General features: G+C 41.3%; 3 protein-coding genes across 3 annotated transcripts; 2 read left to right on the top strand and 1 right to left on the bottom strand.

Moving 5' to 3' along the window:
- Window positions 1–21648: 21648 nt before the first annotated feature.
- Window positions 21649–26684, top strand: gpatch4 (G patch domain containing 4). The gene is made up of 8 exons (XM_030782001.1): window positions 21649–21732; window positions 21912–22007; window positions 23723–23796; window positions 23909–24001; window positions 24383–24499; window positions 24816–24934; window positions 25139–25189; window positions 25511–26684. The coding sequence occupies exons 2-8, from the start codon at window positions 21929–21931 to the stop codon at window positions 26499–26501; spliced, it is 1524 nt and encodes a 507-aa protein (XP_030637861.1). The 5' UTR covers window positions 21649–21732; window positions 21912–21928; the 3' UTR covers window positions 26502–26684.
- An 11191-nt stretch (window positions 26685–37875) lies between these two features.
- Window positions 37876–46019, top strand: nes (nestin). Its single transcript, XM_030783215.1, has 4 exons — window positions 37876–38688; window positions 39741–39865; window positions 40967–41037; window positions 41716–46019. Exons 1-4 carry the CDS (start codon window positions 37876–37878, stop codon window positions 46017–46019), a joined length of 5313 nt encoding a protein of 1770 aa, XP_030639075.1.
- A 9265-nt stretch (window positions 46020–55284) lies between these two features.
- mef2d (myocyte enhancer factor 2d) lies at window positions 55285–103977 on the bottom strand. Its single transcript, XM_030781086.1, has 10 exons — window positions 103828–103977; window positions 82011–82441; window positions 78813–79016; window positions 73211–73345; window positions 69286–69496; window positions 68959–69015; window positions 66637–66815; window positions 64186–64300; window positions 63301–63505; window positions 55285–55703 (listed from the first exon to the last, which is right to left on the bottom strand). The coding sequence occupies exons 2-10, from the start codon at window positions 82062–82064 to the stop codon at window positions 55322–55324; spliced, it is 1542 nt and encodes a 513-aa protein (XP_030636946.1). The 5' UTR covers window positions 82065–82441; window positions 103828–103977; the 3' UTR covers window positions 55285–55321.
- Window positions 103978–131051: the final 27074 nt, after the last annotated feature.

Raw genomic sequence — 131051 nt, 5'->3', positions numbered from 1 at the left:
TTTTACGTGAATCGTGTATGTAACATATCTTAAGGTGATGTACGTTACACAGACTGCTGATTTTGATCTTAAAAGTTGTGCGGGGATTTGTCAGGTAGAACAACTGCATAACACTATGCTCATTAGGTTCTTGAAGTTAGTCCTTGTAAAAAAAAAAAAACATAGTACAATATGCAGTTTAGAATTCACATAACTTTAAACAAACCAAAAAAAACTCTTTCAGTAATTTCCGTTTTTAATTTAGCTTGTGCTTCTTGTGTCACTTTGACTTTCACTTTCAGTTTTTCAGTTCAGCAAAATCAAACCAGTTCCTACTCTCTAGATGAGCTTAACCCGTGCTTAGTTTTGTTTCTTGTCAAACTTGAAAGTGTCAATTTGTTCAAGAAAATCAACTCAATAAGTCAAAAGCCAAAAGTGCATAGTCTCCAGGAAGGAGTGGATGACAAAATCTCACTTATGACAGTCAGGTCTGAACAATGGGAAGACTTTTTCAGCTGTCACCTATCACCATTGTGAGTTTACTCAGTATGTCTGGACTGTGGATAGTAGAATCATTCCATGAGTACTCAAATGACACCAATTTAGACTTTTCAAATGATCAAAACAGGCAGAAACAGACAATGTGTCCATCAACATCAAAATTTTAAGAAGACCAAATTGCTCAACCTCAGATTTAGGGACTTCGACTTAACCACAAAATGAGGAAGGAAGAAGAACAACACAGAAATCTACACGAAGCAAGCTGCCAATCCAAACTCATTCAGTTTGTAACTGCATGCTTTCAAAAAAAACAAAAAAAAAAAAAAACTATAACCCTCAAGAAAGTGCTACTGTAAGATCATATTTATGAAAATCTGCATTATTCAGATGTGATGAGCACATGTGATGAGCGCTATGTCAATACATTTCCTCAGTGTATCCTGGTCAGATGTCCTTGTGAAAATTTCAGTGATCATATCTGAGTTGGCATCACTTCATTTCCTACATATCTCATATTGTTCATTGAGAACTGCACATTGCTTACCATTTTAATGGATATCTCCAGGACACTGTTTATATGTAAAAACCTGCAAAAAGGGTTTTTAAAACACCCCAGTGGTCAGCATGCTGTAAGGTGTTCATGCTTACAGAACATGTATCTTAAACATTTACATTACAATTTGAAGCATCATTCATATTATTTTATTCCACCTATCATCAGTCTCAAGGAATAATGTTTAACTGAATATATTTGTTGCATTTGAAACATTAATTCAAACATAACTTTAAAATAATGAGGTATTTGCTTGTGGTCTTTGCTCAAGCTCTCTGAAATATAAGTATTGTGGCTCCACCTCCCTAAAGTCACTCCCTATCAGCCAATGGGGTGTGCCCTTTTTATTTATTATGAATCAACATGAACAGCCAGAGTCCAGTGTGTAAAATATCTTAATGTCCTACTTGAGGCTACCTGGGATTAACCATGGACGAATTTTTGGAAAGACTGAAAAATCTACACAAGGCAGGAGAGATTCCATTGAATGTTTTTATTATGGGCATAACCATGACAGGCATTGAAAGGATTGTGAATCTAAATTTCATATGTCCTTGTATGAAGTATTGTAATATACTTACTTTTTCAGCCATTTTAATCCTACCTATGGTTTTTGCAGTTGGGTTCATGTTAGTTATCTTTAAGCCTACTTGCTGCTGGATTGTGACTACAAAACCAGAAGACAGCACTAAGCCTCATAAACCAGAATTCTGCTGTGTTAGGCAAATAAAAAAAATCCACTGGGAGAAAGCATGGTTCTTCCTACAGCTCATGATCCCATCTTTTATGTGGGCAGCCCTGGTGTTTCTTGATGGCCAATACCTGCTCTGTGCAGTAAGTGACTGGGAGGGACAATCTGTACAGACGAACTTACTAGAGTTTGAATACTGGTGTAAACCCAACAATGCTAGTGTTAATGACAGCACAGCATCACTGCTTAAATTAAAGAAGTACAAGGGGTATTCTCAGGTGAGTAGTTAATTCTTTACATTTTCTTGATGCAGTATTATCATAAACTCGAACTCCGAAATATGTATTATGACTGGTTTTTGTCAATGCAAACATCCTTCTAATGATCAGTTATCAGTTTACAATGTTATATAAAAATGATATGTAAGAGTAATATCAGATAAGAGGAGTTCCAAACAAATATACAGGTTCTAATATACAGGTTAACACTGACATAAGTCAAAGCAAACACGTGCTTTTTATCATTTGCATTATATCACATCAAATTGGGGTACCACTATGACGCCATGAGAAAAGAGAACACAAGACACTGAGGCAAACAAAGTTACCATACAAATAAAGCAACTGTCTCCTTGAGCAAAAGATGCTTACAGTCTCCAGCATAATGGAGATCATCTGCGGTGGTTCAAGCTTTGTAACCACATTCACACTTGCATTGAGTGACCGTGCAGAAATTTGATGAGGGTGCGGAATTGCTCATGGTTTTGATGTTACAATGGCTGATACATGATGAAAACCACTAGTCCAAGCTGGGTGTTATACAAAGAGGAGGACACGAAGACAGTTTATGAACACACCTTATGTATTTTGTCTAATGTCTGTATGCTTTGTGCAAGACCTTTATGTGGTTTCCTGTTTTTATATCAGGTTCATGCTTCTTATGATACCTTGGTTTCCTTCTTTAGTTCCTGGAAACCAAATCAATACCTCTCTCTGTCCTTACTTTAACTCAAGGTTAGTGTTCTGTTCTTGTGTGTTCTTGTGTTCTTCTGACGACTGCTCTCTGCCTTTTTTTTTTCTTTTTTTGGATACATCATATGTCACACTGCTGTTTAGGTTGGAGGTTTTTGTATTGTTGGATTCCTCTGTATGATATTGTTCATCTTTGGGTGTGTTAGAATACAATGGAGAAAGAAAAATGCACAACGGGACACATCTGAAGAAGGTGGTGAAAGGTTTGAGACGCCTACCCAGGAAGGCAACCAGAGAGTTGTGATAGCACAGATTGAGATATGTTGTGTTACAACCAAGGAGAATCAGACAGCTGACAAAAACTCGTTTGGGATCTGAGTTAGAATATGTAGTGTTAATTACATAAAATCTGTTTAACACTTATAATATCTGATGTGAGTAAAAGTCTTGTGGATTTCCTGACTCCTCCCATTCCTGTCACACCTTTTTGTCCTCCCCTTCAATCCTTTCATCCTCCTCTGAGTGACAGTAAAACTGACTTGTATGAAAACATATTGCTTTACAAGGTCTATGCTAAAATCACCATCTTACAGTTTATTAATATTTGTTTTGTTCATATTGCTAAAAGATCTACCTTTTTACATCATGAAGAATGTATGTTGTGCACAAATGTTGGCCATCATATCATATCTTTTATCTACATGCCTACTTTTATCTTCAAATCTTGTGAAATAAAAAATAATTTGTTGATTGTCCTGTACATGAAAATAGACACATACACATTGTTCATACATAGATTTGTATTTATTTATTTTATCACAAAGGATGCATGTTGTGTAGGGGCCAATAAACATGCATTTTGTTGGATATTTGAGAAATCTCTTGAAAAACGTCATTTGTGAACCTCTTGAAAACTAGTTCAGTTTGGTATGTACACAGTTGATTTATGGTATACTTTTGCTGGTCTTGGGGCATGAATTAAGTTTACACGCTTCAAAATACAACAGTCACGTTTTTTGTGTCGTTTTGTTTTTTAGATGCATTGTGGATGTTGACAGGTGTACAATGTGTTATAATGCTATCAATCTTTCAAGTGTAAATTGTAATGTGACATAGTACAATGTAATAATGGAAATATAATATATATGTAATATGAATTTTCATTATTTTATTATTATTGTATTTGTCTGTTTGTTTATATATTACTCCTGTTTGTAGTACATCATGTTAGCTAACACTTTCATTTCTTTCTATATGTAAAAAAAAAAATACCTCATTGTGGTTAATGCCTGTGTTTTTTTGTTTTTTTTTATAAGAATAAACTACTCAGCTCTCACGTGCCATTACTGTCACACCAGCACATAAGACTGAGGGTAGCATGGATTCCAGCCTTCTACAACAAGGCCCAACAATCCTAAACACTCTAAATATGTCACTTAAATCTGGCATTGTACCCTCCTCTTTTAAAACAGCCGTGATCAGGCCTTTACTTAAAAAAACAAAGCTTGACCCTTAAGCCTTAAATGATCTCTAATCTCCCGTTTCTTTCTAAAATACTTGAAAAAATTGTAGCTGCTCAGCTGATAGCCCATATGTCCTCTAACAGTCTGTTTGAAATATTTCAGTCAGGCTTCAGGTGTTTTCACTCTACTGAAACCGCCCTTACTAGAGTAACTAATGATCTTTTATTAGCCATGGATGCTGGTGCTACCTCTGTTCTTATTCTGCTTGATCTGAGTGCAGCATTTGACACAGTCGATCACACTATATTGTTAAAGCGCTTGGAAAACCAAATTGGCATTTGTGGCCTGGCGCTCTCTTGGTTTAAATCTTATCTCTCTGAGAGAAAGCAGTGTGTCCACTATAATAATGTGACCTCTGAATACCACAAGCTTAACTATGGTGTTCCTCAGGGATCAGTCCTTGGCCCTCTTCTATTCTCTATTTACATGCTTCCTTTGGGTGACATTATTCGTAGTTACAACATTAACTTCCATTGTTATGCTGACGATACTCAGGTTTTCTTACCTATCCAGCATAATGACCGCTCTGAATTGGCTAACCTTGAGGTATGTCTTTGTGCTATTAAGGGTTGGATGTCTTCAAATTTCCTGATGCTTAACGCAGGCAAGACTGAAATGCTGGTCATTGGTCCCCCTACGCATAAGCATCTTTTTAGTGATCTAACTCTAAATTTTGACAACTGCATCATCTCTCAAAACTCTTCAGCTAAGAACCTTGGTGTGATTTTTGACTCTAGTCTCACGCTAGTCACTCATATCAAGAACACAACCAAAACTGCCTTTTATCACCTCCGTAACATTGCTAAAATTAGGCCCTTTCTAAGTATGGCTGATGCAGAAACCATTGTTCACGCATTCGTCACGTCTCGCCTCGATTACTGCAATGTTCTTTACTCTGGCCTGCCTGCCTCTAGTACCAATAGTCTTCAGCTGGTCCAGAATGCTGCTGCTAGAATTCTGACCCGAACAAAGAAGTTTGATCACATTAGCCCTGTCCTGGCTTCCCTTCACTGGCTCCCAATTCATGCAAGGGCAGATTTTAAGGTCCTCTTATTAACATATAAAATTTTACATGGGCTTGCGCCCTCCTACCTGTCTGGCTTAATTACACCCTATAACCCACCTCGCACCCTGCGCTCTCAAGATTCTGGACTATTAGTCATTCCAAGAGTTAAAAAGAAGTCCGCTGGCAACCGAGCCTTTTCCTACCACTCTCCCTTCCTTTGGAATGGTTTACCTAAAGAAGTTAGAGAGGCAAACTCTCTCAATTCCTTTAAAACAAAACTAAAGACTTATCTATTTTTTCAAACTTATGCATGATATAATTTTGATTTGACTTTGTTATAGACATGTAAAGCCCTTTGAGACTATAAATAGTGATATTGGGCTCTAAATAAATATTATTATTATTATTATTATTATTATTATTATTATCATTGTTATTATTACATACTGTTAAGCCATTTCTATAAACTGAGTTTCTGACTGCTATAGCAATGCCCCGATTCTCATTCCCTCCCCCTAGTGGTCATTTTGAGTTCTGTTTTCATTGATTTAGCCATTCCTAGGTTCAGCTGAGGGGTGGTACAGTGGCGCAGTGGTTAGCGCTGTTGCCTCACAGCAACAAGATCCCAGGTTTGATTCCTGGGCAACCCAGGTTCAATCAGTGTGGACTTTACATCTTCTCCCTGTGTCTGCAGGGTTACAGGCAAATTGGAGACACTAAGATGCCCCTAGGTATGAATGTGTTTGTTTGTGTCTGCCCTGAACTGGGCTGGTGACCTGTATTTTTGCCCAATGATCACTGGGATAGGCTCAAGCGACCCTAATTAGGGTAAATGGGTGAGTGAGATTCAGTTGATTACACCATATAACAAATTTGTACTTTTATTTGTTCCTGGGTACTAACTATTATTTCCTAATTGGTTATGCCTAAAGAGTACAGAAAATGGCTATTATTCCCTTCAGTTTTTGCTTTTGTGACCTGAACAATGATATCTTGAAATGCACCTATTTCCAATGGGAAAACAAGCAAATTTGCACATTTTCATTCACATGAAGTCAGAAAAAACAACATATGAATCAAAATTAACATGTATTTATACTAAAGTCATATAAAAGTGACCACAAATTATTTAGAAGTGAGTACTTTTTTGAGAAGTACGATAACACTGTAAATCACTTTCATGAACCAGCCCCCAAAGACAGTCTCCCATCACGTTCTTTGTCATACGCTCCTTGGTAGCGGTGTCCAATATATCCTGATGGAAGCGCTGGCCTTTCTCTTCCAAGCATACCTCCATTCCTTTGTGGGTTAGCTTACAGGCTTCTCCAGCAGTGCTGGGGGTTTTAGCTCTCTGGGGGTTCTAGACCCTTGGGGCCGGTCCAAATTCCATTAGCAGAGACAAGCATTTCTACATAACGGACTTCTTTCTTGAAGAGCTCACATTTAGTTGGCCTGAGCTTTACACTGTGGTGTTGGAGGGCCCTCAGAACGCATCTCAGAACCTCGACATGAGCTTCAAATGTCTTAGAATAGCAAAGGACGTCATCCAAGTATAGGATGCTGCATTCATCCCACAAGGAATTGAGTATTTCCTCCATGCTCCTCGGAAATGCAGCTGTGGTGTTCGAAAGTCCAAAGGGGATGTGCATCCACTCATACAAGCCCAATGGAGTTATGAACGCTGTCATGTGTTGTAACCCCTCCGTAATGAAACCTTGAGCATAGGCTTTTCCCTGATCCAAAGTGGAGAACCAGCTGTATCCACAAAGTGTGTCAATGAGATCTTGAATACGTGGCAGGGAGTGTCTGTCTAAGACTGTCTTCTGGTTCAGAAGCCTGTGATGCAGCCTCAAGCGCCCGTGCTTCTTGCAAAAACAAATCACCAGAGCTGAGTATGGGGCAACCTGGCCATTTGATGTGGGCAACCTGACCAACCACCTCTCTCACCCATGAATGGCCGTGAGTGTACAAAGTTCACAGTTGCCTAAGCAGACTAATGAGAGAATGGTGAACAGGTGAGTAGAGGGAAGGCAGGTTATTGGTGCAAAAACAAAAATGTGGAGCGGAACCCAGGAAACAGAACACAAAACGGGAGAGAGGAAAAACGTGGTCTAACAGTGGAAGGGCCAGGCTGAATTGTGACAATTAGCTGCCATGAGATCCAGTTCTCTGTCTCCTAGAAGCTCACTGAGAGGGCACACTTCCTGTTGATGTAAGTATTTTTTGTTTCCAGGCGCAGTCTATAATACTAACTTGGGCACTAGATTCTGGAAGTGTAGTCACAGCATACCCACTCAGATTGCATTTCAATAAACATCTCTCTCTAATTAGCTTAGCTACTCGCTGTGATGTTGACTTGACTTCAGATGCTGATTGAGGAGGGATGGCGAGAGGATGATGAGGTTTACCTGGGCTGGTACTGGTTTCCTGGTATCTGGGTGGGGCTGAGTTCTGCCGTCAGTCATAGGTTGTCCCCCTGCCATGACCGGGGTGCGTTTCCCAGTGGCTTAGATTTTTTTAAGCATCCCACAGCACGGTGCCCCTCTTCCCCACAGGCAAAGCAGTGACTGCAGTTAGTCCAGTTACTGGCAGTGCAGTTAGGGTAGCCATATGGTCTCTCTTTTCTTACCTGTCTGCTCTGTTTATTGGGAAGTACACTGGGATGGTTCTGCCTTAGCGAAGAGTCTTCATCTGGGGAAACCACACAGCTTTCCTCAGTCACACGTGGGCTCTATCTGACTTTGCTTCAACTTGGAATCGCGCATACGCTTCAGTAACGCACTAGCGAGCAGGCTACCCCATTGTCGGTTATCTCGTTGGCAATTACACAATAGGCTGGAAAAAGCTAATGACTGTGATAGCTTCCTATGCCTTGAACTCACTTATCCACTACTTAGAGGCACTGAATACAACTTACATCAGTATCTTTACACCTGATAATCTTCTGACCGAACAAACTGGTTAGACTGAGCAAACAGTGACTAAATTAACAAAGTTTCGATGCCTCTCCACACTCGCTTTCTGCACTACACCCGATTTCTCTATTTCCCTCTCATTGGCCAATCACAATAGGATGACTCTGAGCGACATTGAGCTCAGTCCGGTTGATATCTAAAGTGAACAAAACTCGTTTTATAAACTAAAGCATGTTAATTCGCAACTGCTACAAGAGTTACGGTATGTGTGACTGCTTGCCTTGGGTAAATAAACAGAAATTTGGTGCTATAGGTTTTCTCACTTGGGCTACACATGTAACACGTAGACAACAACCTGTGTTGATGTAGACACAAATGGTTGCCCATACATCTTTTAATAATATACATGTTTTCAGGCTACATGAGCCTCCACCATCTTGGTTAGACTTTTTTTTTTTTGTTGTTACTCCCGCGTCTCGAGAGTGGGACGGACCAGACACATCACATGTTGAACTGATTGGTTTTCGCGTGGTTCTCATTTGCATAAAGTTGGGAATTCAGCATCTCAATTTCAGAATTCGCTGGAATGGAAGTGTACTGTGAGTGCTCTACCAATCAGGACAGCAGTTAACAATCATAAAACTTAAAAACCAGAGCAGTATTCCTATTAAAAGCTCTGTACCTTTTGCAGAGAACCAGTGGTTCTCAGCCACAGAACGCAACATGCTGGCTACTTGAGGTTGTTTACCCAGCAGATGCTGGCAATCCTCAGGCTATGTACTTTCAGCAATCTCATTAATAACTAAAAAACAAGTAGTATTGTAAAACCAAAAACACATCAAGAGAGCTCCATTACATTGGTTTAACAGTCCATTACATCAGGGGCATTGGAGGCAGGGTCAGGGAGAGCAGGTGCCCTCCACTTTTGGCCCTCAGAATATATATGTTAATCAACACCATCCATGTTATGCCAGAAAACGGAGAAGGAGGTTAACTAGGGTGACCGTATTTTGGTTTTCAAAAAAGAGGACAGGGGCGAGGGGGTGTGATGCAGTCCCCTCCTAACTTACGGGGGACATTCAAGTGTATGTCACTTTTAGTTCCTGTCATTGCGCATGTGGGGTGATGCTTGACAATGCAGTGTGAAACCTCATCTTTCCTTATTATCCACAATACATAGCCGGCTAGTCTTTACTAAGACAAATAACTGCTAGCATAATAAGAGGGGCAAGATGACCTTATTTCTTTCCATTCAAGTTTTAGTGGTATTACGGCTTTTAAGGTCTCTTTGCTGTTGCTGCGGTGTTAATGGTAATGAATGAGATGCAGTTTAACCAATGTTTATGGCATGACAGTGTACACTGACCATCCACTGGTAGCATGCAAGAAGGTGGGACTTAAAGAAAAAGGTCAAAGCAATGCAAATATGCACACAACGAATGGCGACTGTGGAAAGCAAAAGCCAGATCCTGAACATTTTTTGGTGATTTAGAAATCCCAGCCAGACACATTTCTTAGGTCCGAAAAAGAGGACATGTCCGGGAAAAAGAGGACATATGGTCACCCTAAGTTAACCATTGCAGCTGTAACCTAGCTCGCTTCTAATGTACAGCCTTATTGATTTGTACAGGTAGATGTTTAGGAGAGGTGGGGGGGTGGGATCACCTGCCTTTCTTTAGCTGATCCATGTAAGATCTAGACAAGAATAAGCAGAAACACGTTCTGGCTCGTAAGTGAGGGACCTCATAGGCAGCCCAGGCTAGGTTGTTTTAGGTTTTAGAATTAAAGTTTAACTCCCAGTTATGACGCCACTCCGTACTACCAACAAATGTTATGTCTAGATCGCAGTGTTGAAATGTGATAATGTCAAAGAAGAAGGGTGAAGCTTACATTGGTTGTGCAATGTATTTTGTTGATTTGGGAAATTGTTGGTAACTGCACTTGGACACCTGGCATGGCAAACAGTCAAGACTGACATAACCTATGTCTGCACTTATTCTGTAACATTTGTTTATCTATAAAAACCTACCTAACCATCACTCTGTTTGCTAAGCTCGACAAGTTAGCATTACCTTTGTGTTCAGACACAGGCTACTTCAACTACATATGATGCAGTCTCCTTTGTCTGAAAAAACAAACCCACCAATCTCTAAATTAGCATACAACAAAATGTCTGAACCAACTGAAAAAAAAAGCAAAAGCTCTCACAGATCTGGAGTCGCAGTTAATTCTTTATTTTTCCAGAATGATAATTTGGTTTGTGAGAGATTTCATAGGGCTCCAGCTCTCCAGCTCTGGTGTCTGTGTGTTAACAGTTAACAGTTAACAGTTAACAGTTAACAGCATCAAATTAGAAGTTGAGAAGTTGCAATGTAGCACAAAGTTGCAATGTAGCACGGACTATGATATCCTGGGAACGCTGCCTTTAGGCCTTCCATTTCTGTCTCAGACTGCAGGAAAATGATGCATTTAGCAGCCAGAATTATGAGAATTTTCTCCGGATGCCCCCGGACCCCCTTGCATGTATGGGTTTACCCTATGTTCTTGCCCCCCCCCCCACTTTGAAACTCACTCTGGCACCGCTTCATTACATCACTTTGGGTCGTCGACTTGCATCACACAGCGCTAGATGATATTCCCAACGAATTACTCGAATTACCAGTTTAGCACAGCAACAACACGAGCAATTTAGCTACAAGAGAACGGCAAGAGCAAATTACTAGTTTAGCACAGCAACAACACAAGCAGTTTAGCTACAAGAGTACTGCGAGATTTCTTCTGTTAGTTAACCCAAATTGTCATTTCGAACTCCGAGCGTCATCAGTTGCCAGACGTCGTAACAACCAGTCATAGCAGTGTAGAGTTTAGAGCGTCCACCAATCATTGCATCAGGAGCAAAATGATGTGTTGCATCATGTTTTCCCACGGGTCCTTCTGTCTCCTGGTTACATTCAAAATGGGGAAAACAACTATTTAAAACTGCAATTAAAAAAAACGAGTGGACTGACCAATTAGCTGTATACAGGCACACTACTAGGCATTAGGACGGACTTGTTAGCACTGGAATAGGATACATATAGTCAAAATAGCGGGAGTAGAAGGGGCGCCAAAATCACCCAGAGTAACAATAAAACTTAAGAAGAAAAATATATGATTACATTTACTATATTCATTGTACGTTGAATAAGTTGTGCTCTACACTGCTTCTACTCCACCTTTGCCCTTGTCCCATTGTGTGATGTTATGTCCTGTAGTGTGACACCTGTTGGACAGGAAATTAAAGTGCTTGACAATGCTTCAGTTTACCATTGAAATAACAACACACTGCATCATTTTATTATAATGAATATAATGCGTTTTCAAAAGGATATGAACATATTTCACAAACCATTCATTCCAAACTCAAACAGCATGTTTGCATTATTTGTTTGAAATAAGAAGCCCCGTATGGTCATAGAACAAAATAATGTTTATGAAAACGCAAAAGCTCACAATTGTGTTAATCTCAGCAATGCATATACTAACATACCATATTTTCCACCAATGCCCTTAGGGAGTTAGTTATGCCCTACATTATTTTTGTTTGATGCATTTAATGAAGACAAAGGGTGAACTTACCACCTTATGTCCATTATCTACATGATAATTCACAATGCATACAACAATAAAACCACGTGGCAATATTTATGATAACAGTGGCCATGGGCAAATTTTGCATAGGCAGTGGATTGCTAACATTACATGTTCCTTGAGTGAGAAATGCAGTCCACAAAACAAGTCAGTGTACTAGGTTCTAACCTTACTGTGGGAATGTTATAAATAAAAATCAGATGTGGATTAAATGAACAGAACATCTTAAGGGGCCTTGCTGTGTTACCCTTGTCTTGCCCCAAATGTGTGGGCCTAAGCTCAGCCTCCACCTTCTTTGCACCTTTTAACTTTTAATACATCTTGGTTTTTTCTTGACACAGAGGCCCTACATTTTGTTATTTTATTGTCAAGATAAATAAACCACTTCTGTCAAATAAACCACTTCTAAACAACCACTTATGCATATCTGCATAAGGTACTAGATATAACAGTGGTGTCTTGGTCTAGAATCAGGCTGTAAGCACAGGGTTTAGGCAATGCAGATAATTATTTATGTAAGAGGAGCGAATATTGATTCACTTGAACCCAAGGATAAGAGCAAATTAGAACAAATAGGGTCATAAAGGTGTTCGTCTTAGCTCCACGTATAAAGTTATATACCTCATTGAACATATGTCTGTCTGTCCGCATCTAGAAAATAACTGAAAATGGAAAGGAGGACATGAGTAAACATTACTAGGTCTGTCCTGTTGGACTGTGTGAGCCAGACTAAATCGAATGATGTATTTTCCTGCATCATTCATGATCAAGTACACATCTGAATGCTTACTGGTTAAGAGACGCTGCCAGGCTCATGATAACATGAATCAGAACGGTCATACCTTAAAAATACAGGTGGGTGTCAAAAGCATGCTGTTTTGTATGGGTTTTTGTTTTCTGTTGTTGTTAGATTTAAGAGAGATGAAGCTCTCAGATCAGTTGCTTGGATTGTCAATCGGCCTGTCTGGTTCACTGTAATATGGAGAACACTGAAAATTTTACATTTGGTTTGTGGCTTAAAGACAAAATCTTGGCTTTTCAACATGGGAGTCAGTCTGTAACATACTTCAGAGAGACATATGTTACAGAAATCTAATGTATTGTTTTTGATGGTCAAAGATATATGTTGGGGATTTGCCAGGTAGAACATCTAAAACTGCATAACGCCGTACACATAAAGTCCTTCATATATTCGTACCATATGCATCTCAACATCCACAAAGCAAAAAACTGTTTTTTCAATCTGTCTGATATCACAACACAAAAACTAATGCATCTTACAAAACACTTAGCAGGGCATATTCTCTTGCAATGCTTTCGTTTACTTGAGGACACACCTTAAGTATTTTTTATGATATGCTTTTTATGTATGCTTTCTGCAAGACCTACGTGTGGTTTCCTGTTTTTATGTCTAGCCCATGCTTTTTGTACCCGGTGTTCTCTTTTTCAGTAAACCAAACAATCTGCCCCTCAGCTACAAAGCACTTTTACATACAAATGCACTCTATGTAGTTTGTAAACGATGTCTTGCATGCTTCATGCATTTTCACACATTGTTATCTCTCATTGCCTCATGCCTCGGTAGAAGAGGTTTCCTGTTCACATATCTTGCACATTCTCTGTGTTTTACCTTCTCTTGACATTCTTACAATATGCCAGTTTTGTAATCAGAGCATCACTAAACTCTGTACATTTCCAAAACAATAAATTCATTCTTTAACACACACAGAGACAGAGGAAAAGGGAACTATAGTGAGGCTGCTGTTTATTGATTATAGTTCAGCTTTCAGTACCATAGTCCCACACATGCTGGCCTCCAAGCTCAAGGACCTCAGGTTGTGAGAATGGGACTCTTCACCTTTAACATCATCACCCTGAGAACAAGAGCCCCACAGGGTTGTGTCCTGAGGCCCCTACTCTATTCTCTCTATACACATGACTGTGTGTTCTCTCACAGTTCCACTTCTGTTGTCAATTTTGCTGACGATATAGCGATTCTGGACCCGACCTGGACTAATCACATCCAAGCTTAAGTAAAAAGGCCGGACAACACACGTACCACCTAAGACTGCTGAGGAAATTCAGGGCCCCCCAGTGACTCTGAATACTTTCTGTACCGGGGACATAGAAAGTATATTGACTCAGTGCATCTCAGTGTGGTATGACATTCATACCAGGCAAAGCAGTACCAGAGCCATCAAAATTATTAAGGACTCCACCCATCCCAGTAACTGCTTGCAAGCGCTTCTGCAGTCTGATAGCCAGAACTGTGAGGCTCAGGAAGAGCTTCGTCCCCTAGGCCATCAGACTCCTCAATACGGACATGCCCCCCCCACGCTAATCTTGAACACAAACTCAGGACTTTAATGATGTGGTTGTTACTTTCTTGCACTCTGTACTAACTGCACTTGATACTTTCTAGTTTTTATTCTTATTGTTCATTTTTTCATGTATTTTATTTATTTTTATCTATCCCATTCTTATCTCTTCTATTTTGCTCTTCTATTTTGCCAAACGAGTTGGACCAGGTTTACATTTCACTACAAGTTTTATACTGTTTTTAACTGTGTATGAGACAAATAAAATTCTTGAATCTTGAATCTCAGTGGTTCATAGTGTCCAGGAAGAGCTGGGCGGCAAAGTGTCACCCATGAAAGTTAGGCCTTTAAAATTCTCAGGGAACCTTTTCTATAAACTATTGTAAGCTATTGTCTTTAAGTATAAACTGCAGGTTTATTTATAATGCTCAAAACCTGGACATTAATATTGTTCCATGAAAATTCAACAAAAATCTTTCATATGACATCAAACAAGACCTATCAACCATAGTGACTTGATTTAGAGACAAATTCATTAGGAGGAATGTCTTTTTCTATTGTACACGTGCATTTTAATGTACCCCTACAATCTGCTTTTTCAGACAAAAAAAAAAAATACTAAGCAGTTTTCAAACCACCTCTGTCACAAACATGTTGAAAAGTGCTTATGGTTTTATGACACTTTTTAACAAAAAATTCACATATTTTTATATCATTTAAACATCTTAAATGTTTTTGCACAAGTACCCAGTAAAGCAGATATGATGGCTCCGCCTCCCTGAAGTATCAGCCAATGTGAATGTGTTCTGGGTATTTATAAACAATGAACATGAATCAGTCAGTGTCATTGTGTGGTGATACTTTTTCTGTGTTAGGGCATCTTATCTTGTATTGATAACAATGGACATCAAAACAAAACTTTTGGCAATGATAAAAGAGCTGATGACTCCAGAAAAACTTCCATTTGATAATATAATTCTTGGCATGATAATAGTAGGGATTGAAAAACTTGTGGATATGAATTTTGTTTGTCCCTGCAAAGAGCCATGTAACTTACATACCTTTATTGCAGTTTTGACCATACCAGTGGTTTTTTTATTTGCACTTATGTTATTTATCTTTAAGCCAGTTTGCAGCTGCAACACAAATTGCAGTCGGGATGCTGCTTGGAAATGCTGCAAGCAAGCATTGATCTTAATACAGTGCTGTGTTCCATCTCTGGTGTGGGCAGCACTGGTGCTTCTCGATGGCAGATACTGGTCATGTGCCAAATGTGACTGGAAAGGCATACCTGAAGAAATGATACTATCAGGGTGTGAACCTAAAAACTCTACTGATCGAGAGAAATTACAGAGCAACTGGTGTGACTCTTTGGTGAGTAGCTAAATATTGTTACATTTTGTTTATGCAGCAATGTTACAAAATCCTGCACAAATATGCAATATATTTTGTGATGCCCATGCAAATCTCTAAAGTCTACAAATCAAACAGCAAGATTTCCAAGCAAAACTCTTGAACTCCTCTTCACAGAAACACCGTTCAACTTCTTCAGTTTTAAAAATGACAAAATCACTTGTCTGTAGGTCTAATAACAGGGCTCTGTTTTGACAGTTTAAACATTGTTTAACACCTTTTAAAGGAAGTGAGATTTCCAGTTTAAAGCAAGTGAAACAAACAAAACCATGATAATACATGCATTTTATATATATGTTTATATATATATATATATATATACACACACACACATACACACACATATATAGTTAAGTATTGATATTAAGGTTTTAAAATTTGAACTCTGACTATCCCATTCTTTTTTCTTTCTTTTTTTTTTTTTTTTGGACATATATGTCATAATATATGTCACACCGCTGCATAGCGTTACAGCTATTGGATACTGTTTGGGCTTAGCGTGATAGCATTCATCATGGGGTGCTGTTCTATCAGATGCACTGACAACGCTGAAGTGAGGAAGCATGAAAGCATTTGCCTCAAGGAAGGGACGACGCAAGAAAGACAAGAAGACCCAGAAATACAAGAAACCTGCTAAGAGCCCTCCTGATTTGTCTACAGTTTGGTTCATCAATCTAAAGCTGGTTGGGTTCTTTCACAAGTGAACGGTAGGCAGAGTAAGGGCTTAGATCAGCGCTGATTGGTCCCTAGGTAAAAAAATACTGCTTTCTCTCATGACTCTCCACTTCCTCTCTCTGCTTTGGTCTTATTTTGTGGAAGAAACTTTGTGACGTGAACCGATACATTCTGTATACCTTATTTTTGTTTTTTAATTTTTTTAATGTTCAATGTTGCTTTTCATGTGTTGATTCCTATAATGAACTGCACAAGTATCAATTATTGCAGTCAACCTTGCATTAAAAATGATATTTGATGGTTGTCCTGTCCATTCTAACAATTATCGCCTTGTAATTTATATGAATGTTTTTATTTGTTATTAAAGGATTTAAAGTTTTTTGAGTGCATGCTGAGCACAATTCAGTGAACACATACATGTCACTTGTCGATTTAATCACATCTACTACTGTATGCGAATCAGTTTTTGCATGTCTGAAGAAGTTTGAATTTGTTTATGAAACATTTGTGTCCTCCTGAATGCTGGTTTAAGTTGCTGATACCTATTATTCTGATTTTGGAAACTCGCTGACTTTTGTGCTTGTAGAGTATCTGGGACCGATAGCAGAAAACATTTTTGAGTCATAATGAGGCGAGCTTGAGCATGGTATTGTTCACTGTATACTGTTAAAACATACCTAAAAATGCTTTTTCTCATCTTTTGGTTCTGTTATTAGAAAATAAATTCTCAGTTTTAGATTCGGAATGCCATACCAATAGTCTTTGAACTCACATGGATTGTGGTCGCTATAGGTCTATGTGTGTAAATGAGCCTTTATTAAAATTCAGGGACATCACTGCCAAAACTCTCTTTTTGTTATTTCCTATGAGTTATTTCATATATTAACATGTCTTAACAGTACTTGGAAAAAGTCACAGAAGGGTTAAAATGTATGATTTTACATAGCGTAGGTATGGTAGGGGCATGTGAGCTGGAAACAGAGGAAGAAATTTTACCTTTAAACCTTAAAATGATCTGCAGTTTGAATGCTCATGAAACATCTGCTTTTGTGTGGTCTGTGTGCTAAACTCTATTGTTCGTTGCACACAAGCTGATGCAATATACAAATATGTATAAGTCTATTACATCAGCTTAATTAAACACCTTGTAGTTCTCACAACAGCACACAAACCTAGAAAAATAAAATAAAATAAAAAAAACAATCTGTGCTGCTTCATTTGCATTATGATCTTGCTGACAATAGCAATGTTGTGGAAGAGGAAAGGAAAAACTTTGGACCTTCAACCCTGCTTTGTTTAGAATTTGATATTGAAATAATGTTGATTTCAAATACAAATTAGACATTGTCTGTTTTAATGAAATATATTTATGTATTGTAATATTCACATTTTCTTGTATTTTTCATAAAAAGAACCCCTGTCGCTTGGGTTCACTATCTTTCCACTGCACTGTTCAAATTAGAATTCTGGGATCATGGTTTAGGGTTTATATACTTGGTAACCATAGCAACAGCCACTCAACAGGGTAACACATGGCTGGAGAAAAGAGTGACCACCCTAGGGGGTGATAAAAAGAGGAAAAATCAAGGTAAATATGAGTTAAATTGAGAATATGTTTATTGGGTATCATTTCCAAACAGCTCATATTTCATATGAATGTAAAAACAACTGGACCGATTTCATTTAATATTGTGTATTTTTTTGTATATTTAATGCTAACTCTAAAACTGACATTAACAGGCTAACACATCATGAGATTTTAAAAGCAATATGACAAAATGTCATTTCCACAACAGGAACTGATTATTTCCTCTAAATATGTATTATTTAACAAATTCATCAAAGCCTCTATCAGGATGTGTTTCTACAGAATGGAGAAATAAACCATAGCAATACATTTTTATCACAAAAAAAAAAGTTAGAAGCTAAATGATTAACTGTTCCTGACCACATACACTCACTCATTATCTAAGCCGCTTATCCTGATTAGGGTCGCGGGGGGTACTGGAGCCTATCCCAGCGCTCATTGGGCGAAAGGCAGGGAAACACCCTGGAGAGGTTGCCAGTCTATCGCAGGGCAGACACACAGACAAACATAGTCACACACACCTAAGGGCAATTTAGTGTCTCCAGTTCACCTAACCTGCATGTCTTTGGACTGTGGGAGGAAACCGGAGCTCCCGGAGGGGACCCACGCAGACACAGGGAGAACATGCAAACTCCACACAGAAGGGACCCTGGCTGTATGTACATCATATATATATATATATATATATATATATATATATATATATATATATATATATATATATGTGTGTGTGTGTGTGTGTGTGTGTGTGTGTGTGTGTGTGTGTATGTATGTATGTATGTATGTATATATATATATATATATATATATATATATATATATATATATATATATATATATATATATATAAATATATAAATAGAAAATTCCCCCTTCGCCCCTGCAGTGTTCTTTCCCCTCCAAGCTTCTTCATGATGTTGCTGTCGCTTCGGACTGCTATGTCTATCACTATGGCTTTCTTCTTCTGTTTGTCCACCACTATTATGTCCAGTTGATTAGCCATAACCAGCTTGTCAGTCTGTACCTGGAAGTTCCACAGGAACTTTGCCCTGTCGTTCTCCACCACCTTTAGGGGTGTTTCCCATTTTGACCTTGGGACTTCCAGTTCGTACTTTGCACAGATGTTTCTGTATACCATGCCAGCCACTTGGTTATGGCCGTTCCTTGTATGCCCTGCCTGCTAGTGTCTCACACCCTGTTGTTATGTGCTGGATTGTCTCAGGGGCGTCTTTGCACAGCCTGCACCTGGGGCCCTGCTTGGTGTGGTAGACCTCAGTCTCTACTGATATTGTACTCAGGGCCTGTTCATGTGCTGCCATTATCAGTGCCTCTGTGCTGTCCTTCAATCCAGCCTTGTCCAGCCACTGGTGAGATTTCTCAATGTCAGCCACTTCCTCTATTTGATGGTGGTACATGCCGTGCAGGAGCTTGTCCTTCTATGATGGTTCCTGCTCCTGTTATTCTTTCTTCAGAGGTTTCTGCTGCCTGAGGTATTCACTAAGCACTTCATCGCTTGGGGCCATCTTCCTGATGTAGTCTTGGATCTTTGTTGTCTCATCCTGGATTGTGGCTCTGACGCTCACTAGTCCTTGGCCTCCTTCATTCCACTTAGTGTACAGTCTCAGGATGCCGGATTTGGGGTGAAATCCTCCATGCACTGTAAGGGGCTTTCTTGTCTTGATGTCAGTGACTTCTGTCTATCTAGTACTACATATGCATATACATACATATACTGTACATACATACATTTTTGGGGAGAGGCCAGGAGTTAGCTGCTCTTCCAGCTGTATTCTGGAAGCAGAAGACATGGGTTTGGGCAGTGACATAGAATGGGCAGTTGTTGAAGACCTTATAAACAGGATCAACAGCTGATATGACCAGCCTAGGGGTTACCGAGCAGAACATAAAAGTGACTCCCCTTTCCCTATTCCCAGTGATGACCCGTACCAGTGAATACAGTCCAAAAAGTGATTTATTTACAAAGGTGGTAGTGAAGAGCGTCGGGGTGAGCGCGGCCAAAACAACAACCAAAACAATCTATAATTTACAAACTAAATAAACTACTTCCCAAAAATAAAAGAAAAAGAAAATACAGAATTCTTCCCTAACTCCCTAACGAAAAAACAGGAGAAAAGAAGAACAAACAAAAATGGCTTCACACCCCCTACAACTACCCGGACTGTTCAAACGAAAATTATTTACAATATATACAACGAACATCTATCAGACCCTATACACAACGAAAATCACGAACACACAAATAAAAATTTACACTCTATGCAACGAGTATCTCTCAGAAAAATACACACAACGAGTTATCGAAAAACACAGCGAAAAGACACGGTCAAATTGGCCAGGAAAAGCAGGGGCAACCGGCATGTGGAGGCAGCGTCTTTTTAAAACTGGCGCCGTCAGGCTGTGGGCCAATCCCTGACCGCCACCTGCAAATGAACACATTAAAGGGACAGAGGGACATACGGGGAAAACACACCAGACATGGGAGGAAAGCACCACACACAGGCAGGGGGAGAAAAACAGCAGCACACAAAACAATAATACACACTTATGACTCAGGGTCATAACACAGCATATTAGGCAGGTGGTCATCTTTTGCCTCATCAGTGTGTGTATGTATACACAAACACACACACACACACATACCTAAATAGGCCCATACACAGAGAGAGAGAGAGAGAGAGAGTTACAAAAAGATGCTGTCAAGCTTACATACATTTTGTGATGAGGATTTGGAGAACTCTTCATTTCGAAACATTAGGAAAAGGCCCATCTTGAAAAGAAATTTAAAAATATTTTGAAGTCAGTTCTTTATTTCCAAAAAAAATACTGTGTCATTTTGATAATTAGTCAACTTTATTATTAGTAGTAGTAATAAAATCATGTATTTCAGTGTAATAGTAATTAAATTATTTTGAGCACTTTTCAAGAACACAGGGATTAAAAGTTACTCAGTGAGATCACTGATGGAGATCACCGTTTAATGGTGATCTCAACCGTTTAGTCGTCCATCCAGACGTAAAGACGCGGGTGCAATGAATAGTACACTTTGAATGAGATGACTTCAAGACTACAAAGCCATGTTCCTGAGTTATGATTCACCTATGTTTTATCTCAGATGATGATGATGAGGTAGAGCGAATGGAATTTTAATTGCAATTGTTTACATGCTCATTTAATATCCAGAAATAAATGTAACGCATAACCGTTGGCACACAATGCCCGTAGGTTGTGGGCTTATTTTGAACCTCGTGGTTCGCAGACTATCCATTTAATCTTGATAATAAATCTGATTTATATCTGTAGCTGGAGTGTAGAATTTTAAGAAGTCTTTTACTAAATGAAATTCAATGGATCTATCTTTATACTGTATGTAGGCAATTAACTCGATGTAAAATGGAACACCAAAATTTTTAATCAGTTTCATATCACTGTCAAAATTTCACGGTTAAAAGTGTGTCAGCACTTTGGTGACTTGGCTAACAAGGTAACAAGGAAATTAGACGATTTCATTATTACTTACAAAAGTAATAATGAGAAATTGTGCTGATCTGCGTTTCCGCTCGGTTGATTCTAGAGGAACAAGAAGTAGATGTAAACTGACCAACAGATGGTGCTAAGTTAACCATCTGTCAGCCGACACAGCCAACCAAATCACGACATTCTACAAAACTGATATTTATGTCGTTGGCAATTTGAATAAAGTTTGATAGATATATAAGAACAATTCGCAATAATATTGCATATGTTCATAAATACATCGCACAACACATTTCAGTACATTTATGGCCAAAACCTTTCTCCGTTCACTGACCACAAGAAGCTTTTTAATGACGTTTCCAACCGGCTGATCATACACTTCCGGTGTCATGGCTGCCTACTGCATGACAAACGCGTGGTTTAAGTAGAACGACAGACATGAGTTTGACTTGGGCACATTAAGAGGGAATTGAGGTGAACAAATGTTTTTTTATGCGCTTGTTTACTCATGTAAAACACTGAAGTTGTGAGAACAAGAGACGGTAATATTCACCGCTGTTGGCGTACCTGATATCATAAACTTTTAAGATCAGTGCTGATCTGGTGGTGCCCAGTACTGCTGCCCAATAACATGATTTTCTCTTTTCTGACAGACCAGAGTCGCGCTAAGATGGCAGAAGTAGTCCAAGAAAAGGCCCGGGGACTCAAATTTGCAGAACAACAGCTTCTTCGTCACGGATGGATACAAGGTGATTGCAGCTGGCCAGTTACTGTTGCCAAGCTAAAGTAGTTTTAAAAAAATCCTATGATAGCGATCCCAGGTAGTAATGATACGTTGCCTGAGACATTTATTTTGTGTGGGGAACAGATATTGATTCCAGCTTAGTTTGCTTGTCTAAATAGGGGCTTCACGGTTTTCACGGTGGCTCAGCTACCACTGTTGCCTCACAACAAGAAGGCCCGTGGTTCGAATCACGACCGTGCAAGGTCCATTCTGAATGGGGTTTGCATGTTTTCCCCGTGTTTACGTGGGTTTCCTCCCACCATTAAAGACATGTGTGCTAGGATTAGTGCTCCTAGTAGGGGCTGCCCACTGCTCCCACCTCATAGTGTGTGTGTTCACTGGTGTTAGGATGGGTTAAATGCTGCATTTCACTGCTTAGCGTGTGTGTTACAAATAAAGTACTTCTCCTGCTAATGTGGAATCAACAGTAATGACCAATAGTAAATGAAGGTTAGTTGGATCAACTCTGGACTTAAGTGTGGACAAACTTTCTCTACTCCCACCTGTGCCCCCCCCCTTCTTTTGTTTAAAAAATTCAGGGATGTTTATCTTTTTTTAAGACTTGCTTTTGTGTATTGTACACGTGAACAAATACACGCATGAAACACCGGATTCTGTCATATTAACAAGATCTTTCAAAAACAGAATGGTGATTGTCAATTAGCAGTAATGAAAAGACTAAGATAGTTTAAATGCAGTGGAATCATAGTTAATATAAATAAAATTACTATGTATCAGCAGAAAACAATGGGGGGGGGAAAAAGACTTCACCAAATTAATGTTTTTAAAGAAAACATATATAACAGTACAATAATAGAAAACATTAATATGTCATAATTTTAAGACAGTAGGTTGAATGAAACAGCATAGAAAGCAGAAACTCCTCAGAAAATACTACAGCGCACTCTGAATCTTAACCTTTAAATGGAACGTGATTATTCTGAAATAAATAAAACCAAAAGTTTTTTTTTTCCCTCTTTTAAAAAGATAGTTACCACAGTGACTCTTCAGCATCTAGATGGATTTCTTAAATGTACCTGTACTATTGTATAAATATGACAGTAAGAGAGAAACAAACTTGTGCAAAACTAATAAATAAGAATAAGCAATAACAGAAGTACTAACAGGGAAGTAAATGGAGCTGATGAGGCAGTGTTGTCTGTGTACTCTCCAAAGGTCACATGACCCATTTGGCACCAACCATAAGTTTAGCTATGATGTTTCACAGCTCACTTAGGTTTCGTGCAGTTGTCATGTCATGCACATCTGTGTTTATGCACAGATGACGTTTTAATTGATTGTATAATAACTGTGGACAGGTAAATAAAAGAGAAAAAGGAATGTGTTTCATAAATGATAATGACCAGGCCTGTACACCAACTGTGACTCAACATCACACTCAAATGAAGCAATATCCTGCTTTTGCAAAGACCGAATAGTGCAAGTAACCTTGTCATTACAGTAACAAAACAACGCACGACAGCGTCATGTTGGGTATTAGCTCAGACAGCCTTTTTACGTCAGACGGTCTTTTGCTTCTTCATGACCTCTCCTTTACCATGTGTAAGACTGTGTTTATCCTAAAATCTGAATGACTGGTTTGATGTAATTCTGTCCAGTATGTACAATATTAAGACATGGTGTTCAGAAAATCTTACTTTAGTCCAAAATGTTTTGCAGGTAAAGGTCTTGGGCGTGATGAGAATGGAATCGCAGAAGCCATCAAAGTCAAAGTCAAGTGTGACAAGGGTGGAGTGAGTGTCTTGCTACACAACATGAACATAAACACATTGATGAAAAGTGATGTCTCTAAACAGCCTATGTGTAAAGATGCACCTGCCAACAGCATGCACTTGTGTCTTACAGGTGGGTCATCAGCAAGGTGAGCAGTTCACTTTTCATTGGTGGGATCATGTTTTCAACAGGGCCTCCTCCAGTCTTACTATTGAGTCCAACCAGGTATGTCTTCTGAGGGATGGAGAACAAGCTTTGTTTACACCAGAGGTGGTCAAACGTTCTCCTGAAGATCTGCACACATACAAGATTTGGTTTTAATTCCACCAGTCTAAAATATCTTTTAAAAAAAACATATCGATTGTCTAAAAAATATTTTTAATAACATCTGGGTATTGTAGCCAGGTTGCTACAGAATTCTACATTAGGATGGATCTCCAGGAGGAACGTTAGCTACAACTGCTCTGTTTGATCAGTAAATTTTCTGTCCATCTTGCAGTGAATCGATGTGACAAATTTGTCATTTCATACTCGCTGGCATATGCTTAATGAGTTTCCTTAAGCTCAGTTGTTCTCATAAGTGACTGTTGTGTGAAACTGGGACAGGAAGGCGTGTCGGTGAAGAAAGTAGCGGGTGAGGGGGATGAGGAGGGAATGATATCAAACAAGAAGCCCCGCAAGGCCAAACTGGCGAAGACTATGCTCTACGGATGCTTTGTCAAGGTAGGGTCCTCTTCTTTACACACACACAAAAAAAAATATATATATATATATATACCTTTGTGTCCTTAGTGGTATAGCATACAGTTTTATGAATGTGGAATGAGAGTACAATTTACAATTTGGTGTTTTGCAAACACTTTTAACCAAAGCGACGTACAATAAGTACATCGATCAGATCACATTGTCCCGTAAGTATATGCCTCAAGAGCACTGGCCTGCTGTACAGCCGTGGCATGCTGCGATGATAAATTCTTTTTTTCTTATTTGGTTTTCTTTTTTTTTTTTTTCCATAACTGCACCTTATGTCCTCCATTAGTCAGCCACACTGCTGTCTGGCAAGGAGCAGCCTGAACAGAAAAGCTTCAGCTCAGAGGACAGCAGCAGCAGCAGCTCAGAGGATGAGGACCAGAAACTGGATTTGTCAACCACAACCAAGTAATAATCAGCTTTTTTTCAGCTCCTAGAGAGCTGATTTAGTATCAGCTCCCCTTGATCCATGTGAATGTATTTATTACATTTATGGCAGTAAAAACTGATCCCAGATCAGCACTTTTGATGCAGGAGACCATAGTTGTTCCCATTGTTGACATTTGGTACCCTGTGGTTACTGACGTCTTCCCTCTCTTCTGTTATGTGCAGGTTGTCTGATGAAGATCTTATGAAAGCATGTGGAGGACGCACTGCACACAAGTAAGTTGCAACGTCACGCTGTTAAATGATAGAGTTTAGTCATTCAGGCTACAGATACTATACATTTCAATCTGATATTGGCAGTTCTTGTTGTGTGAAAACAGTTTTAAAAAGTTGTTAAGGAGCAGAACCGTAATGCAAGTGCTCGTGATACTTTATGATCGTTAAATGATTAGCAGACTGTTGTCAGGATGCACCATAGAGTTGCATTTTAATTTTAATTTTTAATTTTTAATTTTTAATTTTTAATTTTTTTAATTTAATTTTCCTCCCAGGCTTTGTAGGTACCATATTAAAATGATGCTTCTGTCTTATTAACAGAGGAGCCAGACATGGCCTAACCATGAGTGCCAAGCTAGCAAGACTGGAGCAACAGGAGCAGGAGTTCATGGCAAAATACGGCAAAAAAGACCACGAATCAGTGACCTCTGCCTGTGAACGCTCCGCCCACTCCACAGACAAGAACCTTGAAGTCCAACAGGACACAACAGGGAAGACCAAAGACAAAAAACAAAAGAAAAAAAAGTATAACGCCAACGAACTCTTACAGAATGAAGTCCCAGTGGAGGCCTCTGAGAATAATGAAGATGGGACCAGAAAATTGAAAAAGAAGAAGAATCCAAAAGAAGCAGTAGAGCTTGATTCAGGCAAAATTCACAATCTTGCAGTCCACGACAATGACGCGACTCGGACCGAGGTGAAGAAGAAGAAGAAGAAGAAGAAAAACATGGCCACACTAGAGGAGGGCATTAATGGCCATGGCCTCGTTGTGAGTGGAGACCCTGCAGACAGTACAGACCATTATGTGAAAGAGTCAGGTGAGCAAGCCATATCTGAAATCAGCTCACACCTGCTGGCAGATAACAGTGTTTCTAAGAAGAAGAAGAAGAAGAAAAAGAAAGACCCTTCAGAGAAGGTGGTGGTTTCTGAAGATATAAACGGGGAAAACATGGCGAGTGAAGGTCCTGCAGATACCACAAAGAGCTCTGAGTCAAGTGAGGACTGCACCACACACCAGCTGACAAATGGGATCAGCTCAAAGAAGAAAAAGAAGAAATCCTCCAAACACGAACAGGAGGTTCCCATGATTCCAGATAAACCTGCTGTTTTGGAGACAAACGTAGAGGAACCAGGTTCTAAAAAGGAAGAACTTTTGATTAGTGCTGCGGAGGAGGAACAGGTGAAAGAGAAATCAAAAGTGAAAAAAAGGAAAAGATGTCGAGTCGAGATTGAGGGAGTAGAGAACGACACGCGAGAAGAACCCGCCCTGAGGAAAAAGAAAAAGAAAAAAACGAGAGAAGACAGCACATGATATGTATGGAAATTAACAAATTGCTGAATTTTTATGATAAATTCATGCGAGTAAGGACTAAGGAGTGAACAGATCCTGTTCTCAGTACAACTGTGGTGCCTAGAATTGTTAACATTTGAAATTTCCGTATGTCATTTATGATGTGTCTGGCCAGTAATGGCTGAGTGACAATATAAACAAAAGTGTTCAGTGTTACATCTGTCTCACTACATCTTTTTGCTGAACTGTGTTTAATTGAATAATCTCATGATGCAACATATGAACTGAGATGAAATACAGTTTTGAATTTAAAGAAAAGTTAATTTTATTGTTTCTTCTGCGCTGAACAAACATTATCCATTACACCAGGCTTTTTAAATAAAAATATATGCAGATACATTTGAACAGTTATACAAGTATGACCAAATGTTTTGGTTTCAGCATGTCTCCAATTGGGATTGTCGGTTTCACCTCAATATTGAAATCAGTCTTTGGACATGTTCTCTGAGTTAAGGAATCCTTAATTAATCCTGCATCTTTCTGTGCACCTCATGTGCATTATTCTTAATTCATATTCCTAATCTCCCATTTTACTTAATGTCCTTTGCAAACCTTGCATTCAGATGTTTATCAGCAAAAGGGAGCGGAAGTAGTGTCAACAAACATTGGATAACTAATCAAAACACATAAATGTCTGTTCATTTCAGTCCGTTTTGAAGATGACAAAAAGAGAAAATCTCTGAAAAACACAGGTTTTGATATTCTGTTTGTTTGTTTGTTTAAATTAATCAGGCCATATTAAAGCTTCTGCCTCACAGATCCATCTGTTGTACATGGAGCATTGAGCTGGTCTCCAGCTCTCTGAAGGATTCTGGCTTGGCATTGACAACACACAGTGTTCTGGATAATACATATGCTGTCCGAGCCAGTATCTGTAAGAAAGGAGTACTTTATCAGTGTAAGAGTAAAAAAAAAAAGGTATTAACAAATCTTATGACTTATTACAGATGTAGGTTTTCTCCAATTTTAGCTGAAGTATTGAAAAACACACACTAAAGATGACCAAGCCACAGATCAAGCATGACGTAATCATCAGGACACAGTTTTGAATTCAGTAGGGTTTAACTTTACCCTCCGTTGAGTTTGGTACCATCAGTCCAGATCCACGTCTCATTTTTACCAACGGCAGAGAGTCCAATCCAATACCCATGATATTTATCATAGTAAGTTTTGGTGTGATTATTAATGAATTCCTACAGACATGAAACAAGATACTGTTAGACTGAAATATAATTAAAATACAGAACATCAGTTGCATTTTTAGCACCAGTACAGGTGGTAGTTATAATATTTGCACGCTCCCTGATGAATTTATTGAGATGTGATACAAGAGAGTTTTTGGCTAAAATAGGCCAAACTAAAATGTCAAAAGCAGGGATATAATTTATGCTTAATTTGTGCTTGTGGTGGTTTTTCATTTTAATTAGTACAGATTTATACTTTTTTTTTTTTTACCTGTTCCTCTATGCTGTTTATGATGGCTAAGTTTCCACCATTTTTAGCGCAAAATGTTCGACTGTTCTCCCAAGTTTTCCAGTCAGAATCTTTCTCAAAGTAATAGTAGCAATTTGATTGATAGGGAGTCCAGCCATTTCGACACGGTTCACACTGTCTCTCTATGGGCAAATGATTGAAGAAAAATAAACATTTTGAAGGATAGTATAGATCACCTTCACTGAGTTCATAAAGGCACAGAACTAACTACGGAAGTCTAGAGGTCAGTAAAGTATACCTCTACAGTACTGATGAACAGGAAATGTCTTAAATTTAGTGATGTAATTCAGTGTTTGGTTCAGCTGGGCCTTTTGTTTCTGAAGCAGCATAACCTCTATCTGTAGCTGTTGTTTAGCTCTCTGAAGTTGTTCATAGTCGGTCTGTATCTGTTGCCTGGCTTCAGCTTCATTTGTGTGCTTCACCTGTCAGATTTTACAGTTTATATTAACAAATTTCACATTAGCGGCTTATCTTAAGTCTATATTAGAGTTTCTTTAATGATCTTAAGATATTATAGTCTGTTAGTTCCTCACAATGAAATTATCATGTTGCTAATGAGGACGCTTGCTTTGATGTTTTTTGTGGGTTTTTCTTTTGTCAGTAAAATATTAAGAGTTGCAGTCAGGCACCTATTTTCTCTTACCAGCAATGTGTTGTATTTAATTACTCCAATGCCATCTGAGGAGAAAGGGACAAAGGAAAAGTGTGAGTTCAGTGTTTATATCAAAAGTCACAGACCAGCATACACATAAATGAGTATTTAGTTTCAACGTCAATCATTTCTTTCATTTAAAATAGCTAAACTGACTTAAAAAAAAAATTCATTCCAAACATGTTGCCATAACTCATAGCTAACGTACTATGCGTTACTATGCGTACTAGCTAACTTAGAGACTAGTTTGTAATGTGATTTAAATTTATTATTGTTTTCTTTTAACCGACAGCAGATTGTAATAATGACATAATACTCACAGAAGACACACATGACAGTCAGGGCTACCAGCAAGAGAGAAAACAGGAACCCTAAACACACCGTAGCTAGTCTGCATGAAGGACTTGACTTCGCTGTTTCTGCTCCTGAAGGTGAACATGAGAACAATGTAACGTTGTGTTGGCAGCAGTGTGGCCACACAAATGTTCATTAACTCAACACAGTGGAACACAGAACGCCTGGACAGAGTTCGTAGTCTGTCCTAATACCGGTAGTTGCAGGGCAAGTCATTGATGAAACGTCTTCCTTCATCTTCCTCTCTGAGTACACAGGGTTCTCTGCATTCTTCTCTGTGTATGTGAGTGAGCGAAAGAGAGAGAAAGAAAGTGAGAAATGAATATCTTTAAAGAAAAATATCTGAAAAATCTCTGCCTTTTATATGTGTGAACAACTAGGACAAATAGTCATTTGCTGATATCAGCATGCTGGCATACCTAAAATAAGTATGGTTAGGAAAGTCAGTATGCATTTAAAAAAAGGAAGAAAAAAAAGCATGTGTTTTCAGTTGATTTCTGTTACATTGTGATGACTTCCGTTATGTGGTGTTAATTTCTGATTACGTTTTATTCTGCATGCTGAAGCTGATGCTCAGAGCCTTTCTGCATGCAAGTTTCAGATACTTATAATAATTTATTTTATAGTAAATGTGTTATCATCATTGCCATTGGAACAAAGCAGTCCTACGGTAGTTTAGACAAAACAGCGCCCTACCGCTGAGTGTGGAAGAGGGCGGTGATGTTAAATTTCCATTTTTATTCACCTCCGCATACACAGTTTTCTCCTCCACTGTAACATACAGAACAAGTGAAACATATCACACCAATTAGGCCACGCAATGAGAAATAGAAAATGTTTCCGATGTCCTCTGAGCCACGCTGGTGTGTGTACATAGTCAAAGGGCATGTGATAAATGGCGAGAAAAGCAAACATCCTCATAATATTTCAATCTGATGATTATCTAAATAAGTCAATGAGCATATGAAAAAAGTTATTTTGCATAGATGATATCAGATGAGGCGGCACGGTGGCGCAGTGGATAGCGCTGTCGCCTCACAGCAAGAAGGTCTCGGGTTCGATTCCCGGCCGGGCGGCCAGAGTCCTTTCTGTGTGGAGTTTGCATGTTCTCCCCGTGTCTGCGTGGGTTTCCTCCGGGAGCTCCGGTTTCCTCCCACAGTCCAAAGACATGCAGGTTAGGTGAATTGGAGACACTAAATTGTCCCTAGGTATGATTGTGTGTGTGAGTGTGATTGTCTGTGTGTCTGCCCTGCGATGGACTGGCGACCTGTCCAGGGTGTTTCCCCGCCTTTCGCCCTGTGACCGCTGGGATAGGCTCCAGCAACCCCCGCGACCCTAGTTAGGATAAGCGGCTTAGATAGTGAGTGAGTGAGTGAGTAGTGATATCAGATGACCATTTAATGTCCGTCGAGTAGGAAGAAAGAAAAAAAAGGAAATAGTGTGAGGGAGAATCAGCCATAATTATTCATCATAAATTCTTTTTACACACACACACAATTAAATGAGAACAGGGATATGAGAAGTGGCCTATTATATGTGGAGGACAGAGAATCCTACCAAATGGCATTGCAACAAGATATATAAGAATCCTGTAAACGTCCACCTAAACTGATTATTATTTGAGAGGATATGGAAAAACAATAAATGATATAGAGAGACAAAAAAAACCCAACTGAGATTGATTAATACTCACCCTCTAATTTTGGTCCATCTGAGTTTGTGAAAACCATTGTTGCGTAACACACCTCTTCCTCCATTTTGGCAGTTCATTTGGCAAAACCAAGTCAGTTGTTAACAGGCTGTTTAAACAAAATGGTTTGAGATCATACTGCACAGTGAGACAGTATTGAGCTAGTGGCTTTTTGTCGCACTACACATGCCTATGTAAACTTCTGTTTTTGCACAAGCTCTGCTGAACAGCCCATGTTTGGAAATTTCAGTTATAATATGTCATAATATGTGGAGGCAGTGGACAGTTTTTTTTTTTCGGTCACTTTCTGTCTATTCTCTCATTTTCTGTATATTCTGTTTTTTTTTTTTTATTGAAACTTCAGTTTCTGACATGTCCTCTCTCTGTTTACCCCCTAAATTTTGTTTGACTTTTTGAAAATGTTCTCTTTGGGTGTTTTTGGATCTTATCAATCGTAGATATATCTTGCTGGAAAGACTGTTAAGTTGTACATTTATTTATTTTTTCATTCATCACAACAAACCTTAAAGAGACAAATAACTAAAGTCAATGTTGTAGTCTCAGCTTAGCTAAGAATATAATTTTGCTTCTGTTTCAACAGAAAAGCTCACAACCTAAATTGGAAACTAAACTAAAGTACATGGAACACCATAGTAATGCATAAGCATCATTGTGTGTTTTGAGATATTTGATTGTGCTCCGGTTTTGAATGTTTAGATAACAGCAGGAACTATTAGAACAATCGTATCAGTCTTAGGAAGTACCAGTCACTGACAGTGTGCATCTCTACTTTGAAAAATTTCTGTCATGTTGAAAAGTTTATGAGTCATGTGAAGCTATACGTTGCTTTGTGATCGTTGGGTAGACGTGTCAGTAGAGGTCACAGAAAATGATATCCTGTCAAGTGAAAGTTATGCAATGTCCAGTCAAAGATTATTTTGAAATTTGTTCCAAAATGGTTTCAGGACATGAAGCATGACACATGGCTCACATCAGTGACAAATCTTATAGTTTTATTGGTTACATACAACCCAGAACAGTCATAAATAATGCAAAAGAATTATTTTTCCTTCGCAGTTTCAGTTCCTCAGTGTTGTAGCTGCCAGCCTACACCATGAGGCATAATGAACTGAGGGACAACTGCAATTGGACTCTCAGCCACAAGGGGGTGCCATCTCAATGAAGATAAATGAGACATTGGATCAGTACCGCAATCCCAGTAATGTTTTAGATTTTTAACACTGAACTGTTTTCTTCCCCTTTTTTCCAAATTCAATACTTGTTCGTGATTTACTTGATGAAGAGCTGCTGTTTGCTTTATTTGTAGATCACTGTTTAGTTCTTAACAAATGCAAGGATTCAGTAGTGCTACAAAATGGAAACATTAAGAAACACATCAGAACAATGCAAAAGCTGTACGGAAAAAAAGACTTTTCTCTTTCATTCCATAGCTGTCAGGCAGGACAGCAGGACACTCAGGAAGGTGACTCAGTTGGATTGTTTCCACGGTGAAGCTGATCAGGCCATATCATAACCTTTCCCTCACAGATCCATCTATTGTAGGAAGAGCAGTAATCAGCTCTCCAGCTTTGTGAGGGATTCTGGTTTGGCACTGACAACACACAAGTTTGTGAATCATAATCACGAGAGGCCCCCCAATACCTGTAAAAAATAAATAAATAAATAAATAGATAAATAAATAAAAGGGGGAGTGTAAAAAAAGGGGGAGTACATTAGTTAATCTACATTTGGAGAAAATCTTCTTTTTTAATCATCAGTGGAACATGGTACTGCTGTCACAGGGTGAAATCTGAAGATTGTAGATCCAGATTTTTTTTTTTTTTAACCTTACCCTTCACCGAGTTTGGCACCATTGACCCAGAGCCATGTATTATTTTTCCCAGTGTCAGCAAGTCCGATCCAGTAATAGTTATACAGTTTGGTGTGCTGATTGATGAATTTCTGTCCAAATGATAAAAGACAGGAACCATTTATGGTGAGTTTGTGAAGATTGTTGTTTTTAGTTGTTTTAGGGGGGATTTTGTAAGTGAAAATTGATACTGATTGCTTCATAAGACCACAAGGGAAATTTGGCTTGATCTGTCAGTGTGTGTTTACCTGTTCCTCTATACTGTCTATGATGGCTAAGTCTCCGCCATTCTCAATGCAAAATCTCCGACTATCTTCCCAGCTGCTCCTCCCATTACGTTCTTGTTTAAAGAAGTAGCAACTCGACTGGTAACGAATCCAGCCTTTTTGACAAGGTTTACAATCACTCTCTATGGGGAGAAAATATTTGAATGAAACAAACATTCTAGATAGACAGTCTAGACAAGTCTAGATAAACATTTCTATGGACAGTCTAGATCAGGTCTTAGTGAAAAAAATAAAATCATACACCTAATTTCAGAAGTGATGAACGAGAAAGCTCACCTTCGCAGTAGTTGTCAACAGGAAATTTCTCAAATCTAGTGATAAATTTCAGTGTTTGGTTTAGCAACATCCTTTGATTTTTCAGTTGTTCTGTCTCTCTTTTCCAGTTGGTAACGTCAGTCTGTAGCTCTTGTCGAGTTGCAGTCTCATTCTTAAACTGGTCCTATAAAATTTGAGTGACATTAGTAAAGTTTTTTTTTTCCATGGGAAATGGTTTTGTTACTGAAGATCACTGGCTATGATGTTTTCGTCAAAACACGTTTTTAATGAGGATCAGTTGACTTACCATCATGGTGTTGTACTGGACTATAAGGATGCTGTCTAAAGAGAAAGGAAAATCGATTTTAGGATTCACTTTACACATCGGTAACCAGTCCCCTTACTGATATAAAATGAACAAACACATCCCTGAACAAAATAGCAGGATGGCAAACATTGTTTTTACCCACAGTCCCTGTGTCTTACCAAATGGAAACTGTGGTTGGAATTTATTTTTGTCCTAGTTTGTTGAGTACTTTTATGACACCAATGTTGATAATAGCAAAGTGAACTGGGACAGTCATACTCACAGAAGACACACATGACAGTGAGGGCTACCAGCAAGAGAGAAAACAGGAACCCTAAACACACCATAGCTGGTCTGCATGAAGGGCTTGACTTTGCTGTTTCTGCTTCTGAAGGTGAACATGATAACACTGTTACGTTGTGTTGGCAGCAGTGTGGCCACACAAATGCTCATTTCCTGAACACAGTGGAACACAGAGTGACTGGATAAAAGCCATAATCTGTCTTAATCTGTCCTAATATTTACCGGTAGTTGCAGAATAAATCATTGATGAAACCTCTTCCTTCATCTTCCTCTCTGAGAACACAGGGTTCTCTGCATTCTTCTCTGTGTGTTTGTGTATGTGAGTGAGCGAAAGAGAGAGAGAGAGAAAGTGAGAAATGAATATCTTTAAAGAAAAATACACAGATTACCTTAAATTCTACACTAACAAAATGCATAGTTTAATGGTACAACACAGATGAACACCATCAGTTAAAATCAATTATGAGTGCACTCATAATTGTGGAAAACCAAAAATGAAGAATAAATCTTTCAGTATGTCTCTAGTTATTAACACACTTATGCACTTACATGGTGCATACACCGTGGTGCTCCATATTTTCTATGCTTTTTAAACTGAAATATACTGTGTCTTATTGACTATGTCATATCATTATGTCGCATTTGTACCAGGTAATAATGCTATAGTGGCCTGAGATATCAATAAAGAGCTAAACAAAACAGGACACAGGATTCAAAGCTATAATCAGGACTGTCCTAAGTCATTTTCTGAAGGACCAGTGTGTATTCAAATATTTGGGCTAACCTTTAACTTTGCTACTCATTAAGGCCTGGAAAACCATAAGAGAGTGCTCAAAAACCAGTGGATTCCTTCATAAGTTGAAAAACTACTCAGTGACAGCAAAAGCCTGCATGTACATCAACAATGTAGGAATGGCTTTGGACAGCCGTGCACTAACAGTATTACTGAAACGATATTTTAAATAGGAAATTTGTACAGCAGAGTACAGCACAAATCTTCTTGTATTTTGCGTAATGAAATGTTGTAGACCATGCTTTACCTAAGAGCGAAGTGGAGAGTTCTGAAGAAAATGGTTTGTGTGTCTTGATCTCCACATACACTGCTTCCTCTCCCTTCAGCACTGTAACATACATAGCAAACATTTTACTCAAAGGCAAAGTACAGTACAGCAAGCACATTTTCACTCGCACCTTTTGACACCCTCTTTGCTCTACTTGAACTGTACTACTGTCTCCATTAGTATTAAATAGCACCTGCTATGTGCACAGACTTTTCAAAGTATTCTGGCAAGATCTTGGGGTTAAATGTGATTCTGTATCTTTTGTATGAGGGAGTCAACAATGATACGTGTTTTCATGACATTTCATCAAAACTAATGGTAAACTACAGACATATTTCACATATTTCATGCTCAGCAGAAGCAAAGACTATATTGACGTTGAGATTAAAAAAATTGAAATTCCAATAAAAACAGATTATTCATAAGATCATCCAGTATTTCAGAATTCATTATTATGTCTCACATGGAAAATTTTCTGAAAGCTATTCATACAAGTTATTGGATTGTTTTTGAGGAGCATTGTCAGATGAGAACTGTAGAAATGAAAAGAGAAAAAGAAGAAGAAGAAATAGAAAAAGAACAGAAAAACAACTGAACTCACTCTTTGCCTTTGAATCTTCAGAGTCTGTGAAAATTATTGTTGAGTAGCACAACTCATCTTCCATTATGACTTGTCAGTCAGCAAACGCAGCAACGATTGATCTCAAATCAAAACACAAGAAGTAGTCATGAACACTATTACACACACAGTCAGAGAGTGAGGAAGTTTTTAGATTGCCCTATCCATGCACATTTGAACTTCTGCTTTATCAGAGGTCCTGCTCTTTTCAAACTGTTTGGAAACTCTAGTGATGTCACAAAAAGTGGATGCAATGGAAGGTTTTCAGTCTGTAAGGTTAAGTAATGTCTGAATGTTCTGGAAATCATTTCACATGCCATTTAAAATACTAAATCTGTCTGAGTCACGACTGAAATCCCTTTTTAAATCATGGTTAAGCTGATATATTTTCAGAGGGTGTTCATTTATCTTTATTGGGCAGAACTGTGAGAAGATACATATCCAGGAAGGGTTAGAAAAAAAAAATCGGTAATTTTAAAAGTTCCCATCAGCAGAGCAAAGTCAATACTTAAGAGCCAGACAGCATATGAAACTACCCGGATTCTTTCTGCAACAGACGCCTCACCCAAAAAGAGCAACATAACAAGAAGTAGCGCAGGGAAGTGACCGAGAACCCAGTTGCCACAACCTCGCAGTTACAAAGTTCCACAGTGGAGATGAAAAACATCATTACCAGAGCTTAACAATCTCTGTAGCTCTTCACAGATGTAACTTTTATGACGGAGAGGTTTAATCGAAGCTATTCTTGTGGGAATTAAAAAAAAAAAAGAAAAAGAAACTCCACAAAACAGCACGGCTGCAGTTTACGAGGAAAAGGTTGTGACAGACTCTGTGTGGGACTATGTGGCAGAAGATTCAGCAGTGTGGTGAGGCAAAACTGAGGCTGTTGACATGAATACACAGTGCTATGTCTGGCCCAAGCCAAGCACAGATCATCATCACAAACACAAGACAATCCAATCAGACTGACACTCAACAAGACTCTAATTTGGTAGAGCAGATTATTTTCCATCCAAAGTAACTACAAAAAACTCATTATCATTTTTAAAGCATTTCTATGTATATCTTTCTCTAAACCATTTTAACCATTATAAGGGTTTTAACTGACAATTACCCAAATAGCATTGAAGTCCTGTCTGCTTAAAATATATCTTTGTCAGTTTGGTTACTGTCCAAAAAAAACAACAAAAACCCCCCAGAATTTCCCTTTTTTGTCTTCACAAATCAGACAGGGTTTCTTTCATTTTTTGGTTTTAAGTAGGAGTTTAAGTAGGGATAATTAGGCTGCTGATCACATCAGAATGATTCAACATCCATCAAGTCAAAGATGATGAAATTTATTATAATACTCTGATGCCACGTCATGAAGCATGTACTGCTAACATTGGTGGCCAATCACAAGAGGTGTGATAAAGCTGTCCGATATAATAATAGAAAATGTAAAAAAAAAAAAAAAAGAAAGAAAAGTTTCTGTCAGTAGTCAGAACACAGCTGTGCTTTGCATGCCAAATTTTCCAAGAGGCAGAACAAACTGCTTTGAATTAGTGCAATGTGGGCTACTTGCCACAAGAGGGTGCAGGCTTAGTGAAGTCAAAATGAACCCAGGGTCCATACTGGCAACAATTCAGAATTCTAAGCATTGCAACTTTTTTTTTCAGCTTTTTTTTCTTCCTTCAGCTGAATGATGGTTCATGATCAAATTCTCCTATTTTAATCAGTTGTTTATTATCAAATATTTTCTCTGCTCTTATGTAATGAGGATGATTCTCAACAGATATCGCTCTGAAAATTGTTTCATGTGTGAATGTTTTGTCTCTTTAATAAGTAGAGGATCAGGCAGCTGCTGCAATAAAGTCATGCGAAAAAAATGCAGTGTGAAAAAATGCTAAGATTCATTTTATTTTTAAAAACAAAAAATTAAAAATGGTCAGTCCATGCAAATACTAAATTTGTGTATATATCATGTTACATGCTGTCATTTCAAGTGTTCTACAAAAGAACTGTTTTCATATGGTTTTAATAAAACACCACTGTTTTGCATTGCTAAATGTCATCTCCTCACATTACAGTGCTTGGCTTTAAAAAAACTAATCTCATGTCTATTAAGGGAAATATTGCCCAGTGAAATAAGGGGAGCATCCCAGCAGTGAGAGAGTTAAGTCCAAAAATTACCTCACTGCTTGCTTTCCCCTCACCCCACCTCTCCCCCTCCTCTGCCCTCCTCCAGCTTCTCATTCAGTATGAAAGGAGAGTCTTTCTCCACGGGTCATTCCATGAGACCACACTGAGAATTACAAGGAGAGAGACCAGACCGTCTGAGCTGCTCACACACACGGACACATACTCACACACACACAACAGCAGAAAGACAGGAGCTGAAGAGACAGAACACGAGACCCACTGTACTCTATCCATCTCTTCTCTCAGACTGCAGTTCAACACCATGGAGATCACCAGAGTGAGACAGCCCTATGCTCCATTGGGCCAGGAGAAGTACCAGATGCTGGAGCTCAACAGGCGGCTGGAGTCCTACCTGAACCATGTGAAGCTACTGGAGGAGGAGAACGCCCTCTTAAGAGGGGAGATCCAAACCTTGAGGAAGAACAGGGAACCTCAGAGGCAGCGCAGAGTAGTAGAAGAGGCCCTGAGGGAGGCAAGAATGGAGGTGGAGGTTGTTTGGAGGGAGAAGGATCGGGTGGAGATGGAGATAGGCAACATGGGTGAGGAGTTCCAGGCCTTGAGCCTCAGGAGACAGATGGAGAGAGACGCTCAAGAGGAAGTGTGCAGGAGGTTAGCGGAGAGCAGGAAGGAACTGGAGGAAGAGAGGAGAGCTCAGATATGGCTACGGGAGAAGGCGGCTCAGCTGGAGACAGAGCTTCAGCTCCAGGTGCAGCTTCATCAGGAGGACGTGGCTGGTCTGAAGGCCTCTCTCGCCCAAATAAAACCAGCTCCCATGGTCTGGAAGCGATCCCCACCTCTTGACTTTGAGGGCCTAAGTCAGCAGTACTCTCAGCAGGTAGCCCAGGTCTGGCAGGAGGCAGTTGAAAATTACCAGAAGGAGGTGAATCATCTGGAGGAGTCCCTGACCCAGGCCAAGGCACAGTTGGCCCAGATAGTCCAGGAGAAGAAAGAAGGCCAGTTGCATGTACAGAATTTGGCCAAGGAGCTGGAAAGTGCCCAGACCAAGTGGGAGCTGCTGGAAAAGAATGTGGTCCAACACAGAGACCGACAGAATCAGGAGCTCCAACAACTCAAGGTGAACGGGATGCCTCGTTTTTTTTCATTTGTTTCATTTGTTAAGAGAGCGAATTGAACAGGAATTGGTGATAGAACCTTTGACTTTGGATTAGGCGTATATAACTGTAATTACAGTTCTTTAAGAAAAACAGAGAAACATATTTATACCCCCAAAGAATACTTGAATATGTTACAAAACAATACTTCAGTGATCTATTCCTTATTAATGAGTCATTCTCAAAGCAAAGTGCATTTAAATCTTGTGCATAACAGTCTTTTATGGAGAACTGTACCTGCATCGAATCCGTAAGTAAAATAGTTCATGTTTTGACTGGACAATAAGGAGGGAGTCATGTCATGAAAATGGCTTTTAGTACAACTAATGACTATATTTCCTCTCATTGTAAAATAGTTTTGGAAAACAGAGACAGGAAAATTGAGTTAGCGGTGCACTAGTCCTGCAATGGGCCATGCTAATCCCTCTCCTCCCTTGGCTTAAGTCATTTAAGGACATGGAAAAAAACCCTGAATGCCACAGTGGACACATTGTGAATTAGATTAGCGTTATCATGTTGGAGCACAGACGCCCCCCTCAAGTGTGCTATCTTTGTTGAATATTTGCTACACATAGTCTTTGCATTGGTCATCTACAGACCATACACAGACAGGCAATTGTTAGAGGGGTACTGGTCTGTATAGCTAATTTGCACAAGAACAAAGCCCCTCAACAATATCAGAGCAAAAACATTGTGTAAAAGTATGACACTTCTTTTTGGGCTTTCCCATTTTCCTATTTCCCTCCATAGCTAATATAACAGACTGAAAAGAAGTCATAACAGGTCATGAGCCACTGACTAAACATCAAACAACAACAACAACAAAAAAAACAGCGCTTGGAATTGGCTTCGGGCCAGTGTTGGATACAGAGTTGAGAGCAATCATCACAGCCTAGTATGACATAAGAGCAGCGGCTGTATGTGCAGAACCAGATGATTGGCGATTCTCAGACTCAGTAGTAGTTCTGGCTGGAGAAGGACTTTAATGATACCATCTCTTCCAACTCTTCTCCAGGCTCACGTGGACGGACTGGAAGCTGAGAAGGCTGAGCTGGGGGAACAGATTCATGACATCATCAAGGAGACACAGAACCTGCTGCAGCTGAAGATGTCTCTAGGACTGGAAGTATCCACTTACAGGTCCTTGTCTCCATAATCATTTTATCAGTTAAATATTACTCACAATCAGATCCTCAGAAACATCCTCAGTTTGTTTCACTGATCATCTCCATGCCCCACACCCCTCTCACTGGTCAGAAAACGGTGCAAACCAAAAACGATGTAAATTGATTATGTGGTCGACACTTGTGTCCTCAACGTGAACGGAGGCCAGTGATCTCACAAGGGGCTGTCTCAGCTGTCTTGAATGAAGTAACTTTAGATTGTGGATTGTAATGAGCCTTCGTTCTGTCTCCCACCCAGCATTGACCCTGAATCTGGCCACAGCACTCAAGGAGTCTAGTGTGACAGAGGGAGGGGGAAACTGAGAGGGGGGGGGATTCCAATGATGACCCATCACATTCTTCTCATCCATTAAGGCAGACAAAAGGCACTGTTTGAGAGCCTGATGTCTACAGACACTTTCTTATATGTTTTTAAATTGATCATGTTTGATGTATAACGTGAAAAAAGTGCCAGGGTGTGGTGTTAAGGTCTGCGTGCGTGAGTATGAGTATGTGTGTGTGTGTGTGTGTGTGCTGGAATGGGAATGGACTCACATCTGTGAAAGCGAACATGGCATTAGTGCTGCTCTGGCTACTTGGAAAGCCCGGATTTGAAAGTGAGCTGTTGCGTACGTGTGTGTTTGAATGTGAGACCCAGAGTAACTGGTGTTTGAGGCAACACTAACGTTAAAGAATGGGACGGATGGCGGATGGCCCGCATGCCGCAGATGGTCTGACAATGACGAAACTTCAGCTTCATTTCCATAACAACGGACTTTGGCTCTGTCCTGCGGCTCAAGCACCACAAAAGCGCCTCCCTCCCCTTTTTCCTTTCCTTAACCCTTAAACCCTCTCTATTTCAGAATACCCATTGCAGGTCACCCACAAAACGAGGGACAATACAGCCTCCTCTGTCACAATTCTCATTTTAATTTCAGCTGTTCAGCTTAACTGGAACTGATGTTTTTCTGCACAGAGCTCTGTGTAGGACTTCAGTCGCTTCTCTTTACTTGTGGAAAGAGTTTTTTTAACACTCATAATTAGTCTGTTAACCGAACCTTTCTTTCTTGTATTTCAGAGCTTTATTGGACAGTGAAAGCACAAGAGCAAACAACCGATCGGCATTCAGATCCATCATCCAGACTCCAGGTTCCTTTTTGGGTAATACTTTGGTTTCGATCCCGTTGAACATTTTAATTATCAAAAAATTAATGACAAACCCATCTGGCCTTATCTGTTCAGGACTTGCCCTCATAATGATGAACTGGTATGGTTGGTAACAACATTAAAACCCTAATGTAGGGGGATGTGGGGTGTGTCTGTATCTAAATGCACTCTGGTTTGGTAATGCAAGCTACCTAAGAGGGTCCCCAAAGATCAGTGGACCAGATGGCCTCATTTTCCAGTAATCCATACTGGAGCGAAGGAAGTGGCAATCAATATCTGTCCATTACAGCCATCCCTCTGATCAGGAATGCGTATCCTGATAATACCTTCGGGAGGGACATTCATGGTTACTTTTCATGCCTGTTCACTAGGAGGTATTTCCTTTGCACGAGTCCAGGTCCATCCTTTTCTATGGCATAGATTTTTCCACTGGTCTTCCGGTCAATATAAGATGGAACAGACAGGTTGCACTTTCAGCAAGAGTCTATGAAACAGTGAACTAGGAAGCACATGTGCTAACCTTTGTGTAATCGAACCTTCGGTATCCTCTTCTTTGTCTTCTTCCTTTTATTGGTATGCACAGCAGGTATGTTAGTTTAAACATATTGGACTTGTCAGCAAGATGTGCCCTTTCTAACTCATCTGACCTTTCTTTCACAGATACACTCTCCAAACCTAATGGGGTTAAGCCAGGCTTTCAGACACCTAGAACTTCCTGCCATGTTATCACTCCCATAACTACAGCCCAAAGATCATCCCTGTACTCCAAAGTATCCAGCACGAAAATGACAGCTTTTCAGACTTCACCTTGCTCTACCTCCTTTTGGGAGACACCCAAAAGGGTCTCAGTGACAAAGGAGGAGCAGACGAGCATGAATGAAGAATCACACATAGCAGGAGACTGGTCAACACCTGACCGAAGAGGGCCTTTGAATGGAACGGGTTCTGTTGATCACTTTCGACCCGAGGACGTTTGTGAGGAAGTCAGCTATGCTGCCCCTCTCTCAGCTTTTATGGTACAGCCAACATTCAGCAGTAACACAGCAGAGCTGGTGTATACAAATAATAAATCTGACCTCGAAGAAGTGAAGAAGCAGCAGACAAAGAGTGGAGAAAACAAAGTCCTCACTGACGAGTCTGCTGAATTGATAGCCGAGGAGGTGTTAGAATCGGTTAATGTGACAGATGAGCAGCTAAACAGATTTCCTCAAACCAGAGCAGTGTCCCCTGGTCCTATGACAGAGAATAAAAAAGAGCCCTCACAGGATAGTAAGGATAAAGAGACAGAAAAGGTTCAGATTTCATGGGAGGCTCAGTCAATGTGGGAGGACATTAATGCTGAGAAAGAGAAAGAGAAAGAGAGAGAGGATCTGGCCACTAACATGGATTCAGAATCAGAGAATGTGACAAAACATGATACATCAGAGCATAAGTCTGCAGAGAGTGAAAGCAACATACTTACAGAGTTTGATCGACAAGACAAGAATTCCGACGAATTAGATACATCCTTCACAGAACAAGTTGATGGGTGTCCTGCAGATACTACTGTTCAGTCTGAGAAGTTTAGCGCAGATTTCATGTTGCCAGAGGCTCAGGATAATAAGAATGATTTTGCTGATGGATTTGAAGAGCAGCAGAAAGTTGAGTCTGAGTCAGACAAAGATACCTTTAGCGAATGGGGAACAACAGAAAGATTAGAAGCAGGGAAGGACAAAATGGAGGACGTGAGTGAACAAACTCGTGATGTCGATATGGAAGTGCAAGTAGAGGAAGATGAAAGAGAGACTGAAAAAAAGCAGACGATGGCGGAAGAGAGAATAAAGGAGACAGTGACTAATATGGATGTTGAACAGAGGGATGCAGAGGAAAAGACTGCTGTCCTGGATGAATATCAGGCAAATATAGAAAATGAGGCTGCAGATGAGCCCTTTGTCAAATGGGGAAACAGTGAGATAAATTCAGGGGTCTTGGAGAAAAAGTTTGAGCAAAAGACGCTGACCATTGATGAGAAAGATTTTGATGTATGTGCAGACAATAACAAAGGAGAAGAAAAGCAGAGCCATGAGGAGGAAGAAGAGGAAGACTCTCCAAACATCTCAGCCTCGTGGAGAACGGACCCAGGGGAATGTGACAGCTATGCACTGCAAAATACCCTCGCGGACACTCGACCTTTGATCCGTTACAAGAGTGATGACACGGACGTGAACACCCAAACTTCCCATCAGGGTGCGACTGACTCCAGCGAGAGTGAAGAAGACAGGGAGGCTGGTGTCGGGCACTGGGGCATAAACAAGTCCAAACGGTTTGACACGATGGAGGATCTCTCAGAGGAACCTGAGATAGAGATCATGGATGAGATGGTGAGTGAGGAGCCTGTTCTTTCAGCAGAGGGAGACACAGAGCAGGAGTATGTCGTTCTGAAGAATGAACAAGATGATAGAATTGTCCCGCAGGCAGTGATGGAAGACACAGGCCATTTGGAAGAGAGCAGATCAGAGAAAAGTTTAACAGAGGAGAGTGAGGAAGATAATAATATAAAGAAGGAGGTAAAGGAAGAGGAAGACCAAGAAAAGGAGAAGAAGATGTCAGAACTTCTCTGTTGGAGTGAAAATTTCATAAGAGAGACCATGGAGAGTGAAACAGCAGGTATAGCTGAAAGTGAGCATCAACAAACTGTTAAGAGTAATGTTGGCATAGCACAAGAAGGTCCAGCCGATATTGATAACACAGACTTTCCACAAAGCCAGCAAGAAGGTGAAACCGTACAGGATGAGAAGATATATGTTGAGCACGTTGAGTCTTCATTTTCTGCAATGTCCCTCACTGAATCATACGATCAGTCAAAACAAACTGACAAAGAAATTTGTGAAACATCACAAGTAGGCCATTTAGAAGAGGGCAGATCAGAGACAGTTTTGGGGAAGACATCAGAACAATTTGGGGAAGACGATTATACAAAAGAGAGATTAGAAGAACAGGTAGACCAAGGGCAGGAAGAGGAGAATCTCACAGGAGAAACCATGGATAGTGAAACAGTACATATAGCTCAGAGTGAGCATGAACAAAATGGTAACAGTAATGTGGCCATAGCACAGGAAGATCCAGCCAATATTGATAATGCATATTTTACACACATCCAGCAAGACAACGAAACTATACAGGAAGAGATGATGCAAGTTAAGTACGAGTCTTCATTATCTGCAGTGTCCCTCACTGAATCATACCATCAGTCAAAACAAACCGACAAAGAAATTTGTGAAACGTCACAAGTAGGCCACTTAGAGGAGGGCAGAACAGAGAAAGTTTTAACAGAACAACATGAAGAAGACAAGAATACAAAGGAAGGATTAGAGGAAGAGGTAGAGGAAGAGGAGAATCTCACAGAAGAAACCATGGATAGTGAATCAGTTTGTATAGCTGAAAATGAGCATGAACAAATTGGTAACAGTAATATAGCCATCGCACAGGAGGATCCAGCTGATACTGATAAGCCACACTTTCTACACATCGAACAAGACATTGAAACTATACAGGAAGAGATGATGCACGTTAAGTACGAGTCTTCATTATCTGCAGTGTCCCTGACTGAATCATATGATCAGTCAAAACAAACCGACAAAGAAATCTGTGAAACGTCACAAGTAGGCCACTTAGAGGAGGGCAGAACAGAGAAAGTTTTAACAGAACAACATGAAGAAGACAAGAATACAAAGGAAGGATTAGAGGAAGAGGAAGAGGTAGAGGTAGAGGAAGAGGAGAATCTCACAGAAGAAACCATGGATAGTGAACCAGTTTGTATAGCTGAAAATGAGCATGAACAAATTGGTAACAGTAATATAGCCATCGCACAGGAGGATCCAGCTGATATTGATAAGCCACACTTTCTACACATCGAACAAGACATTGAAACCATACAGGAAGAGATGATGCACGTTAAGTACGAGTCTTCACTATCTGCAGTGTCCCTGACTGAATCATATGATCAGTCAAAACAAACCGACAAAAAGAATTGTGAACCGTCACAGGTAAATACAACAGACTCAGACGAAAGTTCAGAGGAAACAGCTCCAGTCAAAGATACAATATGTCAACAAGATGATGAGGATGAACAGAATCTATCTATGCTGACCAACATAGACTTCACAGATAATATCTCTGTGCCCAGCGAAGTCAGCAGTAGACCAGAGAGCCAAGCAAACACAACCAGCTCTGATGTGGAGGACTCCCAAACATCTGAAGATGAATCACCCAATGCCAGCCAGTGTTCACAATCCCCTAATTATGGAGGGATGATGACTGATGAGCTCCATCCTATAGGTATTGAGGCTTCAGTTGGTATCTTGGGAGCATCCACTGACAATTTAGAGCTCGAGAGAACCGACAGAGAGGAAACACAGGAAGGCTGTGAACTTCCTCAGATGTACCCTTGGGACAATTTGGGTAAACCAAGCCAAAACACAGGTGTGAATGTGGAGAGCGCGACCCAAAACATCCACACTTATACAGATGAACGTTTTGGACGGACAGAGGAAAACACCGTTAGCAAACCATCTGAAACACTGGACATCTTCCAAGGGAACAGAATGGAAGTGCCATCTCATGCTGAAGGGAACGTCAGTGATCTTTTTGGTGTTTTCAGCACCAATTTTAAGCAGGAATTCTGGTCCACCACAACAACAGCAGCCACATATGATCCAGAGGAAAGTGAGCAATACACACATGCAACAAGTCAGTCCAATCAGAGTCTGATCTTCAGAGAGCCCTGGGGAGACCTAGAGAATCTGCCGAAAAACGACGGGAAGTCTGAGAGGGAGGCGAAGCTCTCTGTAACATCCACACTGGAGAGAGAGGAGCAGACGACTCTGTCTGCTAAACAGCTGTCACGAGGGGATAACAGAGAGGGTGAAACTGTCCTCTCAGACGATTCAGATGAAGGCAACTCTTGGTCCTCCGGTGAAGAATAGGAACACGTCACCGTATCTAAACTTCGCGAATCGAGCCAACCTGTTTGCCTGCAAACTTGGTTCACAAAAAAACAGAAAACAATGAAGCAAAAAAAAAAAAAAAGAAAAGAAAAGAAAAGAAAACAAAGAAACCTTTCACTTGTGACAGAGATAATTAAATAAATAAAATTAAATAAAAACAAATGAACAAACAAAAATGAGAATCTCAAGCAGTTTCATGTTCTGAGGGAGCAAAGTATATCACCAGCATCCAGCCAAAGTTGTTCTATGAAACTGAGCTTTCTGATTATTTTAAAATATGTCACAGTCTCTGCAGGATATTCAGCTCCCCAATGATCATCGCTATTGGTTTACACAGATTTTAAATTTGATTCTCAATACAATCACTATACGTCATTTTATTATGCCTTCTGTTTACCAACCCAGTCAAAATGTAGCCATCATGTGAGATTTCAGTTGAACACTGTTTCATATTCAACACACAGCATGGAAATTTGAGTCTTATTTGATTAAAATGAGAAATTTCTCTCTTTTTTTTTTCTTTTTGTAACATCCCCATCATGTTTTGACAGACCAAATAAATATGGACCTGAATAAACAATGATTCATTTGGAATAAAAAAAAATAAATGTATTGACTGATTAAGAAAATATATTTTGAATCAGTTCTTTCTTGACTTTTGGAATGAATAACCTATTAGTCCTTAACAATGTAAAGACAACGTACACATATAATGAGCAACAGAGAAATTGTTGCCTAGTTACCCATTCCGATCTTTTTATGGAAAATATTCATCATGATTAATCCCTAAATGATCTCTGATGTTGGGGGAGGGGCTTGCATAGGCTCTGGCACTGGTCCAGTATCACTGACGTGATCAGAGTCCGACAGACAATGCGGTTCTGACTCCCCTCTCCTGCCACAAATGTGTGGGGGCAGTCAGTAGAGACACACTTAAAAACAAGCTGAAAGGAACAATAGATGACTTCACCTCATTTCGTTTTCCTGCCATTCAATCTGTTTTTCCTCTTCTGTCATTCACCCAAGAATTTTAGGACAATATCTGCCATTTTTAAAGTAAAATTCTCTCTCTCTCTCTCTTAGCTAAAATTACCTAATGAGAAAACTCAATGAGGGAGAGACACGAGTTGTGTTATGGTAGCAGCGGTCTGTTTTGAAATCCTTTCCTGGTGAGAGAAAGATAGAAATGCCGTAATGGAATTACTTCAGCAGCCTGCAATGCTCTCTCTCTCTCTCTAAATAGATTTTCCTATCTGACTCTGTTTTAACAGCCAGCCAGAAAAGACCAGTGTTGATACACAGAATTGGGATTTACAGTGTCCTTTGTGACCTAAAACAAAAGGTTGGGTGATCACGTCCGCCCCAGGAACACCTGTTCTCTCAAGGGAACAGAGTCACTCCCACCTCCATCTCGTGACAGATGACTGGGCATAAAACCAGCCTGATGCAAGAGGCCGCAACAGCCTGCTCTCTCTCTCTCTCTCTCGGCGTCCAGCCGGGATCACCAGGACTATTTCAGGAGTGGAGCCACTGAGCCCCCCATGCCCCACCCCCCACCCCCCCAGGGCTGTGGTCCACTGGCATGACCAAGAGGGACATAAAACTGTTTCTGGACTTTAAGGGGATGGGCGTGCACTTACCCCGAAAGCCATCTGCCCCCTCCTATTATCCCGTTCCTATTGATTTACTCTGAATGACAGCCGCTGAGAGTGACTGAGCATCTGTAAAATCGGACAGGGCAAATCCTGACACGTCGAACTATCATTCATTTCCGTCTTCTCTGGTGGGGGTTCTCCATTCAAATGCAAATACCTACCTATGAATTGCACTTAAATCACTTGCTACAGTAACCTCACTGTGTGACACCACACATTTAACTACTCATTGAATTGACTTTGGTGACCAGATAAATGTCCACAACATGCTTCATTCCTTTAAAAGGAAATGCCAGTTCATGCTGCTCTATGTCTCCAACGATAATGATATTTAAGAAGTAATAAACTCAACCTAACAGTATTTAGGAATCTCCAATACCATCCAAGCCACACCCAGTGCATATGCAGCCAGTCGTGGGTGAGTATAGGGAGGAAACCAGGCAATGATAATGTGGCAGCAAGTATTAACAGTTAATACTGAGATGGAATCCTAAGCAGCTAATCTACAGAATGTGACAGAAATGGCTTGGCAAACCTATGCCATAAAACAACGTGATGTGGACCAGTGTGTGATCTGCCCCTGGGAATAAAAAGCCAGTGCTCAAAAGGATATTCAGGGTCACTGTGGATTGGGGGTGCTTGATTCAGGGTCACTTTGTCTAAGAGATGGGGGGAAGGGGGGGTGGTGTCATTGTTTTGGTCACCGTGGCGATGGATAACCGGTCCATACAGTAGTTGATAGATATTATTAGCCGATCTGTGTCACTTGAGACATGTTTTAAGTGGGGGTCTGTTACCAACATAAGCTCAACAGTTGCACCAGACAAAGCAACTGACTGACTCAGCTGACGCTTTTGGTCAGTCGGTCAAATGTCTGGTGAGGACAGTGAGCTGTCCATACCATACACACACATATTCACAGACTGACACACACACATACACACGCACACAGACACACACTCATGTGATGCTATGAGAAACTCTCTATGAGTTTCAGCAAATGTAGCCTGAGTCAGTCTGATCTGTTTGCTAAACTATTTGTGGTTGGTTGTAGTCATTCACCAATTCCTCTTTGCTGAGACAATTAGCCCTTCATAGTATAAAAATGCAAAAATACTGAGAGAACAATGTCACATTCAGCCTGGTAAAGTCAGGGAATATGATGTCTGGGAGTAGGACATGTCCAACAGAAACTTCTTTGAGGAAATATCTATGGAAAAAATTTTTTTAGTGTTTATACTGAGGTGAGTCCAGTGGTCAATCCATCTATGTAACACTGTCAGTAATCAATGTTTTGATGCTCAGTTATGGTCATGCCTTAGATGGTCTGATGTGTTTATTAAATGGTGTCCAAAAAAAGTTATTTTTATTACGATCTGAACATAGCAAAAATTAAAATTCTGTCTGGATGTGATTAGACGCATTACTTGTTCCTACTTTTAAAAGTCCACTAATGCAAGATGAATGCCATAGAGTCAATCTTCTGCTACATCCTGCCATCTAGTGGAGAAATCCTTTATTGCATTTAGAACACTACATCATTCCAGCTTGTGAGATTTGCTCTGAGGAATTTCAAGTTATGGAATCTTCCCCTGTTATTCCACTATAATATTTCCCATACTTACTTGCAAATTATTTTCTCAGTCTGTGGTGGAAAAAAAGATACTGGTCATACTGGTACAGAACTGCATAGTTAAGAATCTGCTTGGGAAAACAGATTCATTCTGAGGGATCTGCACAAAAAGTGTATATCTTAAGAAAGCGTCTTCATAAGAATAATTAGTAATAAAGAAAGGGCCACACCTCTCTGTAGGTCAACTTGTCTATTTAATATATAAAATACGGTAAAACATACGCAAAAGGGGAGGGTCATAGAGGACAAATGGATACTTTGGTACAATAACAAACACTTTTTTGTAAAAGCAGTATAGAATTTGTAATAACATATCAGTGCATACTTTGTTTATGAAAATATACACAAATTGTATATCATTCTCCGAAAACAACAGAAAATATTTTTTTTTTTCCATTTTTTTTTTTGTTTTTTTCTCTTTTTTTTTTTGTTTTTGTTTTTGTTTTTTTGTTTTTTTTACAACAAAACTCAAAGCAGACTAGCCGAACACAATATATTAGCTATAATTTTCTTTTAAAACTTTTTTCTTCAATTTCTATTCTAAGTTTTGTGTGGTGTATATTCTTATTGATATTACATTTCACTTGATTTTGTATAACATGACTCATTCTTTGCTCGTTAAAACCCCCATGCATTGACATCTTTGTGTCAGGTCTGAAATAAATTAAATGTGTGTGTGTGTTTGTCCCCACTTAACTATGTGAAGAAATTTTATTTTACATTTGACTAAAAATTGCAGCATTGAACTGGTCATTCTTTTCGACTTTTTTTTTTTTTTTCATTTCCCTCCATTACCAATAAGTACTAATATTACTACAATTGTTTTGCTTTACTTAATAAATCGTGCAATATTAGTAACACCCCTTTGAAGAAAAAAGAAAAAAAAATAAACAAATGAAAAAAAACAAAACCAAAAAAAAAACAAAACAAAAATATATTTATATAATATTCATACATAATAAAATAAAATCAAATTCAAATAAAATAGGATGTCTAACCTACACAAAAACCAGAAAAAAAAGGTCTCTCTAAAATTACCATTAATATTACCATATAAGATGATAACCATAATGGTAATCAGAATCATCATAACAATTATAATAAGAACAGACAATAGAACTGTCACCAGCACAAATAAACACTAGAAAAATGAATGAGAATTTCTAAACATCATACATTGGGGTTATGAAGGGATTTGGGGCCAAGGGGTGAGGTGGCGTTTGGCAGGGGCGGGTGGGACGCGAGTTAGCTATTCACGTGACGATTGTCTTTCTTTTTTGATTACTAGTGACTCCTATCGTAATGCTGAAACCCACGTCGGGCCTTTTTTTTCCCTCCACGCGTGTCTCGCCAATGCCAAAACAAACCGCCCAGTCACAGGTGTTTTGTGACTAAGGAGCCCACAGGAGCCTGGCTCGACCGAACCGGTGATGGTCTGAGGGGTGTGTTTGCATGCTTTACGTTGCCACGTTGGCCTGATTTAAGGCAAAGGCCTTGAACGTTTAAAGAAAAAAGAAGAAAAAAAAAAGGAAAGATAACCCTTCAGTAACCAGTGTATTGTTCAAAGCTCTGAACACAACAGTCTTGAAATCATTGTTGGGGGGGGGGTGCAGGTCCAAGCTCTTGCTTAGCTAACTGTGAGGACGTGGCTCGCTGCCGCCTGTGCTGTATGCACGGTCTCCATGGAGACAGAAATTGAGAGTCAGTGCGGGCAGGGGGGCTACGGCATCTTGTTTGCGTGTCTGAGCTCCCCCCCCGCCCCCCCTCCATCCTCCCTCTTATGGGGTGACAGCGCTGCTGCAGACAGGGAAGTTTGAGTAGCACAACTATGTTTACAGCCATCGTCAGTGGATGCCCTCACTCTCTCCATCACTCTCTTTTATGTGTGGCCCTCAACTCCCGCAAAAAAAAAAAAAATTGGGGGAAGTCAAAAGTCTTACAGTACTGCATCCATAGTCTATGTGTGTATGTGTGTGTGTGTGTGCGCGTTTGTGTGTGTATGTAGAAAGATGAGTCAAAGTCGTGGGCAGGGATGGGTCAGCGGTTGATGTGAAGGTGAAATGGCTGTTTTGCTCTGAAGCTCAAAGGAGGAGTGGTCTCCGTAAGTCAAACCTGAGCCAGAGAGAGGGACCGATAGAGAAATGAGAGTGAAATGCTGGGAGAATGGAGAGCAGCACAGGCAGGCAGGGCGAGAGAGAGCGAGAGAGAGCGAGAGAGAGAGAGAGAGAGAGAGAGAGAGAGAGAGGCAGAGAGAGGCACAGGCGAATGGGAGAACCAATCGACTAGCTGTTCTACCTGCAGGCAGAGACTACAAGGTCTAAGGCCCATTGACCATTTTCTGTGAATTGATGTAGAAATGATTTAAGAGATCTTCTGAGGTGAGCGTGAGGGCAAAAAAACAAAAAACAAAAACAAAAGCAAAAAAACGATTGCTTCCAGCGATTTTTGGGTGGGTTGGGGGTGGGGTAAACTGAAAGTAGAGTCAAATTTTCTCTTAGTTTTAACAAAGTGGCCCAAATATCCACGAAAGAAAACATTTGTTGTGGCTACTGACGCAAACACATTCAGAATTTACAGTCCTGATCTCTACTGACAGTTCTTCAATATTCTCCCTTTATATGATTACAACAGCGACCCCAAGGGACTAAAAATCTACAAATTCTTCATTGTCATCAATGAACACCCTTCATCCATGTTCACTCTGAGAATACTACACATATGCAACATGAAGGAAAAAAAAAAAGAAAAAAAATTGTGTACATAGTAGTTTAAATAATATCAGACATGATTTTTTTTTCTTTTGTTTTTGAGAATTGCACACTTGCAACACGTGTCATTAAAAGTCTAATCTAGGTAAATACAACATTCTTTTTTTTTTTCCTTTTTACAAAAAAAAAGTGACTTTTTTTTTATGTCTAGAAATCCTTTTACCGTCAAATATGAGAAGTGCAACGTGGGCTACAACGCATGAAAATGAATCTCCTCTTCCCTGATACTGTACGCTTGGTGTTCTACGGATAGAGCTAAGCCCGGCCCCATCGAGTTCACCCAAAAACCTCTTCTTAAAACAGGGCGTCGTATTCAAGCACTCCTGTTCTCTGTAGTTCTTTTCGACGTAAAAAGCCAGCGTGGTCTAGTCGGCGTGGACGAATGAGCGATGGGAGGGATGGAAACGACCTGTTTGAAGTTTGAATGAGTGTAAAAAAAGAAAAGAAAAGCGGAAAGAGAACAGTTCCTCCATGGCCAGTGGCTGTGTGTATATGTGTGTGTGTGTGTGTTGAGGAGTATGTATGAGCTGTTGACAAGGAGATCGTGCATGGGGGACAGGATGAGGGAATAAATGTGGTGAATGGAGAAAATTCTTGTCCTCCTGTAGAGGGCACCTGGCTCATTAAGAGGCTGGGGGGGGGGGGGGGGGGGTGGCTGGGATAATTAGGGGGTGGGAAGGGGAGGGTAGGGGAGGGGTGAAGGTGTTAAGAAGAGGGTCTAGATTAAAGTGCGCTCCATCAGAGTAGTAACTACAGAAAAATAAATCATTCGAAAACAGTCAGATCCACGGCTACTTCCCTTTCTGCCCCTCTCTGAGCACTCTCGTATGCAACACGGGTACAATTTTTTTTTGTTTCGTGATTTTTTTTTGTTTTTTTTAGTTTGTTTGCTTTTCTTCCGTTATATACACACATATAAATAGAAAGACAGCTCCACTGAGAGTCAAACAAGTCGGCTTTAGGGAGATCCAGCAGAATATATGTGGACATATATCTCTATGTACAATCCCCGTTGTCTGTCCTTGCCTCTGGGTCAGATGCAGTTTTTCTTTTAGTCTTTAGAAAGTTCAGCCCACTGTCATCTGAGGCCACCATACTCTCTTTATCTGAAATAATCTCCTCTCTGCTATTCAGAGAGCCATAAAGAAACACTGAGTCTTCTGTGTATATACATGGTTCTCCACAAGTACAAACACCTGCCTAAGCACTCGCACACTCAGGCATCATTTTTCTGGCTTCTGTAATTTAAAAAAAAACAAAACAAAACAAAACAAAAAACAACAACAACAACAACAAAAAAAAACACCATTTCAGAATACTCGATAATATTGACTGTTTTTTTTTTTCTGAGTTATGCAGCCAGACCGACAAATAATAAATATAGCGTATGCATCAGGCCGCCAATTTTACGTAAAGCGACCATACTGAGGATATTACAGCTGATTCGTTTCTTTGATTTTCATCCCCAAATTTAAAAAAAACAAAAAAAACAAACAAAACCCACTCTGTGTCAGTGTGAATGTGTCTGTGAATGATATTGTGACTTAGTTTCAATACACTCAAAAGTACAAAGAGGGCTACATTTCCATTCAGTTAGATAAAACACCGTACAAATGTACGTGCTTACTATGCATTAAAAAACAAAACAAAAACAAAACAAAAACAAAAACAAAAAAGGAAACTGAAAACGTTGTCACTTCACGGTCAACACACTTAAATAGCTATGCCATTGATATCTCCACGTGAATAAATACAATAGAGGGATTTGGTGCACATCATTTTATATATATATATATATATATTTATATATACGCATATATAAAAAATAATAATTAAAAAAACATTTCAAATTGAAATCAAATTGCGTATTTGGCAGAGGCGTATTTTACGTATTGTAGACTGAGAAACTTTTCTAACACAGCTGAGGGCTGCAGTGTCTGGGAATAAGAAAAAAAACGAACACACACACACACACGACTGATCAGACCGTCTGTCGCCTATCGTCAGCACTCTTCACCTGCAGACACACACATGGCTCGTGGCATGGGATGCTGACCTCATCAACGTCGATTTTGTTTTTTGTTTTTTTTTGTTTTAAAAAAAACGCCAGGAGTCGTTACAGCTTTTCCCTGAAAAAAAAATAAAGAGCAATTTCTTGTACCTTCAGTTAAAAGGTAGGCCTTGGAACCTGACTTGCTCGCATTTGAGCAAAAAAAAAAAATTCTGCAGGAGATGTCAAAAAAAAAACAACCCCAAAACAAAACCAAACGTCTGAAACTGGTAGAGCTTGTCATTGTGTACGAGTCAGATTCACACTGTGACCGTGACCTGCTACAAAAAAACATCAGCAAACGCCACAGGCAGGTTAGGAGAGGAATATGTCAGAAAAACGGAGATTATAAATCTGTTCATAAAAAGGATAAAGCACTAATGGGGCCCATTGCTCTCTGAGAGAGACAAAAAGAAATCTTCTTCTTTAGCTGGAAATCGCAGCCAGCCAGGAGAAATACAGCAAAGCGGCTTGGTTTTTGTTGGTCACACCATTTCACCACAGAACGGCTGAACTTGATTAACGATCAAAACCATGACAACCACCGGTTAAAAACTTGTCGTTGGAGGACTGGCAGGGAGGAAAAGACGGTACAGATTTGAATCTAAGCCCTATTTGGGCCACCTCTGCAGCAGTCTGCTCTAACCCAGCACGATCTAGAAGGAGGAAAAAAAATCAATGACAACAACAAAAAAACCCCAAAACAAAAACCACAAAACTCAAAAACCAAAGACCGTCATTAATCTCACTTCATCCGACAGCCCTACTATAGATTGACATGTATAATATAATCCCTGGATTGTCCATGTCCATGAGGGCTGTGTGTGTATGTTTGTGTATATATATATATATATATATCTATATATTTATGTGTGTGTGTGTGTGTGTGTGTGTGTGTGTGTGTGTGTATTTGTGTGCATACAGAAACGCATACCACTACATCTGTGTGTGAAGGAGAGAGAGAGAAAGACCATAAGAGAGAAACAGAGGGTCAGCCAGAGTGCATGCATGTTTTGTGTTTGGGTGTGACCATGTCAGGGTGTGTGTGTGTGTGTTGGGGGGGGGTATATTTGGGGGTATTACAGAAAGGGGTGAACAAGTGAGTGAGTGAGTGAGGGCAGAGCACTCTCTCCCTCCCCCTCCCTCTCTACACGCCAACGTGTATATGTGTGTATTTATGTAACCCAGGTATCCAGTCTCATGCGTTTCACGTTGGCTCCTTCCTGCTCCGTCGTGGCTTCTCCCGAGGGCCTGAGGAGACCCATGTTGGAGCCGAAATCGGCCCCCCGCTGCTGGCCGTTGTCGTCCCGGTCGCTGCCCTCGTACGAGCTGCCGTTGCTGCTGAGGCTGTCGACGGGAGAGCGGCCCGTCGGTTCCAAGCGCAGCGCTCCTGGGTACTGGGCCACGCCCGCCATGCCCGACCCCGCCCCCGCGGCCGCAGCGGTGGAGCTGGGGGTGCTGCGGTCCCGGTTGGGTGACACCGGCTCGGACTTGATGCTTACGTTGGGGTTAGTGTTGACAGTCAGCGTACCACCCTGAGGTATATGACCTGCGGGCCTGTCCACACACAGAGAAAGAGCGAGAGAGAGAGAGAGAGAGAGAGAGAGAGAGAGAGAGAGACAGAGAGAGAGAGAGAAAAGGTCATCGACTGTGCAGTTACACACACCATTACTCCAATACATCAGACGAGAACTTGGAATATCACAGAGACGACAGTCAGTGCAGACGCCACAGTGACATACGGTAAACACCGTCTATCAGTCCACTTTTCTTAAGACGCAAACTGACAGTGCCAATGTCCAAAACAATAATGCGAAAACAGGGAGGCTGCTGAGTGGTGGATGGTGCTGACGTCCGTTAACGTTCTCCCCCCGCCCCTGCCCCTGCCCCCGCCCCTGCCCCTGCCCCCGCCCCCACCCCCGCCCAGGGGGGAGGGTCGCTCCATCAGACATGACGAGGAGACAACACAGACACAGTGCTTATGGAGGCCACACGGAAGCACGCTTCTCTCAAGCCATGCAGTCTCAGTCTGGCCCCTGGCTCTTGTCACAGTAATGACAGCGCTACCATGCTCTGCTCTCACAAACAGACATTCTCAATCAACCAGGCCAGAAAAACTGGCCCTTCGTCTCTGAACCAGCCCTGTCTCAGTGCCTGTGCCTCAGCAAATGTAGGCACCAAGCAGCTGCCAACAAACCCTGTCTGTAAGCTAGGCACCTCATCTACATGCTAGATAGACAGAGAGAGAGAAATAGACAGAGAGAGAGAGAGAGAGAGAGAGAGAGGGACAGGGAGAAAGGAGGAGAGAGGCAGAAAGAACAAGGCAGACAGGGAGCAGGAAGCAGGAGAGAGAGAGAGAGAAAGAGACAGCTATGCCTTATGGACTTGTGCAGGTAGATTGATGGTATTGCCACATGGGTCTTGTTGCTATTCCTGAAGGGACAAAAAAAAGGGCCAATTCAGCAAGTCTGTGACAGAGACAAAGCCCACGCTCACAGCCGAGTCAGGCCAGCTATGGCAGCCAGAAGCACAAAGCAGGGAGAGAGAGAGAGAGAGAGAGAGAGAGAGAGAGAGAGAGAGAGAGAGAGAGAGAGAGAGAGAGAGAGAAGAACAGTAGAGGGAAAGGGAGAAGGAGAAGGAGTAAGTAAGTAACTAAGTAAGAAAGAAAGAAAGAAAGAGAAAGAAAGAAAGACAGAAAGACACACAGCAATAGGAGGAGGTGATACAGTAGGCCTACCAGCTGAGCCCTTCCTCTCTGGCCATGAGTAAGCTGCTTTGAGAGGTGACACTGCGGGGGAAAAACACACTGTTGGAACACTACACCTCATTGAGAGACGGGAATGCAGCACAACACACACTAACGCTTTATTCTTTCCCATCTGTATTTAAACTACACTCTCACCTACACCTCACTGAGAGACAGGAATGCACCACAATATAATAACAGCTTATTCCTTCACCTCGGGATTTTTGACCATATTCTCACCAATATTCTGTTCTTCTTCTGAAGAGCGTGTGCAGGAGATAGAGTATAAGTATGTTTCAGTTGAGTTAAATAAGCTTTTCTGATGTCACAGGCCCAAGGAGCTTGAAATCATCATTATACTCAGACTGTGGAACAGACCCTAATGCCTTTACTATATTCTTACCAATATTAAGACAAACCCAAAACAGAGAGAGAGAGAGAGAGAGAGAGAGAGAGAGGGAGAGAAAGAGCAAATGAAGACCTAATGAAGGGTATACAACATCATATCCATCAGTCTCTCTGCTCTGAGATAATCCTACGGAGGCCTAAAAAACACCCCACAACTAACATATTTGTACTCTCACAACATAAACATGTAATGTTGATATGCAGTTACTAAGAAAACATTAACAGCAATAAGAATGAGAACAACACCCCCCCCCCCCCCCCCAGCATCCTAATCATGTGAATATGATTTTACAAGAGAAAATACACAAACCCCATCTTTCTCAACTTTACTAATGTAAAATATCTTGTCAGAATGTGCAGGTGGAAAAAAACAGAGATCTAGCATGCAGGGGAAACATAGCATTTACAGGGACGAGAAATAAAGAAACATGATTAAGTAAATTAAGAAGAAAGAGCGAGAGCGAGAGAGAGAGAGAGAGAGAGAGAGCGAGAGAGAGAGAGAGCGAGAGCGAGAGAAAGAGAGAGAGAGAGAGAAGTAGACAAAGCTGTAGGTTGCAGTTGACATGACATTAACATTTAGATTGGAAAGAGCAGGTGAGTCAGAAGGCAAGGCACACTTTACTGATTGGCCACTGGGTGGGAGAAAAAATGGAAGTAATTTTCCTGCTGCTTTTCAGAGAAATGTAACAGCTGCTCCCAGTTAAGGTGAACGAGGAGCGTTATGAGTTGTATTCAGTATGAAGCCTCTTGCACACTGATATATGAAATGAATGCAAACTATGAACGCCGTTAGTTTACGGTCAGGACACAGTCAAACATGATGTTATAACAAAGGCAAACCATTTCCTGTGCCGTGTTAAGTGATCCTCTCTGGACTTTTTTTTATCAAATTTTTCTCTCTTTTGCTCCCACTTTTTTTCTGGCTGCAAATTTTAAAGACCCGAATGAGAAAACATGACATTCAGAATGGTTAACATTCCTTCATCCTTTGGTATAATTTCATCGGGTGGCTGTCAGAAGCTGCCATCTGACACAAGGGGAGTTTTGAGCCCCCTACAGGGCAAAAGTAGTATTAAAGGGTTTCTTTCAGAGACGTGGAACAGACTGTACTTCCAAACACTGCTCTCTATTTTAGAGAAGAACATAATGACAAACAGGACTAAAATACTTATAATTTAAACAAATGTGCTTATATAACTCTACAGAGGGTGTCTATTTTCATGCCTAATATTAAAATTCAATTTGGGCAAAATAGCAGTAATTTGAGACCCCCCCCCCCAAACACCCATCAAACAAAACCATCTCGACAAACTGACAAATCTTTGAAACTGTACAGCTATTATAAAGCAGTTTGTTTTTTTGGCAAACTGATAAACATCAGAATTCTCCAGCAGCATGGCCAAAACAGACAGCACTCAAAAGACATCCAGTGCATCTGGTTATCAAAACCCATTTCTTTTTAATTGGGTGAAGGACCTTGAAATTTGACTCTGCTGAACAAGAGACAATTCCCTACCCACTTTGACAAGAGTTAAAAAAAAAAGAAAAAATCGCATTAGACTCTTGAGAGCCTACGTATTAAATAAAACCATTTTCATTGCTACCAAGAAAAGGGGGAACGAAAAAAAAAAAAAAATAAAAAAACTCATCTCTTAAACCAAATTTAAACCTAAACTTACTCCAGGGTTTTAAAGCAATTTCCATTGAACAACCCACAAAATCCAAAGCAATTAGGAGCAACTGGCGTCAAAAATATATGGGATACAGATATGTACCACATCTGATTTGAATGATTTTAATGTCCCAACCTACTGACTGTTTAAGGATGCAGGCTACAGCGTGTGCTCTCTGAGTTTTCAGTGTGTATGCAGCACAGAATGAGGCAGGACTGTTGAACATGTCCGTACGTTTTCAGTGTGTATAAAACACTGAGTGAGGCAGATTTGTTGAATAAGCCTGTAATGCGTGTCCAGTTGGCTGTTTTGAGTGTGTATAAGGAACAGAGTGAAGCCGGTTTGTTGAGCATGGCTGTGTGTTTTTAGCGTGTATAAAGCACAGAGTGAAGCAGGTTTGTTGAGCATGGCTGTGCGTTTTTAGCGTGTAGACAGAACAGAGTGAAGCAGGTTTGTTGAGCATGGCTGTGTGTTTTTAGTGTGTATAAAGCAGGGAGTGAAGCAGGTTTGTTGAGCATGGCTGTGTGTTTTTAGCGTGTATAAAGCACAGAGTGAAGCAGGTTTGTTGAGCATGGCTGTGTGTTTTTAGCGTGTAGACAGAACAGAGTGAAGCAGGTTTGTTGAGCATGGCTGTGTGTTTTTAGCGTGTAGACAGAACAGAGTGAAGCAGGTTTGTTGAGCATGGCTGTGTGTTTTTAGCGTGTAGACAGAACAGAGTGAAGCAGGTTTGTTGAGCATGGCTGTGCGTTTTTAGCGTGTAGACAGAACAGAGTGAAGCAGGTTTGTTGAGCATGGCTGTGCGTTTTTAGCGTGTAGACAGAACAGAGTGAAGCAGGTTTGTTGAGCATGGCTGTGTGTTTTTAGCGTGTATAAAGCACAGAGTGAAGCAGGTTTGTTGAGCATGACTGTGTGTTTTTAGCGTGTAGACAGAACAGAGTGAAGCAGGTTTGTTGAGCATGGCTGTGTGTTTTTAGTGTGTATAAAGCAGGGAGTGAAGCAGGTTTGTTGAGCATGGCTGTGTGTTTTTAGTGTGTATAAAGCACAGAGTGAAGCAGGTTTGTTGAGCATGACTGTGTGTTTTTAGCGTGTATAAAGCAGGGAATGAAGCAGGTTTGTTGAGCATGGCTGTGTGTTTTTAGCGTGTAGACAGAACAGAGTGAAGCAGGTTTGTTGAGCATGGCTGTGTGTTTTTAGCGTGTATAAAGCACAGAGTGAAGCAGGTTTGTTGAGCATGACTGTGTGTTTTTAGCGTGTATAAAGCACAGAGTGAAGCAGGTTTGTTGAGCATGGCTGCGTGTTTTTAGCGTGTAGACAGAACAGAGTGAAGCAGGTTTGTTGAGCATGGCTGTGTGTTTTTAGCGTGTATAAAGCATAGAGTGAAGCAGGTTTGTTGAGCATGGCTGTGTGTGTTTTAGTGTGTAGACAAAACAGAGTGAAGCAGGTTTGTTGAGCATGGCTGTGTGTTTTTAGCGTGTAGACAGAACAGAGTGAAGCAGGTTTGTTGAGCATGGCTGTGCGTTTTTAGCGTGTAGACAGAACAGAGTGAAGCAGGTTTGTTGAGCATGGCTGTGTGTTTTTAGTGTGTATAAAGCAGGGAGTGAAGCCGGTTTGTTGAGCATGGCTGTGTGTTTTTAGCGTGTAGACAGAACAGAGTGAAGCAGGTTTGTTGAGCATGGCTGTGTGTTTTTAGCGTGTAGACAGAACAGAGTGAAGCAGGTTTGTTGAGCATGGCTGTGTGTTTTTAGCGTGTATAAAGCACAGAGTGAAGCAGGTTTGTTGAGCATGGCTGTGCGTTTTTAGCGTGTAGACAGAACAGAGTGAAGCAGGTTTGTTGAGCATGGCTGTGTGTTTTTAGCGTGTATAAAGCAGGGAGTGAAGCAGGTTTGTTGAGCATGGCTGTGCGTTTTTAGCGTGTAGACAGAACAGAGTGAAGCAGGTTTGTTGAGCATGGCTGTGTGTTTTTAGCGTGTATAAAGCACAGAGTGAAGCAGGTTTGTTGAGCATGGCTGTGCGTTTTTAGCGTGTAGACAGAACAGAGTGAAGCAGGTTTGTTGAGCATGGCTGTGTGTTTTTAGCGTGTAGACAGAACAGACTGAAGCAGGTTTGTTGAGCATGGCTGTGTGTGTTTTAGCGTGTAGACAGAACAGAGTGAAGCAGGTTTGTTGAGCATGGCTGTGTCTTTTCAGCGTGTATAAAGCAGGGAGTGAAGCAGGTTTGTTGAACACGTCTGTAGAGTGTGTCCAGGCTGCTGGTGACTCAGTCTATTGCTGAGGGTCTCTTCAAATGCACACAGCAGGAACCTGTAAGCAGTCAGCCTCATGCTTTCAAACCCCACACACAGGACTGAAGAGGGGCTTTTTTTCGTTTTCTTTTTTTCTCTCGTTTTTTTTTCTTCCCCTCTATGCCACTTGTGTATTGAAAACATTTCAACTCGCTGAACTTTTCAAACCAGACAACAGGTGAAAGTTACCTTTTTTTCACTCTTCTTTAAAGTCTGACTTGCATCCACTGACAAAACACTGAGACGGACGTTGACATGAGCAATAATCATAACAAAGAAAAAAAAGAGAGCAATAATGCAACGACCACAGAAGCAAAGGGAACCACGTGAAGACACTGAAATAACCCCTACCCCAAATGTCTGTTGTGAAATGGTCTAAGAGCCACAAATCATGTGCACTGCATTATCTAATCTTATCGATCTATCTGTCTGTCTTAATTCCTAAACGTGCGACTGTCAATGAGAAGAAGGGCAGCAGTTAGACAGACATGAGAGAGAGAGGTCACGAGGGGCAATGCCCATTCACCTGAGGTTGGCTGCAAAACTGGAGATGCAGTTAGCCATCTCCCCGTTCTGTTTGTCTGCGCCCCACATGCTGTAAACAGACGAGAGCACACACACACACACACACAGGGCCATTAGCCAGTGAGAGAAAGAGTTAGAAAAAGAGAGAGTGAGCGAGAGAGAGAGAGAGAGAGAGAGAGAGAGAGAAAGAGAACTTGTTTCACTGAGGTAAACACGCCGCAATCAACAGACCTGTATTTACCATTAACAAAGAATGAGTTTCCGCACTACGTTGCTACCTCTATCTCCAGCTGCTATTACACATCATTAACAACTATGCTAGAACACCTTTAGTACAGAGGGAGGAAAAATATCAGAGAGAAAGAGAAGATTTAAAAAAAAAAATGAGGGAGCGAGGGGGGACAGTGCCTGATCCCCCACAGGGAAGAAGCCAGTGTGAGAGAGAGAGAAAGAAAGAAAGAAAGAAAGAAAGATAGAAAGAAAGAGAGAGAGGGAGAAAGAATGAGAGGGAGAGAGAGAGTGAGTGAGTGAAAGAGAGAGAGAGAGAGAGAAAGAGAGAGAGATAGAGAAAGAAAGAAAGAGAAAGAGAGAGAGGGAGAAAGAGAGTGAGTGAGTGAAAGAGAGAGAGAGTGAGAGAGAGAGACAGAGAGAGAGGGCGAGAGAGAGAGAACTGTTATTTAGGTCAACCTCTTGGGAAGAAAACACACTGTTTATGCCCATTAGGCAAGGGAACTGAATAGGTGCTTTGTACATGGTGGGATATAGAGCTTATTTGTGATCAGGAAAAGATGCTGCTTGTAAGATAGCTTTGATTTTAAGATGAAGAACTACTTCAGAGGATCACAGTTAAGATGCCTAGATCATATGGTGATGTTATGCTACTATTAAACTTACACTGACCTTCACTTGAAACCAGCCACTTGATGTACGCAGGGTTTGCCTGTGGCTATTGGCTATTGAATATTACAAAAGAAAGTGATGTTCTCCAGCCACAGATCACCCTGAAAGACACATGTGACCTCTGGCAAGGCTCATTCCCCAACCCCAGCCTCCCAGGGCACAACACTCATACTAAACCAGCACTGAGGGGCTCTGGTTAGAAAAACAACATGTTCGTTTTACCAAAACTGGAAACCCAAATGAAAACGGGAAAAAAAAAAAATCACTCAAATGTTTTGATGAAATAAATGCAAATTATTCATGAATCATACAAACTACAGTAAATGGAAAAAAAAAAAAAAAAAACCCTCCAAAAACCCAACAGCAGAAAGCCCCCCCCCCCCCCCCCCCCCCTTAACTTCACAACTTCCTAACTAGGGCTGTGCTTCATAGTGCTTGGCTGGTAAGTCAGCACATCGACTCAGGAAGGAAGGAAGAGCTGGTTTTGTGGGCTCACACTATTGGAACTGTGGTTAAAGGGCAACTGTTGGCACAGGTTTTTACATGTGCAATTATGTGTTCGTGTTCGTGTTCGTGTGCGTGTGTGTGTACTGGTGTGTGCACGTGCTTTTAAGAACTTACACAAGGTTACTGAGAGAGGCCAGACTCAGCTGCTGTGGTGCCGGTTGTTGCTGTTGCTGTGGTTGCGGTTGCTGGGATACCGATGCTTGCTGCTGCTGCTGCTGTTGCTGCTGCTGTTGCCAAGTGGACATGTTACCAGGCAACAGCGCACCCGGCGGCGTGAAAGCCTGGAGTGCTGTAAGATCTGCACTTGTCAGCTGATACTCTGAGATGAAAAGAGAGCGAAACGTTTAATGCAGATTTATTCCAATGATTTTAATATTAAAGGCATGGGATTCAAATCATTCTATAGTTGTTTGATCATATGCATAATGCATATGATAATAGAAGGGAATATGCCATGATTTCGCTCTACAATAATAATAGCTAAAATACATTATCTGGCCTTGAGTTGGTGCATCTTTTTTTAAAAAGTAACAACAAAAGAAAGCGGAATGAGAGAAATAGATGAAAACGAGAGAGAGAGAGAGAGAGAGAGAGACAGAGAGAGACAGGAAGAAAAAAGAAGGATGAAAGAAGCCATGCTGTGCTGTCTTGTACTCTATACTGTTGTCAGCAGGACTGAACAGCTGTTTGCCTCTCTATCATCCAGTGCTTAAATGAAGTCAAGCTTTTTTAGATGAAGAGGAAGAAGAAGAAGAAGAAGTACTTTATTGATTCCCGTGGGGAAATTTGTCCTCTGCATTTAACCCATCCTATGTATATACTAGGAGCAGTGGGCAGCCGCGTGCAGCGTTGCTTTATATCAGCGGTATTGAACTGTGATATTCTGTTATGTTTCACTTGACTGACTCCTCAGACACAGGCCTGGGTTGAAGGTGACTGTTTTAAACCGGACTTGTCTCTGCTATATTAAATTCCTCTCTTTTATGTCATGCCCCTCACCTGTGTTGTAGGCTGTGGGCATGGAAAATGGAGTCAGGAGGCTCGGCGTTGCCACGGAGACCACCGGTGTGGTGAGCGGCTGGGTCACTTGAGAGGCGCCTAACCGCTGAGCATTCTGGGAGAAACAGAAGGTCAGAGATAGTTTTCTGTCAGTGTGAGAGATCAAAAGTCAACCTTAACTTTCAGGCCTAAAAAAAACAAACAAACAAACAAAAAAAGATGTGTTTAAAAAAAAAGGATATGTTTAAATTTAAAAAAAAAAAAAAAAAAAGAACTTGACAGGGAGACTAAAGAAGAGGTGCAGGACACAGATGTGCAGTGATTTACAGTGCAACAGTAGGATCTATTTGACAGGTACTGTAATCTCTACTATAGAAACTAGTTTTCACCAGTCTGACCAGTTTTGTGTTTGTGCTCTTTATCATAGGAATGTATAAGAAAAAAAAAAAAAAATCACTTCTCCTTTGACAAACACCGGTAAAGAAATGATGTCCTCGTCACTTTTCTTTTAAGTGGGGAAAAATAAACAAAACAAAACAAAAACCATAAAAAGTCCCTTAGTTTTCCCTGACAGTCTTTCTACCAACACTGTCAGCCAGCAAAAAGCGCTCAAAGCGACACTATGTCTTATAGGCATTGTGATCCATGCTGATCCAGGCACATGCGAAACCACGAGGGACTACTTCAACACAGAACGGCGATGCAACGAGAGGCACGGGGTGTCTGCGGGGCCAGGCGGGGCCAAAACAACATCGCAAGTGTCTCTTCTTCAAAAAACACTTCTGAGTATGCAGAACTGAAAGTTAGTATGTAGATCTGGATGAATAGTATGTGTTTTCAAATGCAACGAATGTACTTGAGCAACACTCAAATGGGATTTAACTGAGCTTTGCCTTGGACGTACTCTAGGGCGAACACACACTCATAGCACGCACAGGTGGGAGGTGAAGAGTGAGAGCCACCCTCTGGCTGTTTGTGCATTAGCTGTGAGCGCTGCATGTGTCACAGGTCATCATTAACAGCCCTGACAAGACAAGGAGGAGAGAGAGAGAGAGAGAGAAACAGACAGAGAAACAGAGGGAGAAATACAGAGATACAGAGAGAGAGAAAGAGAGAGAGAGATACAGGGATGTATATACATATGTATACATATGAGAGAGAGCGTGAGATAGGAAGAAAGAGAAAGAGAGAGAGCGTGAGATAGGAAGAGAGAGAGAGAGAGAGAGAGAGAGAGAGAGGGGGAGAGAGAAAGAGAGAGAGAGAGAGGGTAGAGCTTCTGTTGCCTCTCAGGAGAGATGGCTTCCACTCGGCTGAGTTCTCTATTTGACCCTCTTGTGTGCACTCAACCCGTGTGTGCATTCACTCGATGCAGCGTGAGAGTAGGCATTTGCTCCATCTCAACACTGACTTAAACATACACTGCACCCCAGTTCAACGACACACGCGCTAATTGCTTGTTTATGCTTATAAAAAAACGTTTGTGCATTTTAGCTCCTTTCTGCATTGATAGCTTCTGTGTACGACATTTCACACTGATTTTTTTTTTTTTTTTGTAAGAGCTGGAATGTTAGTAATTGTACCATTAATAACCAATGTCATGCACGAACATAATCTTGGAAATAATCAGGACACATCCTCCTGTGTCGCAGTCAAACCGTGATGAATGTCACACATCACATGCTCACACGTTCACTGATGTAAAAGTCAGGTGGAAAATGAAAAGTAAACCGTGTGTTAAAACAACACAAAACAAAACCAACCAAACAAACAGGGAAATCCTCAAACACAGTACGTTCACAGCACAACAGTCAAGTCAGGAGAGCAATTCACCTCACTCACCAACTCCAGCTCTTCGTCTGTCTGCGAGGGGCGGGGTGGGGGGGGGGGGGGGAGTGGGGGGACAGAATACAGGAGGCATCAAATCTCTGTTTTTAAGACACCACCAATACACCTGACACTTCCTCCACAACAATGATCTCTACCGATCCTGAGCTGAACGTGGAACAGGGTTTTGGAATAAGGTTTCAAAGCAACTAAGAAGTCAGTGGTGTTTACATGACATAGAGCTTCTCTGAGTACAGTCAAAACACTGAGCAGCGGGGGAAAGACATAAAGGAAGATGTTTTCGAAAGCCTGTGTGGTTTGGCAGGGGAATCCAAGGTTATGTAGGCGATTTGATGGGTCACATGTTTCTTTCAGTAGCTCAGTCAGAGAGAACCTTTTCTCCCACGCTGAGGCTAATCTATACATCCTTCAACTCTAATTATCCGAGCAGATAAATTACATTTGAAGCTTTATCAAAGCGGTGCAGACTATACGCTTCCTGCTTGAGATATTGACTGGAAGCCGTTTTTTTTTTTTTCTTTTGTTTTGTATTTTATTGTTTGCTATCAAACGAGAGTCATAGGTGGCCTGGTTTTGGCCCTTGTGGGCTGCCGTAGATCTGCTCACCAGCTGCATCAGGCTTTTTCCGCTCTGGGAAGTGATGACCCGGAGGTCCGGCTTGCGGCTGTTCACCATCTGAGGACTGGGCGGAGGTGGAGACTTGGCCGGAACTACTTTCCCCATGCTGTTGCCGTTGGACACGGAGAGGAGTCCTGGGGAGGCCCTGGCACTGATGTACCCATTCGCTGGGGAAATAAAACAGAAACATGAGACATTCCCATCAATACGACAGCCCAGAACATGCAACTATAGTCTCGTGCCTGCCATTTTTTTTTTCTATTTTCCCGTTTTTTTCCGTGGATACAGAACTGTATTTCAAAGAAAACAAACATAAATAAGCTGAACGTCTTCTGGAGGTTTTTTTTCTCTTCCAGGAGTCAAAAAGAAGATTGATTAATCGCATTACGATACAACGTTTCCCTCCCTGGCATCTGCCTACGCAACAATACTACTCTTGTGTTGTAAACTTAATCCCCTATTTCCCAGGCTTATAAACCTATTACGACATAAATGAGGGATTAATAATAACTGGTGTTTAATCTGTGGCCATGTTTAGTGTTGCTTTTGAGAGAAGCCTTGCTGTGTTTGCAGTGGCAGGAGAGGCTGAGTGTGTCTCTCTGGGTTCATGAGAGCAACAGGGACTTTCCCAGAACACACCCCTCTGGCTCAGAACTACAAGCAACACTATGCTATCAGTACAGGAAGAGCCGGCGAAATTCGCATAGCAACGCTACGGCAACAAGTGACTTTTCACCCCACGCATACCTCACCACCGTATTTGCAAGCGAAATGACAAGGAAGAGAGAAACCACGGCAGTGGTTAGATTGGTTGGGGAACTTTTACGCAGCGAAACGGGTTTTGTAAGCATACAAACCAAGCTGAGCACAAAGAGTGAAAACATATGTGGTCAATGAAGAAATCTACTCTAACTTCAAACAGCAGTGTCAATTTGGGAAGTACAATGACACATCTAAGACCTGACAGACTCTGTGTAATAGGCTCACAACCCAGAGTTACCCAATGAATTTGCTGCTTTGGGACAAGTGACTGGCATCTGTTTGGTCAATGCGTCACTGGCTTTGAATGGAAACATATTGCAAAGGGAACTGCAACAAGTTACTGGTAAGAGGTGGAGTTCTGTGATAGCCCCCCCCAGTCTCTGCTAGGAAACCTGAAGCTAGAACAGAGTTTTGGGATAGGGGAGGGAGGGGGGGGGGGGGGGATAAGTGCGAGTGTGTGTGGGGGGGGAGTAGTGCGTTCTGGCCCTGCCACCCCAAGGACTCAAATCTTTGCCCCCCCTTCTCTCTCTCTCTCTCTCTCTCTCTCTATCACTCCCCGGAGGCAGAGAAGCTCCTATTACTCCGAGCCGGGCGTGGGAATGCCAGGAATGCTGTGTGACGTCAATGGTGACATTCCCCTGTGCTCAACCCTCCACACAACAGCTGAGAATGGAGGGGACAGCAGGGATCAGAGGGGGGGGGAGGGGGGCGGAGGAACAGCCACTGAAACAAGGAGAGATCGGCACTTCCACGGGTTTACAAGATGACCTTGTGCTCGGTTTACCACATCAAAGCCAGTGTTAAACTGCATAAACACAGCCCTTCCTCCCATCCCGTAACCGCTGGTTTTCTTCATTACGATTTCTCTGGCTTTTTTTTTTTTTTCTTTTTTGCATTGGCAATTTTTTGAAGTGTTAATTAGCCAACCTTTTCTTCAAGAAAAGGATTTGAGGCATTAGGTTAATAACCACAGCTGTCAGTGACTCTGCTGGGGGTGAGTCTGGAGAGAAGGCCTCATCTAAAAGGTGTGTGTGTGTGTGTGTGTTGGGGGAAGGGGGGTTACGGTGGCATAGACGGGTGTAGACATAGAGGAGCAGCTGAACGGGTGGAGAGGGGGCAGGAGTGTTAGGACCAGACCGTTCGTGTCATTCATGTCTGTCATTTTCCCCTCCTTCCCCCCTTCCCATCATCCCTCGGGGCTGTTTACAAGCTTTGAGTTCGTCCTGTGACCCTCAGCTGTCGCTGACTAACAGGTGTGGCCGTGTCCGACACGAAAGTGGGGGAAGGTGACGGCACTATCAGTCACCAGTCTATTGGACCACCAGTGACAACCTATCTGGATTGTGTTGCTATGGGAATTAAAACACACCACCTATCGTATGGCTCAAGAGCTAGAAAAGTTAGTCATGCTAAGGCTGAGAGGACGCAGGGTGTTATGCAAAGTAGGCCTTTTGTGGACAGGTGATTGTGGTAAGCCTCCGGGTGTTTTATATGGAGGGAGTGCTCTTTTGGATGCTATAGGGAGGACTGAGTAATTTGCACACTCACCCACTGGGCTCGGACATGCTCCATTTGAGTTGTTGAGGTCACCTCCTAAAAGAGCCCCTGAGAAATGAGAAAGTGTGTTATTGGTCATTAGAACGGAAAGGCATCGGTCTCCCGACGTTCACTTCCATAACGACAACAAACCTCAATTTGTGTTTATGTTTACGTTTTCTTTGGAGCGTTTGTTCTTTGCTGCCAAAGGGTTTCTAAAAAAAACACACGGACGAGCTTTTCGTTTTTCGGCGCGAGTCTGCACCGTACGTAAAACCCCGGCAGAACCGAACGGGAAATCTTCCAACACCCCAGTGAACCGAGCCGCTCTTTGCTCACCTGCGCTGGCTGGTCGCTGTGGTAACCCAGGAGACACTGTGTTCCTCTGGAGAGCTGGTTGCTGTGGCGACAGGAGGCGGGGATCTGTGAGCGTGGACGTGACGAAGGAGGTGGTGACGAGGGCACTGCTGGGGTTGCTGAACTGCAGAGGGCTCTGATTGGACACGGGAACTGTGACTGGCATGGAGAAAGCGGGCGGTGGCACTGCAGACTGCGGGGAGATAGATAGAAAAGATTTGTCGTTGAGGGGCATTAGCGCAAACACACATATATCAAGGACGTACACGCACGCACGCACACACACACGCTCACACACACACACACACACACACACACACACACACACAAACACAGACTCATGGCATGCCGGTGACTTGTGGAAACTCCAAGAAGCAGATCGTGTGCTGATAATCGCGAAGAATCTCGTGCAAAGTTACTTTCCCTCACGTCCTAACGGAAATTAATGGAGAAGCAAATTATCTCTAGCAATCTCTTCACAAGTTAAATTGCAGATCAAATCACTCTAAAATGAGTCACACTTAGATGGTGAAAAATGAAGGTGGAAAAATTAGAAAATTAGATAACAAGTCAGTCATATATATTTACGACGTCATATCCTGAGAAGTGTCCCTGTATTGACGGCTGGGTCAAAATGGGCCATTGACCAAAGCAGGAAAATATCTGACACAATATTTAAGTGCATCTTCTTTGTGAAGGTCATTAAGAGGCCCAAGGACCTCAGAGCAGGGAAGGAGTGACATTGTTTTATAAGAGGCCGAACAGCAGCATCTGATTGGTCATCGGGAAGCCTGAGTCAGCTGGATTGGAAGTTTACCATTTGTCTGGGACAAGCAATTGGCTAGCTTCGGCAGCCAGTGCACTCAAACTGTCCAGAACCTCATGACGGCGGCAACCCATTTTCCCATGTTCCTGAGCAAAAGCAGGGCCACTATTCTTAGAATGTGGGCCACGGATGGCCTCCTGTGTCCTGGGTGGGACCCAGTTTAACTGAGTTAGTCTGGCTGTTCTGCTACATTCCTTAACACTATGTCCTTCCCTCTCACACTCTCTCTCTCTCTTTCTCGCTCTCTCTCTCGCTCTCCCTCTCTCTGCCCTTGCTCAGTTTGATGAGGACATCCATGAAGTGTCTTTGATAGAAGGGAGGGGAAGGGCATATGTGCTTAGACTCTGTCACTCATAACCTTCACTAAAGTCATATGTAGGCTGCTTTAACATATTTAGATATCGACGTAACCCTGCTGTTTTATCTCACTCTTTTATCGGCTCTTCTTTCAGGCAGAAATACCAAAGGAAGAGATCAGAGAGGAGAAAGCCGAGATTCTTCAAAAGCTAGTGGAAGTTGTTTTTTTTTTTTTGTTTTTTTTTTTTTTTTAAATCATCTGTAAACTGATATGTTGCCCTAATTAAAGAATAAATTGAGTTTTGTGATGTTTGCTACGCAGTGGAGGAGACAGTGCTACAGTCCAATGACGAGGCTGGCGGGGAACCAGGCTGACTGACTAAGCCTGGTCTGGCATGCTGCTGGCCAGGCCTGAGGATCAGACAGTAGCCCTGGGCTGGGTTACAGCACTACACACTGGCCAGGCGGGGAGCAAGGGGAGCAAGGTTAGTGTGAGGGAGTAGCTGTGTGGAGGGGGAAAAAAAACAACAAAAAAAAAAAACAAATAGATAAATAAATAAACCACCAGGAGCATACAGCACTGGACAGCACATCAGACAGGAGTAGATCCTGTGGACAGGACACTGTCTGTCCTTCTGTGTATGAGTCAGAGCAAAAGGTGATGTGGTTTAATTCAGTACTACATAGCAGTGACACCATGGGGAGATGCTACTGACAGTGAGGTACATTACGATTAAGAGTTCAGCTGTGTTGTGTGGGTGAGATGGTGCACTCTAAAGAGACAGAAACTTAGTAGCAGGCTGGGAATAAAAAAAATGACTCCATGGCTGTAAACTGCTGAAGTTATTTTGTATCTGGCAATCTAAGTATATAGCTTGTCTAGAACTAATTCATTAAATAACACGGGTTTAATTTGGATTGCTTGCTTACTGATGACAACTGAAGCTAGATGCTTGTAGTGGGAACATTTTCCAATGATGTACTTCTGTGGCGGTACAGAGAAAAAAATCTTTTTACCTCCGCAGAGTTTACTGCAGAGCTTTCTAAACGTAATGCCATCACAATGAATTAGACCGATGTCCTAGTTTTACGAAATCTCTCTTGTCCTGCGAAAAGTCCCCATAACTTTGACGAAATCTCGCTGCATTTATAAACAGCGGTGGATGGAACATTAATGTGAGCTGCAGAGCAGGCTGGGGACAACGATTCAAGGTGACTGACTCAGGTCTAACATCTTGAGTATGACCTTTAACCTTCTCTTAACTTAATTCAGATTTGGATGTTGATGAAACCTCTTCCTAATCCTTTTTAAGCTCTCTGCCAGTAACACACTGCAACCCGAAAGAGTCGATTTCTCTAAAACCACAAACAAAAGGATTAAACTGCTGGACTAGAATGTTTACCTTTAAATGGTATTAAAATCACGAGCGACTGAAATAAACAAACAGACGACTTTATGGCTTTCAACGGTGAAAAGGTGTAAGACTTCCTGCTTTCGAGAGCCCGGACTATAATGTGCTGTTTAGAAAGTGCTGGTATGTGTAGATTCACAGATGAACAGGATTAGGGGTTGTTCTGGCCTGCGGGGATTATGCTGCTGTTTGAGAGATTGGTGCTGTATGCTTCCGTTTGCTATCGCTCCTGAAAGGTGTGCTGGGCAGAGTGGGGGAGGGGTCTGAAAGGAGGAACCGGCCTCCCACCTCGTGTGTCCTTACGAGATAAAACACTCACAGTGACGCTATGGCAACCACAACGGGCTGTTTTGGGAGCTCTTAGCAACAAACAGAGGAACTAACAACTTGAAATGCGTGGTAAGATCTGAGCTAAGTGGTTCCGAACATTATTTAAAATGTAATGGTTTTAACAGCACTAGCCACCATTTCAGCTTTAAAAAAAAAAAAAAAAAAAAGATATATTTTTGCTATCACGTTGAGTCTTTGTGAAGGTAAAACTAGTTAAGGAGTTAAGCTGGCAAATGGCGCAGTATATCTCTTCTTCAGAGCAAGGCACATCTGACACTGCCAAATTGAAAAATCAGCCGTTGAAAATGTCTCAAAAGGGAGCCAGATGAGTCAGAGAACTATTCTTAGAGAAAAGCCAAATAAAGGCGTCGTTAAGGGAAATATCATAAAAATATGGAGAAAACATGGTGGAAACTGGAGGTGACTATCAATCATTGCACACGCACACACGCACACACACACACACACACATAAACAGTAACTTTTTAATGGCCAGATTCAGAAGGGCACTAAGGATGGTGGAATTTATGAAAAAAACAACTCAAGATTACTCACTTTATTTATCTATTTATTTAAAGTGACCTCCTTTACCTCCCCTTGCCCAAGCACATACATTCAGGGGAGATTGTGGGTTTATTAAGGGGCGATAAAAAGAAAAGAAAAAGAAAGAGAAGGGGGGAAAAGAAGAAACGAAGGGGGGAGGGGAGTGAGAAATGGAAGAGTGCTCGGTGAGTTTGGTTGCCATGGCCAACAGCGGCCTCCACTCTTGGTACTCACTGACAGCCTATAGCTCTGCATCATTTTATCAAACTCTTCGTCAATTTTTTTGTATTTCTCCTCAGTGCGGGGGGTGAGGGAGAAGGGCTCCTCTGGGTCAGGGCTCTCAGAGTCCCGGTGCTCTTTCTTGTTCAGAGCCTTGGTTCCGGGAAAAGGGGGGACAGGCAGAGAGAGAAAAGAAGAGTAGGAGAGAGAGAGAGAGAGAGAGAGAGAGAGAGAGAGAGGGAGGTTAGCAAGGCAAGGAAAAGGAGTGAGGCATACTCACGCCATATCGTTTGAAGAGGATGTCCAGCTCCTCGTTCTTCCGGTACTTGTCGTCCTGTAAGGGACTTTGGTCAATGGAGTCCTCTCCGTCAGGCTCCGGACTGTTGCAACCATTAAAGCCTTTCTTTCGCAACGTCTTAACCAATTAAAAAGAGGGAAAGGGAAGAACAGGACAGCTCACTTTAAGCACAGTCACGACTGGATCCGATTTCAAAGGCTAATATCCTTAGCTAACCGTTCAGAGCTGAAATATTTTTCAGGGACCAAAACATATTTGCTCATGTGAACAGTACTGACATTATGCCTTGGTTTCCATAAACAGCTAGGTTACATTAAACACCATAAACGTTGTATGAAATATTCCGGAAACCACATCACACAACAGAAGTGTTTTGAGAGAGAAAAGAGGGGGGTGAATCCAGCACAAAGAGAGTTTGTGCGGTGCAGTTTGTGTCAGGACGTTTGGGCTTTAACATTCAAGGGTCTTATTTTGAGAGGATTTCTAAAACAAGCTTTGGAGTAAGTAGCTTTGCTGGTGGAACCTCGAAACAAACAGAGAAAGAGACTTCGAACGGCGGAGCGGCTCCTTCCCCACTCGTTAGACGAAGAAATAAAAAAAAAAAAAAAAAAAAAAAAAAAAAGAAATGAAACGAAACAAAAACAAAACAATGATAATCAAGGCACAGCTACAAAGGAGACAAAGATGAATCCAAGTAATCTCACGCAGATGCACTATTTTCTAAAGGATCAGTTACAAACACTAAATCCCTCAGGATGATCAAATTCGAAGGTCAGTGACCACACAGTGACCTTGTAAGTATATTAGCGGACATCACTGGGCGTTTCTTACTGTTCCCTCTTGTATCTGAACCTATGAGCAAAAATATCAGATCCGCCAATGAGTAAAATACATTGCAACGAAACTCAATCTCATTTCATTAGTCATTCAGATAAAACAATGGGGGTGGAGAGATTAATTCAAGATGTTTAAGGATCTTGTGAAAAATAAGTCGAGCAGAACACAAAGCTTTGTTTCTGTGTTTGGTTGTGAAGAAGGAAGCGACAAGGGGGAGTTGTTTGCAATCCTGTTTATTCACACTTAACAGCACACCTCCAGATACACACACACACACCACACATTCTATCTCTTTCCAGAGCACACACACACACACACTCATACACACATACACACACACACAGACACGCACACACTCTCTCACTCTCGCCTTAACACATATCCCCACACAGAGAAAGAAAAAAAGTCAGTCAGCTGATCAGCTTGTCTCTCAGTCAGCTCCATCTGTTCACCTGTCCCTGCTCACCTCTCCCCCACTGCCTGCCTCTTTCATGTGCAGGGTCCTCTATTGTGTTGCCAGGGCAAGATTCCCCTGCAGAGCCATGCAGCCTGTGACTGGCTGTTCCACTCTTTCACCTGCCCCTCCCCCTCTGCTGCACTCACCCTATCGCTCGCTTTCTCTGTCCTTCCTCTTCTCTCTCTCTCTCTCTTCTCTCCCCCTCGCTCGCGCTCTCTCTCTCTCTCTCTCTCTCTGTGTGTGGCTTTTCTATCCTTTTCTGCCTTGTTCTTTCTGCCATCACTCTCAACACCATATTGCGTTTCTTTCTCGTTCTCTCTCCTTTCATTCTCTCTCTACATCTCCTCTCTGACACTTATTCTGTCTCCCACGACTCCTCAGCCTGACTCATTCCTGTCCTCTTTTGCCCTGCCCCCCCCCTTCTCTCTCTCTCTCTCTCTCTCTCTCAAATTCCCAAAGCTTATTTTCCTTTCAGATGCACTCTCACACTCCATTTCTCCATCTCTCTTTCACTATGGTATGGGAGGAGAGAGGCGTAGAGAGTGGGCTGCTGTCCACAGAGGCAGAATGTAATGTCACGTCCCATTAGTGGTGAGCGACGTGTTGGGGGGGGGGGGGGGGGGGGGGGGGGTGCACAGGCCCCCAGGCCATCTCAAGAGATTGGACTTAAAGCTTCGGCTTTACCGCCATGCTGCCGAGCAACAGAGCGCTACCGTGGCGACACGACACACGCGCGCGCACACACACACACACACACATCCACATCCCAGCACAGGATGACCTGCAAGCTCCTGTTTCTCTTCATATGACATCCTCTTTAAAGAGAGCCTTTAGCCATTAGACGTCCAATCTGAGTATCATTTATGCATGTGCTTAATGGTGCTGCTCCATCAGATCATCGGCACTGAGCCCACATGCTTACAGGGTTGGGGACAGGGGGGTGGAGGGGGCAGGAACAAGAGATGCGGACCAATCAGATAACAGCTCACTTGAGGAGAGAACGTTAGCCGATTAGCTGGGCTCAAAGCGTGAAAACCTTTGGACTGGACATTTCAAACACTGAACAAGTCTTTCAAATTAATTACCCCGCAGAAAATTAGGAGATATCAAACGGCATTTGTCATTTGTGAATCCTCTTTCCTCCATAATCACTGATTTCCAAAACAAACTAGCGTCTTTTGTTCGTGTTAAACGACTGCTGCCCCCCCCCCACCCCCTACGCCCCCCCACGCACCCCAAACATACATTTTACTTAATTATAACATGAAGTTTAATTGGATTATGCCTTGGTGTAAGCTATATGCAAACCTGTGTTTTGTATCTGCGGTAACAGAAGGTGGAAGGTCACATGACTTGGGCGGGACGGGCGAGTGAAGACGGCGTAACTTGTTCAGCCCGATGGAGATTAGGCCATAGGGATATGACAGGTCTTAGGGGAGTTGGGAGGAATTTGTTTGACATTGCAAAGTAGGATTAGCCTGGAGGGAGCACTGCAGGGGCAAGGGGGGGGGGGGGCAATAGAGGAGGCAATTCTCTCCCTCCATCAGTCTGGATCAATCCAGTCATGTCATACCCCTCACAGTCCTCAGCTGTGAGTCGACGAGCTGCCGGCTCCCAAGTTTTAACCGTGTGAGAGTGACAGACGTTTAAAACATTTTAAATGCAACAAAGTGACTTGGAGGTATTTTGTTAAGTGACACGATGGGACGATTTTTTTCCCCCTCCACCGTACAAAACATGAGACCTCTTCAGTCACAAGCCAGAACCTGTGTCAGCGAGGTTTCAGACCACCCCTGACAGTGGAGGTGGTGATGCCAGCCTTTCTCATGAGCCGCTTAAGGAAAAACCACCCCACCTTTTCTCCTCTCTCTCTCTCTCTCTCTCCGGTTATCCATCTCCCTCCTTTAACTCTCTCTCTCTCTCCTCTCCTTTTCTTTCTCTGCTCCCTGATTGGGATCTGCAGTCAAGCAGATTAACACTCTCTGGCAGGAGATGTATGCAAGCAGCCCACACACACACACGCGCACACACACACACACACACACACACACACACATACACACAGCACGTGCAGCAGAAGATGAGACAGAGAGAGAGAGAGAGAGAGAGGGAGAGCACAGAGAGAGACTGCAAATTCATATGCATAGCTGTTCAGCCGTGCGTTGAAGGAATGCCTGCTTGTGTGTATGTTAGTGTGTGTGTGTAAGCTTGTGTGTTTCTGCATTTGCGCTTGCAGTAGCGTACAGTATGTACAGTCTGAGCGGTGGGGGGGGGGGGGGCGGGGGGGGCGACTAAGGGTAGGGGAGTATCTCTCTTTGCTAGGACATGTGTGCATTGACACTCCATAATTCATACAGAGGCTCTTCTTCTGGGAAGAAATGAGAAGAGGCAGTGCATTCAAACGGACACATTTCGTGCTTATCTGATTCCAGACTCTCTGCTGAATGTATCTGTTGGAACCAGCAGCAAACATGGGCTCCACGCCATTAACGTCCCTTCGCTGCTCTCAGATGGGCCATTTGGAGCTAAAGATACATTTAAAAGCAAGAACCTGAAAGAGCTGAATGAGTACAGGTGAATAAAAAAAAAACAAACAAACAAAAAAAAAAACAAAAAAAAACGGACATCAGCACAACGGGGGTGTTCCTGTTTTTGTAGTGGTACAGAAGGGAAGCCCTTATCCAGACTGGGTGCTGTGAATATGGCACGGAACGCCGGCACTTTCCATCACACTGCCACTGAATATTGCATGAGCCAGTCTTCCGGGCCGCTGCGGAGCTCACAACGACAACACACACACACACGTAAAAACACACACACACACACACACACACACACACACACACAAAACAAACACACTCACACACACAAACTCACACATAGAGGCCAAGTCAGGCTTGAGCTAATGTGTCCCGGAGCGCACAAACGCCCCTGCTACAGCACACAAGCATGAACGCACACGCACGCATACGCATGCACACGCACACGCAAAAACACACGCACACACACAGACAAACACTTAAGAGCCATCTGCAACTACAGCCCACAGGAAGCCAGCTGCACTGTCACTACTGTGAACTCTTTCTCTCTCTCTCTCTCTCTCTCTCTCTTTCTCTCTCTTTCTGTCTGTCTCTCTCTCTCTCTCTCTCTCTCACACACACACACACACACACACACACACACACACACACTCAAACCACTGGTTTCTCACCACAATATTCTCTCAGAATGCAATGCAAAACAACACCACCTTGAAAAAAAAAAGAAACAGGTGCTCTCTGTCATGTTACCATTGAGAGCAACATCAGTTATAACTGAATAGACTGAGAGTGCTCAGATTTATGGCTCTTCAGTAGCCAATAGTGAGCATGAAGGAAGGACATCATTTTTATGATACCATATATGGTCAATTTATCGGACCACTGAGAATTTCAGAGTAATTAGCTGTCAGCCAAAAGAAGAATAACCATGTTGGGGAAAGAACATTGACCAAATGTAGCATTAAAAAAAAAAAAAAAAAAAAAAAAAAAAAGCACCCCGCAAATGCATTTTCGGGGAAGATCAAAACAGCCGAAACGTGCTTACTATTACCCTTTGCGAGCACTTTGGCCGACAACTAGCGTTAAGTAAAGCAGATACCGCCTGGACGGACGGGGCCAGTTTGCGTGCATGCCCGAGTTCGAGTTTGCCCTCGCTCTTGGGGGCCAAAGTTGGGCGAGAAGGCAGCGCGCCCAGCTGTCCTGACCTCTGCTGTCCCACCATCTTCTAGGCAGGCAGCCAGCTGCATATAGCGCTCCATAAGCCTGTAATCTTCTCCTGCACCAGCAGCAAGCTGCTCTCTGGCCCCGACCCAAAGGTGACAAGGTCCTGCCCTCAACTTACGGCAAGGCCACCGGCTTAGGCTGGGCGCTTTCACCCCTGAGTCACTCGAAAAAGACGGACCGCATCCGAAGCGACCGAAACAGAAGCCAACTCCCACCGGAACGCCAGAAGAGCGAACGGGAGGAGAAAAAAAAAAGAAAGAGAAAAGAAAAGAACGAGGCCTACGTTCGTTTCCCCGTCTTCCCACACAGACCTACGCACACAAAAGAGAGGGGAAGAACCTTCTGGAGATGGAAAGAGATCGGTGACACGATTCTCATAATCTTCCTCAGACCTAGAGCGGTTTGCAGAAACTGCAGGGGTGCTTTTGAGTTCTAAGTGATAAGACTAGAAAGCGTTTTAAAAAAAAAAAAAAAAAAAAAAAAGTCCCTCACTCGGTAGATCTTTTTTTCCCCGAGCCCCTCATACCTCGATGATGTCTGCGTTCGTCCGGCTTTCGTGCGGCTCGTTGTACTCTGTGTACTTGAGCAGCACCTTATCCATGTCTGTGCTGGCGTACTGGAAAAGTTTGTTGGAGTGGTTGAAGATGATGAGGGCGATCTCGCAGTCACACAGCACGCTCAGTTCGTAGGCCTTCTTCATCAGACCAAACTTCCTCTTGGTAAATGTCACCTATCGAGGGAGAGGAGAGAAAACAGGAGGCAATGTTAACAAGCGAGTCAGAGACGTTAGGGGAGCAACGGTGAGGGGAGAATATAATCCAGTAAAGGAAAGAGAAGAAACTAAAAGAACCCGGTTCACAAATGAAATAAAAAATTTGCTTCAAAATCATCAGTGAAAATATGATCTTTGACCATTTCGAGCATAAATCTCCATCAAAGTTGAGTCATGAAACAATTTTACTGAAATCATTACAACAAACTGGTGCTTCACTGACACCGGGAAACAGAATTCAGATCAAAGTCAGTCTGACCTACAGTCAGTGTTCGGATAAACAGAGCAGCAAATATTCCCCAAAATTAGAAAGATTTGTCAGTGGAAACATCAAAAAATAAATAAGATAAAAACAAAACAAAAAAAAAATCTACTACAACTATTCCAAGAGAAGGCCCTATAGTGATTATGATGAAATACATCAAAGGTTTTTTGGTATTTCTCACACTGATAAAGCCTTAACACTTCTGTGTGTCAGAACACAGATCTGTAAGAGTTTAAACTGGAGGTGCCATGTGATGGAAAGCGGAGAGAGAGAGAGAGAGACAGACAGAGAGAGACAGACAGACAGAGAGAGAGAGAGAGAGAGAGAGAGAGACAGAGAGAGAGAGAGACAGAGAGAGAGAGAGACAGAGAGAGAGAGAGACAGACAGACAGAGAGAAAGACAGACAGACAGAGAGAGAGACAGACAGACAGACAGACAGACAGACAGACAGACAGACAGACAGAGAGAGAGAGCATTACAGAGGCATGAGCCACAGACCCAGAAACACAGGGCTGAGGTTTCAGGTGGCATTGGAGACCGTGGTGTCTTCATCTCTGTCCATCTCTCCTCCCTCAGTCACTAATTGCCTCGGCTCTCGCCATGTTACACTGATGCATCTCCATGGAGCTACTGACAGCTTGCGCGCTCTCTCTTTCTCTCTCTATCTATCTCTCCCTGCCTTCCTCCCTCTCCCTCTCCCTCTCCCTCTCCCTCTCCATCTTCCTCTCCCTCGTCTTCTTGTCTTCCCTCCCTCCTTCCTGCTCGCTCACTGCTCCCCGCTGCCACAAATCAAATTATTTCGGGGTCGTTTCCATGGGCAACCGCCTACCAAACCCACCTCCTTCCAATCACACCCCTCCTCCCCACCCCTGAACCGGCACCTTCTTGTAAATACACACGCTTGTAATGCAGGGGAAAGAACAAGACATGGCACTGCATCTGCTGAGGAAATAAGGAGGGGGTGAGGGGACACTGGTGGATTTGTCTCACCAAAAATAAACAAAAATATAAGTCAAATTAATACCATTGGAGACTATAAATAAACTAATATCAAAACAAATACCCAAAAAAACAAACAAAAAAAAAAAACCCCATCATAACATGAGCTGACAGATGATGACTCGAATGGCAAAAACAGTTTTCAACAAACTAAACACGAGAGAACTGAGAATTATTAGTGAAACAATGTTCTCTCTTCTTCCCTCTACTTTCAAATGCCAGGATAAACAAGCAGAGCATAATTGGCATTAAAATAGAATTGAGAGTTTCCAATAGCAACAGCAGGATTGCGACTTTTTTCATACTGAGAAGAATGTGCCATGTTTTGACAAGAGGTGGGAACGTCAGCCTGGTTCTTCCCCCGTCCCTTCTCCCAAACCAATTAACCTTGGGTTTGTACACTCATCTCCTGACCTTTACAGCATACACATATTCAAAGTTATAAAGTTACTTTGCACTGCGTGTGTGTGTGTGTGTGTGTGTGTGTGTGTGTGTGTGTGCGTACACGTGTGTGCATGTGTGTACGTGCATGCGTGTGTGTGTGTGCGTGCGTGTGTGTCTGCGTGTCTTCTTTCATATGCTTATGAAAAAATCTTCAATGTATTTTTGCGTTACTTTTTAAATTCTCAGTGCATACACCTGCCTTTTCTAATGGGAGGAGCACAATTACTTAGACCAGGTTTAACACACTGGTTAAAAGGCAGGCCATCATCATCAAGGCAGAATCATATCAGCTACAGTGGAAACCCAGTAAAGACATGGACTAGTCATTGTCAACATGATCCTAACCACAAACATCCAGTATGATAATGAATCATAAACTGAATCTGATCTGCTACCACGGAGCTAGTGACAACAAAGTCTTCAAAACCACTACTCATTAACACTGTCAAAAAGTAAACCAAAAAATGCCCAAAAACATCTTCACTCACAAAGCAATCACTTTCATTAAGACATGCCTTAACACTTAGTTTAATTATTTAAAATCAGTGTAGTACAACATTTAGCCTCGTACAAAAATGAAAAAAAAATAATAATAATAATGATAAAGCAATCTAACTGGCAAGCTATCACATGATTCTCACTGCAATGGATACAGTCAGCAATGTAACAATACAATATATCAATTCATGGATAAGTGATTGCTTTGCTGGAAGCTTCCATATGGATGTAAACATCAAAGTCGCTGGATTGTTGAAACAGCTGCAACGATATGGAACAAATGCTGGCCCAATTGATCAAAAGAAGAAAACAGATGGCAAAAAAAAAAAATTAAGATGTTAATTACACCACTATTAAGCTATTGTGCTACTCCTGCTATGCTGCTCTATGAAATGCATACATTGAAAAGGAATATGGAAGCAGAGTTTTTTTATTTTTTTGTTTTTTTCGTCATGGCATTAATGAGCACCAATATATCAGAGCACAGTGCTCTGAACAATCTTGCTCTATGGGAAACTGGGTCTCCTATACCAACCAATTCATAAATCCTTGTCAAGTCTACACTCACACAAGCTACACATATGAGCAAACACAGCTCCCTCGACACATAGACACACTCTCACCTGAACAGGGATGTGCGTAAACACACACACACACGCACGCACGTGCGCGCGCACACACGCGCGCACACACACGCACGCAGCACAGATGCACAGAGTGCAGAACACAGTTGTTGCTTTCTCACCTGTCTGTTTCGCTCATCTGTGATCCTTTGGATCTGAATCTTTTTCCTCCCCATGGCTGCTCTGTGCTGAAGGGCGACGCGTGGGGGACGTGGTCGGTGTCTGAGGTCGTGTCTGTCCTGAGGGGAGTGCAGGTGAGCGGCTGCCGATTAGGTGCTTGACTGTGTGTTCACTTCTTTCTCTCTCTCTCTCTCTCTCTGTCTCTCCGTCTGTCTGTCTGTTGCTGCTTCACCTGTCCGGGGCAGCTGGGCGCTGCTTCCACGACAGAGGGGGAAAAAAAAAGGACAGGAAGAAAGAGCGAGGCCTCGTGTCAGGGCCTTCAGATCATGGTCCGTTCAGGAGGCGAGTCATCCAATCATCCAGTCTGTTCTGAGTTCCTCTCCCCCCTTGAAAAACGCTGTGGTCTTGGATGAGTCTTTTTTTTTTTTTAGTCCTGCAAAATGAAAGACAAAAAGAAAAAAAAAAGTATATTAGCAGGTTGGTTGACTGCATGCAACCTTTAGTTATTTAAAGGAGGTAAATACAAACTGGAACTATTTGTCTAGCCGGCCAAATATTTGTATTTTCACTTTATATAAAAAAAAAAAAAAAAGCAAACTCGTGGAAAATTTGCTTGCCAACGATGTGCTCCAAAACCTTCCATCTCAACTACTCATATCCAAAGGGCATCTTTCATTAAGGAACACACATGACTATCTGCTGTTCTCCACCAAATAACATACGTGAAATCAAGCACGGGAAACCGATCGATGCCACCAGTGGATTTAATGCATAGTTTTCTCAAATAAACTCCAGAAGAGGAACACAATATGGAGAAGCCTTATGTTAAGATTTACATCGCTGGAGCGAGAGAGAGAGAGAGAGAGAGAGAGAGAGAGAGAGAGAGAGAGGAGGAGAGAGGGATGGAGCGATGGAGAGAGAAAGAAAAAGACAGAGGGACAGAAAGACAGAGATAAAGAAAGCGAAAGAGAGAGGGAGGACGAGCTGTGTGGACCCTTTGGGGCCAGTGAGAACGAGGCTGTGCTGTGTCAGCTTCATTAGAGACATCACCGCCACATCACTGATCCTCGCGGGGCCTGCGGCAAGCTACTGCCTCCCCAAACTTGACACGCTGCATGTGATTACAAATCGAACCAAACATGCAACGCTCGTGCCCCAGCCAGCCGGAGCCCAGAAGCCTCAACGCTGAAGCCTGGGCAAGGCTTTGGAGTCTTTGGAGCTGAGGCTAGCGACAATATCACTCCCTCAGACCACCACCGCGGCCAGAACGACACTATAATTAGTCATTAGGCCTATTCCCTTAAGAGACGGTTTCTCTATATGCCACTCATTACTGTTAAAATGTTTGGTGAGAGCTGACCTCATGTGGCATTCATACAGCTGTGTAATTTGAAGTTTTAAATTTTTTAAAACGGATCATCTGGGAAGAAAACACTTTGAAGTGACAGTTTGAGGCTGAAAGACAAGGGAGATGGGGAGAGAGAGAGAGAGAGAGAGAGAGAGAGAGAGAGGGGAAAAAAAAAACAAAAAAAAAAAAAAACAGATGCTCGCAAGCGAAAAAACGAACGGGTGTGTGGCACTTGTGAGCCGGTATGAATGAGTGACTGCATGAATGAGCTTATTTGTAGCCTCAGAATAGCCGCAGAGTCAACGATAATTTTAAGACCTGCTATAACTATCTATCTCTTAAAATAGGAGTTCTATATATACATCCAGACTGTGTACACTCACATCCAGACAGTGGCTGTGTCAAAGCATCGGGGCATACTGAATCGGGAAAGCCGCGAGTCATCCGTCTTTTCCTCCTCGGAACTGCCGCGCAAAAACCATACGGGACCTGCCTCCTTGTTTACAAGGAAAGATACAGGCAGCATGGAACGTTTTCTAAATTTCCATTTGTCAAAACCTCTTCGAGCGTTAATGCAAAGAGATAAAACACGCAGATGTTACGATAACAACCGTGAGTGTGACCCACAAAAAAAAAAAAAAAGGGGGGGGGGGGGGGGGGGTGTTTAGACGTATCTAAATTCATCCAGGGCCCAGAGCTGCTGTGTGGTAAACTGCAGACCCTGTCTTTAACTTCAGCACTCTCCTCACACTGAGCTTGAGAGTGGTCAACGTTGGCTCTCTGTCTCCCAGTCTCTGGCGGGAGAGGATGTGTTGACGGGAAGCGACGGTCGGCCTAGCCATCGGGAGCCCAGACCCCGAGTTCAAAGGCAGTGATCTGTCAGAGTTTGTTTTGGGCTGGCGGGGCCAGCGTACATGAAAAGGCTCCTTTATCTGCGCAGGCGAGCCAGTCCTCAACCTTTACCCCCTCCAGCAACGAGGGGCCACTTCCCATCTCTGATCTATGGCAGGGATGTCCTTTCACACGGACGGCACCAGGACTTGAAGTGTTTGTGGTTTACGGCACAAAGGGAGCAATTTATAGGAGTCAACGAACAAAATAAAAAGGAATGTCCATCCTTTTGAAATATTTCTTCAGTGTGTCTTATTCACAGTGTGAGAAAAACCTAAACTGATCTGTATGCAATGAAACTGCCCTTCTGTTTTTTATGAAGACCCATCAGTGGGGGGCGCGCACACACACACTCACACACACACACACACACACACACATGCACACAATATTGAGGTAATGATCAAAAATTATTCTCTAAAAAACCTCACAGTGGGGTAAAAAAAAAAAAAAACAGAATCTGAAATGTTTCAAGAACAAGTAAAGCTAAAAAAAAAAACCACTTCACACTTAGCTCTCCTTGCCTTGAAACAGGTCCTCCTTAAGGTGCTCCTGAACTGAATAAGAGGCCATGAGTTTAACAGTACTGTCAGTGTTGTAACCAGTAAAAATCTGGCACAATTATAATTGCTAGGCTAATATGCTCTTGCCATAAAGCGATTTATATGTGATTACTTCTTATGAAAGCAGAATTCCAATAATCTTAATTATAATTCCATTTGGTTAAATTAAGCACTGTACTTAATGTGGTACCCTGAGGGACCCCATCACCACACTCATTCCTAACAAAAACCAAATTCATTTTAATGGGAGGACAATCTTCAGAACTTCCAAAGTACATCAGTTTAATGGACAGAAGACTGGGTTACTTTGAAAACAACAATAACTCATGAAAAAAAAAAAAAAAATCTTGATGTTTGTTTATCCAGTTTGAGAGGTCTCACAACTGTTGAATATGAAAAGAGACTGACACATCAGTGAATTGAATGTTGTTGCTCCCCTGTCTCACAAAGCACTCCCGGCTTATTTCTCTGATAAAACAACAGAACATTCGAGCAAATGTACTGAGAGTAAATCTATAGCATTCCATGTACCACTGAGGAAGAGTCTCTGAACCATGTCTTTAGGTTTGCCCACCAAGGCACAGCTAACACTCTCACTTCCACATACACAATCTCAGCCTCAATAGAAATCTCCAGAGAATGACGGCACCTTTGCTCAATTTTCAAGCAAATCTCATGTTTCATTAACACCTTTTAACATTTCCGCCCTAGAGAAACCCTATACAACACAGTCCAATCCAGCTTCAACTGAAGAGCTATGGATTATAGAAGCTCCACTCAGATAAGCACATCCTCCCAGATTCCATGTGTGGGCATATGCTGTCCTTGTGTGTGTGTGTGTGTGTTTGTGTGTGTGTGTGTGTGTGTGTGGGACGCGCGTGCGTATGTAAGCATATCTCCTCTACAGGGTGTGTGTGAGAGAGTCCAGTTTTGTCCTCCCAGCCTGTAACTCGAGGCAGAACAGCCTGGGGCTCAGAGATAACAGTCAGTGCCAAGGATTGGACCTGGGCCAGAAAACCGGTGCTGAGAAATCCATCACCTTTCCAACTCAGCACAAGAGCCTGCCGGGACTGCGCTGTTGTTTAATTCAACTGTTTACAGCACCAGTAATTTACAAAGAGCACCCAGACCGCTGCTCTGTCATCGCTGCCACAATCATTGATCCAAGTCCATACGGTGGTACAACTGCAGCCAAAAAGACATGTTTAAACCTGGGGGAGAGGTTACGGAGAGAACGGAATAAAGTCTACACCTGGCAAACAGCATGCTTAGAAAACGTATAGGCCAACATAATGCTACCAGAGAGGAAAATATTTCTGGCATACTACTAACCAGCTCAGAGAGAGAGAGAGAGAGAGAGAGGAATCTAAGACTGTCGAGTCCACTCATATTATCAGCACCAGTCGTAATCACTCAACCAGCGTGAAGGTATCTTAGAGAGGGTAACCAGAGCAGGCTGGCCTGTGCCGAGAGCATGGGGACAGGGAAATCTGTAGGGGGGGTCACTGCGTGTCTGAAGTGTTTTTGCGTTCGTTACGATAACGAGTACTACCAGCGGCGGATGCCTTATTTAGGCACGACCGAATTGGTCGATAATAGTAAATAAAAACCAAAAGAAAAACGGTTTCGAGCGGAAGACCGCTGCTTGATTTGGATATGAAGTTGAGTTGCTCGCTCTACAAAACGCAAGCTCTCAAACTGGGACACGGAGAGCTCTCAGTCTGCCCTCTGGGACTTACTCCAGTGATTTTACTCCAACCTTGGGCTGTACTGCCAGCACCAACTGCAGGATATTTCCAGCCTGTTGCCTCATGTTCCCGGACCGGCAGGCACTTGCTAGTTCCAATATGGCCAATGCTGCTGACCATGTATTGTGAGTTTTTCTTTTTTTTTTTTTTTCTTGTTGTTGTTGTCATTGTTGTTGCTTTTCATTGGCCGTTGCTGTAACTGAAGAACCCTGAATCGTGATATCATGGTCAGGTCCACAGAAGAGATTTTTCCCAAGATGAGGGAGCCAGCTTGGGCCTACCAAGCCATATTGGGAACTCGATACCATAAAGATATGAGGGGGGGGGCGGGGGGGGGGGGGTTCAAGGGAGCAGCGGTTCCCCCTAAGGGGCAAGTGTTGCGGTAGAGTGTCTTTGCTGCTCTAGCTGCTTGTCCTGTCAATACTCAGAAGGCAAACAAAAGCACTACAGAGTGCATCTTCATTTGAAACGTGCGGTCTTACGTAATCTTGTAAACATCACAGACCAAGTTTCACACGACATTTGAGAGGCAGACTGCTTTGAAACCACACAAGCGACGTGGCTTGCTTGAACAATGCTTAAGTTTGTTGTTTGACGGTGATATCTCCATCAGATCAACCCTGTTGACAATGTGATCAAACCTGTAAGATGACAACGGGCCTATATATGACCACACCCACTCAGCACAATCACTTAAGTAACCACTCCTTTAAACTATGAGAATATTGCTAAAGGAGCAAAAGCCAAAAAAAAGGAAAAGCAAAGAAAACAAAAAAAAAAAAAAAAAAAAAAAGCTCCATTCATTCTACCTTTAAACATATGCACTCAAGAGGTTTTTTCATCATGCTCTAATAACTGACCTTATGAGTAGACTTCTGTTTTATGCCTTCCCCCATCCATTCCAGATCAGATGATTGTGAACGATAAACGTCTACAGGAATATACACCCCGCAGTCAAACACTAAATGACATCAGCACTGACAGTCGGAAAGAGGACGTTACGACACAAGCACGTCAACAGAAGTCAGAAAAGAAGCCAGTCCACTCCCCGTCAAGATACACCACGTTAGTCTACACACGTGAATTATCAAGAAATACTATCAAAAGTCTATTGACAATGCCTTCACCGACGAAAGCATTTCAAAGGGAGTCTTGGAATGCTGTTTTCAATTCTGTCAAACAAAAAAGAAAAGAAAAAAAAAAAAATCAACTGAAAGAATTCTGAAGTCTTCCTTGATCAGTTTAGCTCACAGTTAGCAGACAAAGGCTGGAATCGTGCTGTTTCTTAACAACAGTAAATTACACATCAATTAGGGGCATAACTAATTTTACCTCTTTCAAGCGGCAGCCAATCTTACGGCTGCTTTGAGAAAACAGCTTTTTTTTGTTTTTTTTCTCCTTGTCAAGTAACAGAAGGATCATGGAAAGAGTAGGCTTGGCTCTACATTTACTGGGCTCAACGACAGCGTTAGTTTACTTGAAAAGTCGCTTCTCTTGACCAAGAGTGTGTCTGATCGGGGAAAAACGTACACTATGTTTTCCCTGAGGGTGGGGGTGGCGGGGGGGGGTGTAGAATGCCTGAGTCCCACCTGGGATTTCAACCAAGAGTCCAATGTTTTGCCACAGCCTTTGATCTGGCTGTATAAAACAGACTTTTCTATGTGTCAAAATAAACAGCAGAAACTATGGTGAGAGGGGCCAATGAAATTTAGAAACGCAGGAAGGGGAAAAAAAAAATAAAAAAATTCTCACGCCAGATAAAACACACGCCACAAGAATGTAAAGCATCGCGCTAATCATATCTATGAAGTTACTACAATGTCCGCAGTGAAATGTGTCCCTTTTCCCCTTAGTTTCCTACACACTTTTAGATTTGCTTAGAGTGTTCAGACAATACCAGAGAACAAGACTTGGAGATAAGATAAGCGCAGAGACTGACTTGAAGAGCTTCAGAAAATGAACAGGATTTCAAAATTCCTTCATGAAAAAAATGGAACGAAAACAAAATCACAAGACGGATGAATTCTGAAGCGACGATACTGAAAGGGGGTGGTGAGGGGGGTGGGGGGTGGGGGGCAGTCTTCACAGACGACAGCCAAGTCACCTCGCGCCCCTCTATCCGGCTCACAAATACACTCAAGGCGCCACAAGTCCCAAATCGCCAGTTTCGAGTAATTGTTTACGAAACAAAACATTCCAGCACCGAACTGACGATGGCGTGGCCTAATGAAACATTGCTTTTTATGATTTTAAAAGACTGTCTTTGATAACGATAAACACAAGAAATCAAATCCAGAAAGCTCCGTCGCTGTGGAATTAGCTACTGGGAGGAAAAGAACCCACAGTAAATAATCATGATAAGTAAAGAGTTTAGAACACCGTAACAATGAAAACATTTGAATAATTTGTACATACAAACCATTTCTAATATTTTTTTTTTCAATCTTTTGCCTTCGACAGGAGTTAAACGAAATAATAAATAACAGATTTTTTTTTTCTCCTTCAGGACTCCTACAGGCCTGACTCTCAACAAAGGTCACTATGCAAAAGTATAATGTTAATTTAGTTTCTGTTCTGCATGGAAATCAGTCTTACCCTTTAACTGTTGCTCAAGTCAAAAACAGTTTGCCAGTAATCGGGTATACATAGATCACAGTCACATTTAAATATTCCAAGTCAAAGATAAGGCATAATCCAGACAGTGAAAAGAATGGAAAAAAATCCCCAATTGTGTGCGCTGTGGCCCGTCCTTTTGCGTGCCCGACAGAAGCGACTGGTCCGGTGACAAGCCTATGGTGGAGAGCCCAGTCTGAGCTCCTCTCTGTACTACCCCCTTACACCCTTTGCCCTAATATGCCTTTAGCAACTGGCTCCAATTCATCAGTGTCTTTGGTGGTAATTGAGAGGGTGGTTGGGTGTTAGAGTTGGGTTGTAGTAAAGCACTTTGTCAGATCCTCATTACTCCTGTACACATGTGTGTGTGTGTGTGTGTGTGTGTGTGTGTGCGTGTTCTCTCTACAGATTTTGCAAGCCGCACTAAATGCAGTGGCAGCTGCCTACACACCTTTTGTTCCAACCCCCCTTCTTTTGCTTTCAATACACCCGCACAGCTGTTAGAAGACTCAACTTGTGAAGTCTAGTGGTGCTCTACGCCATCTAAGTTTTTCACTTTACGTGCTTGATCAGCTCTTCATGGCAGCTTTCTAGGCATAGGAAATAAAACGTCGGCCCATGTGTTATTGAATGTAAATCCATTCTGGTCTGGAACAATACGGAGTGGCTGATGCCCATCTGGAATGGCGCAGAGAAAAAAAAAACAAAACACAAAAAAAAAAATTTACTTTAAGGTTTAATTTTCCAAGGAGTGTTCTGTAATATTTCCCTTAACGTGGTGCAATTATGAAGTCTTCTTTTCATATAATATCCAAGTGCATGACTGCTTCCCAAAGTACAAATCTCCAGAGTTGCCCTCTGTTGACCTTGAAAGCTCTGGAGACTTCAGGGGGGTGTGGGAATTGTGAGACCAGGAGTTTTTTAGTGGTTGTGTCACTGTGTTTCCACAAGGAGACAGAGAGTATATCTCTCTCCGGGCACAAACACAACACTCTGGCACGCAGATTATGAAGGGTTAAGACAAAAAGGGTACGACTGCCGAGGAACAATTTTCTCTCAAGGAATAGCTTATATGGGTAAATCTCACAGAAGAAAATGGAAAGGCAGGAAAAGAACCTCCCCCCCCCACGCCCCCCACCTCCAAAAAGCACAAAAAAAAAAATCAAGTGGGAAATCTGCCAATGTCGGGGGGGGGGGAATATACAAAAGCTTTAAACATAACACAACAAGTTTGAGTACGCGATTACAAGCACAACAAACACAAGTGATTGGTAATGGGCCTCTTTAAGATGCAATTCCCCCCCCCCTTCCATTTTTCCTCTTCATCCTTCACTGTACGCGACTAGTTATGGCTCGACTGGTTGCGCATATTGCGCTGGCCCGTAGCCTAAAAAGGGGATCTGCGTGATTGGCTTCCCCTCCTCTTCCGGCGACAAATGTTGGCTCGGTCGCGGACGGTATGGTGCTAGTCGCCTATCGAGAAGCAAAGGCTTAAGTAAGGAGAGGCTGGTATTGACTGAGCGTAGAAATTTGCATAATGACTGGAAAAAAAAAAAAACAGATCTTACGAACATTATTGTCAATAATGCAAGGCTGACTTGCAATAATAGCTACATCTAAAAGAAAGTCGTCGCCTGGCAGGTTATCTGAAGCAGTTAATCATTTTCTTCAGTGACTGAAAAATAATATTGTGTCTTATACGATTTTTGTCATTTTTTTCCCGGTTCTGTCTTGAAGCCGTTTTTTTTTTTTTAAACACCAGAGACATGACTGACTTGAATAATATCACCAATGAATGGCCGCGAAGGATATTACCTCCTTTGATATCGCGACTCAAGAAAAGGGATACCTTTGGAGACTCCAGAAGTTTCTTTCAATTACACACAACTCCCCAAAGCGGGGCGGGGGGGGGGGGGGGACACAGATTTCATCTTATTAATTAAACAAATACTCAGAGGCGTGAATAAATGAGACGACGGTTTGTGTATGTGCTGATCATTACTGACAAGTATTTTCCCCCCCACTCACCTACTGCACTGATTCTCACTGTCACAAAACAAACACTTCACCAAAGGAAAAAAAAAAAAAAAAAGTATTCATCTAAGGAAAACAACAAAACTTACAGCACTGCATGAAAAACAGGCCACTGTATGAATGCTTGGGTCAAGACGCAATCCCCAACCGGCGTATTACGGCACAACCGTCAATTCCGGCAACTCTCAATTAGTGCCGTAGCACGGTGAGACTAAGTAACATACACGACACATTGCTCGTACGCAGAATCAACCTTTCCGCCTTCACTTGCCAGGAAAGTAACTACCATAAAAAGTAATCTAAAGTGGAACTTTCACGTAAGATCATATCTGTGAAGTACTTATTTACTGATACTAGCTGTCTCAGTATAAAACGTTAGAGAGAAGGCAACACTGTTGACTGAAGAGCAGCAAATCAAAGTTTGAGTCACTGCTGTGTTACTAATGCTTGAGGGACCAAAAACCACTTGAAATAATAATAAAAAAGAAAAAACTGGACTAAAGAGAAAACAAAGTTCAAAAAGTACTCTCCACATACAGTAAACCAATCATTCTGAAGTCCACCAACCCATGTTGACTGCCCGTGTCCTATCTAGTCACTCTCTCATTCCCCTTAATCAAAAGAAATGTGGTGTCCCTCAGTCGGGGAAGCTGTCACAGCTAAAGGGCAGAGGTCAAGAGTAGCAAGATGAGTCCTAACAGACGCCACAACCTGTTCCCTTCTGCCTCGCCCCATCAGCTGCTGCCACAAAAGCTCTCCTGCCTTCACACACAATCGCTTGGACGCCAATCTTGGGCCCCTGGAAAAAGGGGACCCAAAGTAAAAGACATTCCAGATATTCCCAGACGCAGCTGCCTAAAGCGCGCAGAGGCATGACGTCTCCTTAAAACATTTCAACCCTTGCCTTCATAGTATTAATTTAATTGACTTTTGGCTAGATTAAAAACTAATATAAAGATAAGCTCTTCCACATCCCCAAATGGCTTTGCGTTTTTAATGAGGTGTTACTTGAGCCAGAAGCAATAAACATAAACTTGATATTGTTTTGATTTTGATGCGTCCTTTTTTCACTTTTTCAGCATCTTACTGTACTTCCTTTTGAGTGACAGACTGAAAATTGGTCTTAAAAACTACGACTACTTTCTGAACAAGCACTAGGATTGGCCCAGGAACATTTTAGCCTGTATTCGGTAAAAAAAAAAAAAAAAATTCATTTGGAAAACAATTCCGACAAGGTTTTGTCCTATTTGAGAAGAAAACAACACAGAAGAGTCCAGCATGACCTCTGGAGAGCACTGCACTGCAAGAGAGGAGTACATAAGCATTTTGAAAAATCATATTAGCTCTGGCAGGGAGGTATCTCTGTACTTCAAGATCACGCAAAATGAAAAAGGAAATTGTGCTGGGCAGACGTCAGTTGAGTAGCCCAGGGATCTGTGTGGTTCCGTTTTGGGGGGGAAGAGTACTGTGTGAGACAATGCAGATCAGTTATTACTACAGGGTGACTGTTTCAGCAGTTAACGCGGAGCTGGGCTGATGTAGGGCTGTGGGGCTTCAACGATTAATCGTCGTGTTCGATGACATCAACATTGAAAATGCGTGGACATCAGTATTTTTTTTTATTTGATTTTTGATTTCTAAAATGCTTCAATTCATTAAGACAAATGTTTTTCTTCAATATCACTACGTAATTGCTGCTGGGGCTGCTGCTAACGAATATTTTCCTATAGATGTCTATTGATTAATGTGTCGATTAATCAAGTCGAATAGTCGATTAGTCGACTAAAATCAAAAAGTTAAATTCATCAAAAAAAAAAAAAAAACGCGTCGGTTTAAAATATTGTTGCCTGCACATTTTCAGTGCCGACGTTATTGATTTCATCAATTAATCGCTGCAACCCTAGAAAACTGCCTGGTACCAACCAACTGTTCCTGTGTATGTTGCAGGCAAAGTTTGGTGTTGTGAATAAACAGTCCCCAGTGTGTAATGTCCATGAACCAGCCCACACACAAGCAAATGAGATCTCTGTTTCCTCACCACCCGTCTGTCTCCATCTCTCTCTTGAACACACACTCTCTCTCACACACGCACACACACACACACCATCACGAACAAACACAAATGGACAGACATACATACACAAAAGGACTCTACATGATTCACATACACATACACACAAAGACACATACACACACTTCTCAGAAACAGCTGACGTTTTAATAGGCCCCCCAACAGCTGACGTGCTACAGGTGGGAGAGAGAGACAGAGAGCGCAACCTTTTTTAACCCTTTCTGCTCCCATAACACAGCAACACACCACCACCCTCCCACTTGCCCTGACACCTGTTGACACTTCACAAGAACAGCGATCTGCGATAAAACTGCCCTAGCAACACTTCCCCCCCCCCCCCCTTTCTCCCCCACCCCTTGTCGCTCTCCGTTTCTTACTTAAGCACGTCTCCTCCTTCTCCAGGGCTGTATCCATGACCTCTCAGCATGTGTTTTTACCGAGCGTGTGGTGCTCTGAATGTATTGTGCGGGGAATCGGTTACTTTTTTTTTTTTTTTTTTTTTTTTTGCGCATTTTCTAGTCCTGGTGAGACATCTCACATAAGTCTAATGAAAGACAAAGAAGAGGGGGGGGGGGGGGGGGGGGACCTGGCCTGAATCTCTCAGCGCTAAATTGGGAGGTCAGTTTTTTTTTTTTTTTTTTTTTATTCGAATCTAGTCAGTCTGGCCAGGTTTGTGTCCTCTGAATGCACATCATCTACACGTCTGAGCAAAAGAAAAAAAAGGGGCTACACCTTTACAAATAAAAGAAACCTGCAGATTGGATAGAGGCCTCAGTGCCGTTTGTCTGAGTAATCATAGCACCCTCCTGGAAGGGTAAGGGTAAATGTCAGCCACTCCAACTTTTGCCAGCACCACATTCTATCTGAGTGGCATCAACATCCGTCGCCATGTGAGCAGGTCATCTTGAACATGACTGAAAATCCTCAAAGAAATTAGACCTTTTTAACTGGAACAGGAAAAAAAGAACAAGCACAAAATAAAAGTTGTTTATTCCAGACGTTTTTGGCTCACGAACACCGTGAAAAGTCATCTGTGGAAATGGCCTATCTTTACAATGTCTTTAATAAAGGCTCAGGGAAGGAAAAATTATGAGACAGAAATTTTAACATTTATAATTCTAAAAATGAATCCAAGTCATACAGGCTAAATGTCTGTAGGACATTGTTGAGCTTTTTTTCTGTATTTCTCCATTAAAAAAAAACCTTGTTAGTCCAGGAATAGGCTTAATGTGCGTCTGGAGAAGCAGACTGCTGTCCTATTGTGCAATGTCTTTGTATCATAAAACGGTGTAATATGCAAGGGCCTTTGGTTATAATGTGCAAGCAATTTAGGTGATATAAACACCAGCCTTAATTCTCCAGAGGAAGGAGCGAGTAGTTAAGATTCGCACTTAGCATTGAGGCCAGGACACTTAGAAATGTATTCATAAACAGTACATCTGTGTGGGACGTAATGTAACAGCAAGCTAAGAGAGAGGTAAGGCAAATAAAAGCGAAATTCAAGTTTAAAAAAAAAAGAAAGAAAGAAAGAAAGAAAGAAAAAGGAAAATAACTAAAATAACAAAGAGAAGAAGGGTATCTGAGAGTGCATTAAGCAGCCATATCCAATACAGGATGGTTAGAGTAAAAGCCATGGATAAGCTTGTTATCATGGACAACCTAAATGGCTATCCTTGAAGTCGGTAGAAGGTACAGCAGTTCTGTGAGCCTTTGCTGTCTTCTGTCAGAGATAACTCAACAGTAACAGGTAGGGGTCGACCGATATATCGGTTTTGCCGTTATATCGGCCACTGTCGGCCCCGTTTGACACTTCTTGGTCCATGTCGTTATCGCCCTCCTCATGTCGGTTTTGCCGATATTACAACTTGGTTCTCCTGAACTGGGATTACTGAAGTGTTATGTGAAGTGTTAAAAAGTCTTAGCGTAGAGAGTCTCCCTGTTTTCGTTTACCTATATTCTTATTGGTTAATAAGAGACTGATGTCCCATAACAACGACCCTGCCCCCTAGTTAAGATGTTGACGGGAAGAGGTTTAGCGCTGCTCTGAGCTAGCTACGTGTTGTCATTGTTTACTCGCACGTGTGCGTTCTTGAAACCTGTAAGCAGCCTTTTCTCAAGTTCTGTAAATACATGCGGATCGTTAATTTATTATTCAAAATTGCAGTTAACGTAAGACAGAAGGTTTCAATGTTATGTCATCTAGTATCGCTGATAAACGCTGAGTAATGGTAGCAGCATGTAGCCTACCAGGTCCTGGACACCGAAGCTGTTATCTGAAAGTTTGATTATGAAAACGAGTGTTCTTGCTGGTATTACGCAGTAGTACCAGGATGCAACTGAATCGCTATTGTTGGACACATTTACATGTGTACAAATGCGGGATCAGCCACATAAATAAGAACCACAGATAACCAGCTACCAGCCGTAAGATGGCGACGCCTGTATTTCTAATGTGCAGGAACAAGTCACTGCGGGGAAACGGTGCCAATTCGTGATAAAACATGCTATGCTGCTGATATGATGATGTTATGTTGGCGCATTAATAACCGGTACTGTAAATAAGTAAGAGATCTATTGCTAGCCAAGTACAGCTGTGCCTTGTTATTATTTTGCATTTTAGGGTTGCTTAATATGTGGCATGTAATAATTGTGTTGAACTCTCGTGGTTGTAGAACCATACCCGTGCATTAAGGAAAATGAAGAGCAGCAATGGTACACCTATGTTGCATTTTTGCCGGATGCCTCGAGTGATCGCAGCTATCCCGAATCAAATCATAAATAGACTCAGTCTTTAATATGATGTCTGAACACTTAATCTACTTTCTTAGTTTAAACTGTGTTTTTTTTTTTCTTTAGGTTTTTCCACATTACGTAAATAGATTTTTTCTATTTTAAAGTTAGTAAAAGAATAATTATTCACTCAATAAAGCAGTATTAGATCTGTATATTGCCTGTTGTATCTCATAGAAGGTATTTGCAAACAAATTCAGTATGATTCCGTTTATGTAGTTTTGTTAGTGCAACTCCGAATATGACAAATGAATTATTGGCCCAAAATAACGGACAAATATCGGTTATCAGCCATCCTAAGCCATTAGATATCAAAATCAGTATCGGCCCTAAAAAATGCATATCAGTCAACCCCTAGTAGCAGGTTCAACTGTACAAAACCACTGGCTAAAACCTTTTGTTTTTCAAAGACTGAATTCCTAAACAACCAAAACAATGTATTGTTTCTAGTTGTGTCCCAGAAAATTAACCTCGTTTGCATGCCACTTTGACTAAAGAGCATATTTATTTATCACTTCAGATATTTATCTTACGCCTCCTAACTGTTTATGAGGGAATCCATAATCAAAGACAGATTACTTTCTATTTCAAATGGTCCCGGAAACTGATATTTAACAATGATTCTGAACCAGGCACAATGGAGAGAAACTAGAGAGAAGTGAAGAGCTGCGAGAGTCTAAGAGGCTTTGAATGTCAGGATCACTTTGCTTCAGAGCAAAGCTGGAAAACCTATGTTTTGACGCACAGTGGTGTGTCATATTCATGCTTGTTTTGTGGTGAAATCCCATTGGCTCCCTAAGGTGTTTTTTTTTTTTTTTTTTCCACAGACTGCTATAAAGGACCGTGCCTTAGACGTACATGCATACTCACGAGTGCACGGGCGAGTGCACTCTCTCATCAACACACACACACACACACACACACACACACACACAGGGAAGTGTGTCACTCTGGAAGGAAAAAGAGGGGATTTTTTCCCCTCCCTCCCTCCCTCCCTCCTCCATCGTTGGCATAATTCCCAGCTCTTGGTAATGCCTGCTACACAAACGAGGAAAGGCCAATTCTCCTCCGTGCAAAAACCCAAAGTCCTCCACATTGTGCATCAAGAGAACTCAAGACACAGTGGGGCAGATGGCCTGACACATCCAACACAGCTGTACGCCCATATAACTCCCCTGTTCCTATGAGAACAAGAGACAGATCCAGAGCCGAAACAGGGGGGAAGAAGCATTGGAACAACATGTGCCGTGCTGCCGGGAGACGAAACCGTACAGCACGTATGAGACTCACCAAGATGTGGGTGTAGCCAGAAAGCAGGTGGGTAGACAGTGAAGAGCAAGCAATAACCGGCTTTCAGATCAAAGAGATGGAGAGAGAGAGAGAGACAGAGAGAGAGAGAGAAGAGAGAGAAAAGAGAGAGAGAGGCAGGCAGGGGTGTAGGGTTTCAGCTTCTGGCCCCTGTGCTTGCTGTTTCAGCTGTGCTGGAGTGATGGCCAACCCCTGCTCTCACGCCATTGTAACCCCGTCCGTTAAGTGTCACAGACTGCACATACTGCCTTGCCAACACTCGAATGCCAGCCCTCACCGTCCTTCCCGAACGTCTGAGCTACAGCAACAATGACAGGATAGCCTGCCTAACAGTCTTCAGATCTGGATTTTTTTTTTCCCCCTCTCCTGAACCATTAATACTAACTGGCTTGCTCACTGAGTCCAGCAAAGCAGGCCCATTTCAAATTCTTATTTGCTGGTCCTTGACCTTTTGTATGAATAAATCCATCTCCCACACTCTTAATTTGCATTATTGCAAAGGGAACAAAAGATTACTGCATGTTATCTTTGGCATCACCAGAGAGTGTGGTTCATATCATTAGGATCATATCCCATATCGCTTGCCTTCTAAATGACCCTTCTGAAATTAGGCTTTGCAATGTTTAGGGGGCTGGATGCTTTTAAACGAAAGCAATCCATACTGAGAAGTTTAGACAAGGAACATTTAGATCCAAGTCCTGCAAGCAATTTACTCCTTGTTTCTGATTACTCCTGCTGTCCACCTGTTCCTGGAAATTCACCTGCAGAACTAGGGTCATCTGAAAATTCTGACTGTAGAATCAAACCAGAAGCGCAGCAATTTTCCATTACTGCTTTAGAGTGTAACTGCTATAATTATTTTTGATGTTGGAGTTTGCTTGTACCATTACCAAGAGATTTAAAGGGCATGGGAAAAAAATGATATCATTAGCGGTATTTTAGCCACATTTTGGACTACAAAAAATGCTAACACATTGGTGCCAAAAGATAGTTAGATAGGAGCTTTTTTTTTTTTTTAACCAAGTAACAAGTCTGCCATCTTCACTAGCCGTCTCTTTTGACGTATTGCCCTCAGAGCAAAACACAAAGTCTGCAAACCCGTGAAATGCACGTAGTACCGGCAGGAATCGAGACAATTAACATTATACAGTTACATCGTAATCTTTCATGTACTGAAGTGCATTTAATATATAAGTCAGAAGCCAGGGTAAGAGTCCTCTTTACGGTGACCCTGTGTCAGCATCTATTCAAAGAGGGATTTACGCAAAGTTCCTGTTTCAACTAGCGAAACGTAAATTCAGCAACAGAGAGAAGGGAAAAAAAACGGAAAAAAAAAAAAAAGAAAACATTAATCTGGATAAATCCCGCGGCTAAACAAAACAACAAGTTCAGAGGGATCAAAATGCACGAGTGTAGACACAAACCATACAACCTGTTTAGTGGGAGAGTTCTAATTTAGTCCTTCGCATAACATACACTAATCCCAGATAAAAATAAACGAGATGTGCATTTTCAATTCTCATTTATTCTTTTCCCCAACGTCAACTCCAAATGAGGTCAACCTACAGAGTACTGAAATTTCTGTGAAAAAGACAGGATATTTCAGGCATTTCAGTCAACAGCAATCAGTCTCGGTAAATCAGCGACGTTTAAGTCCTCTTATTTCACTACATTTCCAGGATGAACCTAAATTACAACAGCAACAAAACGCAGTCAACATCGTATATTTTCCCTTTTCTGCATGGCAAATCTTCTTAAGTTATTGTTTGTACAATGAATTCACCCACAAAATGAACAGAGCTTCTTCCATCGATTAAAAACCACACAATCTTGATAAAACAGCAAACCTATAGGTTGAGGTCTCACTAGTGTCCCTCTAGTTCCCCTCTGAAACCCACGTAACACATTTAAGCTAATACTAAGTGACACTTAGGGTTTTAACACCATCATTACTGTTGTCTCCTGAAAGTTAAATAAACCTTAAATCTTTACGGTTTTGTCCATTTTTTTGATGGACGACGTTCGTGACAATATCGAAACATCCATGAAATTTGCAGGAAGACATTCATAGTTTTGAAGACGAGCGTTATTAAAAGGCATTTTCGAAGCTTCAGCTGTGGGGTTTATGCTAATCACAGTAAAGAGTACCGGGCCTTCTCCTTTATATGGGGAGCAGCTGCTGCTTCTTCAGTAAGCTGACACCAGTGGTCAAGCACTGTAGCCGTCACCTCATTTTGTAAGCCTTGTTTGGAAAGAGATCTTACAACTTTCCCAGTCCACAGGGGGAAACATCATGAAATGAGATAGAGAGAGAGAGAGAGAGAGAGAGAGAACAAAAAAATAAATGAATAAAATAAAAGAATACGAAAGCTGAAAAAAAAAATGGCTGATACAGATGTGCTTCTCTATATCATGGTGTTGCTTCAGCTGATTATCTGATCATTAAGGCTTTGCAGGCTTTGTTTCAGTAGTGGACAGGAAACTGGTAAACTCATTTTTTTCCTGAAGCATTCTGAAGGGATGAGTAAACACTTGAGAAAAGAACTCGCATCTGTGTTAAGGGGGACTGAGAATCTATGGGGAACTATTGATTGGTGGTAACGTTTGAAAAACATTTGTTTTGTCCAGTTTAAGCTTTTTGATTCCAAATTTCTGCATCCTTAGAAGGTTTGCCCAACTCTAGACTGTATTCAAAAAAGAGAGAGACTTTTCCCTCTCTCCTTTCGCTTAAGACACCACCATGCCCTCCTTCTGTCGCATCAACATCAAGCCATGGGACACACACACACACACACACACACACAAACACACACACACAATACTAGCCCACCAAAACCTAAAAACGGTCAAATCCTCTCTCTGTCTCTCTCTCTCTCCATCTCCCTTCTTCCACTGAACAAAATGGAATAAAGCAAATGCAGCCAGAATCATTTTAATAACCATGTCTTCTCGCCTTACATGTCAAAACCTCATTTAAAAAAAACTGCAACCCCCTACTCTGTTGACATCATCCTCTTTGACAAGCCTGGTTCAGGTTCACCTCCAAAGCCCTCCGGCACTGGGTCTGTCCACACAGCCTACTGCTCATTACCTTAATTGATGTTTAACCCCTGGATCAGCTGATGACGGCTCAATTAAGGGCTTGCTGGAGGAGAGATTAGTCCTGGTAAGGAGGTTTCTGTCCTTGCTGGGGAGCACCAGACTCACTGAGCCCTAATCCACAGCCAGAGAGCCAGAGAGTGGAACAGAGGCCATTTTGAAAGGAGAGGACTGGGAGCTTCTTGCCAGCAGTGTTCCTCACTGCGCAACTGTTCTTTGCCCCCACGAGGAGGGAAAAAAAAAAAGTCATGGTGGACTAGAAATAGACGGACGGCACGTTTGTATTCTTTCAGGGCCATTTACTGTGAGGCCCCAATGACTGAATCATTAGCTTAACTGCATATGGCAAAAACCTGCTGTGAAGTGGGGATCAAGTCTGTACTCCCCGCGCCCTGTTTCAAACACACAGGGGAAAAAAAAAGAGAGAGAGAGAGAGAGAGAGAGAGAGAGAGAGAAAGGAAAAAGGAAAAAAGTGTGCATCTTCTGTCTGAAGGAGAAAAAAAGGGTTCAGGCAGTGATAATAAAACTAAGATACATTTCTGAAGAACAGCTGTAACCCTCTCTTCTCCTGAGCCATGACAATTTTCACGACAAAGTCATGAAACCCTGGTACAAAGTGGGCTAATGTTAGTTTAACTCACACCTCACAAATCCTAAAAGGTACACTCCTGCTACCCGTATTGCCAGGGTCAGTGTTTCCGCACATATGTATATAAGTCTACAAAGTCTCAGTGACCACCAGTTTTTAAGCATGAAGCACCAACCACAATGTTTATACCTCCTCGGAAAAAGAACAAAAGACATTTGTTGTCCAACTGGAACAGCGCACTGGAACAGCACATTACATCTGACAACACAGCACTAATTTTCCAGTGTTTTGCTAATATCACTAGCTACATACATACAACGGCTCTTGTGAAAATACAAGAACAAAGTACGCCACAGTTCAGTTATGTACGGAGAGAACAACACTGATAAAAAAAAAAAAAAGTTTAAATTTACACACGGGAGCTACAAATCATCACCAAAGAGTGGAGAAGGCTTGTCATTGTGTATGCCCTATAGGCCTCTCAAACAGATTACTCTAATTCTGTTATGTGGACAGTGTAATAGCTGGTCCTTGAATGGTAATTGAAAAAGAGAATGGCGATGAGAAAGTGCTTGTTTTTAAACACACAGCTATGCATACGTAAAGGCAACGATGATGCAAACCAGTATGAGTCTTTTTATAGACCCATTAGGCCTGAGCTCCCAGACAAAACATCAAGATAAGAAAGTCTGAGCTTTGGAGATGACAAGTGGGTGTTGCCAGAGGCTGAAAGTACATTCACACTAGTTTTTAAATTTTGGCATCTGTAACAGGAATTTCTTGGGGGATCAGTTGGACTAAGCTATGCCACAATATATGGGCTATGCACTGACCATCAAAATACTGAAAACATTTATGACACCAATATAAGATTCGGACAGCCCTCACATGGCAAGGATCATTTGTAAATTTAAGGTCAAGATAATAAAAAAAATGCTGTTGTGAAAGCAATCAGAAAAAGTACTTTTATGATCTATTACCATCAGTTAACTTGAATTAAAAATATGACCCCATTGCTGGAATGCAAAGACTGTATTAATGCAGCAATAAATAAGTTATGTTCTTCATTTTGAAGAAGTTGTAAAATAATGAATATTTTAATCACACTGGAGACATGGTAATTACAACAAAGAACCCTACAAACACTGCACCACTTTAATGTTCCACTGTCCATGTGAGCTAAACAAAATTCTCACATTAAGTTATCAGAACAGTCTTCTTCCAGCACAATAGTGCGCTGAGAACATTCAAAGGGGCCTTTAAAACGTCTTTGGAATAGTCAGAGCACTGATGACAGTCTTTTTGTGTGGCTGTTTGAGAGAAGCAAATCCCTGCCTGCTCCACAACTCCCCAGGTGGATGCCGGTAACTGGATTGTGTCTCAGGGGATCCAGCTCCTGGCATGTGACACCCTGCTGTGAATCACGACTCGCAGTACCTGACTGCATGACCGCAGCACTCAGTTGATAATGAGCTTGGATTGTGTCGCCAGCAAAAAAAAAAAACATTTAATCCGACGTGTGTGCGACAGTGGACTGTCACTGGCATGACATGTGGTAAAAAGTATTGCAATAACAGTTTTCAGCGGCGCTGCCTCGGAAAACTACAGCGCTGAAGACTACATAACATACAGAATTTTGCGAGTACGGAGCCACTCAAGGACAAGCATTTGTAATAATCGCACCAAAGCGCAATCCAGGAGATAAAATGGAAAATATAAAATATATATATATATTTTAACTGACACTGCTGCACAGATAAATGAGACGCGCAACTGTTCATATTCCGTTACGTATGAATAAAACGGTGGCCTATTTTTAGACAGGATGGTTTTAAAAACTGGCAAAAACTACAGGACAACTTTAAGACATTTTTCTTCACAACAACAACAACAACAACACATGTTATTGCATAACTCCAAGCGGGTGGTGTCATTGCCTTGCGTAGGCTCCACTAACTTTTAGCGTGGGTTTGTTTTAGGTGCCCTATGAGCTAGTTCAACCAAACTTGACGTCTCAATTTCTTCAGCTTCGGGGATCGTGGCGTGAAATTTTCATAGCTAGCAAGCAAAGCGTCTTTAACAATAATAGGCAAACATAGCTGTGATTTCAAAGTAATACGCGAGAAGTGTAATGAAAATAGTACAGTCTTCATTAGTTCTAGAAATATGTTTCATTCTACTGCGAAAGGAAAAAAATGACAACGACCGTCTAACAACAATAACTATGACAAAATGCGTCGAAATCATGTTGACATCTCTTCGGACACGGGAGATATCTCACTGACAGCCATAGACTGTCACGACTGTTGCGCACAAGAAGGAATGGCAAACTAGCGCCAATTTAGCTTCAAATCTTCTATGACGTTAGAATAACTATATCCAGCAATAATACAACAACTTCCAGTTGACAGATATTTCTAAATAACAACAACTGATAGCCATTCTTCAAAGCTACCCCTGGCCAAATGAATACCCTTGACACTTCAAACATGATACTATCGTATCACCATATCGGACTGCTAGCTAGGTTAGTTGTCTTCCATTTCAGGGGCTGAATCCAAATCCTCCAAAGCGAAAATATAATCAAGTGACAATGCACACAACCATATTATTATGACAGCTTTCATTTATCCGGACAGTGAATACGTTATCAAGTTATTTGCACCCAAATTTAATTGTCAAACTGTTATCAAAAGCCATCCAACGTATGCTAGCTAACCTAGCGGACTAGCTAAGTGAGCTAGCTGGTAAAATGAGTGACTTACCCCGGAGTACTGTATCCACATCTGTAAGATAATATCGGGATTTCTTTTCAGTCTAGATATTGATGAAACAAAATTGACAAAAATCAAAACTTGGCAATTTGACACTGAACCGACGTCAGCATCAATTACTAAAATCCTTTCCACTTGATGTACTTGGTAATTATTTAGCTAGCTTGTTCAGTCTAATGATACAATGTAAGAGGTGCCCTATCTACCATGATTGGCATTGCTTTATGATCGACGTGTAAATGACCAATGAAAGGCGGGCTTGAACCATTCTCAACCAATCAAGTCGCAGAGAAAGGGGATTGTTACTTGTAAAAGCAAAACTGGTAGGCGAGGGTTAAGGTGAAATAGGAAGGACTTACACAGAGATCATACTTGAATAGTAGTGTATGTATTCATCCGCTCAGTCCGTCTTGCAAAAAACATTTGGGTATAGAATTGTGATGTATTTGTTCCCCGTCTCCATGTTTTCCTTATAAAGCTATAACCGATATAAAGCAGCAAAGAATTTGTGCTTTTCTCCTTCACACAAATAAGTCATTGCCCGTAAAGACACACTATAATATCCTCAGATGTTAACACATTTTGAACATTTAAACCAAGGCCCTTAATATTAATTTGTCAAATTACATAGTAGAGATACTAGCAGAGATTACTCAATATATGGTAAGTTTGGTCTCTCAATCAGGGACGGAAGTGTTTAATTTAAGATTGCAAAAGTGGATAAAATACTTCAACGACCATTTCTGATAAAGTTCTCTGATTTGGACAATGGTTTATATCTGTTCAAAATCCAGTAGGTGATGGATTCCGTGCAATAAAATCTCGTTTTGTACAACATTAAAATCGCGAATTGTGAGGCACTATTTAGTCTCCCACTCGCGGAGGAACATTGTGTTTACAGAGTGAAAGATGGTGATGCAGTTGCGAAAATGAAAACGCAGGAATACAGTATTGCAACAGAAACAGATGGAAATGGCTTGTTAAAGGGTCGTTTAATTTGTATCGTACCCTTTGTTAAATACTAACAACTACTGAGGTGCTAGATATAAACCTACTGAACTGAATTCAGCCGGCTTATGAAGATACTGTAACCGTGTGAATACGTTTTGCGCCATATTTTCCGTACAGTATAATGTACGTCACAGTTGTGTCACGACTTCGAGTCAAGTGTTCAGTGTAAAGAAATTTCAAGCCAGGATACTGCGCAACGAATGTTAATGTTCTAATCAATACGGAAACTTAATACGTGCAAAGATAATTGTAATCATTTCATATAAGCAATAGTTAAGTCTGACGTATGTTATGCTCTTTTCAACGACGGTGATTGAAGTTAAGTAACCTAATTTAGCACACATGTAATAACTGTATCTTACAATCTGACAATTGTGCAAGTGTGTGTGTGTGTGTGTGTGTGTGTGTGTGTGAAAGGGACAGAGAGAGACAGAGAGAGAGAATTGGGGGTAATCAAGAAGGGGGAGACATGGTGGTGGATGGGCTAGAATGAGAGATTATGTTCTGTTTTATTCTTTATGTAAGGAGCTTATGCACTGGGGATGTGTGGAGGAGAATTAATGCAAACAGATGGGCACCCTGTTGCCCTCTCTCAGATTCCTGCTTCCTACAATTCGACAGCATGATGGACAGCCATTTGGATCCATGGGAATTCTTTTAGGAATGAAAACAAACAAGTATGCAGCACAATTTCAGGTCAACGAAGACAGCATATACTTCTAAAATGCAAAGTTTCATATTTCACCTTGGAAGACAAGAATATCTTGACTTTGTGGGAGTTAATTATGGGACTTTGATTAATGTATGTTATATAATGAACTAATATCCCACATCTGATAACATTTCAGAAGTAAAACAAGTAATTGAGAGTACATCAAGCAGCAGTTACAGGCACAAAATATTTGTTAGAATCACAGAAGATCCCTGGGAAAGGTTAAATCTTACACTTTCTGTGACATCCTCCCTTTAGCATTCACCAGTTCATACACACACACACACAGAGCGCTTGCGAGAGAGAGAGAGAGAGAGAGAGAGACCTGAACTGTGTGTTAAAAACAACAGTGTCAAAACTACAGTATTAAACGTATGCAAGTAAGATGTAACATAGTTTTTTTAAATAAAGTGGGTTTGTTCTTATACCTTTCAAATAATGCAAATCTTCAAATTGCAAACAATACTAAGCCTTTTGGTCTGTGGCCCAAAATACAGCTTATGTGATGAGAACATGCTAAGCCTCCATGAGCTGTTCTAGAACCCTGAGTTAAAATGCCTGCTCCAATGGTAATGTCCTAAAGAAATAAAAATGGGTTAGATACCTGAGAAAAAGATTTCTGTGTCATGACTTCATTGCCTGCTCATGTCATTTGTCCATTTATGCAAGCAGCCTCTCTTTTGTTACTTGGTCTAGATGCTAGCGTCACACACATTATTTCATTTCCTTTCATTTCCATCTCTCTCTCTCTCGCTCTCTCTCTCTTTCTCACACTCGCTCTCACCCAATGTCTCTCTCTCAGCTCCATTTATCTCTTTCAGTGGAGTGTATTAGTGCAGATGAAAGGTGTGTGGGTGCAAATTTCCCTCTCTGCAGTGACCTGCTGCTCTGTTGCACTTGGCTGCCGTAGCATCCTATCTGCTGCTTAGCAACACTCGGTATCTATGGCAACAAAGCCAACAAACCCTCCCACCTCCATCAACTGTACCCCCACAATCAGCATCTAAGTGTGGCAATCAAGAGTAGGAATGGAATTCTGTGAGTGGCTGTTCTGAACGGATGGAGTCAAACACTGAAGTAGTCACCGTGTCATACAGCTCGCAGTTAAAATGTTTACCCGCAACACACCGAGTTATAGAACATTCTGTTAAAAATGTACTTTCTTAGCACTTTGTTCTTATGGAGCACCTGAGAACAGGTTTGAGCAAGCACCCACCTTTGTGTCAGCATCGGCTCGGAGGCAATCACGGAGCACTGCAAATAGGGGTCATAATAATGAAATATTACATCAGAAACCTTCTCTAATCTTAAACATTTTGTTAATTTGCATTTTTATTTATATGGAACCATGCCAGAATTTGTTTTTTGTATACTGAGAAATAAATGAATAAGGAAGAAAATAAGTATTTTTTTGAATAATACGCCGCATTTTTTAAAAACTCTGACATCATCAAGGACAAGACTTTTCTTCAATAAACCATCCTAAAAGCCAGACACAGTGAGACTACAGGCAAGCAACTCCAAGGGCATAGATTTACGTCACCTCGCACAAACCACAATAATATTCTAGGTATTGTCATCTCTGTATATTGATTGGCAGTCGAGCACAGTTAAATGAAGCAACAAATAAAGGTGCTTAAATTTGTTTTCTCTGTACTTACGTTCATACGTGGAGGTGTTTAGATGAATAGCAGGGTATAGCCATCAGAGAATAACAACTGTGGCAGGAACCATTATACACAAAGTAAAAAGTTTGAACATGATACAATCATGAGGAAAAATATGAAAGTGAATCTGCCCAGTATAACAACAACACCCTCATTAAAAACCAAATAGCATTAGACCTTACAGCAAAATTTTAAGCTGTTAGAAGTCTGCGATTTCCAGCAGTTCAGTTAACGATCTAGTATGGGCACTTGTTTTTCCTTGAGCAATAAAGTTTTGTTAATGCCTCAGGAGAATATCTAATTCTTTACACGTATTCAATTACTCAAATGTATTTCAGCGTTGGTTCATGCGGTAGTTTTTACACTGCAGTTTATTTAAATATTGTTTAAAACTGATATTCTTATTCTTATTCTTCTTATTAAAGATTGTCAGGCCTGGCAGAGCTGTCAGAGCTCTGAAAAAGAAGTGATTACATGATTGAATATACATCCTCTGAAGAAAGAAATAAAGAAAGAAAGAAAGAAAGATGATTTGCTGGGTTAATATTTTAAGTTTGCATTTTGTGTACAAGCGGTTTCAAGTGCCCTCTAGTGGCTAGATAAACAAGATAGAGGTCAATTTGTTAACGGTCAAAATGAAAAATTTGGAGCCTGTGAAATATATTTTCGGAGTATGTCATCTGAAATTTAGCAAGTGATTATGAACTGCTATATACTGTACCTATCTAAACTAAAGAAGATAAACTAAGTTGACTAATATTTCAGCTAATAGCAAATTATTCATAAAATGTTTTTGTTGTTTTTGGGGGTTTTTTTGTTTGTTTATTTTGTTTTTGTTTAAGTCAAAAGCCTTTTGAGAACTGAAGACCTAAACTGTCCACTAATAGAGTTAAAGTTCATTTACAACAAAAAGCTTGGAGGTAAGCCAATAAATCAGCTAATTTCTTTACAAAAGGTTAATTGACTTTAATTTGAAGGCTTTAATCTGGAATGTGACACCATGACAGCTCTAAATGACTACCAAAAAGTGATTTTGCATGAAAGATACAGGCCAATATACACATATCACAAAAGAGGGCTGCATGCTTGTCAGCTGAGCTTAGTCTAATTTTTAAACCATCAAACTTCTTGTCTGATAAGGTCTATTAGACTCTACTAAATCATAATTACCTTGTTACCTTGGATGTAATAAGATGGGGGGGGGGCACTTCTAAACTTTTTTTTTTTTGAGCTGGCAATGGTGCAGTGATCTAATTGACCACACGATGGAGACAAAAGGTAGGTAATTGGCTTGACGATCACCATATATGCCCCTTCAACCTTGATGCGACATTGTTAGACTCTTCCCTCCAGTTTTTAGCAGCTCTGCTGCTGTATAACTACACCTTGGATTCAATTGTTGCTATTTTTGCGATCAGTTAAATACTTCAAAAATACACTAGTTGGATTGTGAACTACATATTATTTTGTAGTCCACGCAGCTAATAGTCTATTGCAACGTTTCTCTGTCTCCCGTTTGAAATGGATGAGCCTCATCCACCCACTCACCCTCAACCCCCAAAAAAAGACAAAAAGAAAGAAAGAACGAAAGAAAGATTTGCGTGGCATTCATAGAAGTGTATTTTTTCTTGAGTGAGCAATTAAAGAGTCAGTATCATCATATTAATTCCACTGTATCTAAGACAAAATCGAACACTTATTTGCAAAACTTTTAAATAACTATTGTAATAATATCGCTCCTTTCCGTCTAGTTTAACGGCGGACATACAGTAGGTGACGAGATGAGTAGGAATGTCAAGTCAGAATCACGATGACGAAGCTTATAGGACTCAGTTCTGAACTATTATCTTGACATTTTCCTGAGGCCCACTTCTAATAAAACAGTCAGATGAGTATAAGGTCGGAAAATATCGTTGTAAATTACGTTTTTAAAATGGGAAATTGCTCACCTAACCTAAGCGGATTTCGTGCTAAAGGAGATCTATGAATCAGGACAGCAGTAGGCTACTGCAGATCTCTCGTTTAACGTCTACGCACAAAACCTCAAGATAACTTTAATAAGACATTTTAGTAAGAATGGAATCAGAGGAAGGCTATAACCCGGGAAGGCGGCTATGTTTAACCCCCCCCTCAAAAATTTAGCGTGTGAACAGTCTCGGGTTGTAACTGCGCCAGCAGAGGCCTTTTTCTTTTAAGGAGGACCGCGTGTTCTCGGAATTTAGAACCCTCTCGGCTTTAATTTATGTGCATATTAATTGTGTTGCAATGTATTTTCTACCGTGGGATACAACATGCAAATGAGCAGTGTGTGTGTGCGTGTTGTGTGTGTGTGTGTGTGTGTGTGTGTGTGTGCACGCACTTAGGTGCAATTTTCCCCTAGGAGTAAGAAATTTAAGCCAACACAGACTCGTTCATAAGAAACACTCATTTTTGATGAGAGTCTCGTCGTTAGGGACGGGTTGCAAATTAAAACTTGTTTTTATATCAGAGAAGTGATTATTTGGGATCCTTGTTTCAAATCAAAGACACTATCCTTTTTTTTTTTACAGTTGCGTACGTAGAAACGGAAATTATGTGGTTCACACTGACATATGAAAATTGTGGCCAGTGTTGATTTAGTCAAAGAACACGCCAATTTAGTGTTACAAACATGCGTTAATGTATCGTGCATACTCTTTTTCCTTTGGAAATACTGAGGTGCGTGATAATACACTTGTAGCCTAATATCCAGTCTTGGCCAATAAGAAATGTTCTAAGTTGTTTTTCCTGCATTCATAATACAGTCAAAAGATATCGACGTCGAGTGTTAGTGTAATGCTTGACAGGTGGGTGGCTGCCTTACATCGAAAGTGAATTGCGAAAGGCTACTCTCAGAAATATGCTGGTGGCAAGTAAGGCCTTCAGAATTCTGATGGATGTCATCGACGGAAATGGGATCACTAAAGTGTCGATTTCTGATTTTAACAGTAATGAGAGCCGTTATGACGTCTGCAAAATATATAAACACAGAACAAGAGTTCTAAAGACGTTTTACACAGAAAACTGACGAATACGAAAGATATCAGTTTTCCTAGGTTTAATAGAGTCACTGCTGAATGATACTGGCGGCCTCATTTATTTCATATAAAGAAGTAAAAGTGGTCATTTTTAACACAGCAAATTGCCATTAGTCATATATCTAGCCTACTGATTATTGATTAGCCTATTGATTTTTTTTCAGTCACACCAGTGTCTGGACTCATGTGCATGTATGAATAGATCTGCAGTTTACATTTCAAGCTTCATTCATGTGTTAACTTATTACATGTGTTTTTGTTCATTTTATGACAATACAGTATTACAGGTATCAAAGAGATTACGACGTCAGTAATGCGTTTGGGAGACAGATCCAGAGACCTGTAGTCAGTTAAACGAGAATGAATAGTTACGAATAATTCAGAAACCACAGTAAAATGAATAAACTAGGTATCACATATTTATATAACTTATGTAATTCAAGCATTTTATTTGCACTAGCCTATATTTCTGTCAGCCAATGTGTCACGTTTAATAGAGTCATGATGTACTCAGATAGTTTTGTTATACAAATTACGACAAGATTCTGAAAACTGTTTTTATAGGCATGATCACTGCAAACAAAAAACAAAACAAACAAACAAAGGAGGAAAACGGACAGACACACTTTGACCTCTAGTCACAAAATGTTAACACTGATAAAGCTCTGGTGCAGATTTTCACTAGTTACGTGTGGTTTCCTCTCCATATACTGAACCCAGGAGAAATAGCATCTGAGAAAAAAAAACCGAACAATTTGTTAAATTCTCCTTTGGTCAGTTTCCAGTCTTTGCGTAACCGTCTCAGGCTACGGCTGTGCCAACAGGGTAAGTATCGGTATTCAAACATGTTCATGTATATTTGGAAGCATGAATAGGCTACACGACAAGAGACAACTCTCAGACATCTCCACAGAGACGTGAGCAGACAAATCGTTTTCAGTGGTGAATTTCCTTACGCCTTTTTGGAAACGATATACCACCACGAACGTACCTAAGCCTTCTTATAACGCTGACCTCGTGTCCTGCTGTAAACGATATTTGGAAAGACCTGAAGCACGACATTGTAGGTTTGGCGGATATTTGACGTTTTGTAAAAACTTTTATATATTTTTTATTGCCAAGGAACGCCTCGGATTTGGGATTTCAGAACTGGTTCTATATGAGTTAGTATAAATGCTGACCTATGCACATTGCACACAGCAAGCGCATGATAACTCTTTTTATCTTTCACCATCTGTAAATTACAGAGCGTTTGTTTTACACCAGAGGTACTGATATTTTACAAGGATTAGTTTAGGCTGTAAAAATAAGCATGCCGATTTGTACGAATGTTTGAGCATTCATGGTAAAATCTAAGTCATATTAAGAAACATAAAGTGCAATCTACTGTTAATGCTAAATAGAAATTAATATAGAAGATTTGGATTGTGGAGTATAGTTATGGAAATCGAAATTCATAAACTTTGAGTGAGGTGTGTGTCAAGTCTCGTTACTTCAGCACTGTGGCACGGACAGCGCTCTGAGGAATCAGGATGGCGCGAGCATGAGATCTCGTGAAAGAGCAGTTGGCAGAATAAGCTTATATCAAAGTGAAGAAATGCCCGCTCCCAAGACGCATTTGTTTTTTTTATTTTTTGTTGTTGTTGTTGTTGTTGTTGTTTTAGAATTATTTTCTATTCTCCAACAAGTGCCTCTGCTGGTGCGAAAATTAGATTGCTTACATAACCAGTGATTTGATGTAATGATTCGAAAAATTTGTCATTCTGCTCCCTCTTCATTGTAATCATTCGTCCCCATTTCTTCACAATTTCATCCAGCCTCGTTTGTTATGTCGTAATATTCACCTCCTTTTTTTTCTTTTTAAAGGTGCTCATATTGTGAAAATGCCGCAAGCAGCTTTGAAGTAATTAAAATAATCCCACCCAATCAGACAATAAACTTCACCGTCTCATCTGAAGTCTACTAATAAAGTCTCTGAATCCAAAATGAAACATCTCCTGTAGCTTCCCACCCATGATATGCAGATTAATATCATAATCCCATCAAAGGACATCTGTTGTCACCCCCCGCGCTCCCTAGTTTTCGAACGCTGCTAAAATAAACAGGAGCGACCAGTGCGGGTGTATCATCCCTTTCAACTGATGCTTTATGTTGAACGCGAGATGAACTGTGAGGGAGTGAAATAATAATAATAAAGTCCAAACTCCACCCGAACGCCCACCAGCTGTAAGCAAGCATACATGGAGCAGAAACAAATATTTAAAATCCTGAGCTAGGATGCAATATCTCCCAGTTCCTGACACCTAACTATAAAGGGACACGAATTCATGTAACCCGAGTCTTTTTTGATTAACAAGTTGACCCCTTTTTTCAGTTCAAGGGACCCATGCTGACAACTCAATCGGTGAGGTTAGCGGTTCTCAAAAGAGCGACTCTGGCCATTATTTCCCCTTTTGCACCCCCTTGCCCCCCCCCCCCCCCCCCCCGCCCCCACTCGCTCTAATTTTCTTTTTTGCTTCGCTTTTTCCACTGGATCCCAGAACATGAGGATGGCCAAATTATTATACATCGACTAGTTTCACGTCTTATCCTTTTTTTGTCTTTGGGAGATGAATGGGTCTTCGCATGGAGATAATTTGCCCGCGTGTAACGTCCAGTATTTTAGATAATTGGACGATAAGAGTTTAAACTTAACATTCTTTTACTACACTGGCCATTGCTCGGACCTCTCCACCATAAATCATATAATGTCCGAAAAGTAAATGTGTGTGTGTGTGTGTGTGTGTGTGTGTGTGTGTGTGACAGAGAGAGAGAGAGACAGAGAGAGAGAATATTGTGGTGATTGACAAAATTCTCACTATATTGAGACCATTGTGAGAGCGTAAGTATCCCAAGACAGTAAATCAATGAAAATCACACACTTACTCAAAATTAAATGCTACAAACACAGTTGACCACTTAAGCGGTTCGTGAGCGCTGAGAAATATTTCGATAACCTCAAAGTAACAAACAAGGTTAAGATTTAAAGGAGTGCAGCCGAGGGAACACCTGTTTGTGGGCATTTTGCATCGTTATTCATTTTTAGGCTTCCACTTGTAATTTTCAGTCATCACCTTGAATAGGTCTGAGATATTACAAATCACTTAACATTCAAGCAGTGTGGAATGTTGAAACCCCCTGCCTCGTGCAATTTTATTCTGGAATGTGCAAGAATCTTTTCTGTAAGCGATTAATTTCATATGAATACAATTACTGTTCAAGGTAACGTCTAAAGTTTATACAGTTTATACAGAATGTTACTATTTTGTTTTCAGGTTTGTGAACTCACTTGTTGCGCCTCGCTGTACTTAACCGTGGGTTACAGGTAAGCGTTATACTGTAATCAGTGTGCGCCGTCACTTTAACCGCTGTAATAAATGGTATGTGGCATATGAGCGTGTGAGTCACATATTTTGAGCAATGCTAATGTGTGTGTGTGTCTAAAACAAAAGAAATTGTAAAATACTAGAAGTATGGAGCCTATCTCCAAGTGTCACGTGATCATACACATGCAGCATGTATGCATTTTGACGAGAAAAATATGGATACACTGAAGTTGCTGTGGATTTACCTTAGACAACAATGGAATCGTTTCAAATGTTTTAAACCTCATCATATTCATTAAGTAAGACAAGCTGAACAGCAATGACATCATTCCCTGGGAGAAACCATGGTGAATGAAGAGCCCATTTAAGACCACCAAGAAAAAGGGCTGTGGGATTTGGCACAGATTCAACTTTCCAAGTCTCTCACTTTAATTGGTACAAATACTTTCGTTGCATTTACATCGACTTTCGTTTAAAGAGTGTCTTTATAAACGAATAAAGGATTTCTGAATCTTTTTTTTATGAGAAAACGATATAATATTTTAACGTATTGAACAAGACAGTAGCTGTGAATAACATGGCGACCTTCACCACTGGGAGCCTGAATGGCGCGATATTCGCTGAAAATAAAACAAATTTATTTAAGAACGTTGAATGCCACATTGTTTGGCATCTTTAAAACTATCAGTAAACTTGATAATTCTGAAGTTTATTCTGATCAATTACCTTCAGATAAATACAATGAACGATCCAGTTTTTCCCATAGACAACGTCAATAAAATGACCCCAAAATGCAAGAGTATATTCTATCATCTCAAAATATGGAATGTCACATGAAGTCAACACACAGGATTTCGTTGAAACTATTCTGATGGTGAAGACGAAAAATTAACGTAGCACTTCAGGCCTCTTTTAGCCTGCCCACATACAACAGAGAATGTACTGTTAAGAGAACCTAGAGTAAAATTCCGATTTAAAAACTGAAACAGAAATTGCTCATAACTCACAGATATCCCTAGATATTTATCAGTCGTCACAGAATATTTATCTGTCGAAATTCAGGGTAATTTTGTACATAATCTAGAAAAGGTGCTCAGCCGGAATATTCAGTGTTTTTGCAATAAATACTGACTGGAGGTGTTTTATGTATTCTGCGTCCTCTGGATAGGATATGGCTTGAGAAAGCTTTAGATTCGTACTCATGAGCGCATTAATTAAGCAATTAATTTAGCATTACATATCCCCTCAGCACCCCTCAGCCACTGTGGAGGCGATGACTGCAGGCAATCGCCTTCGTGCCAGATACCTACTCTGTAAACTCATGGAAGGTTTCATTCTCCCCTGACGTAACACACCTATGAGCTTATCAGGGTGCATTAGGATCTGTTTCCTAAAAAATATGAATTGGCTGTGTGTACCCTCTTGAATAATAAAAAAAAAGGTTAACAAGACTACGCACTGACTGGGGTTTTTGAAATGTTCAGTGTGGAGTTTTTTTTTAATGCAAGTTATTTGAATTATGAGTAACAAGACAATATGCAAAAAGAAACAGGTCATAACTAAGCATCAAGGTCATTTCACAGGCCAGATCAAAACACTACTCTTTGGTGTTTTGGCTTCCAACATGGAGTGAGAAGCAAGCTCAGCACTTGGGTATATTTGTGACATATTTCATGCATTTAAAAACAACAATTTCCATCTCTGAATTGTATCTGATTGCAGAATGTAATTAAATTTTATGAATTTGATCTCCTATTTTTCCCCCTTTCCTTCTTCGTATTTGGTAGTCAGAGCGAATTTCCCTGTGATTTGCATATGCAAATGAAGGTTAATTGCAAGCACTGTCAGGCGGTGTGTGGGAGATTTGTCAGAACGCCATCTTTGTTTTTTGGTTTACAAGGACAGTTTCCTGTGCAAAACCGTAACTGGAGCTGTGTACAGTAAAATAATCGAAGGAGCATCTCGTGGTCTCCGCACATGTTATCTTCAGATGAGCCTCTTCTGACAACCTACCTAAAAATAAACATCGGGCAAGTAGCTTTTGTAACAGAGACAGCAATTCTTTACAAACAAACACGGTAAAATAATGGATAAGAGACATTACATAATGCTATCGAAAAGAGGAGACCTAAAACTTCCGCTGGGCTGAAGAGAGATTCGGGGTGACAGAGGAGGTGTGTGCGCGCGGCGGGCTCCCACGGAGTACTGACAATATGGTTAGATTTACGGGGACAAAAGATAGAGTTTGGGTTGCTAATCACGTCTCGCATTCTGAGCTCGCAAGACAAGGGTTCCAATTCATTAGAGTTGGAGGGAAAGCAGGAAGAGAAAGGGCCAAAGGGCCAGCGTAGATTTAGACTGTTTTATAGTCATGTTCAGACAAGATATTCACTGAAATATACAAAGCCTGAAAACGTATCACACTGACATATATAATCATTATATAAATCATATTTTGCATCGTATCTGTAACACTGGCATAGTACTGTCTGGATTAGTGTTTTCTTACAAATGTGACAGATCATGAAAATAAACAGTGTTTATCTTTGGCGTGTATCGCATTTCTTTAGCTTGGCTCGATAAATTTGAAAATGATGGGAAAATGCCTATTTTTTCGTATTGTAGGTAGAAGACAGGCGTGGAGGTAAACTGTAGACTATTCTCATAATTACTGCCTTTTATTCTTGTGTAAAATGTTTGTGCTTTAAATCTTAGGTACACTTGAGACTCACTTTAAGGGGACACAAAATTAACCGACTTCAGATAGGGCTTCTGCGCACACTCTATACAATATTTTAAAAAATTAGTCTTCTGAGATTCTAACTCGAAGGCACACCTAAAGTTCTCTTTCTGAAGTCGAAAATACTCATGAAATTGCGCAATTGGAATAATGCACATGTTAATGTAAGAAGCAACATTTCATATAGCCCACCTTGTATATCTGATGTATATTTTCCTTTTGTTTTTTTACCTACAAAGATGGTTTTAGAGCAATCACGCCTTACCACTGATATTAAATACTAGATAAGAGGGTTATCTGAACAAGACAAAATTCAGCGAGAGTGCGTGTGGCCAAAAAGGGGGATTATTGACTAACGCATTAATGTACTACAGACTATTTATTTTGATAGTGATGAGGTAGACACCGAACAAGTAAAACTGAAATCTACAACATATCAGTCTCAAATATAGGTTGTTTATTATCTCCTTGAACAAAACGCTGTTTTGCACAATCAAGGGTAAAATAAATTGTACAGTGGCTACAGTCGAGATGTCAAATATGGTTCCACGCGTTATATCACAAAAAAATTACTATTCATTTGTATGGCGCGGCTGTCGTTTAGTTAGCCAAAGAAAAGAGATACGTCTGTGCCAACAGCTATTAACAAACAGCGCGCTCTCCTGGCATTCCACGTAACGCGCTCACGTTGCCTTTAAGACTTGAGAATGTGCACGTTCAAATAAATAGATCAGCTCATGCAAAGCAATCCTTGTCATGAGTTTCAGAGTGCATATAATCGCATTGAGAGCCTTAGCAACATTAACACATTTTCATCGAGGAAAACTGGTGCTGAGTGAGTCAAAATGCCACACTGAAAACACGTGGTCTTGTCAGAGATCAATAGCTGCCTGACGGAGGGAAACGTTGGGAATCAACAAATATTGGGCATAAATCAGTTTTCTTGTTTCGACTTCAGATCCACCCTTGCAAAATCAAAATTTCACACAAACACAGACACAAACACTCACGCATATACACACATGCACAAACACACACACGCGCACACACACACACACACACACACACACACACACACACAGACAAAGACAATATATGAATACAGTCGTTCTATAAAATTAACAATTTCAGTTGAAAGACAGCTGTGAATTTTATTAAATCAGATATGGATTTCATAGAGAATAGATTTTTATCGGGAATCTATTCTGTTTGAAATTTGTCCTTGCAGCCGGAGAATCTGGACTGTTTCTTCTATTAAATATTTTAGTTTTAAATTGAGAACTTCTTTCAAAGAATAACCTACCCCCCCCCCCCCCCCCCCTCACACACACACACACACACACATGCATGCACGCACACACGCACACGCACACGCACACGCACACACACACACACACACACACACACACACACATTGGTGTTTTGAGTAATTACAAATTCTGATCAGGGCGTTCTTCATTACATCATATTGGAAAATGTGCTTGTCTCCAATACTACATCTCTGGGAAGTCCGATAAATTGAGTGAGTTAGCCCAGATGCAGATTTCGTATTAATTAAGAATTAATTAATTAAGAATAAAGAAAAACCTTGAAAGAATTCAGACGGACTGAACTAAGCTGATCTAACCAAAATACTCGGTGGATCGAGGACTAAAATAATTAAAGGCTTATCTACTTCATGAACCTCTATTCCTATCAATTTTCCTGGATCTCCCTGGCTATCAATAATGCCCGTTCCCCCTCAAGTTAGCACGGTTCCTCATATTCGTTTATATTCTCCTGTTGGTTAAGTCTAAAATTAACTACCCGTTACGAAGTCGTATATGTATTACGCTGTAAACGTTTATATAAAAAAGTAATTCATTGCTTTAAAAAGTTCTAAGTTTATATCTGGCCATTCCCAAGGGAATCAAGTGATCCGTCTTTCAAAAGGCTTGAGAACAAACACAGAAATTGATCGACGGGTGATAATGACCTTGAGACACGTCAAGTCATCGCTACCTCTGAACGGTCTCTTGTCCATGTCTGAGTTCAGACTCCCAGGAACTCCGTGGGGGAAAAAACGAGACCATTGTGCATTTTCCGTTTCCCATTGCACTCTTACTACGCTGGCTCCTACAGAGTGTTTGAGGCCTGTCCTTGGTTACCAACAGTAGTCATGCGCGTTCGTGGTGAAAAAAAAAAAAACATTAACAGGGCATACATGGAAGATGAAACAGTATCTGTATTTATATTCTGGACCTTAGGGAAGGCGTCCAAAATTTTGTCAGAGAAAAGAGAACGCTGTAGACGGATGGAGAGAAACCAACAACAACGGTGGCTGACAAAGTTGTCTATTTGGCAGTCGCGCCTCCTATTGAACAAGTAATTTATTCAAAGGAGATTTTTATCCCCACGATCTGATTATTATGATAATCAACCGACCCAGACTCTTTTCTGTTCCCTTGTCTGAAGGTCTGAACTTGGTTCTGACAGAGAAAGCTGATTTGCACGGTCTCACCCCGAAGATCCAGTGGTCACATTCCTCGACTCTTACAAATCAAAAGGCAGAGACAAAGGGGATTTGGGGGACGAATACACTTGATTTAGACCGTTATAGTTAACGGAGTCTTAAAGTTAAACTACTGCTAGTACATCCAAAGAGGCGACTTAGTTCAGTTACAAAGATGCCCCAAAATGTCTCGCTCTAAAGACTACCAAAACGCATGTGAGAGTTCTTCAAGCTCCCCAAGTTGTTGAAATCATGCGAAGGCAGTAATAAAATGCAATTCAGTATGCAACTTGTGAGGGTCAACCTTCAAAGTATACAGCCCTGTACTACCAATCTCTACGCAACATTGCATGCTACTCACTGATAAAATTCAGAACATGTATGCCGAAGAAAATGGAAGCCACATAGAATGATGGAATAAAATTAAAATATAAACATTTTCTCCTTTCTCATGAAGTGGAATAAATTTGCATCACCAAGGTCAATAATATACGAGAAATTGATTTAAAAGATATTTTAAAATCCAATTCGTACCCTCTTTGGTAATTTAAGAGGGTGGGGACAAATTGTCACTGCATTGTGTCATAAGGGGGAGGGACTTAGCGATGCTATATGTTTTTTGACTTGCAAGTGGAAGTCCATAAGCATTTTCATACGCGGAATGGTGAGAGGGGGGACGGCGAGTGGCTCACTTTGCGCTCTGTAGGGGAGGAGAATGCCATCTCTATGGGAAATAAGCGTGAAAAAACAACGGGGTAACCCGGCTGAAAAAAGCTGAATGGATGGGGCCAGTTCGACGTCACGGGGAGCTGCAGCCATGAAGCAGAGCACCAAACGGGAGACAGCATTCGGGAACTCAGCGCAGACGCACGAATTTCGCCTAGATGTTGTGGAGAACTGTGATGTTCATGCTCCCTCGAGATGTGTGAGTATGTCGTAATTGCTCATTTTTAATGAAAGGAATGTGCTGTAGAGGCGACTACATCATTTTCACCACCTTGGGTAGGAGAAGCGATCAAATATAGGTTGATATGGGTTTTCAGTTCGTCTTATGGTGGGTTTGGCGCGAGGTGATGCTGTTACAAGCTTGGCTCTGAAACTACGGGCGTCATATCAGTGGTTATCTTCTATTGCTGATAAATTATAAATGCAATATAAGAGTCAAATTTATTGGTCTTTCATTTATTCGGTTTGCCCTTTTCAGTGAATTCCCGTGCTTGGAATGTATTATTGCTTATTATTATTGTTGGTGATATTATTATTATTATTATTTTTGCACGCGAGATAATTTGGCGATTTTCTGGTAATTAACGTGGATAGTCAATTAGTACGAAAGTTTCCCTTGTTCGAATCTTTTAACTTTATTGAAAAACTTAAAATAATATTGAAAATTTTGTTGGAAGGTCAAGCTGGCTGTGATCGAGACACGGGCGAAGAGTAATATTCCTTTCTTCTCAAGTTCCTCACTTTTCTCCTAGTTCACTTAACATGGAAATGAGGTAGTAATGACGGATATGTATTTAAATTACCATTCCCTAAGTCTCATGTGTTAATATTGCATCTTTTCTGAGAAAACGACATGCCTTATTGTGTATTCCTCAAATGGGCATAGCGGCCCGATAGGCAAATAATCTGTTTACTGTTTTGTTTTGTTTTTTTGTTTTCTTTTCTTTTTTGACAAAGTCACATAGATATTCAGCTCAAACTGCAGCACTGGTGGTATTGTATTCTGTATTTTTATAGGAAATCTTAAGTAATATTATGAGTTTGTAGGGAGAAAAAATCATGTTTTTTTTAAAATGAAATACCAGTGACATAGCAAGGGTCATTCCCTTTCAAGGCACATAATCAATCAAGAAATTCATGTTTTAGGATGTAATCTAATTGTTTATATAGTGTAGATGTGCTTATGTATGTACGTCTATGCACCAAGGAAATGAATATTTGACGTTTTAATCCCTTCGGTCAGCGCACAGATTAATCTCTAGGCCGAATGTCTACTCTGCACGTGCACACTGAATAAGGACCCACTGAATACACGTTTTCAGATCAGCTGGAGCAAGTAGAGGCCTGTTAATATGAAAATACTTATGTATACACCTAACCGCTCGCTGGATTACATACGATGTACTCTTTACGGTCAGAATGATGTGGTGATTTGACGAAACACCTCAAGGACTATAACACTAGAATTTAACACGATATAAGATGACTATATGTAAGATTTCTTAATATTATGAAACTAGGCTTCAGTCAGTTGCATCGCAAAAGCAGTGTGATCCGTTATATCAATTAAAGGCGCATAAGAAGAGCTATATAACCTCTGGAAAAGATTTGCGTTTAAAGAGGTTTGCGTTTAATGCAATAGCCAGACCTAGTTGTCTTAGCCATTTGAAACTCACGAGCACACGAGGCCGTGAAACTAATGACGAAATCGTTTGTGTAAGGCATCAAAATTATTTTACAGATAAATGATATCTCTCGCTCTCTCTCTCTCTCTCTCTCTCTCTCTCTCTCGATTTCTACCCATCTGTCTTTTCTATCACACACACACACACACACACACACACACACAGCTCTGCATACATGTACATATAGATATAGATAGCGATAGAGATACAGATACAGATATAGACCTGTGGGCCTATGTGAGCAGGGTTCTGCAAATGCAGCTGGACAGCTCCATAGCTTTTCTGTTAGCCATACGTCTGTGTTGTAGAGGTAGTTCTATAATTAAGTGGAGAATGAGAGGACAGTAATGATTATAACAATGAAGCTGATGATCAAGTTCGTGCTGATAGACGTTTTAGCGATGACAGCCTTACCGTTCAGAGGGTTGTGTGGCGTGAGCTCTACCAACCCAGGTTAGACAGGCCTGTACAGTTCCCCACGAAGCCAGGAGCATCAATATAAACGACAGACTAATTTCTTAACTATTCTTCACAGTTAGCATGTTTCATAACCAAAGTTTAAAAAAAAAAGAACAATGGGTTTTGTCCGCAAAAGAGTGGAGCTATGCGATTAATAATGGCAAAAAGGCCTAATATCAGCATGGAGATCATTAGTAAAAGGAATGATGAGTACAACAGATTCCAGAATGAATTTAGGGCCTACGTGCCGCCCCCCCCCCCCCCCCACTCTTTTTCATATACACTTAGTAGGCAGTGCTGTTGCAGTTTTTTAAGGTTACTTTTACAGTTAACTCATTCATAATGTTGAATATGATCATTCTGGGTGCATTTAAATAAGCCCGCATGATATTAGCCCATGATGGGGATTACACCAAGGGTAAATTTGAATCGCGTTTTGGTGACCCAGCACTGGTGTTGTTGTCTTATTATGTAATTCAGTGAGTCTATGCTGTGTTTAAATTTAGTTTTTTAAACTTTAAATTAAGTATCTCACAATTAAACGATATTAATCTTCCATATCTCATTTTTATTCTTCCAGGACGTTCACGAGAGAAATTGGAGGGAAAGGATTCGTGACTTAGGTAATGCATGAAAACACTCTCCTCTTAATTTGGTTTACAGCTCTGACTGGTAAAAACAGAAAGATCATGTGACGCAAGTGCCACAAAAGAAATTACGTCGTCTTCAAAAATTAATATTCCCATTCACTCGAACAGTGCACGTGAATCTGATTTATTATTAAATCCGATTAGAATGGAACAAGTTTTGTGAAATAGTTACCAGATAAACAGACACACAATGAATGAAGGACAATGTGTGCGATTTTCGTGGATAAGCTGTATTATTTATTTTTATTGTCCATTTTAGATCGCTTGTGTTAGCGTCTAAGTAGGCCTACACTGCAGTTTGAGTTAAAATTGTTGAATTTTCTACATGTTGTTAATCAGTAAAGATCTAATCAAGAATGTACTCTCATAGACCCACATTAACCTATATTGTAATGTCAAAAAATGGAATGTGTATATTAGCATACATCTGAGAGGTTTATGCCTTTGTGACTGATGCATTTTGAGGGCCGAACGATACGTGTAGTTACTCCCCCTCGAATCGAATAACAGTTGTTTGTACAAGGTGACAAGTCTGTTAACATTAGTAGCTTACGCTACGGTATGTGCAATATATTACTTGTGCGCGTGCCCAGGCGCCTTTCACTGCCAGTAGGATTGGTATTTTAATCCCCGAAATGCCAATTACATTTGGTTGTTGTAGAGGACTGTGAGAGCCATCGTAAAACATGAGACCGTTACCTTTATTTACGATTCTACTGTGACCGAATATGTAGACTCCTCGGTGACGTCAGGTAGGCTTTAATTTGGTAATTGCCCGAAATCACAAACTCGCGTGGGGTATTGTGGCATAGAACAGCCGTTTCATCACAGTTCGTTTTCAGCTGCACACTTATTCTAAAGCTCTATGAATAGACAGAGAAATACAGATGCCGTCAGCCCTCCTTTTCAGAATTATTAGACGGAGTTTCCTTATAAAAAAAAAAATGTAAGAATCCAACACGTCATCCATAGTTTGAACCAATGGAAGATCGCTGTTCTTCTGAGCACGGTTGAACGAGAACACCAATAAGTTGGATTTTATGATGTTTCACTTAAACAAAATGGAAATGAATTTTGTTGTATGTTGACTGCAACTGCGTTTGTCTGTGGCTAAGAAATAACCGACCAGAGTTGTAATTTTGATCCAAAAATAACATTGATGTTGTTAAAAAGAAGTGTTTTTCAGCATCAGCATCAGCAGCAACAACAACAACAATAGTAATAATAATAATAATAATAATAATAATAATAATAATAATAATAGTAATTGTTGCTATGGTGATCAAACGTAAGATAATATTTTGCTTTTAAAAGATACTAAACTCTATCTATTACTGAATTGTTTTGACACATTATTCTATTATACATATATACTATTTGTTAAAAAATGTCCATAACATTTGCTGTGTGAGATTATTATTATTATAATTATTATTATTATTATTATTATATTTTTGTTGCTATTATTGTTGTGATAAAATATGTTATTGTATAATTATTGCTATTGCTATTGCTATATAATGACAAGCCAATTTTGCAAAAACATTAATTTACAAAACGTTGAATAGTTTGTTAGATGGCACAAAGCTATTTGGACATTGAGATATTTTCAGAAATTTGAGTCTTTTAAATATTTTCATGCATGTAGTCACATAGCGAGTGACATTTTCATGTAATATCATTTATGTTATTCACAGATCATAACAATGCTAGTTTGTAGTAGTGTATGTGTGTGTGTGTGTGTGTGTGTGTGTGTATGTGTGTGTGTGTTTGCGCGCACGCACACATGCGTGCGTGCATGCATGTGTGCCACAAACATCTTTAAAAAAAAAGGAAAGAAAGAAAGAAAAAAGAGAGAACAAAGAAAAAGGTTTTCTGCTTGCTTTGTACCTTTGTTCTTGTTTCCTGTTGCACAATCTAAGAACTGAAACGTTCACGTGGTGATGAGACATTTGAAAGAATCTGCAATGTAATCAATGCGTCTGTTATATACAGAAATCTGCTAAAATGAATTTAGAGTGTAGATGTACAGTTTAAATGCACTTGTGTTTGTCCTGGTGTCTCCATTTATAGCAGCTTGTAGGCTTTGTGGGAATTGGGGCAGATGTATATTGTGGAGGGATGGATGAATCTCTCTCTCTGTCTCTCTCTCTCTCTGTCTCTCTCTCTCTCTCTCTCTCTCTCTCTCTCTCTCTCTGTCTATCTCTCTCCCTCTCTTTCTCTCTCTCTTTATGATTACAACACCTCTTAGGAGATGGGGAGGGACCTCACACACAAAGCTTTTAATTGCACCCCCTCTTATTCCATTTGCATAATTATGTGTATAATAGTGTGTATGTGCATGTGTGTGTGTGTGTGTGTGTGTGTGTGTGTGTGTGTGTGTGAGTATGCGTGCGTGTGTGTGTGTGTGTGTGTGTGTGTCCATGCTTTCATTTGTGTATTCGTGTGTGCAACTGCATCAGATCATGATGTTGCATTCTGACGGCTCATTATGTACTGAAATACATGCACACATTAAACAAACACTAACAAAAAGAAAGAAAGAAAGCAAGAAAGAAAGAAAGAAAGAAAGAAAAAGGGGAAAAAAAACGTGTGAATCAACTTTAGAATTAAAACAAATAACACATCTCCCCACCTTTCATGGCAGCACAGCCAGGGCCTTCCTTTCATTTAGAAATAAATTGTGAACTTTGCGGGGAGTGTTTGAAGCCATCTCTCTCCCAGGGAGCAGCTTCTCATGTGAGGCTGAGTGTGGGAGCTCCACAGCCTGTCACGCCAGCCAGTTCCAACTGGTTCAGACACCCATGTTCCACCATCAAACACCATGCTGATCATTTGACTTTGACAAGTTGATGCTCTTTAAACATGTCATGGGCATCCGGTCAGTGCTGAATGGATTTTTTTAAGAGCTCAGTTCACAAGTGGTCCTCTACTGCTTTGTGGTTTTTATAAAACTTGGGTCTTTTGAATGAAAACAAAATACAGTTATCTGTACTGCACTGTACTGTACTGTACTGTACTGTACTGTACTGTACCATATGCTTGGCCAATTAGTATTAATATAATTTCTCACCTCTGAGAAACTTAGAATGGCCACAAAAGAAAATAGTGATATCTTTTTTTTTTTTTTTTTGACCTTTTTCTCGTGAGTATATTTTCAGAGCGGAAAAAAAGAAGGATAATGAGAGAGGCCCCAAAGAACTGACTTCAAATGACTTCAAATTAGTCATATTTCATTAATGTTTGTCAAAGTCAGGGTGAAGGGCTGTGTAGCCCTTGTTGAGTCTAATTGCAGAGATAATCCCCTGCTCCTCTGATTTTAGGTCTGAATCGGGCTTGTCCGTTTAACCTGTAGCTTAAGATGATGGGTAGCCTTAGGGGTTGGCTGTTATCTTTGGTTATCTAGCTGTATGAGTGATGTATATTCTTCATAAAGCTAGATAACCGAAAGTAACAAGAATCCCATTACGCTCCTGAAAGGCGTCCCTTTCTGCTCTGCTCTCCAAACCGTGGCACACGAGGTTCAAGACTCAAAATGGCTTCTCATCACCAGAGACCTATCAAACCAAGGTAAGCAACCATTGTGTTGAGTTAGAATGATGTTGTTAAACAGAAAGACAGCAATTATTTGACTTTTTTTTTTTCATCAAAAAATCTAGTGTGTGTGTGTGTGTGTATGTGTGTGTGTGTGGTATGATTGCGTTGTTCTTGGCAATACCCTTCTTTTGTTGGTGCTTATGTCTTGATGAGGTTAGATCATTCTTTCAAATTGCAAGTTGCAACATTCCGCTGTCTCTTAGAGACTTGTCTGAAATTTTTGTGGTCATAAAGCATGAACTCATCAGCTAATTAATTGTTGTTTGGTGGAATAATTGCGATATATATATTCGGGTGGGGAAAGGGTGAATCAGTGGGCTGATTTCAGTAACGCAGAGCAGTCAGGGAGTGATCCGTAAGCACAAGAGGCACGCCAGCATTCCTTTGCTATTTCAGTGCAGCGTGTTGTGGGCTGGTTGGTCAAACATGATCACTTTTAATCTACTAAATCCTCTGAGCCCGAAAGCACAGCGGCCAGCATGCAGGATGCGGCTTAATGCCCGGATCACATGACAGCCACCCGTGGCCATGTCTACAGGGGCATGCCTCAACCCCCTTTTCACTACACCGCACTTTCTCTAGATTAATCCGTGCACCATTCGGCATCAAACGGTGAACATTACTTAGTTCTCATTCGCTGCGCATGTGGGAAATGTTTTCGGCCCTAGACTTTCCCACACAAGGTAACGACAGTAGGCCTAATTTCCGTCAAAACCTAACTTTTGAGCCAGCACAAGCAAACAAGCAGCATTTGTTTTGGAGTCCTAGTTATGTTAAGTTTGTATCAGGGAGGTGTTTGATTGGACCTGACAGCTGGCTTCAGTCTGAATGGTGCGGGGGTGGGGGGGTGGGGGGGGGGCAAAGCCTCCATTGCAGGAGGTGCTTCCAAGTGGAAAAGCTTGATCGGATCGCCAGTGAATGCAATTCTGTTCTCCCCAGTGGGGGAGTGGACGGAACTGCTCAACCAGAACAACCCTGGTGACAGGACCATTAGGAAAACAATCCCCAGTCCCCTTAATGGCCGTGACTGCTGGGTGGCCACCGGCAAACCAGATCATCACACCTTCAGTCCGTCGCTTAAGAACCGTCTGTGAACGCATTGTGAATTTGATCACAGCCGCTGAGTGAATCTTACAAGGCTTCCTCGCGGGGCAAGAGGCCTAAAAGATGTCGCCAGTGCGAATGACCGTACTTTAGACATCATGCTTCAACGTTAAGGTGACGTTATAGCTAGTGAATTGGTCTTAAAGGAAGGGTATACTATGTCTTTTTTTCAGCTAAAATGTACATCCTTCAATATCATACTGGAAAAGACTATATATATATATATTCCCGTGGCTTGGTAAAAATGCATTCACAGGTCAAAGAGAGGAGCACAATCATTTAACCTTTGCCATTGTTAAACGATTCATCCAAGCTCAGTTCAGCTTTACACCATAACTGTCGGTTGTATAGCAACTGTGCCGTTGTCCTTGCTGTTGTGCGGGCTAGCATGCCGCGGCCTTGGCCGCTACTGCTGCTGCTGCTGCTGCATTGCAGGGACTGACTCCTCAGGCTCTGAGAGGAAGGAAGACGTATCACCAACCCTCTGCAGGTACTAACAGACAGCGCTGTCAATACCTGGGTCAACTCGACGGGACTTGGCACTCTGCGTCCGTTCGGTTACTTGGTGGAGCGGGCATCTTACACGTCTCGCGGTGAAACATATGCTTGGTGCATATGCCAATGGCACGGCCAGACCTGACTATCCTCTGTCAGCGGCAGGTTAATTGCAATTACTGTTTATTAATAGGGCCTTGAGGTTAAGGAAATGATAGCAGGGTTTGGATTATCAATAAATTGCTGTCCAGTTTGTTCATTGTCACCTCGTTTCATAATATATGGTATAGATGTTTTAATTGGTTAAAAGGTTTGGTGTTACTTACAGTGTTGGTGTGAGGGTGTAAGAGGGTGTGTACAGGGTCTTGTACAGTGGTAGATAAACTCCAGGCTCCTGTCATGGTGTGTGGCACTGTTATCTCAGTGACTGGAGGTTGGATGGCAAAGGGCTTAGCCCTGTTCTGCCTTGAAATGGTACCAGTCAGGATCTCCACACACACACACACACACACACACACACACACACACTCACACTCACACACTCCACACAGAAACACTGACTGGGTTGTGGGGAGGGGGGGTTAGAATAGGCTCTGTGAGGAAAAAAAGGATGGTGGTGGTAGGCGGAGGTGGGGTGGGGGGGGGGTATGGGTAAAGCAAGGGGAGGGAGGGAGGGGGTGGATTTCTGAAGTTTTTATGCACTGGGCAAGCAGATTTAGACTCCAAGTGTCAAGTAGAAAAACAGCCATTGTGGCCATGTCCCCCGGTCCTCCTCTCCATCCCTCCCTCCCTCCCTCCCTGCCCCTTTCCTCCCTCCCTGCCCCTTTCCTCCCTCCCTTCAGTAGACTGTACTGTCAATAGAGCTAGTCCACTTGTCACACAGAGACAATGGACTCCTTCAGCACCCTTTCAGGACTGCCTGCTCCCAGAAGCCAGACCAGGGCTGTGGGGAAAGACGCAGTGATTCCTGCCCCTTTTTCACTCTACCTCTTTCTCTTGACGGAAGACACCAACAGAGCTTCAAAATGGCTTCACTGTAGGGTAGGAGCTGAGAAACAGGCTCTTGTTTTCTTTAGTCTCTATACCTCCCTTCCTCCCTCCCTCCTCTAACCCTGTTGTCTTTTTTCAAGAGAAATGAATGCACATTTTTAGGTTGTTACCAAAGTCAATGGGTCTCAGCGCAGACAAAGGAGATTACGTTTGGAAACTTACCAGTAACAGGTGTAGGCCACCATTGTTCGGACCACACCAGAGACCTAAGGCCAATTCTTCACAGATGCCCTCTGTGTTGTGTGGAGACGAGGACAGAATCACTTTATTCCTCTTTACACTGAAAACCTGAGAGGAAGTTAACAGAAGGGTTTTGGGTGGATTTACTTTATCCAAAGTAACGTTGTTTTTTCCACTCTTTTTTTCTTTTTTCGCTCCGGTTGTTAAGAATGGTTGTCAGATTTACGTATAATACACTTGAACTGAATAATAATAGTATATTGATATGTGTAATACTTACATGTTTGCTTTGGAGTAAATATTTCAGTTATTTAAAGGAATGAAATATAGCAATCTTTGAACTCTCTTTGATATAATGAATTTTGGGTCAGTTTCTTCTAATATAATGAGGACAGACCTATTGAAGACTAAGCTGCTTCTATCAATATTTCAGGAGGGAGGCTGATTTTGTACACCTTTTCAGCTTTCATACTGGGACTACAAGATTGCAAAAAAACAAAAAACAACAACAACAACAAAAAAACAACAACAACAAAACCCCCCCACAAATATTCACACGGCACTGCGATAGTAAACATCTCTGAGAGGGTAATCACACATGTAGATGCCCTAGAAATCCACATCTGCTCCACTTTGATGAACCATTGTGTTCAAGCTTAGTGACACAACACTAGTGCGCAAACACACACACATACACACACATACACACACACACACACTCCAGGTGAAATGACTTTGGCATAGCGTCATTTGGATGGCTGTTCACATGCATGCTTCATTGTCCGCGCTCTCTCTCACACACACCTACGTGTCTACTGAAAGCGTACAAATTCATTGTTTGTGCGGCTGTTAATGTCAAAGTCTTTACAATGGTGCCCATTCGTCCCATATTTGCATAAGGCATTTTTCTGACAAGGGCTTGGAGAGGGCTCCAGAGTAGGCCCACTTTAGGGACTGCACCAAAAAAAAAAAAAAAAAAAATGTCAAGTGCCAATTAGGAAAGGTTTGCCACCATTCAGCCCCAACCCCACCCCTCTAATTCTACCCCTCCTTTTCTCCCACCCAGCTCTCTCACACTCCAAACCCCTCCGTCCTCCAACCTCAAGCCCCTTGTGTCCCGAGAACACCCCCCCCCCCCCCCCCCCCCCACCAGCGTCACCCCTAAAACAAAGGCCTACTCTGGATGTGGTGCCACTGCCTGTTGAAGGGTACTTCCCCTCAGATCACTGGAGCTCCCCAGACCGCTGTGTTTCCCCCCAAGCAGGTGCGAGTTTAGTAAACAATGCAAAACCTACGCTAGCGTGCTGCGTTAGCAGAGTGAGACTTGAGACTGAGGTGGCCTTGTGTGTCCGACTGTCGTTTCCGTCTCACGAAACGCACATAACGAATGCGGTCCGGACTATCAGATCGTCCCGCTCTTTTAGAGAGTGAGAGCAACGGTTCTAATGTTGCCAGATTAGCAGAACGTGTTGGTTTCAATCCAGTGTGATTCATTTCAGTAAGAGCGAGGATATCCTGCTTTGCGGTGACCAGCCCCTCGTACTGACGCTGATCCATCGTGGTGCAGCAGCCGCTCTGATGTTTCTGGAACATTCATGCTCCCAGTAGTGCGTAGCACCCTTCCCCTCCCTCTGAATCCTGCTGTCAAGTGCTCATGTGATGCCAGTCAACATGCTAGCTTAGCATAACAAGGTCACTGCTACAGAAATATATATCTGTTGCTGTTGGAGGTGATGCGGGATTTCCTTTCCTGACACCTATTGCCCGAGAGCCGTTTTTATGGAGGTTTGTTTATGGTTGAGAGATGGACTGTGTCCTTGTCGGAGTGAAAGCTGTAAAGAATGGAGATTTAGGACTTAGGGAAAAAGAAAGATAGTGATATCATTCTAAAATTGTGGGGGGAAACGATTTTTGTTCAACCTGGGCCACCGTTGTTCTTCCACGCTGCGTTTACCTCCGTAACCGCCTTCTGCCACCCGAAAGGATTTACTCCCGCATTCTCTTTCTCTTTCATTCAATCTCTCTCTCTGTGTAGATTTTTTCCCAGCCTTGATTCTCAGATGGTTGGCTCTGATTTGCATGCATTTGCATAATGAAAGTCATTTGCATGCTCAGGGGCAGACTGTACCATGAGAGCAGACAAGAAAAGGTGTGTGTGCGTGTGTGTGTGTGTATGTGTGTGTGTGTGTGTGTGTGTGTGTGTGTGTGTATGTGTGTGAGCGCACGC

This window comes from Chanos chanos, chromosome 8, assembly GCF_902362185.1.
Source record: "Chanos chanos chromosome 8, fChaCha1.1, whole genome shotgun sequence".
Lineage (NCBI taxonomy): Eukaryota > Metazoa > Chordata > Actinopteri > Gonorynchiformes > Chanidae > Chanos > Chanos chanos.
The sequence above is the reverse complement of the archived record's forward strand: the minus strand, read 5'-3'. Positions and strand labels throughout refer to the sequence as shown.

Bases quoted from the DNA above. Each gene is read 5' to 3' on its own strand.
- nes (XM_030783215.1), top strand. From the start codon at position 37,876: ATGGAGATCACCAGAGTGAGACAGCCCTATGCTCCATTGGGCCAGGAG. The intron at 38,689-39,740 runs GTGAACGGGATG...ACTCTTCTCCAG, and splicing joins AGGAGCTCCAACAACTCAAG to GCTCACGTGGACGGACTGGA. The intron at 41,038-41,715 runs GTTCCTTTTTGG...TTTCTTTCACAG, and splicing joins ATCCATCATCCAGACTCCAG to ATACACTCTCCAAACCTAAT.
- mef2d (XM_030781086.1), bottom strand. From the start codon at position 82,064: ATGGGGAGGAAAAAGATTCAGATCCAAAGGATCACAGATGAGCGAAAC. The intron at 73,346-78,812 runs GTATGAGGGGCT...TAATTGGTTAAG, and splicing joins CGAACGCAGACATCATCGAG to ACGTTGCGAAAGAAAGGCTT. The intron at 69,016-69,285 runs GTGAGCAAAGAG...CTCATTTCTCAG, and splicing joins ACAGCGACCAGCCAGCGCAG to GGGCTCTTTTAGGAGGTGAC.
- gpatch4 (XM_030782001.1), top strand. From the start codon at position 21,929: ATGGCAGAAGTAGTCCAAGAAAAGGCCCGGGGACTCAAATTTGCAGAA. The intron at 22,008-23,722 runs GTGATTGCAGCT...AATGTTTTGCAG, and splicing joins TCGTCACGGATGGATACAAG to GTAAAGGTCTTGGGCGTGAT. The intron at 24,935-25,138 runs GTAATAATCAGC...TGTTATGTGCAG, and splicing joins GATTTGTCAACCACAACCAA to GTTGTCTGATGAAGATCTTA.